Source organism: Clarias gariepinus, chromosome 9, assembly GCF_024256425.1.
Source record: "Clarias gariepinus isolate MV-2021 ecotype Netherlands chromosome 9, CGAR_prim_01v2, whole genome shotgun sequence".
NCBI lineage: Eukaryota > Metazoa > Chordata > Actinopteri > Siluriformes > Clariidae > Clarias > Clarias gariepinus.
Genome location: NC_071108.1, coordinates 22,560,698 through 22,696,742, shown reverse-complemented (window position 1 = coordinate 22,696,742; position 136,045 = coordinate 22,560,698). Strand labels below are relative to the sequence as shown.

Below are 136,045 nucleotides of genomic sequence, written 5' to 3'. Positions count from 1 at the left end.
TATGTAACAATAGGACAATTCTTACAGATTACGGAGAAACAAAACAACTCAGATGCAGTATACTGGCTACTGTGCGAGGGCAAAGAAGCTCAACACGCACAGAGTCTATGGGAAAAATGGATTATGCAACGTCGACCAGATTGCAAAAGAGTAACCTTACCACTACACTGTACTATGTACTATGATCAGGAAAGCCAAGATGAAGAATATGCACAATTGTGGTCAGATGTGATAGAAAACACAGTCACTGATGTGTCCCTAGGAGACATAATTGTAGGCGCTCCAGGAGAAGCCATTACTGTACACCTGACTGAACAAATGGAACACTGGCATCAAGTACCTAATGCAGCACCTCATATCTCCTTACTAGTGGGGGAAAAGACACAATCCAAAGAATTAGGACTGATGGTCAAGCAAGCAGCTGAAGTGACTAACTGGGAACAGACCTCTAATCCTTCTGTACACATTTCACAAGATCAGAGATTTTTAAAATTAACATTTTCAGGAATAGATAAAATGAGGGCAACACACACAGAAATAGATGGGAACATGACTTGTCAACACACCCACAGAGGGGTGTGTGTAACATGCCGTTGTCATCGCATACACAAATGCCAGTTAAGATGTTAGGACAGATACATGAAACAGAGTCAGCATTAGAAGAGGAATTACTGAAAACAATCCCAGAAAAACTATGGACAAAGCATTCTACAGATGTGGGATTAGTTAAGTCTGGAGGACAAGCCTTAATAAAAATAAAATAAAATGCAAAACTGCCTTATCAAAGAAAATATCCACTGACACCTCAAGCTATAGCAGGGATTAAACCGACCATAGATGGGTTATTAAAAGCTGGAGTACTAACCCCACAAAGAGTCCTTGTAATACTCCTATATTTCCTGTCAGAAAGCCCAACTCAGATAAATGGAGACTTGTGCATGACTTACGAGCCATAAATCAAATTGTAGAAGCAGAATTACCTGTAGTGCCTGATTCACACACACTACTGTCTAATATACCAGAAGACACTCAGTGGTACACGGTCATAGATCTATGTTCAGCATTTTTCAGTATCACACTACATCCAGCATCACAACACTTGTTTGCCTTTAACTACGAGGGACAACCGCTGTCTTACAATCGCTTACCGCAGGGATACTGCGAGAGCCCATCAATATTTAACCAAGTATTAACTCAAGACCTAGCATTGATAAATATCAAAAGCACTTTGATTCAGTCCTGTGATGATCTATTGATTTGTACCCAACGAAAGAACAATGTATAGCGGATTCATTATGAGTCCTGACAGTACTAGCTGAAAATGGACATAAAGTTAGAAGAGAAAAATTGCAATTCTGTAAGCAGGAGGTAGAGTAATACAGAATTGACCATACGAAGGTGTATGGGGATCAAATAATGACCCCAGCAGAGTCGATTGTCAACTAGTGTCAGCAGAATATCTAAAGACACGCCAAGATTTAGAGAACCAACCACTGTCACATCCATTGTATATATTTTGTAGATGGGTCATGTTTTAGAGATGGAGATAAAAGTAGGATATGCTATAGTAACACCAGATCTAGATGGGAAAACATTTAGAATTGCACAAGCAGAACATGTGCCACAACCCTGTTCCGCTCAGTTAGCTGAGTTACTCGCTTTGACAGGCGCTTGTAAGCTAGCAGAAGGCAAAGCATGTACAATATATACAGATTCAGCTTACGCATATGAAATATGCCATTTGTACGGCCCCATATGGGCACAAAGAGGTTACAAAAGAGCAGACGGAACACCAGTAGTACATGGAGAAGCAATATTAGAACTGTTAGATGCAATTAAATTACCATCAAGATTAGCCATAGTCAAATGTGCAGCACACAAAAAAGATGGTACTTTCGTTAGTGACGGAAATAAAGCAGCAGATGAAGCAGCAAAGAAAGCAGCAGTAAACCAAATAAATATGATGCCAGAGACAGCAGCACAACCAGAACCTAATCCGCAGGAAGATAATGAGCCAAGCTCCCCAGAATCGAGCATTGGTCCTGAGGAAGAACAAAGTGCAAGTCCAGAGCCAGAGGAAAGATTATTACTTATACCTGAAGACCATGTGCCCCCTACACCAGATTTAACCTCACTAGCGAACATGCAGGCAGCAGCATCAGGAAAAGAGATTCGCAAATGGCTCGCAAGAGGAGCAACAAAAAATAATGATACTAACGTGTGGCGAAGTGCAGATGGGCGTTTTGTAGCTCCACAAAATTTTCTTCTAACCCTGATAAGACAAGTTCATGGTAATGATCACGTAGCAAAAGGGGAAGTGATAAGGAGAATCCAAAAGGAATGGTGGTCACCTTATCTAGGTCCTATGGTTCATCAAACATTATCACAGTTTTGCGACATCTGTGCTAGATTTAACGTTGGAAAACACTTCACATCACCGATAGGACACATCCCAGAGCCAGATGGGCCATTCAGGCATATAATGTTTGATTATGTGGACATGGGGGAACCTAGGATACAAGGAAAACGATACATCTTAGTGGTCGAAGACAGATTTAGCAGATGGGTAGAAGATGTGGCAACCGCTAAGGAAGATGCAACGGCAGTAGCAAAATTCTTGTGTAGAGAAGTGATACCAAGATTTGGAATTCCAGACACAATCAGTTCAGACAATGGAAAACACAAGTATCTGACCTCCTTTGAGGCAGGACGAAACCAATTTGAAGATCAGTGAGAGGAACAAAAACAGAAAAACCGCGATTTAAAATTGGCACAGGCTTAATAAAGTCTTTTCACTCCGTGACCGCTGAGTGTGGATACAGACCAAATATAGGTGTTACTCTAAATATAAACAAACAAAATACAGCTTTTTTTTCTCAGAGGTAAACAGAAAAGTAAAGTTGTTCAGCTGTTTAGTGTCACTATGTCATAAACAGTGAAACATCGTGGACTCATCGCTGTGTTGTAACTGAAAAAACGCTGCAACTGCTTCAAAGTCTTTCCACTCCGTGACCGCTGAAATCCGACACAACACCACGTTAGGCTACGTCATGACTCATTTGCATATCGACGGTGATTAGATGTTGACCAAGGGCTCGGGGGAGGTGCGTGTGTGTGTGTGCGCGCCTACTTCGTGGACTTTTATAAACATTCTAAATATAAACAAACAAAATACATTTTTTTTTCAGAGGTAAACGGAAAAGTGAAGTTGTTCAGCTGCAACATGCAGATGTTACACTCAGTGTAGTTACCAAAATCTTTGATTTAGTTTTCATTCAGTGGCCACACATCACTTTCACATTTTCCTCACTTTTATTACGTGAGCATAAGCAGTGAAACTTTCCGTAGGTTTTTATTACACTGCGGCAAAGTGAACCACGTTCCTGCCGATTAGGCGCGTGGTCCGTTGCCTAGCAACACTGAACGAAACGAGGCATAATCATTGTGTTAGCTTCGGTTATGACATAGCATACAGTAGTTTATTATCTGCTGTGGTAGATCTAATTAATTCAAATTTAATACTGTTTTAGCAATAATTTCACGGAAGCGAGTTCAAAACTAAATCGCTGCTCCGAGACATTCAGAAGCTTCAAATAGAATGAACAAACTAATAAATTTTCTCCATATGATATTAAATTAAGTAGAGCTTTCCTTTTTGTTATAGTACGAAGCCCCTAGATGGACAAAGGAGGAGAAAAAAAGTCATGCCAAAAACTTTGGGTTATAATGCAAAACATGACTTTTTTTTCTGCCGTTTTCCCCTCTTCCTTTGTCCCCTTAGAGACTCTGTAGTAGGTTTTCTCAGTTGAATATGACAAAAAGATACCGCTGATTATCAACACGGGAATGAATGGCGCATTGTCCAAGTGCAAGTTTATCTTGGAGCTAAACTATTTGCTTTGGGTAAAAGCGCCATCTAGCAATCATTGTGTGTCAGCAGCAGCTTCCCATTCAGAACAATAGGCGGTCAAATGACCGCTGAACCGCGTTATAAGTAGGTGACACTGGCTCTGCGCTTCTAGTGTTAGGAAGTTGATGAATGAGGAAACGAAAGAGAACAAAGAGTAGAAGAGGTGACTGTTATGGAACAGGAAGTGGCAAATATTAGTAGAAGTGAGGTGAGAAGGGCGTTGAAGGGGATGAAGAGTGGAAAGGCTGTTGGTCCTGATGACATACCTGTAGAGGTATGGAAGTGCTTAGGAGAGGTGGCAGTAGAGTTTATGACTAGTTTGTTTAACAAATCCTAGTTTGAGGATGCTCGCGGAGAAGTACAGAGAAGGTAACAGGGAGTTGCATTGTGTCTTTTTAGATTTAGAGAAAGCGTATGACAGGGTGCCAAGAGAGGAGCTGTGGTATTGTATGAGAAGGTCTGGAGTGGCAGATAAGTATGTTGTGGTGCAGGACATGTATGAGAGCTGTAAGACAGTGGTGAGATGTGCTGTAGGTGTGACAGAAGAGTTCAAGGTGAAGGTGGGTCTCTAAGCCCCTTTTTGTTTGCTCTGGTAATAGACAGGATGACAGATGAGGTAAGACAGGAGTTTCTATGGACTTTGATGTTTGCAGATGACATTGTGCTTTGTAGCGAGAGCAGAGAACAGGTGGAGGAAAATTTGGAGAGGTGGAGGTGTGCTCTGAAAAGCAGAGGAATGACGGTAAGCCGCAGCAAGACGGAATACATGTGTGTAAATAAGAGGGACCCAAGAGGATCTGTGAGGCTACAGGGAGCAGAGGTATAGAAGGTGCAGGATTTTAAGTACTTAGGGTCAATGGTCCAGAGCAACGGAGAGTGTGGAAAGGAGGTGAAGAGGCGGGTACAGGCAGGGTGGAATGGGTGAAGAAAAATGTCGATGTGTTGTGCGATAAAAGAGTATCAGCGAGAATGAAAGGAAAGGTGTACAGGACAGTGGTGAGACCAGCAATGCTCTACGAGTTAGAGACAGTGGCGCTGAAGAAAAGACAGGAGGCAGAGCTAGAGGTAGCAATGCTGAAGATGTTGAGATCCTCTTTGGGAGTGACAAGGATGAATAGGATCGAGAATGAGTTTATCAGAGGGACAACCCACGTTAGATGTTTTGGAGATAAAGTCAGAAAGGCCTGATTGAGGTGGTTTGGACATGTGCAGAGGAGAGATTGTGAATATATCGGTAGAAGGATGCTGAGGTTGGAACTGCCAGGCAGGAGGTCTAGAGGAAGACCAAAGAGGAGATTTATGGATGCAGTGAGAGAGGACATTAAGTTAGTTGGTGTAGAGGATGCAGAGGATAGGGTTAGATGGAGGCAAATGATTCGCTGTGGTGATCCCTGAAAGGGAACAGCCGAAAGACAAAGAAGAAGAAGAAGAAACATGAATTACAATCAACCCACATCTCAAAAAAGAGATGTGATAACTAATAACTTTTTTATTTGTTAGACACCTCACCTGCAGCTGAATGCCTCTTAATGGGTTGATTAGATAATCATTTTAATACGCCTTGGATCTAGTTTTTAATCAGACTTGGCTGATCCCAATAACCTAGCCAATAATAGTAATAATAATAAGAAGAAACACTTGTCTGGATTCCCCAGACATCAGATGACCAGACTAACAAGCAGTTGCATTTGTCTTTTTCCTTTTTAAAACCCCCTCAAGCACTTCTAAAATCAATTAACTCTTTATCTTTTTGAGTACAACCTCTAAGATCATAATCTGTGACACAGCATGTCAGTGGATTGCTGCATGACATTGTCAGCCTATGAGCTGGGTAATGTGGAGGCCTGCTCTACACAGACCTTCTACTGGTGTTCCACAAGAAACATTCCTCTCCTGTTCTCCCTCTATTCCTAATTTCTGGGTGGGGTTTTATTCTCCCATAGGTTATTATGGTACTGTTATGCAGATAAAAGACAACCAATCTTCCAACCTTGGGATAACCATGGACAATCAACAGTCCTTCTGGCACATTTTTATGACTCAGGTCAATTTCTTCCATCTGGGGCGAAAGGACACTAGACCACTGCTACACTATAATCAAGGACGGCTACAATCTTGCTCCCCATTTGGGAAATCCGACCAGCCATCTTCCTCATGGCAAAATACAAACAAAGGCTTAAAGAGGAAATTCTGGTTTAGCAAGAGGTCACGCGCTGGACGGACTAATCGATGACCGCTTTACAGGACACACTCGATGATGCAGTGTTGCATGGTGTGATATGAAATAGGAGTTGTCTCCCTTTCTTGATTGTGCTTTGTCCATCATTCTTTCTTTGTCTTTCTTTTTCTTTTTTTTTGTTGGCCTTAATGCCTTACTGGTGCTACCTAAATGAGTGCTGAGGTATCAGGACCCTTAAATAAATAAGCCACCAGGTGTGGCGTGTTCACGCTGATTACCTAGTGGCAGCATTGCCTTGCAACTGCATCTCTACCTGGCCACGCCTCTGCCTGTTCAGAACTCTTTGAAGAAGCAGCCTGCGGATTTTCCCATTCTGAAGAGTGCAGAGTATTCATGTGTGGCTCTGCCCCTCATGAGACCTGCATTGTTACAGTCCCCCCCCCCCCCCCCCCCCCCCACACACACACACACACCCCCCACACGGATGACTCTGAATGTCCGAGAGTCCATCTGGACCTTGCAAAATTGGTGAAATTCCTTGATTGGTTCGGGGTCCAGAATATGCTGAGCGGAGGGAACCCTCCGGAGTCTTGACTTTAGGGTCAAACCTGAGACCGCCCCCTTGGGTGACCCTGTTTGTGCCTTACTGTGCCACAGGTGTTGCCTGCCCTCTGGGAGCCCCGTGGGTTGTTACGCTGAGGGACAAGTCTTGGCAACGCCTATCTGCATGGGCTCTTCCATGTTTTCCAGCTCTAAATCTAACTCAGGCTTTAAATCAGAGACTGGATAGAAAGCCTTAGGCTCTGTCTCCATGGGCAGGGGAATAGCCGGGGAAGCACCCAACTCAGCGCTTGGAGCAGCTTTTGTTGGGTGGAGGAGATGTTTTCTGCCTGATGCTCACGAAGGCGGTTATCCACCCGGATGGCTAGCCTATAAAACCCCTCCAGGTCCTGTGGAGGATCGTGAATGGCTAGTTTATTCTTCAGCTGCTCAGAGAGCCCTTGTGTGTACGCAGCCATAAAGGCTGCGTCATTCCACCCAGAGCTGGCGGCCTAGATATGAAACTTGACTATATAGCTACTGTTTGCCCCTCTTTAGTTATTTAAAAAAAATTATAAAACAGACTTCTGCAATATTAAAAAGAGCTGGCTATTGTGGTTTTGTGCCACCATTGGCTTTTTCTGGACCACTTCCTGTCTTCTGTAGGACAATGTTCTCTCCATCTTCTCTTTGACAAGTTTGTCATGGTTTCTCTTTCTGATCTCTGACAAAAGCTGAGTTTGTTTCCTTTCTAGACTGTCAGAAGTTTTTTCTGTTCAGAAGCTGAGGGCAATAATTGACTTACGTTCTTCTAGGCTTCTTAATATTTAAATAAGCATGGCACTGATCTTGCTGTTTACTCTTGCATTTACATTTAGGCATTTGGCAGACACTTCTATCCAGAGCGACTTACAAAATGTGCTTTTTTTCATTAAAAAAAAAAGTTAATTGTTGGGTGAGGTAGGCATCAATTCCTTTTTAAAATGTGTGATTTTAACTTTGAAGATAGACTAAGATAGGATTCATTACCTTGGTATTTAGCATTGACTTGTTCAAGAATTATTTTGGAGTAATAGGAGAAGCGTGGAACTGAGACTACAAGCGATCATAAAAGAGATCTTGATGTTTATTGCATTGACCCAGGAGAACGAACAGATGCAGAATTATCACAACCACAAAAAAAATACATAAAAATAATAAATACAAAATATAAAGTAAAAATAAAACAAACTAACTTGCACTTTGCTTTAAAAATAAATCCAGACAGATGAGTGTTTGTTAGTGTTTGTGAATGCATGTGTTGTGTATGTGTGTTTGTGCGCGCCCATGCTGTATGTATGTATGTTTGTGTGTGTGTTTGTACGTGCACATGCTGTGTGTGAGTGTGTGTGTTTGTGCATGCACATGCTGTGTATGTGTGTGCGTGTGTGTAAAGTTGAAGTAAGAGGAGGGAGAGGGGAGGGTGTCATTTCTCCTCTCCTCTTACACAATAACCCTTTTTCCTCTCTTATTTGAGAGTGGAAAGGACTACTGTGTGAGACGACTTACCCACACACACATTAACGAAACACTGCAGGAAAAAAGGAACATCTCCAATGACACTTGAGTGCGTTTACACACTAACAGAATCACTGCTGTAAAGTAAAAATAAAACAAATTAACCTGCAACTTACCATTAAAACGAATTGCGGCAGAGCAGTGTTTCCGTTAGAGAAAGAGAGAGATTGTGTGTGTGTGTGTGTGTGTGTGTGTGTGTGAAGGCGAGAGGGGGAGGGAAGGGGCACGCTGTCCAATGATGCACACACACTAGTTAAAGGATTCTCAACTCCACTTGCGATGAAAAGCTAGCCTGTCTGTAGAACAGTCCATCATGAAAAGACTTGAACAGATGACCATCACATGTACATCTTGCTATAGAGGTCTTTTCCACTACTATTTTACTCTCAAGCACCTAACCCAAAATGTGCTCCTTGCACAGTATCTGCTGTAAAGACAGAAATATATTGTATATTGAAATGTTCTGTTCTTATTATCATCTAAAATATACTCAACTGGCTCAATAACATTTTTTGTGACATCAAATTTTGTTTGTAAAACCTTTTTTTCCTTTGAATGATATTTAGGAAACAAATACGACTTGAGTCATTGTTTAAAGATAGTCAAAGACTTAGCTGTACAAACATCAAGAGGAAGTTGATTCCACCATCTAAGTGCCAAAAGGGAAAAGAATCTGGATAAATGTCTTCCGTGATCCCTGAAAGATGGTGGGACCAGGCAAGCAGTGCTGAAGGATCAGAGGGAATGTGGCATGGTTCGTGGTGTGATTAGAGCTGACAGGTAAGCGGATGCTGGGCCATTTTTAGCTTTGTAGGCAAGCAGTAGGGTTTTGAATTTGATGCAGGCAGCTACAGGAAGCCAGTTGTAGGGGCAGAGAAGTGGGAGAACTTGGGAAGGTTAAAAGCAAAACATTTTGAATCAGCTGCAGAAGACGAACGGTGGACAGATGCAGAACTGTCAGGAGTGAGTTGCAATAGTCCAGTCTTGAAATAACAAGCACCTGAGTAGCCTGTGAAGAAAGAAATGGGAGGCTTCTTCTGATGTTGTAAAGAAAAAAATTCTCAAGAGCGAATAAGTTTAGCAATGTATGGGGAAAATGACAGATGATTGTCCACAGTTACACCAAGATTACGGGCAGTGGCTGAAGAAGTGATCTGATTCTTGTCCTGGGAGGTCACAAGATCTTGACCTAGGGATGACTAGCAGTTCAGTTTTACTCAGATTGAACTTCAGCTAAGATCCCAGCCAGAATGAGATGTCTGCCAGACATGCTGAGATCCAGGTGAAAGCCTGAGTGTCTGAGGGAGGAAAGGAGAGAAAAAATTGCATGTCATCTGCATAACTATGGTATGAAAAGCAATGCGATTATATTTACATTTACATTTACATTTAGGCATTTGGCAGACGCTCTTATCCAGAGCGACTTACAAAAAGTGCTTTAATGTTTACAACATTGGATACATACTTACACTGGGTTAACTAGGTTAATAACCAAGTACCATTAGTCCAACACAACTGAGTTTTTTTTTTTTTTTTTTTTTCCAGGGGGAGGGGGGTTAGTCCAAGTACTGGAGAAACAGATGCGTCTTGAGTCGTCGTTTAAAGATAGTCAAAGTCTCTGATGTACGGACATCTAGAGGAAGTTCATTCCACCATCTAGGTGCCAGAACAGAAAAGAGCCTGGATGAATGCCGCCCTCGATCCCTGAGAGATGGTGGGATGAGGCGAGCAGTGCTGGAGGATCGGAGGCAACGTGGTGCAGTGCGTGGTGTAATTAGCGCAGAGAGGTAAGTGGGTGCTGGGCCATTTTTGGCTTTGTAGGCAAGCATCAGTGTTTTGAATTTGATGCGGGCAGCTACAGGAAGCCAGTGCAGGGAGCGGAGGAGTGGGGTGGTGTGGGAGAACTTGGGAAGGTTAAAAACGAGTCGTGCTGCTGCATTCTGGATCAGTTGCAGAGGACGAATCGTGGACAGAGGCAGGCCTGCCAGGAGTGAGTTGCAGTAGTCCAGTCTTGAAATAACAAGGGACTGAACAAGCACCTGAGTAGCCTGTGAAGAAAGAAATGGGCGAATTCTTCTGATATTGTAAAGAAGAAATCGACAAGAGCGAGTAAGGTTAGCGATGTGTGGGGAAAATGACAGATGATTGTCCACGGTTACCCCAAGATTGCGGGCGGTGGTTGAGGGAGTGATTTGGTTGTTGTCCATGGATATCACAAGGTCTTGACCTGGAGATGAGTCACAAGGGATAAACAACAGTTCGGTTTTACTGAGATTGAGCTTCAGCTGATGAGCAGCCATCCAAAATGAGATGTCTGCCAGACATGCTGAGATCCGGGTGGAAACCTGAGTGTCAGAGGGAGGAAAGGAGAGGACAAGTTGGGTGTCGTCTGCATAACAGTGGTATGAGAATCCATGCGATGATATGACCTTACCAAGAGACCGGGTATAGAGGGAGAACAGAAGAGGACCAAGTACTGAGCCCTGCGGGACACCAGTAGAGAGTCTACGTGGGGCAGATGTAGATCCCCTCCATGTTACCTCATATGACCTATCTTTAAGGTAAGAAGCAAACCATTGCCATGCTGTTCCACAAATTCCAAGGCTTGTAAGAATAGATAATAGAATCTTGTGGTTCACATTATATGACTTTATCAAAATATCAGGTATAGAGGGATAAGAGAAGAGGATCAAGAGGATCAAGTACTGAACCCTGTGGGACACCAGTAGAGTGTCTGCGTTGGGCAAATGTGAATCCTCTCAATGTTACCTCATACAACCTATATCCAAGGTAGGAAGAAAACCATTGCCACGCTGTTTCACAGATTCTAAGGCTTGTAAGAATAGATAATAGAATCTTGTGGTTCACTGTGTCAAATGCAGCTGACAGGTCCAGGAGCATCAGGACAGATGATAGTTTAGCTGATCTAACAGCATGGAGCTTCTCAGAGACTAACAGAAGGGCAGTCTCTGTGGAATGTGCCACTTTGAATCTAGATTGTTTGGGATCATTAAGGTTGTTCTGTGAGAGATAAAGAGACATCGGATTGTCCTTTCAAAAAATTTTGAAAATAAAAGAGAGAAGCGATAACGAGTGATAGTTGCTGACATCTGCTGAATCCAGGCAGGGTTTCTTGAGGATGGAAATAACCCTTGTCTTCTTAAAAGCAGCAGGAATATGACCAGATGATATGAAATGGTTAATGATGGGTGTGATGGACACAAGGAGGTCTTGAGGGATGGCCTGGACCATTGTAGAAGGGATTGCGTCTAATAAACAGGCGGTGGGCTTGGATGACGGGATGATATGCTGAATCTTATCAGTTGACAGGTTAATAAATTTTGCTAAGGGAGGGGAGGGAAGGTCCTGAAGTTCTGGTGTAGGGGTTGTGTTGGGAGCAAAGGTCTGGTGGATTACTGCAATTTTTTCATTGTAGAACATGGCAAAGTCATCAACAGTCAGAGAGGATAGGGCAGGGGAAGCTAGTGAGGAGAGGATATCAGGATCATAAGCAGAGGCTTCCACTAGTACAGTGAACTCATTGTCACGTTCAAGAAACCAATTTAAAATTATTCGAGCTTTGTGACATGGTGCACTATCCTGCTGGAAGTAGCCATCAGAGGATGGGTACATGGTGGTCATAAGGGGATGGACATGGTCAGAAACAATGCTCAGGTAGCCCATGGCATTTAAACGATGCCCAAATGGCACTAAGGGGCCTAAAGTGTGTCAAGAAAACATCCCTCACACCATTACACCACCACCACCAGCCTGCACAGTGGTAAAAAGGCATGATGGATCCATGTTCTCATTCTGTTTACGCCAAATTCTCACTCGACCATTTGAATGTCTCAACAGAAATCAAGACTTATCAGACCAGGCAACATTTTTTCAGTCTTTAACTGTCCAATTTTGGTGAGCTTGTGCAAATTGTAGCCTTTTTTTCCTATTTTTAGTGGAGATGAGTGGTACCCGGTGGGGCATTCTGCTGTTGTAGCCCATTCACCTCAAGATTGTGCGTGTTGTAGCTTTACAAATGCTTTGCTGCATACCTCGGTTGTAACGAGTGGCTATTTCAGTCAAAGTTGCTCTTCTATCAGCTTGAATCAGTCATCCCATTTTCCTCTGACCTCTAGCATCAACAAGGCATTTTTCGCCCACAGGACTGCCACATACTGGTTATTTTTCCCTTTTCACACCATTCTTTGTAAACCCTAGAAATGGTTGTGCGTGAAAATCCCAGTAACTGAGCAGATTGTGAAATACTCAGACCGGCCCGTCTAGCACCAACAACCATGCCACGCTCAAAATTGCTTAAATCATCTTTCTTTCCCATTCTGACATTCAGTTTGGAGTTCAGGAGATTGTCTTGACCAGGACCACACCCCCAAGATATTGGGGCCTGCATAGGTGAGGGCAGTATGGGTGGAAAGGCAGGGGCAGATGAATCAAACCTGTTGAACAAGTGATTTAGTTAATTTTCCCACCGCACATCCCCTATAACCAGACAGTTCTGTTCTTTGTGTACCAGCTGCCCTCTGATTGCGATTTTAACCAAGGAACTCTGTTGCCGATTCATGCAGCAAAATGCAATCAGAGGGCAATTGGTATCACTGCCACGCAGCAAGAACCTCCTGGCTGATGGAAAAGAGATTTCATTTGTCCCGCAGGCCATTGATACCTCCTCAAAAGAATCTGAAAAGGAGACGGAAAAAAGGAGCCTCCACAGGAGATGGGTACTGGGAAGCCCTGTCTGAGCCAGACGGCAAAAGACGGCACTGTGTGGGTAGAGGAGGACACTGGAGGCCCAGTGCAGTAGCAAATCACTTGTGCTTTACTGCACAAGCTGTTGTCATTGCCATAGTACATACAATATTTATATAAACCCATTTAGAGTGAGGTTCATGTAAATTTACGATTCTCTATTTGTTTATCTTCCGACAGCGTAAAATTACAAGCGTGCTCCAAAGTTTCCTTTGCCTGTTAGACATGGGAATGCTGCAGACCATCAGGGAGTGTACAGTCCATCAAGCCCGCAGAACAAAGCCGGACGGACTGGAATTTGGCAATTCATGAACTGATGGCATTCATTTCAATTCTGTTGGTGCCATTGTGGAATGCTGGTCAGAAACGTTTCTGGTGCCTGTAATCAAAGAGACAATGGGCCGAGATAGATTCATTTCAATTATGCAACACCTCCGATTTGATGACAAGCACACGTGGGCAGAACGCGCGAAAACAGAAAAATTTGCTGCAATCTTCGACATCTGGACATGCTTCAACAAGAACTGTGCTGAGAGTTTCACTCCAGAAGAACACATGACCATAGATGAACAGCTGTTCCCTATCAAGGTTCGTTGTCCATTCACACAGTATATTGCAACCAAGCCAGACAAATTTGGGATCAAGTTCTGGATGGCCACGGATTTGGAGACCAAATATGTCTGCAATGCATCTCCTTAATTGGGAAAGGACCCCAGTCGTCAAAAGGGAGAGAGGCTAGCAGAGAACGTAGTCATGAATCTGATGGAGCCATTTTTGGATGATGGAAAAAATGTCACGACGGACAATTTCTTTACTTCACTGTCACTGTCGCACAGACTGCTGCAGCGCAAAACAATGCTACTGGGCACGGTGAATAAAGTCCGACGTGAACTTCCTCAACTTGCAAAAGGCACTGCACAGTGAGAGGTATTCTCCACTTCAGTGCTTAGAAGTGGCAGTGTCTCCTTGACAATTTATGCACCTAAAAAAAACAAGACTGTGTGTGTTTTAAGTTCCATGCACCAAGACATGACGATTGGTGACAACAGAAAAAGGAAACCCAACACAATAACAGACTATAACCACATGAAGGTATGTGAATGTGTGTGTATAATTTTACACCAGTGCTACAATGTTTTTTGGTGTGTACTATACAGGCCTATAGAAAAAAAAAGCCTATATACTCATGACTCTCTCTCTCTCTCTGCTTTTACAGTGTGGTGTAGACGTGTTGGACCAAATGGTGCGAATGTGTTCCAAAAGAGCAGCAACACACAGGTGGCCAGCAGCGGTTTTTTACAATATGCTGGACCTGGCGGCGGTGAATGCCTACATTTTGTACAAGGAATGTACAGGGTGGACAGGTGAAAGAAGATTGTTTCTAAGTCTTCTAGCTAAGAAACTCTGTTGCCGATTCATGCAGCAAAAGGAAATATTGGCACAAAGGCAGGCTGCTGAAGCTGCTGCAGCTGCTGTGCCAGGGACTGTACAGACAACGCAGTGCCACCTAAGTGCAAGAGAGCTGCAACAGGAATCACAGCAGGTTTACCTGTGCAACATGTCAGAAATTCACCTGTGCCAAATGCAGGGACGATGGACACTGGGTCTGCTGTAAAGTTTGAAACTCTTTAAAATAAAACAGACTTGTGTAGACATATATTGTGAATGTGTGTCTTTTGTATAAATATGGCAGGCATTTCTGAAGGTTTCCATGTCACAGGCAAAGGTTCGGCATACCTTGGTTTAACACTAGAAGTCCCAGAGATCAGCCATTTGGCTTTTCTACCTAGAAAACCCGCAGGACAGCCGATGTGCTGGAAGGCTTTTAGCTAATATCCTTAATCACCTGTGAACAGATGCTTTTGTTATGTAAACAAGGAGGGGCCATGCTGAGCCACTTCAAGGGAACTTGTGTTTCACTTTGTCATCTTAGGGAGAAATCAACACACATGGTTTTATTGATAAAAACTGTACAAAATAAAATAAAAAAACAAACCACCATTTGTACACATATTTACAAATAATAATAAAAAGTGAGTGAGTACATTTCAGCAATCACTCATAATCCTGGCACTGCCATAGTATCTCTAGTCTGCATTTACCACATGTGTATCTGTAGCAGGGTACACATTGCATAGTGGCATGATTGTTCTTGCATTTGTGTTTGACCTGACACATGGCTCTTTTTCCAGGGCTAGGTGTGGAGGGTTGGGTCCGAAGCAACTGTTCTTTTCTTGCCTTCTTCCCAGCCATATGAGAGTTAGCCAACTCTCTTGCAAGCTCCACCAGGAAGTCCACCCGTCTTTCCTGTGTCCCGGTGCATGCTTGATACAGCACATGTGTATTCATTGCTGCCATGTCAATTATGTTATAGAACCTGGCCAGCGCCGTGTTCCTTTGCGGACAGTGTACTCCCGCACCATCTGATCCATCACATCCACGCCACACTTTGTGGTGTTGTAAAGGGTGACAGTGTTTGGCTTCCTTTTGGTGGTATTATCAGTCTGAACCACGCTGTGCATACTGCTAAGAATATAGATGGTCTTCTTCTGCGTGGCCGCATATGCCGTCAGCGTGGCAGCAGTGATTGAAAACACCTAATAAATAAATTGTTATTTTCATAGCACTTTTACACACAATGACACACTTGGAGGTGTTAATTCTAAAAATTTGAAACACAAACATAGAACCACCAATGACCTGCAACATACCAGGGTGGTGAATTCATTGCGATCTGTGTGTCTAGCAGATGGAGGAATTTCCCGGTGAATCTTGTTGACTGTGCCGAGGATGGTGGTTTTTCTTCTAAGAAGTTTTTGCGCAAGTAACAGCAATGTGAAGAAATTGTCCGTGGTAACATTTCTGCCCTTGTCTAGGAATAGTTCCATCAGCCTCATCACTACATTTTCAGACAGTCTCTCCCCACTGGGACGATTGGGGTCCTTGCCAAGATATGGTAGGACATTGCAAATGTACTTGGATTTTAGGTCGCAAGCCACCCAAAACTTGATCCCAAACTTGTGAGGTTTTGTTGCAATATACTGCAGGAAACAGCACCGAGTCTTTGACGGGAAAAGCTGTTCATAAACAGTGATATGTAGACCAGGGTTGTAGGATGTGATGCAGTTGGTGACAAATTCCCCACAGACTGGAAATTGCAGCGAACTTATCAGTCTTTGCTCGATCACTGCGGGTGGACCTGTCATCAAAACGTAGGTGTCGCATGATGTCTTGGAAGCAGTTTTGTGGCATAGGTCCAATGATCTGTGGATTTTCCATGTTTTCTGACCAGCAGTCACGTAGTGATGGAACCTTAGTAAGCCCCCGCAAGATGACAATTGCAATAAATGCCATTAGTTCAGGGAGGTCCATAAACCAATAAACATGCTCCGTTTGCTTGCATGTTGAATAGTCCATTCTTAAATGCTCTGAAGCATGTCAAGAGTGATGAAACACAGGAAGCTCTGAAGGCGACTCGAGATACTTTTCCTGGCCTTAGCCGTTGGCTCTCTATCTTCCGAAATAAAATCTATACAACTAGGGTTAGGGTTACTAGCTAACCCTAACCCTGCACACACAAAAAGTGGAAACTGTAAAAAAGTTAGGGTAGATATTTCTGTCACTCCACTCTGCATTTTAAGTATTTTCCACTTACTTGTTTGAAATGAAATAGGAAATAATATGAAATTAAATATCTCCTGAAATAAAATCTATACACCTAGGGTTAGGGTTACAGGCTATGTGCAGTGAGATTTTATCCACCTCAGCACAAAAGGGAGTTCTCTGCTTTTAGCAGCCCTCCCTCCCTCCCTCACACAAACAAACAGGCCACCAGCAACCATTCACCCCCCCCCCCCCCCCCACTCCCCTTCAAATTATTTAGGTAATGACCTAATTTACACATGAAATGCTGCTAAAAAACTAGCCAAGTTAGCAGCCTCTTGGCTAAAGGAGGGTTAGAAAAGTCTGGGACTTAGTCTGAAAGCTAACAAATGCAAATGTGCCAGGCCTCACAGGTAATGGGTGTGTTTGTAGAACAAAAAAAGCAAGAGAACAATGGAGCTGACGGCATGTTAAAAAACCTAGCAGGGATGCTAGTAGGTGTGAGGTCCAGGGAATTTACGCAAATTTTTGCAGGCTTAGTAAATCTAGTGGTAACTGGAGCTACGTCATCTAAGGTATAACGAAATGTTGACTCTAAATATTTAGTCGTCTGATCAAGTTCTGTGGAGTCAGGTGGCATTTTAATCGAAGTTGATTATTGATGAAGCTCTGTGTGGTATTTGATGTAAATGTACATTTAATGCTGTAGCTCGGCACTGTGTGTACATTATTACTATGACACATTTTAATTAAGAAAACTATCTACTATCTTAGATAGTGATCTAAGATAACTTTAGACTGTGGAATTGTGATTTTATTTCTTATACTTAATCCGAAAAATAATATTGAATCTAAAGTGTAACCTGCTCTATGAGTGAGTCCCACTGCACACTGATTTATTCCTACTTAGTCCAGTATGGATATAAATGCTGTTTTCAGAGGGTTTTCTGGATTCTCAAAAATGGATATTAAAGGCTCCAGGAATTAATGCTTTGTTTACAGAAATGACCAGTTGAACCAAAATCTAATTAAGTTACTTGGGGGGGATTATGCGTATGCAATAACATTTTATTCTTTTTCTATGTAATTAATTTTACAAAAAAAAAGAGACAAAATAAAAGATACAAAAATGACTGACATAAAGACTATAATCTTAGAACTATTAATTATATCATCAATTTGGATTCACAAATGAAAAAAAAGCTTGTTCAGATTGTTTTCAGTGATAAGCAGTGCGTGACATGCAAATGTCATCCATGCAGTAGGCATATGCAAATGGCCCAGGGAGAGAAAGAGATCATATTCCCTTTACACATAATTTATCTACATGCATCCAAGCTCCACAATACAGTTTCTTGTGTGTGAAAGGGGAAAAGCACTGCAACCATGGTAATGTACAATTGTTTTATGGCTTACATGGCTATAACGTATATATTTTTTAATATGATTTTTTAAAATATAATTATTTTTATAGTATACCATTTTCCCATTATTGGCATTAATAGCCATTTCTATTTATTTATTAACAAACAAAAACTAGGCAGAACTATAGCAGCTGTAAGCTCTTTTTCTCTCCAATCCAGTACAGTTTGTTATGTTGCAGAGAATAAACCTGTTTATTAGTAGTCTTGGTTCATGTAGATACAACCAAACTAATGGGAATCTGCTGTTATTATACAAATAATAATCTATTAGAATTAGCTTATTCATTTTAGTATCATTAATTCATTTTATATAAACCACTGTCATAGGCTTACTAAAATATAGAGTATAAAGAGTATAGACCAACACCTTCTGATTAGAGAAATAAACGCTACATGAATTGGTTGTGGAAATAACCAAAAGGTTTTGTAGGGTATCCATGAATAGGTTTATTATAGCACATTTTTATTAAAAAATTTATATCATTAACAAAAATTAATACAATTATATTTTATGTTAGAAATTGTGCTTTGGTTTGTATTTTATGTACATTTTCAATTTGTTTTTGAGTAGTTTTTTTTTATAACAGTCTTACTATAAATCTTTAGATCCACTTCACAATGATGTTTTCTGGCTAATCTGATGTATCCTATGCAGTTAGGTTTCATAAAGGTTTAAATGACATTTTTTATATTGAGGAAGCACGTTTATATGTGACATAGTCTGATAGCATTGTTGGCACACTGGATAAGGCCCATATTATGAAGTTGGATTATTCACCATTAAGTTAATAATAGATAGTTGTTCCATGGCTGACTATCTTTCTTGTTGTTCCTGCTTCCTCCTTATTTGTATATTTTCTGACCACTTGTACCAGGAAGTGGGGCTATAGTACTGTGCAAAGGTTTTAGGCACCATATTATTTTCAGCACAACATTTTAAATATTTATCATTTCTAAATTATGTACTAAACACTTTAATTTTCCAAACACAACTTAAAAATAATAAATAAATGGAATTGGAGAAGAATGTTTACATACGTGTTAAAATAGCCACGTATTACATTACAGACAAGTTGTTAGATAAAAACAAAAAACTTAATGCAGCCTGGGTTTTCCATGAAAATAGAAATGAGTAAGTGTTACAAAGATACCAGAAGAATGCTTTATATTAGTGTATATATGTATGTATTATGTATATTCTCCAGCACATAATAAGGCAGACATGTCAGACGTACAGATGTGGCCATTAAGAATGCGATTCTCGAGGAAAGGAATCCCACATCCTGCCGCAGGAGTGCGCGGCCAGCTGTGAAGTTTTCAGGCACATCCATTACCTGTAGGGGGCAGTCATGTTTCAACATAAACATAATCATAAACATGTCAAGCTCATACTGTCGTAACAAATTAGCTCAAGAGGGGAATAGTTATAATTAATTATAACTAGTTATGATTAATTATAAATATTTAGATTAGATTTTAGAATTAACTGTAGAAAAATTAACGTTACAATTATTTGATCTGTCTGTCCACCGAGCAGATAATATAATTTTTTATCAATTCTAGGAAAGAATATTTCCTGGCCAAGGAAGGATAGCTTTTCTACTCTGCAGTACTAGCATGTAGCCAAAGGATCAACATTCAGTGACTTCGGATTGTGAGCAACACACAGTGACAATCTTTTGTGAATATAAGTAATTTAATAAATGAAGTTATAGCTAACATACAACAAATTAAGCTAACACATACATACAGGATAAAGGAAAGTAAAGAAGAGAGAGAGAAGAGCAAAAGGATGGCAGTATTTTACATTTATTTATTATATTTATAAATATTTTATTAACCATGACCTAATAATAATCAGCAACGAATCAATGTTCACCTTAAAAGGGGCTCAACCTTAAACATTTAAACATAAACGCATATAAACATAAATGCATTTAAACATAAATGCATATAAACATTTCCTCTGGTTCCTCAAGAGGTGGGAATAGGCCACAAACGCTACTCTTACTTACATTACCTTACTTATGATACATTGTTGGTGTTGGTGTTTCACCAATCAGACGTAGCACCAATAATCACATGACTCCATTTGACCAATCAGCTGCAATACCAATAACCACATGTAGTCAAATGACCACACAGAAATGCTGCATAAAGTGGGGAAAAATATTCTGCCGTGGTAGACAGCGAAGGAAACATGTTGCAGTTAGTTTTGCTGTTTTATTTAATATTGCAATGTTAAAATATATAATTTACAAATAAGTTTCTTTTTTTAACCCTTTATTTTAGTGTTTAGCTTTTTTACAAAACAAACAAGACAACAATAACAAAAAAAAATAAAATAAATAAATAAATAATAATAATAATAAAATAAAAAATAAAAAATGTAATAACCTATGACAGAACAACAGAACACAGAGGGAAAAATGCATATTCTTCTTCTTTGTCTTTCGGCTGTTCCCTTTCAGGGGTCGCCACAGCGAATCATCTGCCTCCATCTAACCCTATCCTCTGCATCCTCTTCTCTCACACCAACTAACTTCATGTCCTCTCCCACTGCATCCATAAATCTCCTCTTTGGTCTTCCTCTAGACCTCCTGCCTGGCAGTTCCAACCTCAGCATCCTTCTGCCTATATATTTACAATCTCTCCTCTGAACATGTCCAAACCACCTCAATCTGGCCTCTCTGACTTTATCTCCAAAACATCTAACGTGGGTTGTCCCTCTGATAAACTCATTCTTAATCCTATCCATCCTTGTCACTCCCAAAGAGAACCTCAACATCTTCAGCTCTGCTACCTCCAACTTTGCCTCCTGTCTTTTCTTCAGCGCCACTGTCTCTAAGCCGTAGAGCATTGCTGGTCTCACCACTGTCCTGTACACCTTTCCTTTCATTCTCGCTGATACTCTTTTATCGCACAACACACCTGACACTTTTCTCCACCCATTCCAACCTGCCTGTACCCGCCTCTAAATATTTTTGTTTAACTTGATTGAGCATTTTTAAAACATTTTTAGACAGAAGCACATTATATTCATATTTTAATTTTACAATTTTGTTAAGTGCTTCCGAATTTTGTGTAACTCTATATTCCTGCTCCAACTGTACTAACATGTCTTTAATTTTCTTCAATTGACCTTTTTCACGTTTTCGTTCTGCTGCCTCGTATGCTATTATATTTCCTCTCAACACAGGTTTCATAGTTTCCCATAATGTTGCATCACCAACATCACCTTTGTCATTAGTAGAAATAAAAAAATCTATTTTCTCCCTAAAATAATCACAGAAGCGCGTATCTTTTAATAATTTGTTATTCATTCGCCATGTGTATTCTCCCTTAATTACGCCTAATTTTAAATCCAATGAATGTGGGGAATGATCCGATATTAACACATTATGGTACTTTAAAGCAACAGCCATAGATATTAATTTGGAGTCAATTAAAAAATAATCAATTCTTGAATAAGATTTATGCACAGATGAAAAAAAAAAAGAGTAGTCTCTGTCAAAGGGGTAAAGTACTCTCCAAATGTCTACTATACAGAGATTTTTTTAATATAATTATTAATAGTTGTACAAGACTTTGATATATTAAACTGACTTGGCTGTCTGTCTAGAATTGGATATAAGACACAGTTAAAGTCACCTTCAACAATTATATTTGTGTCTTGTAAATTTGGAATAGCTTCAATTACTTTAGTAAAAAATCCTGGATCGTCAAAATTTGGACCATATAGGTTAACAAGTGTAACTGGAATCTGGTTAATTGTCCCTTGAACCATAATGTATCTTCCGTTTTGATCTGAAATCGTTTTTTCATGTATAAATGGAAAATTCTTTCTAATAAGGATGGCGACACCTCTAGCTTTTGTTGAAAAATTAGATTGATATACTTGGGAGGCCCAGGCTGGCCGGAGGCATCTTTGTGCGTTTTTCTTTAAATGTGTTTCCTGAAGAAAATGTATATCTGCTTTAAATGTCTTTAAGTGTGCAAATACTTTCCCCCTTTTTAATGGGCTGTTTAACCCCCGTACATTCCAACTTAAGAATCTAACCAACCCCTCAGATGAGTTACTCATAGTTATAACCATTGAACAAATGCTTTTGATAAAGTGCCCTCAGAACAACTCAGATTATACAGCGACATAGTTTACGCCAGCCAACATAATAATTAATGCATACTCCCTCTTAGAACTCCAACATTCCCTCGCACTCCCAACAAGTCCATGACTTCGCTCTTTTTCACTTAAACCTAACATTAAAGTACTAAAAATGTAGGTTTCCATCTCGCAAGGCTAATCTAATGAAGCAGAAACAACAAAAAAAATAAAACATGCTTCTTCTAACCTCCCTCTGAACTATTTATAAGATCATATTAAAAAACATAAAGTCTCACCCCAGTATCTGGAACAAATCAGTCTGATAATATGTAAAGGTTCAGTTTGTCATTCTTCTGTATTCTGCATCATCCAAAAAACTGAACCCATCAATGATTTAAAACTTCGAATTTTTAAGATTTTTGATTGCCGCCGGACCATTCCACCACCTTGTCGCTTAGAAACTCGTTTGCCGCATCTGGAGCCTCGAACGTTGCGGTGGTGTCACCCACGGTTACGATGAATCTTGCCGGAAAAAGAAAGCCCCATCGTATCTTCATCGCTCTACATTTCTCTCTGATGTTGTTGAACACCTGTCGTTTTTTTTAGGGTATCCGTTGTCAGGTCTGGGTAAATTGATACCCTCGCCCCCATGTAGATCAGCGGTTGGTTCTGCCTGGCTAAACGCAAGACGAGCTCTTTTGTTTGATAGTAATAAAGCCTGGCAATGATTGCTCTTGGTCTGCCATTAGTCGCCGGTTTTAAACTGCGGTGCGCCCGATCCACCCGTACCGGTGTTTGAAAATTCTCCTCTCCCAAAAGCTTTGGAAGCAGCGCCTCGACAAACCTGGTAGGCTGTCCTTGCTCCACTTTTTCTTTTATACCCACTATCCGAATGTTTTGGCGACGAGATGTTGATTCCACATTTCCACGTACATTTGTGCCGACTCCGCAGTCAACTTTGAACACAACTGCTCCAAGGCCTCAATTCGCTTATCGTGTGCATTCGCCGCACTTCTTCTACTTTATTTTTTAGTGTGGAAAGTGAAGTTGAAACATCATTAAACCTCTTGTCCATATTGGCGCTGAGAGTGTTGATAGCGCCCATGATATCCTCATTACTAACTAGTACCATGTGGGAGCTAATGCTAGCTACCCCTTTAGCGCCCTCGCTCGTTTTCGTCGTTGCTTCTTCCTCCTTTGCGCCTTTATCGCCTTTCTTTTTATTTATTTGCCTTTGTCATTGTCCACTGAACTATGTGCGACTGAATTCTTATTATTTTTCACAAATAAAATGATATGGGTGAGAAAATTAGGATAGGTCAGATAGAGCTCAAGAGAATGCGTCTACTCCATATCGCGCCACTGGAAGTCCCAACAAATAAGTTTCTTACATTTGTTCTGCTGGTCACTGTTTATGGTAAAGTGAAAGCTCTTTTACACATGTTCTAATATTATTTTTTATCTGCTAAGCCATTTGGAGGGCAACTGAATCTGCAGTATATCTCACACTGGAAACAGTGTACAGTACACTGTCTAAACATACATACTGTATGTTACCTACAGTAGGTATTTGCTTTAAAAGATTTATATTGTGGAAAAAAATTTGATTGGGAAATTTGTGTTTCCTGTTCCCTACTTTGCTTTTATGTAAAGATATTTAGTGTTATTTATTAATTTTATTACATTTATTTTATTTATCTTATTATTTGGAAATGTCAGAATTTGTACATTATTTCATAATTTTGTCTGGCTGCTTACATAATTAAAAAAAAAAATTGGACACTACGACGAAACAGTTACTCAGTACTTGAGTATTCTTTTCACAAAATACTTTTTTACTCTTACTCGAGTAATATTTTGGATGACAATTTTTTTTACTTCTACTTGAGGAATATTATTTTGAAGTACAGCTACTCTTACTTAAGTACAATTTATGGCCACTCCACCCACCTCTGTTGTAGTAGTAGTAGTGCTGTGAATTTATTATTATTATTATTATTATTATTATTAATACTACCTTTGCTTTTGCTATGATTATGCTATTGCTATGACATTATTATGTCGATAAATGTAATTATTGTATACATACACACACCAAGCAGATTTTAATAGTATGTTTTACAAATAACGAGTGCATTTGTTTAGTAGATTACAAGGTTTTTTGGTTTTGATACTTGAAACTCTTGGGCAGTAGTGGAATGGCCACCTGAAGCACCATGGAGTTTTCCCAGTGGACCGCTGGCCAATGTGGGCCGGCTCAGTTAAAGCACAAATATATTTAAAAAAATAACTGAAACCATAATATTGCATCTCTTTTGTATGCAGTTAGATGAGAGTGTTTATCAAACGTGTGTGTTTGTGTGCCCCTGGTCTTGGGTATGTCTACAGTAAAACAACTGAATTATAACAGAAAGACCTCTTTTTTTTTAGGTAAAGTGACTGACTTTTCTCAGCAGAGACTCTGATTTACTGAATAATTAATGACTTTCATGAATATGTAAGACCTATTGACGCCTGCTGAATTATATGGATGTGTCACCTTTTTAAACATATACTGTACACTCAGATTCCTCACACAAACATGCTTCTTTTGAGAGATACAAAAACATAAAGCATGGTTTCTAAAAAATTCATTGAAATGCAATTCTTATGCAAAACAAACAAAAAAAATGTTATATTGTAATGAACCACCTACTATTATTGCAACAGTAACTAGCTGTTATGAGAATTAATGGGTAAGGACCACCAGAGATACCGATCATACTTTTAAAGTGTATATACATTTAATATAGTGCCATACATTTACACCATTCACACACCCGCCACCCATATCACATCCACACAAATCCGTACACAAAATAAACAAAACCAGAGAGCGTCCTGTTGCGCTCCCGACGTCCCCTTGATGACACACTGCCGCTGACGTATTTATCCCCGGAGGAAAACAGCTGTCACACAGCTCCCAGGGAACCACACAAAACACAGTGAGCCTTTAGCATTTATCATGTGTAATTAGAAAATCTATGCATGTAGGTTTTTTTGTCATCTTATATTTTGTGTTCTTTCATTTTGTAGTAGATTTATTAACTAAAATAAACGAAACTAAATGACCATAAAAATTCTAACATTGTCAGGACGTGCTACTGCGTCAGCAGATGTCGATATGTTTTTGCGTTATTATAAGAATTAGGCTATAGTATATAGAAGTAGGCTGTTATGATCATGATGATGTTCTTTAATAAATAATGAAAATGTTTTAACAAATTACATTTTTACATCCCCGCACCCCCGTTGCGCTGTACCACCACCGGCAAAACATTATAAAATATAAGTGAAACATTAAACGGATTTACAATCACAGTACTAAAATTACAGTACACATTTAAAATTTAAATTAAATATATAGGCGTTTCTTAGTTCCATCGAATTTAAGCAAAGTAAGATATTTTATCGCATGTAACACTCGCATAACCAGAAAACTCTGGGTGGGAATCAGAAAAAGTGGGTGAGCCACAGGTGTTGTCAGATTAATGGGAAAAAACTATATAATAAAACTATATAAAATACATAGCCTTTATAAGACTCTTCTTTTATTTGAGTGCACGCAAAATTAAGACAAAACATTGTGATGTAAAATAATGAAAGCAAACAGGGATACAGCGCTATTCTGTTTCGGTGAACTTGAGCGCATCAGAAAATTAACCGAAACTCCACATCAATGAAAAGTTTAAATGACCAGAGTGAGGTTCCTTGCTGTTTTTCCCGACGTATTCATAATCATTAGTCTACTTCTGCCAGTGTGGTGTTTCTTAGCCCCACCCCCGCTAAAACTGCGTATTCAGAGAAAGTTTCGCCTGTGAGAGGTTGTGCGCAGTCCACTACACAGCAAAAAATGTTAGTATATTATGACTAAAATAAAGCGGCTCACATTGGCGTGCGTTTCGCACAGCGACGCAAAGACAGCGATTATTTAACACGTATAAATTTGTGTTTGTAGTATTTCTGGAAAAGAGAAATCTCTTATAAATCTCTCATATTGACGTGAAAGAGCGCACATGCACGCCGCGGGTTCACGCAAACATTTTACATTCACTAAAAGGCTTATTCACAACCACATTTCAGCCATTCACACATAATATTCATCTCTCATAAAGAGGGGCGACATATACTTGCTGATTAAACACTGCATTTATTGTGAAAGCGCGCGCGATGTGAGCAGCTTTAATTATTAATAATTAAATAATTATTCAATGATAGACATAAACAGAAAAAAGCATGAAGTTCTTTTGCTGTTTGTGTTCAAGGTTGAATAATTATTTGAAACTGAAGTGCCTCATGCCACAATTTTATCATACAAAGATTATTACGTGGTTCTCGGACCACTGAGCTTCTGATTCCAAAATTGACATTTTTACCATTTTTAAATCACTGAAATGGAAGAGATAGAAAGTTTTCTTAACTTAACATGCCCTGTACTGTTTTTAATCGCTCAATACACAACCTATTGTGGCGTGGGCGGGGCGGCGGCTGACGACCAGCATGCTTTGCGGGAATGTCGGTGTGTTCACCATGATGGGGAAAGGTGTTTGGGTTAGTGACTTCGGCCCTGTTGTGTGTGTGTTGAGGTGTGTGACGTGTGAAATGTGCTTCAGTTCAGGCTGACGCTGAATTGGATGTAGGCTTCTGAGTGAAGGTGCTGCTCATGCCATACCTGCTGTGTGCTAAATAAAGTACTCCCAGCCATTGCATTGGGCAGCAAATAAGCTCATTTGTCTCTCCACCATCCTTCCCGGCGTAAAAACGCTACATTGGTGTCAGAAGTGGGATAGAGAGTAACGGGTTCGAGTGCACAACGGAGGACCTTCTGAAAATCCAAGCGGGCCGCCGAGTAGCGGAGCGACTACTCGCGAAGAAGAAGCGCTTTTCCGACGGCGCTAAAGCGAGCACACCACGGCAACCAACGCGGAGCGGGAAGAAGAAAATCCCGGCGCTGGATCTCGGGGCGGAGGTTGACGTAGCGCAAGCGCCGGAGCAAGAGACAGCTCCGCGCGCCGTTAGCCGGCAAAGCGACCTGCCGCTGCGCGAGGCCGAGCGCGCGGAGCCCATATCGGCGGTACATCACGGCGAAAGAGCCGAGCGACCGCCTGCAGCTCAGTGGCGCTCGGTTCGTGAACCTAGCCGGGGACAGGGCTACCCGTCGCAGCTAGGCAACGAGCAACTCTCCGACGTTTCGCGGCGAGGCCGAGGCACGGGACAGCGTACACCAGCAGCCGCTAGACTAGCGCCGGGAGGACGCGTGGTAAGCCGCGCTGGGCTCTACATCGACTGTGTGCTGGATGGCGTCTTACTGCGGGCGCTCGTGGACACCGGCTCCACTGTTTCGCTGCTGCGCTCTGGATTACTGGGGCAAAGCGAGCGTGTTTGCGGACGGCCTGATCTGCCTTCAGCATCTGCACCGTTGCTGGGGGCTACGTGAAGGTAAGGGCGTGTCGCACAGTGCGAGTCCAGGTGGGTGGACGGACTTATTCCCACGGGTTCGTTGTGGGGAATGTCGCGGAGGACTGCATTTTGGGGTTGGACATTTTGGGTAGATGGGGTGCGGTGCTGAACTTGTCCAGCGGAACTCTTCGTGGTAACTTCGGGGTAGCCAGGTTGCTTGGACCCAAACCACAGCCGGACAGGTTAGCAGCACATACCCGGGGGGCGGAACTTCCGGTAGCAGACCGAGCGGGAAACCCTCGGTGCTGCGAGCGAGTGGAGCGCCGTGACGACGTAGAGCCCTCGTCGCTGAGCATTGTCCCCGTGCAGTCCTCCAGGCTCTCCAGTGGTGAGCAGCCGTCCGAGCCAGCGTGCAGCCATGTTCCTGCGTCACCCGCAGTCGGTCCGCCGGTCTCACAGCTGAACTGTGAACCGCTCATCGCCAGGCAGAAGGGCCCCACCCAGCGCTCGCGGGCACCGCTGCAAGACTTTCGGGTGGGGGCACCTATGGAGCGAATGGGCGTGGACAATCACAGCCAGGGGCGAGATTTTGCTGCTGGCGAGCAGGTGTGGGTGTGTTCCTCCGGAAGGAGAAGGAGGGGGCTCTCGGCCGGGCGTGTGTCTCACTGGGTGGGCCCCTGTACGGTAATAGCTCGGCTCTCCGATGTCATCTACCGGGTGCGGTTGGCGGGGCGGGCACGAGTTTTGCTCCACCAGGACCGTCTTGCTTCTTGCCAGCCGCACGCCGGGGAAACATTGAACTCTGTGGAGGCCGGACCGCCTCAGGACTATGTTCGCGTTTATCCCTCACCTGCCAAAGGACGCCGGCGTTCCCACCGCCAGCGCCGACCGCCTCCACGCCTTCGAAACCAAGTTCGTCATGGTGACCAGGGACGGTCACAGCTCGGGTGGGGGCAGTGTGGCGTGGGCGGGGCGGCGGCTGACGACCAGCATGCCTTGCGGGGATGTCGGTGTATTCACCATGATGGGGAAAGGTGTTTTGGTTAGTGGCTTCGGCATTCTTCCCGGCGTAAAAACGCTACACTATGATTTTTTAAATGCTATTTTATAAATGGAAAATACGAATGGAATAATTTTATTTGGTTTATTTATTTATTTATTTTTAAATAAAATCTTAAATTAAAACATTGTAGAGTTATTAAAAACAGTGTAGATTGATTAATAACAATACAACGCATGTTATGATAAGAAAAATCTCATTCCAGGGATTAAAAACTGTAACAATGTCAATTTTGGAATGTAAAATCCAAAAGATTTTTAATTTACACAAATTTAAGAAGAGGCCTGAAGCAAGATCCAAGATCCTCCACTTTGCTGAAACCATGCAAAGTGGGGAGGGGTGCATTTTAGTTTCTCGGAGTGTATCGGTGAGAACAGCTGATTCACACCTGGGGAGGATGTATTATTTGCATTTGGATGTGTCTGACATTGCAAAGCACACACAGTAACACTGAAAGAACAACAACCTAAAGTAAATAGAAATAAGAGGCCGTAATTATACTGCATAAATATTATTTAGTACAACAAATTCCTCCGCGCTCTCGAAAACTTTATGCATGCGGTTGAGCGCTGATTAGACTATGTAGGAAATTAAAGAGGGGAAGTATAATGCCAGATCAAACTTTTTAGAAATATTATTGATTAAATGTGTGCTGAAAAAACTGTTGTCACCAAAAATATAACAGATAAGGATTCATGTCCATCAATCTGATATACAGTATGCTGGAGAAACTCCCAGGTGGGAAGACACTGCTTTGTGTAGTTAACATCAAAAAAAAAAAAAAATAAATAAAATAAACATCAACAACTTCCACCAAAGAGTCTGGAACGCAGAGTACAGGATGCGTCACACAGCCGCGATACATTACACTATAGCCATATTATACCAACGATAGAAGTGTATTTTTTAGTTATTCTAATGTTCCATTCTGAAAGTCTATTTTCCCAGTTATTTTTATATTTAAATTTTGATGTCTTTAAATGTAACTTTTTTTTTATAATAACAATAAACCGATACAAACAGAAGCTATATAACAATATATATATATTTTTTTACAAATAAAATAGTTAACTAGTGAACTTAATTAGATAGTCTAAATAATGAAAATGTTTTTACAAGCCCTTGCGCTGTTGCTTGTTTGGCCAGTCAGTTTCCTTGCTGTTTCCCCTGACGCATTCATAATCTTTACACCCCACCCCTGTTAAAACACCTTATTCAGAAAAAGGCTTGTCCGTGAGAGGATGTGCATGCGCGGTCCACTACACAGCAAAAATATGTTAGTATATAATGACTGACTCATTAGGTAATGGCTCACATCGGCGTGTGTTTCGCACAGCGCCACAAATATAGTGCTTATTCACCACGTATAAATTTGTGTTTGTAGTATTTTTGGGAAAGAGAAATCTCTTATAAATCTCTCATATTGACGCGCGCGTTCATCTTTAGATCAAAACTTGGCAAAGTGAAAGAGCGCATACGCGCCCTGCGGATTCACGCCAACATTTTACATTCACTAAAAGGCTTTTTCACAACTACATTACAGCCATTCACACACATGCATTGTGCTATTGCTATGTTGTTAGTACACACCTTCACTTTTCATCTCCCCTTCGATTAAAATGCTCCCGTCATGAGCAGACACGAGCAGCTTTGTTTCAGTCATAAGATTCATCTATCATAAAGAGGGACATATACTTGCTGATTAAACACTGCACTTTTTCAAAGTGAAAGTAAAAATGTGAGCAGCTTTAATTATTAATAATTAAATAATTGTACAATGTTGGACATAAACAGCAAAAAGCACCATGAATATTTTTATTATTATTATTAATTTCATGTTCTTTGGATGTTTGGGTTTAGCGTTAAGTGATCATTTGAAACCGGAGCGCTTCGTGTATTCATGCCACAAGTAATTTTATCATACAAAGATTATTACGTTGTGCTCGGACCATTGAGCTTTTAATTCCAAAATTGACATTTTTACCGTTAAAAATAATGTTTTTACAACCGCTTGAGCTGTTGTTTGTGCTGTTTTCTTTAATAATAACAACAGACAGATAGAAACAGAGAGTCTGTCCAAACTAAATTAATTGAAGCCATTTTGCAAAATGTCCCTTTGCGCCACCTGGCGGTTATTTCACAAATTACTTTGAATTGCGACTGATTTATTTTGGCTGTTGCCGTTTGGCCGCGACAGAGTGCGCGGCAGTAATAGACATACCCCTTAAGGAACCACTGTACATGCGTGTCGGACAAGGCTATCCCGCATTCGGGTTTACAAATATCTTAGCTTCTAGCAGTAGCAGTAGCTTTTTTAGCTTTGGCTAGCCCAGCCTCTCTTCTTCTTTTATTAGTTTTACCGAAACGGTCCCCACAGCGCCCCTGCTGGCCAGGAGCCCGTAATCATGCAACCACCTGTTACAATACTGTTGCGTTTTACCGCTAAAAGGATGTTGGAGATACGAGTGAGCTTGTTTACTGCCCAATGCAAATGGCTGGGAGTATTTTATTCAGCACAGAGTCACAAAACAGCATTAGCAACACATTCACCTTGAGAACAACCAATTGAGCCGAAGCACAAACCGGAGCACATTCAACAGATCACACACACACTTAACACACACACAACATGGCCAAAGCCACTAACCCAAACACCCTTCCCAACAGGGTGAACACACAGCAACCCCTCCCGCAAGGCATGGTGGTCGCCAACCGAAGCATATACACAAAATCATCACGAAAGATCTATTGTAAAACAAAATAAAATTTATGGTTGCTTTAGCATTGGAAACAATATTGTTTTGGGCTTAACTTATACACAATTATTTGTTGTACTTGGTCTGGCTTTTAGATAAGGTCCCTCCATTCTGTGAAGCACAACACATTTATTTAAATAAAAAAATGTTGCTTGTAGGATCTGGCGGCAGCCTTCCCCGGGAAAAAATTTTTTCTTAATGTCCACATCTGTATATAACACAATTTGTACTAGAGATAATATGGTGTAAACGGAGAGGAAAAATATACAAAAACACGAATATCACCTTACAGTGTTAGAATGGATGCAAAACACTGGCTTGAATCACAAATACTGCTATTGTTCATGTCATGGGCTGGGGACATGAATCCAAGAGTGTGAGTTGGTAAAAGAGCTGGTTGCTTTGTGGCAAAGAAAAGTGTTTTTGCAGGTGTGGTATCGTGAGGTGTATTAATAAATAATCTTAGACACACAGAACTTCGTTTCATACTTTACTTTAACTTCCAGAGCGGTACGCACACTGCCTGTCATCACAGTATTTGCTTTTTTTCTCTTGCGACACACACACTGGTAAACTCTTACAAAATAAGAAATAACCAACTCCCTCTAGGGATCAACCAAGGTACTACAATATCCACCACTATACTACATTTTCCCTCCCCTTTAAACTTGGAAATAGTTTTGAGGAATATTAGTAGCATAACAAAAATAACTCTGTGGATCTTTATCAATCTCTATAAACAAACTTAAATTTAGAGACTCAATAACAGAAATGGCAAACAAAATCACCACTCTTTTTTTTTTCAATATACGTGCATGGTCTATCTAACATAGTCTCTCAAATGAACAGGAGGTTGACTCTCCCGAGCTGATCTTCTTAACCCAGATTTTTCTGGTGTTTTGGTCGAAGGTGTGCTCCCTTGAACAGTTTCTGAACCCGCACACTCCTGCACAGTCACGTCCATGTTCTCTGGCACCATGACCTCCTCACTCTCCTGTACAGTAGCATTGTCCACCTCCAGTGACTTTATTTCAGGCATCCTCATGGAAACATCTGGTTGTCTGTTGTTTTCATCTGGCTCTGTGTCGATGTTTATCCTTCTAGCTCTCACTTGATCAACATGCCTTTTCATGATCTGTTCATTTCCCAGAATGACAGAATAAGACAAAGGACCAGACACATTTTCAACAACAGCTGGAATCCACTTTGGACCAAAGGAGTAGTTCCTCACGTACACTGGATCTCCTTGAACAAAACTCCTGACTAACGAGGAATTGTCATGGCTTTCCTTCTGTTTCAGCTGTTTCTTTTGAACTTTTGTTTGAACATCAGGAAGCAATAAATCAAGGGTAGATCTGAGTTTCCTTGACATCATCATTTCTGCAGGACTTATTCCAGTAGTAGCATGGGGTGTTATGCGATAACTGAATAAGAACCTTGACAGTTTTGTCTGGATACTGTCACCTTTCATTTTTTTCATCTTTTCTTTAATGGTTTGAACAGCACGTTCTGCCAGTCCATTCGAAGAGGGGTGGAAAGGAGCAGTCCGTATGTGTTGAATTCCATTTTGTGACATGAACGCCGCAAACTCTGAACTAGTGAAACATGTCCCATTATCAGATACCAGCATCTTTTGTAATCCAAATACTCTGAAACTCTGGCACAACTTTTCTATGGTGACATGAGTACTGGCTGACTTCGTAGGATAAATATGTAACCACTTAGAGTGAGCATCGACCAGGACAAGAAACATTTCACCTAAGAAAGGGCCAGCATAGTCCACATGTATTCTAGACCATGGTGTCTCAGGCCATTCCCAAGGATATAGTGGAGCTGTAGGGGGAGTTTAACTATGTTTTTGACATTCCCCACAACTTTGCACTTCCCTCTCCACGTCTTGATCCATACCAGGCCACCACACATATGACCTAGCTAATCCCTTCATTCTGGACATGCCAGCATGTGCCTGATGTAGTAAGTTTAACACATACTTCCTCCCCTTTGTAGGAATCACTACACGTGAACCCCACAAAACACATCCATCTTTTACGCTCAGTTCCATCCTCCGCTGGTGGAAAGGACTTAGTGGAGGTTCTGTTTTCTGAGGCCACCCTTTTAGCATATTTTCTTGTACTTGTGACAACACAACATCACATGCTGTCCAACGCTTGATCTGTTTTGTGTCCACTGGCAAGTCATCCAACACATCCATCATCAAGACGAAGTCCTCGTCTTGTTCTTTTACTTCCTCAGATACAGGTAATCTACTTAAACCATCTGCATTTGCATGCTGCTTACCAGGCTTATATATGATGTTGTACTCATATGCACTCAAACGCACAGCCCATCTCTGCACTCTGGGAGAACCCATTTGGGGAATAGGCTTTTTTTTGGTTAAGCAAGCTTATGAGTGGCTTATGATCTGTATGAATAGTGAATGAATGTCCATATAGATACTTAGGGAACCTGTCAATTCCAAACATAACAGCTAGTCCTTCTTTATCCAGCTGTGAGTATCTCTTCTCTGCAGGTGACATGGTCCTTGAAACAAACCAAAGTGGTCTCTCACTGTCGTCTTCCATTTTGTGCGATAACACCGCTCCTACCCCATAGTGTGAGGCATCGCAGGACAAAATCAGTTCCTCCTCCAACGCTTCCTCCTGGCGTTTTCCCCATTTCCACTGAACATTTTGTCGCAACAGCTCATGTAGGGGGGCCAACAATGTCGCAAGATTCGGCAGAAACTTGTTGTAGTAATTTAGCATCCCTAAATATGATTTGAGCTCTGTTACATTTGTAGGAGATGGAGCTTCATTAATAGCTTTTACTTTTTTTTTCATGGGACGCAAACCTTCAGCATCCACTCTGTGTCCCAAATACTCTACTTCCTTTTGCATGAAGTTGCACTTTGACTTCAATCTCAACCCTGCTTCCTCTAGTCTCTTTAGCACTTCATTAAGGTTTGCCAAATGAGATTGCTCATCTGCTCCGCTTACAAGTATGTCATCCAAGTATACGGCTACCATGGGTATGTCTTGCAATAAACTCTCCATAGTCCTTTGAAATATGGCAGGTGCTGAAGCCACACCAAATGGTAAGCGATTGTAAGTAAAGAGTCCTCTATGGGTGCTGATTGTTAAGTATTTTTTCGAGTTGTCATCTATGAGTAACTGCTGATAAGCATGGCTCATATCCAACTTTGAAAAACATCTTTCCTCCTGACAATGCAGCAAACAGATCCTCCACCCGAGGTATTGGATACTGCTCCAAGGAAGACACTTGGTTAAATGTCAACTTGTAATCTCCACATAGCCTGACTGATCCTTCCGGTTTAAGAATAGGAACTATTGGAGCGGCCCATTCAGAGTATTTGACGGGTGTGATTATGTCCTCCTTCAACAGCCTATCAATTTCTTCATCTACCTTTGCCCTCAAAGCATAAGGGACGGATCTTGGGCGAAAGAATCGAGGAGTCACATTTTCTTTAACATGTATAATGGCTGTTGCTCCCCTAAGTGTCCCCAACTCTTCCTTAAAAACAGTCTCATGTCTGCAAAGTACACTTTGTAGTGTCTCCTTGGTTGTAACAGCAAGACCTTTAAGCTGCACTACTCCTAGCTTATGTCTGCTCTTGATGTTTGCCCAGTCTAAATTTAAGACTTCCAACCAACCTCTACCTAGCAACGTGGGACCACTGCTTTTTACAACCATTAGCGGTAGCTAATGCCCCTGGTATTTCACCTTTACCTGAGCTGCCCCAACCACTGTAACTGGCTGTCCTGTATATGGTTTAAGTTTAATCTTAACTGGTTGTGTAGGCCTCTCTGTTTTATCCCACACTGCCTTGTAAGATTTTAGGTTCATAATGGAAAGGCTGCACCCTGAATCTATTTCAAAATTTACTTTCTTTCCACCCACTTTCATTCCCAACGTATAGGGGTCCACACTCCTGAGATGTACTTCACTCAATTTTCCTAATCTGTATGTCAGACATCCTAATGTTACAGTCTCTTCTCCTGAGCTGGCACTAGAGTTCTCACCTGTTTTTTCCTGAACCTTATGAGACCTGTGTCTTACTGCTTTTCTGGAAGTACGCTTTTGCTCTGACAATAGTTTATCTGATTTCGAGGTCATCTTACCCTTATTGCAACAGGCTCTAGCTATGTGGCCTATTTTCCCACATACATGACATTTCTCATGCTTGAATTTACAGTCAGCTGCAACATGCTTTGATCCTTTACATCGATAACAAGATGGAGTTACTTCTCCTTCTCCCCTGTTTGCAGCAAATGTTTTATGCACATTGAAACACTTCGCACTAGTGCTGGGGTTTTGCAGGTCTTGGGCATTTTTGCTAGCCGCTTCCACCGAAACTGGGATTGACAGTGCCATTTTAAATGTCAGATTATCTTCTGCTAACAAGCGCCTCTGGATTCGCTCATCAATAATTCCACACACGATATGGTCTCTCAACATCTGTTATAGCGTGCCTCCATAAGTGCAATCTTGTGCAAGCCGTCTGAGCTCTGCTACAAACTCACCTATAGACTCATTGGCCTTCCTGGTGCGAGGGTCAAAATTAAATCTCTGCACAATTTCACTTGGCTTTGGATCAAAATGGTCTTTCAGTAACTGTACTAGTTGCTGGTAGGTTTTATTCTTGGGTTTTTCTGGGCTGAGCAGATTTTGCATTAAACTATAGGTTTGTGCTCCTACAACGCTGATTAATATGGCTCTCTGCCTGTCTGCGTCGGCAATGCCATTAGCTGTAAAAAACTGTTCCAGAATTTCACAATACTCATCCCATGACTGCTGTTTTGCATCAAATGGAGTCACCGTTCCGATAGTTGCCATCTCTTCCTCCCCCCTTCACAAGCCCGTGCAACCGACCGTGGACCTCTGGACCACAGCGCCGACCCGAACAGCGGTATAGTTTTTTTTTTTTTTTTCACGCCGTAGCAAAAAAAAACGTACGCCCGCGTAACGTCAGCATCCCCGAACCGTTTATCCTCGTCGCCAAATATATGTGGTATCGTGAGGTGTATTAATAAATAATCTTAGACACACAGAACTTAGTTTCATACTTTACTTTAACTTCCAGAGCGGTACGCACACTGTCTGTCATCACAGTATTTGCTTTTCTTCTCTTGCGACACACACACTGGTAAACTCTTACAAAATAAGAAATAACCAACTCCCTCTGGGGATCAACCAAGGTACTACAATATCCACCACTATACTACAGCAGGGTTGTATTGTGGAGGCATGGCACTGATTCTTTCACAAATTGCCTCCACTTACTTTTTATCTTTAAAAGGTAAGAGTAGGGCAGAATTTTGCTTTAATTATTTCTTTACAACTTACCCCCTCCTCCGCAAGCAAAATTATCTCATCCCCTTTTCAGTTTCGCTTTGTCAAATAAATTTGATCAGGTCCCCCACAACTGTATTATGAAGTTTTATACAGTTGTGATTAAAAGTGGATGAATTAGAATAACGTCATGCAGCCAAGTCACGTATTAATACAGTTTATGTTTTTATGTACATGAAGCTTTAACCGCCGCTGATTTTATTGACTTTTTCACTGCTTAAAACTACAAAAACCTGTCAAGACTATAACATCCACTATAAGATACAGCCTCCTCTGTGGATCTCAATGTCCTTAGAGGGATGTTACTAGCAGAATCTGTGGAGGTCAACAATTTGTAATCTTGCAAGACAAATTAGTTCCAACAGATTAGATTTAATCTAATCTAAGATATAGATTAGAAAGTGGCATATAATTTAATTTACCACTTTTCAGACAAAACAAACAAACAGCAAAACCTTTTTTTGCCAAGTCCTCAGAAGGACTGTGGCTGGTTCAAAATCTTCAGTAAAACTAAGCCTAAACGAAACCTTTTTTTAAAATTCCTTGCTCTACTATCTCTATGAGCCATCGCCGCTTCTCCCTACGCTATAAAACACAGCGGAGAGTGTAGTTTGGGGTCTGTTGGGAGACTGGACTTTACTATGTGGTGTAAGTGCGACGCACGTGCAGAATGCTAGCGAGGCGATGGAACGCACCCCAGGGACTTCAAAGAGGCGAGTACGCCTTTGAACTCCGCAATGAGGATAGCGCGGGAGCTCCGACAGTGAGCTCAACTTTTGCATAGAGCCAGATTATGGTGTATTCTCCTGTTGCAGAATAGGAAAAGGCATACGCAAATGCAAGGAGTTTGTGGTGTTTCCAACAGCTAAGAGGCTGGGATGTACCCATCCCTGATTCCACAAGGATGCTTAGTGGCGACCGACCAAGCTGACTCTCCTTTTAGTCAAAGAAAGGTAGCAAGAGGAAAAAGAAAGAGCTCCACAGGGAAGGCACCAGCCAAGAGTGACCACTTCTAAACCAGCGTGGTTCACCCAGAGTGCAGATGCAGAGGCTGAAGGTGAGGTGAATAATCCAATTAATCTCTCCGCATATATTGCACAGGGCCGATCTGCTCATTTTGATTCAAGAACACTCACATTTCATACAGGAATTTGTATACAATTTTGTATACTTTGCAGGTTTTGTATACTTTGTATACTATACTTTTACTCAGCAGGTCAAGTGAGATAGTAACTTCGCTCAGCTCTAGTACAAAGACCCTCACCTCAAACACCGATAGCACGAATATAAGAAATAAAGTTTGGAAAACAGACTGGTGCAGTATTTCCTAATAAAGAATGGGCTTCTTTACTACCACACAGAGAAACAAGGAGAACCATGACATAAAAACTCTGATTGGCATGATCATAAGACAGAGTAAATGCTGACAGGCTGTAAAATGACTTCCAATGCCAACCAGAGTTCAAGGCTTCTCCCTTACCACAAGTGGATAATTTAATTGGACAACGTAGTTATCCACTCATGTAACTGAAAAGAGCAGGAAGACCACCCGCGCAAGGTGCTTGAAAAGCTTTGAAAAGGAGGGCTGACTGCCAACCTGAAGAAGTAGGAAGTAGTAGACTATTATAGATAATTTGTACCTATTTTTTTCTCTATGGCAGCACCCCTCTTCAATTTGTTCAGGAAGGGACAACCCGAGAAATAATGCTGAACCACAGAGATAAAAACAACTTTCCAACAACCAAAGACCCACCTTACCAGCTCCTTGTCCTCCAGAACGCCGACTTTTAATGGCCCTTCCTGATACACACAGACACCTCAGAGACTGGGCTCGAACCAATCCTTTCATAGGGCTTTAATATTACTTAAGAGGCACTTCACACTAAGAAAACAGACCACGCTCCTCTACATGGTAGCGCCAATGTCCTTTCCAAATGATACTCTCTCTTTGCAAAGCTGAAGGGGGGGGACAAGGGGCAGAGGTGATGGCGGGTTTACAGCCAGTGCAACGCATAAGACAATAATGGCTCACTCATTTCAGCGCCCTGGAAAGTGCCACCAGATCCAGAACAGGGTTGGGGCACCAAAACTCACCATGGCTAGTAGTGGATTATCAGCTACCCTCTCATGGCTGTCAGCCCTATTTTTTTGTGACATAAAAAATAAAGAGCACTTATTTCGTATACTGGTGTCTTCTGGCATCTGTGTTTACCATGCGCAGCAACAGTGCTTATTCTTTATGATAGTAATGCAACAGTTCTAGTCAATTTCTTGAAAAAGATGTCTTTGTGTGGTGGCTCTTGATGCACTGACACTTCAACTTCACTCCATTCTTTGGGAAGCTCTCCCCAGGTCTTAAATCAGCTATGCTTGACAATCTTATTTAGGCTGCAGTCATCCCTGTTGCTTGTGCACCATTTCCTACCACACTTTCCTGTAAAAACAACCTGCCATGACTGTACTTCTGTGGCAGGGCCAGAGAGCTGGGCTGACAGAGGCGGGAAGCAAGTTTGCGGAGGAGGGGGCCAAGCTGCAGTAAGGTTTCCTCCTTTTATGGGTAGTGGAATGAGGGTGGGTAAGAGCCAGTTTTTTTGGTAATGTTCTTTGGCACTCGGGACACCTTTGGCAAAAAATCTTTACTTTGGCATCCAGTCCTGGCCAGTGGAAACTGTCACGGATCTTTTGGTATTTTGAACTGCCCCCAACATTGTTTTTGGTGACTGTCCTCTTTTTGCAGCCTCAAAAAGTTAAGTAGATAAATGAAGGGGTGCATGAGGAAAAGAAAAGAGCGCACCTTCCGCCTTGGTATCCATGCTTTCCCCTTGTGTCTGGGCCATCCATGCATGGCAGGGGGGGAGGGGGGGGGCGTGACCCTCCTCTGTTGCTGTCTGTGCTCTGTGGCGGATTCCTTCCCCCTTTTTTTTTCTCTCCTGCTGGGCTTTCTCACATGGCCCCAGCCAGTCTCTGCCTAACAAAAATGGGACAGTCAGATTAGGGACTAATGCCCACTGTTATGCTGTTTCTTCCCCTCCAATACTCCACCGTGATTCTGGTTGCTGGAACCTCCTGATGGTGCCTGTGCACACAGCTGATCAAGAGACATGCATGGTTTCGCACGCCAGGGAATGATCGAGGGGTGAGCCAGGGTCACAGTACTGCCAGTGTTGGGGAGGGCCTAAAGAATTAGATGTTTTGTTTCCAATCAAGACTTGGAGAAACTTGTCCATGTCTTTATCATCAGCAGGGGTGGATTATTGTAATGGTCTCCTTACTGGCCGTCCCAAGAAGACCATTAGACAGCTGCAGCTCATCCAGAACGCTGCTGCGAGAATTCTGAATAGAACCAGAAAATCTGGGCACATTACACCAGTTCTCAGGTCCTTACACTGGCTTTCTGTAACATTAAGAATTTATTTTAAAGTACTTTTACTTGTTTATAAATCACTTAATGGCCTAGGACCTAAATACTTTGCAGATATGCTGACTGAATATGAACTTAACTGACCACTCAGATCATTAGGATCGAGTCAGTTAGAAATAGCAAGTGTTTACACAAAGAAGGGGAGTCCGCTTTTAGCCATTATGTTGCAGTTGGAACCAGCTTCCAGAAGAGATCAGATGTACCTGAACATTAGTCAAATTTAAATCTAGACTTAAATTTCATCTGTTTAACTGTGCATATATTGAATAAGTACTGTGCTACGTCCAAACTGACTGCACTATATTTTATGTTTCTTATATTTTTAACTGTTTTATTTTGATTCTAAATGAAATTTTAAATACACTAATTTTTAGTAGTGTCACTACAAACTGTTTTTATTTAAGTAATTTAAAAAGTTTTAGTTTTCTATTTCTTTTTATGATTATCTTTTTCTCTTTTATGTAAAGCCCTTTGAATTACCATTGTGTATGAAATGTGCTATATGAATAATCTTGGCTTGCCTTGACTGTTTAGTGTAAGTATTATATTTAACCCTTGTGTGGTTTTCCCGGGTCTGGTGGACTCACTGTATTTTGGAGGTTTTAATTCAACATAACCAATCAACTTCATGTTAAAATACTTAACAGATGTTTACTTTATCCTGATTACAAACAATATACACAGGATATATGGTTAATATTTGGCCTTTACCTTTACTTAAAGATCACATTTTTGTTAGATCACATTTATGTATTATTTTTTTCTCTTTTTTCATAAAATGTAATAAAAAAGATGCATTATCAATATGAGTAAAAAAAAGCACCAGATTTACAAATTAAGCAACTATTGATGTTGATTTATATGCACTTAATTAGAAGTTTAACACTTTCAGCTCATTTTACACAACAAAAGCTGAACCATGTCAGTCTAGCCAACACATCAGCTCCCTGAACACATTGCCTCTGCACACCAGCATGTACAACACATGAGAGAAGAAGGGAGAGGTTTTACTGTGTAGGTGGTGCACATGTACGTCTTAATGCACATATGTAGTGTTTCTCTGTCCTGGGTCTTGAGTCCACACACACACACACACACACACACACACACACTTCACAGCACGTTTTTTTTTGTTGTTGCTGGCCGCAATCTAGAATAATAGCCCCAGGGTTGTAAAATAGGGGACGGCGATGCACTCACTTGTCCAACACCATCCTGATGGCAAGCTGGTCTGTCATCTCCTTTATCAAAGCGGAAAATCCTGGAAATTATGTGGATGTTCTCCAGGGACATGGTTGCATGGAAATGTTCTCTGCCAGTTTCTGCATCCTACCGGAATTCTGTGGATTCCCCCTTGGACCTAAAAACTCCATAAAGGATAAGAACCCCAAAGTGGGCATGTAAATGGGTTTGGGTCATCTCCTTTTCTCTGTTTCAAAAAACACACCTTCCTCTAAATTATTGCAATTCAGAATAATTTTTGGATGGAATCTGGGACGAAAAACTCAAAAGAAGACTTGATGTCCTGAACATGTTTAACTGCCATGCCTGTAGGCCCTGGTTGCATTCTTATCACATTGACAGCCATGCAGGATGGCTCATTTCTCTGGGCAAGAAGACCATTACATTTTTGACATTTATATTTTTTCACTTGATAGCTGCAGATCTTGTTCTGGTCCTGGAGTTGGCTGCTAAGGGGCTGGTTCTGTGTCTTGTCTTTGTTTTGAAACTAGCTGATGCTCAGTCTCAAACTTTTCTTTAAAGTCACTGTCAGACTTACATTCTAAACCCTCTTCCTCTACATCATCAAAAGCATCTCACTTACACCACTTTATCCTTTATTCAGGGTCACAGGGGCCTGGACCCTATCCCAGGAGGCTTAGGGCATGAGAGTATACCCTGGACAGGGTGCCAATCCATCGCAGGGCACACACACACACTCACACGCTCATTCACACACTACGGGCAATTTGGAACGCCAATCAACCTAACCTACATATTTTTGGACTGTGGGAGGAAACCGGAGTACTCGGAGGAAACCCACCAAGCATGGGGAGAACATGCAAACTCCATGCACACAGAGATGGGACTCAAGTCTGGCTGGGAATCGAACCCGGACCCTGGAGGTTCAAAGCATCTTTCTCTTCCAAACTCAATTGCAATATCTTCTGGACAGAGAATCTTTTGGCCATCTTAATAGGTTGTGATAAGTAACCACAAAGCTATATTTACTGCATCCGGTCCCCAATTTGGGATATGAAAAAAGTGATAGAATGAGAGCAAGTAAAGATCGGTTTCTACAAGAGGGAAAAGTGTGCAGGAATGTGAAAGCTGATGTTGCTGTGTGTATTTTGCCACAATGTTGTATAACAATGTTTGCAACCTTGTGCGGGACAACAGGGACAAAACTCAGACTCTCTCTCTCTCTCTCTCTCTCTCTCTCTCTCTCTCTCACACACACACACACACACACACACACACTGTACTTACAGCAGGCCCAGATAAGAGGAGGACAGAGTGAAGATACACAGGACCTACAATTTTTACACTTTTAATTAATCCCGTGTCCAGTGAACCCAAACATCCTGAACGTAATATAAATGTGTAGGGGTGTACAGGGTGTGGTTATTGAAAATGTTTCTGATAAATGCTCTTCACAGATAATGAGCCAAGGCCAATGAATCTGGATTCAAATAAATAATACATTGTATAATTTTTCTTTTGATAAAACATGATAATGGGTCCCACAGACCTGAACACCACACAAGGGTTAAGGGTCATTGTACATTTGAGTAGCTAGATAGCTAATACTTGCGGCATTCAAAAGAATAAAATGCAAAATTAACACTAACTTTTACGTTTATACAAACAGGATTCCAAAAAAGTTGGGACACTATACAAATCGTGAATAAAAACTGAATGCAATGATGTGGAGGTGCCAACTTCTAATATTTTATTCAGAATAGAACATAAATCACGGAACAAAAGTTTAAACTGAGAAAATGTATCATTTTAAGGGAAAAATATGTTGATTCAAAATTTCATGCTGTCAACAAATCCCCAAAAAGTTGGGACAAGGCCATTTTCACCACTGCGTGGCATCTCCCCTTCTTCTTACAACACTCAACAGATGTCTGGGGACCGAGGAAACGAGTTTCTCAAGTTTAGAAATAGGAATGCTTTCCCATTCTTGTCTAATACAGGCCTCTAACTGTTCAATCGTCTTGGGCCTTCTTTGTCGCACCTTCCTCTTTATGACGCGCCAAATGTTCTCTATAGGTGAAAGATCTGGACTGCAGACTGGCCATTTCAGTACCCGGATCCTTCTCCTACGCAGCCATGATGTTGTGATTAATGCAGAATGTAGTCTGACATAATCTTGTTGAAAAATGCAGGGTCTTCCCTGAAAGAGATGACGTCTGGATGGGAGCATATGTTGTTCTAGAACCTGAATCTATTTTTGTGCATTGATGGTGCCTTTCCAGACATGCAAGCTGCCCATGCAACCCCATCCCATCAGAGATGCAGGCTTCTGAACTGAGCGTTAATAACAACTTGGGTTGTCCTTGTCCTCTTTGGTCCGGATGACATGGCGTCACAGATTTCCAAAAAGAACTTCGAATTGTGACTCGTCTGACCACAGAACAGTCTTCCATTTTGCCACATTCATTTCAAATGACCCCTGGCCCAGTGAAAACTCCTGAGCTTGTGGATCTTGCTTAGAAAGGGCTTCTTCTTTGCACTGTAGAGTTTCAGCTGGCAACGGCAGATGGCACAGTGGATAGTGTTCAATGACAATGGTTTCTGGAAGTATTCCTAAACCCATTTTGTGGTTTCCTTTACAGTAGCATTCCTATTTATGGTGCAGTGTCGTTTAAGGGCCCGGAGATCACGGGCATCCAGTATGGTTTTACGCCCTTGACCCTTACGCACAGAGATTGTTTCAGATTCTCTGAATCTTCGGATGATGTTATGCACAGTTGATGATGATCTGCAAAGTCTTTGCAATTTTTCGCTGGGTAACACCTTTCTGATATTGCTCCACTATCTTTCTGCACAACATTGTGGGAATTGGTGATCCTTCACCCATCTTGGCTTCTGAGAGACACTGCCACTCTGAGAAGCTCTTTTTATACCCAATCATGTTGCCAATTGACCTAATTAGTGTTAATTGGTCTTTCAGCTCCTCGTTATGTTCAAATTTACTTTTTCCAGCCTCTTATTGCTACTTGTCCCAACTTTTTTGGGATTTGTTGACACCATGAAATTTTGAATCAACATATTTTCCCCTTAAAATTATACATTTTCTCAGTTTAAACTTTTGTTCCGTGATTTATGTTCTGTTCTATTCTGAAAAAATATTAGAATATCATTGCATTCAGTTTATATTCACGATTTGTATAGTGTCAAAACTTTTTTGGAATCCGGTTTGTATTTCGGGTAAAAGAACTTAGGACGCCCCTCTATAGGGTTTAAGACCTACTGTAGGGTCATTTAACTCTAACTGATAAAGAGAATAGCTTCCGATTTCTTAAACAACCATGTCAAAAGACATTCTGTGGTCGTGGCAAAGATGTTACTCTGTTTTAGAAGTGTCAAATAATTGTCCTGTAGTCAAGAAAAGAAACCTAAGGAGATTGTCAAAAAAGTAGGTTACTAAAATTGGGTTAAGAACACATTATTAAAACCTGGAAGGACAGTAGTGAACTATCATCATTAAGGAATAAATATGGTAATATCATAATTGTGGAGCATAACGAAGTGATGCACCCATCATGCTTAGTGCCTACTGTAAAAGCCTGTGTTATGATCTAGGGTTGCTTCTGTTGATGAGGTCCAGCTTTCAGCAATGTTAGATGCCCAAAAAATCAGGACAGCTGACTACTTGAATAAACTAAATGACCAAGTTTTTACATTAAAGGATTTTTCTTCCCTGATGGCATGGGAATATTCCAAGATGATGAAGCCAAGATTTATTGGGCTCAAATTGTGAAAGGCTTCTTTTTTTCCCAGATTTTTCTTTCTAATTTAGTCATGTCCACTTTCCATCAGTCACTAGGGTACTCCCACATTAAGGCAACAGTCAGGAAGGGCCGAAGACTATCACGTTTTCCCTCGAACCTTGTGACACCAGCCAACCGCATCCTTTCAAATTGCTCGCTCATGCATTGGTGGGGCAACGTAACACACTCGGAGATAAGAATAAATTAACTTGATAATAAGCCACAGGTAGCTCTCCAGCTATGTTTTATTTTAGAGTTCCTCCTTTGAAGGATTTGGTCAAAGTGGTCTTTGTAGGTGCCGTCATTCAAGCATTTAATATATAGAAAGACACAAAATTAGATTAAATTTTAGATTAAAATAAAATGTCTGAATCACTGGTAAGTGTTTAATAATGAATCGGTGTGATATGGGCCAGCAAAGCTCAGAAGTAACTAAATAAATTGATCTAAAGCAGATGTCCTTGCTGGGCATAAGAAAGTTCCAAATACTGTACATTGGAACTCTTTTTTTTTGGCATTTGGCCTCTGTACACCACCACAAAGCCATTACTTCCAGCTTTAATTCAAGGGGCTTGACAAAAGTGTGGCATTAACCACTCAGGAATTACAGCCATTTTCAAACATATACGTTATTTGATGATGCCATAAATAACAAATTAAACAATTAAAATGATTAATACTTGTCTTCAGTAAGTGAAAAGTATGTTGAAATTTTTTTTAATTATTATTTAAAATGTATTATCTCAGTATTTAATTTATCTGTAACAAAACCAGCTTTATTCTGAGGCCTTTAAAACTATGTTCTTCATTATTTAAAGGATAGACTAAAACCTATAAATAGTTATTAAGTTAACTCAGAGGTTTCTGTTGACATGAAACCCCAGGCTTTCTATTTGAGGTTTTTATCTAAAACTTGCATCCTCTTATTTTGGCAAGTCAAAAATTACTTGCAAAATATGTCTAACTTTTACTTTTTAAACAAGTCCTACAGATTAGGCATACTTTAATTCAACATACTTTCTTAAAGAAAAACTACTTATAATTTAAGAACTACAATCATTTAACAAACAAGGGGAATTCAAGTCAAACCGGAACTTCTAATGAAATTTCTCATCAATGAAGGCATCGAAACAACTGACATTTACAGTGGACTTCATGCACAGTATGGTGATGAGACCCTTAGCCTCAGTAAAACATTTTAAAAGAGCAAACATTTAAAGAAGGCTTCAAATGACTAGTCCTCCAAGGTAGCTCAGAGCCAACAGCAATTTTTTCTATGAACATTCAAGAGTTGGAACGCATGACTTTTGAGCTTTGAACAGATAACTTGCTTATGTAAGAGATACACCTGGCTTAAGGAACTGTACACACAATCATTTATGAACACCTTTTGCACATTACAGGAACTCAGCTTGTAGTTATTGCCAAATATCTATACAGTCCTGACTTTGCTCTAAGCAATTTCCACATGTTAGGGTCTTTAAATATGTTCCCAGGAGGCCAGCTAACTTGGTGGTATCCAAGCACAAGGTGAGGCATAAGTGCAAAGGTTAAGACTTTAATAAGGATTTTAATAAGAAAAAGCAAACAAACACAAAGAACTAAACATGAACAAACTAAACATGAAGCAATGACTAAGGGAACAAAATACAAAAACATGAATCAAAAAGCATGGCAACAAGAGAACAGAGCCGAAAAGCATAACAGAACAGAACCAAACAGCATAACAAAAGAACTCAGATGCAAGACCAAACTTAACTCAAAACATACTCATATATACACACTAAACTAATTAGCCACATCGGTTCAGGTGAGTGTTTTTATCACCTTTTTATCACCTGACCAAGGTAAACTCTGGGTAAACTTTGAGTCCAACACAATGTATCAGAGCGTGAGGAGCTGGAACCTCCCCCCACCCATTGAAGGCGCTACTCTGGAGCACAATTAGAGATCCAGGACAACTACCCTAAGGTCCTTTGTTCGGTTTCCCAACAAGAGGGGCTGTGGTGCAAGTCCTTTAAACAGGGTGGTGGGGCAGGCAGGAAATCGTCAAATCCGGCAGGGAGAGCGAACACTATGGCTGCGTCCCATTTTGAAGTGGACTTTACTGGGTGCTTACTACTCCCTCCTCTGTTTGCAGTAAATGTCATTGAAGGAAACTTCCATCGACAAAACTCCACCATGCGAAGTCACCATTGCAGATGTCCCGTCCCCTGTTTGTTACCATGATAACATAAGCACCTCGGATACCCGTCACTTCTGCTGTGGAAATGTCACACTATGGACATTAAATATTGAATATTTATTATAACAAAAACTGATACCTTTATAAAACATACTATTAAAACATGCATCACTTAAAAGTAAATAATTTATTAATTAATAATAATTGATTAAATGTGTACGGAGAATTATCAATATTTTTACAGATGATTACTAGCCTATATAACACTAAGGATTTCTTGATTAAATAAAAATTTTAATTGTTGTGTCCTGTTAATAAGATGTTTCCTGGATAATGACAAAACATATAAATCCTTTTTCTCGCTCCAGCGAGAAGTAATGACTTATGGGACATTTTTCATTCCTATTTCTGGAATGAAAACTAAACATTTTCGCTTTCTGCAGTTTGGAATCACACTTAACATGGCTGAAAACCCTGTGAAGTATACTTTGCAGGGTACTTCAGGCAGACTGAAATGCACCTATCGTCTCTCAACTCGGGAGGCGGGGCAGAGACAGGGTTGTGAAAGCTGGGCGGATCGTCACTGAGTCGTCGAGGCATGGCTCTCTGGGCAGACTGGGCCCTTGGCAGGGTTCTCTAGGCCTACATTAACGCTGGCAGATCAGTACTTATCTTAGGTCGAGACTGGGCTTGGAAGGATAGTACTTCTCCTAGGTCAGTTGGAGAAGCTGCTTCTAGAGCGCTGCACCCTCCTCCAGCAACGTCTGTTTGCGCTTCCAGTCTTTCGCAGTGCAGCATAGGTTTACCTCCCTAATGAAATTTTGTTGCTGTGTAAACCACTGCTACTGATACTCATCGCATTCCACTCTTCATTGACTTGCTCACCTCCTCCAGTCTCCCTCTGGGGTTATTTTGCTCTTCTCTCCCCCACGCATGCCGGCTAGCAAGGCATAAGTGCAGAGGTTAAGACTTTAATAAGGAAAAGCAAACATAAACAAACAACTAAACATTAACAAACATGAAGCTATGACTAAGAGAACAGAATACAAAAACATGAATCAAAAAGCATGGCAACAAGAGAATAGTACCTAAACCAAATGTGGCAAGCGGTAGGGGCTGGTTAGAAAAATAGCAGCAGAAAAATAACAAAGCACTTCGCCAACAAAGCAGCAGTCATGCAATACAAAAGTGAAGCAATTATATGGCATATATTTGTCTAATGACAGTAAAGCAAACAAAAATAAAACAAAACTGATTGAATAATCAGGCAAAGCAGCAGCGTTCATGCATTTGTCCACAACACCCACCTCAACCTATAATTCCTAATTGTCAAAATGAAAATTAAACATACGCATACCACAGAGGACAATAAAATTTACTAATAAAACGTACATATCCAGATGCTGAATGAACAACCTCTAGCAATCCCTGTACAACCAGGAAGTACAGGGAACGGGCCACTTACCGACATCAGTAAGGCAATGTTGTTAATAAGGGAACACAACTGTCTAGGTGGAAACTGAAACAAAAACCACAAAAAAATTGGGCGTGCAGCAAAAGGCATGCACTCTACACAATAGAGAGTCAATACAAAGATTTCACTACTGAAAAAACAGAAAAAACCTACAATTTAAATTAAATGAAAACCATTCCCAAAAATATAAATAATAAATGGCAAACAGTACTCGTACCTGAGGCGGAAGCGGAAGTCAAACGCGCAACGAAACGAAGTGCACGCTACGCACAGGAGAGTTCACAGAAAACAACAACACTGTAGAAGAAGCCAAAATAAGTCTACAAGCTGATATAAACAAGTGCCTCTGTCCATAAGCATGGAATAGAGATCGCAAGAAGCATTCATACCCAATATGAAAGCGAAAGTCAGACGCACCATAAAACAGCGTGCGCACTCTACAGTCGTGGCCAAAAGTTTTGAGAATTACATAAATATTGGAAATTGAAAAAGTTGCTGCTTAAGTTTTTATAATAGCAATTAACATATAGTCCAGAATGTTATCAGATGAATTGCATAGTTCTTCTTTGCCATAAAAATTAACGTAATTCCAAAAAAAACTTTCCATTGCATTTCATCGCTGTCATTAAAGGACCTGCTGAGATCATTTCAGTAATTGTCTTGTTAATTCAGGTGAGAATGTTGATGAGCACAAGGCTGGAGATCATTATACTGTATTAGGCTGATTGGGTTAGAATGGCAGACTTGACATGTTAAAAGGAGGGTGATGCTTGAAATCATTGTTCTTCCATTGTTAACCATGGTGACCTGCAAAGAAACGCGTGCAGCCATCATTGCGTTGCATAAAAATGGTTTCACAGGCAAGGATATTGTCTAAGATTGCACCTAAATCAACAATTTATAGGATCATCAAGAACTTCGAGTAAAGAGGTTAAATTCTTGTTAAGAAGGCTTCAGGGTGTCCAAGAAAGTCCAGCAAGCGCCAGGATCGTCTCCTAAAGAGGATTCAGCTCGGATCAAAGTGTGCTTGCTCAGGAATGGCAGCAGGCAGGTGTAAGCGCATCTGCACGCACAGTGAGGCGAAGACTTTTGGAAGATGGCCTGGTGTCAAGAAGGGCAGCAAAGAAGCCACTTCTCTCCAAAAAAAACCAAACAAACATCAGGGGACAGATTGATCTTCTGCAGAAAATATGGTGAATGGACTGCTGAGGACTGGGGCAAAGTCATATTCTTCGATAAAGCCTCTTTCCGATTGTTTGGGGCATCTGGAAAAAGGCTTGTCCAGAGGAGAAAAGGTGAGCGCTACCATCAGTCCTGTGTCATCCTGTGATTAAGGTGCAACAGTAAAGCATCCTGAGACCATTTATGTGTGGGGTTGCTTCTCATTCAAGGGAGTGAACAAACAAAACCCCTCTAATTCTGACAAACTCCAAGAAGTGATTATGAAAGAATGGGTTGCTATTAGTCAGGATTTGGCCCAGAAGTTGATTGAGAGCATGCCCAGTCCAATTGCAAAGGTCCTGAAAAAGAAGGGTCAACACTGCAAATACTGACTCTTTGCATAAATGTCATGTAATTGTCGATAAAAGCCTTTGAAATGTATCAAGTGCTTGTAATTATATTTCAGTACATCACAGAAACAACTGAAACATAGATCTAAAAGCAGTTTAGCAGCAAACTTTGTGAAAACTAATATGTGTGTCATTCTCAAAACTTTTGGCCAGGAATGTACACAGAGGGTTGACAGGAAATTGCGTCACTGTTAATGAGTCCAAAGGAAACCTAAAGAAAGCATTTAAGTGAGTACCACTGCCCATAAACATAGCTGAGCGATTGCGAAGAGCATTTTTACCTCTGCCAAGACCAGACAATGCAGCTTTAGCGGTTAGCCCAATGTAGCATGGATGGTACACCCAAACGTGGAAGTCGGCGAGTAGGTAGGATAACCACACGATTTAGTTTAAGGACTCTCACGAAAGGGGAGCAAGGGAAAAACACAAATTTAACCCGCGTCCTATAAATACACACTCAATATCAAAAAGCAAAACCCAAGAGTGTGAGTACTCACGGTATATGATATATATGATATATGGTGGTTTGTTTACTCCTTTTATACTTCCTGGTTCGCGACCGCATTACTTCCGGGTCCTAGTGCCGGTCGCAGATTGAGTGGGCATGACACAAAGGGAGGTGGGCGCTCTACCGAAAAGGCTCTCCCACTACCTTTATAATGGCCCACAGGTAAACAGATTGGCTAGTGTCTGGAATAATCTCCGACACGAACCAGGTGACCCGGAAGTCCTCCAACCAAAAGTATGGCAGTATATAAAACAGCACGGCCGATTGTTAATAAGGCACCCACATAAATATAACCATGATGAGACCATAGCTCATCCTGCTACAATCCAGTTAACAACAGAAGAAAACAGATGCAAGACCACACCTAACCTAAAACATGCCCATTTATACTAAACTAATTAGCCACCTCAGTCCAACACAAATATCCCTGACAAGGAGCCACTCCAAAATATACAGAAATGTGAAACCTTTTGTGGACACTGTCATTGATAAAGAATGTTTGATGGTAAAAAGCCATCAAAAAAAAGAGAAAAGACACAAAAAAGTATTTAAATATTTTTTTTTATTAATTAAGTGTAATTAATTAATTACACATAATCATATGACTGGATGGACCTCCAGCCACTAACCTATTTATAGGCTGATTCATTTCCTGAAAATGAGTTTAAATAAATTTCGGGTGTGTGAAGGATAACCATACTAAATATATAAAAGTTTTATACAAAAAATATTTTGTAATGATATTTGTGAAGTCACCATATTATTCACCAAAATGAAATCTGAATTAATTTGATATCAAACATGCCCTAAAGAGTATATTAGTTTAATATTGTTATATCATTACAATTTAATCCATCCAGCATCATCCTTATGCCACATTTTTATAAAATCCTTTATAATTCCATGTCTTGTCCAAGTGTTTTGGACCTTGTTCAATCTGTTATTGCATCGTCTGCATGTACTGACCTGAAGGGAGATGGCAATTCATCCCCAGGCTTTTAGATGAAGTTGCTTGGTATTTTGCCAAACAGTAGTTCAAAGGGGCAAAGCTTTCAGATGCCTGCAGGCTCTCATGGACAGCAAACAATGTTTAGCCCTCCTTGCTGTGTCCCTCTTTACAACTTCCCTTAGAATAACCTGCAGTGTTTGGTTAAATCTCTCTATGAGGTACTGCTTTTGAAGACAATACATGGGGATTTTAAGCTGTTTTACCTGAAACAGCCAGCACAGGTTAGACACTAGCCATAACATGAAGGGAATGCCTTCCTGTATATAATGAGGATATCCTTTGGGATTTCCACTTGGCTGCAGGTGCTTTATCGTGTCAATCTTGGAACAGGGAACCACAAAGAGATCTTGCTGCTGTGTGTGTTAATACAGGAGGCCATTTTAATGACAAAGTAGGCAGCAGGCAAAATCTGGTTGTTTTGCCAGTTTTCCATCTCAATGGAAAACTCAAGGCCTCAAGGCCTAAATGAGATAAAATGAGATAAAATGAGAAGTGATTCAGTCACACCCTGACTGCAGTGTCAATACTGTTTTTCTCCTCTTTCGCCAGGTAGGCATAGTGTGTCTGTTGTTGGCAGTAACTAGTTTGAAATCAGCATCTATTGGGTCTCTCTGCCCTAGGCATACATTTCACAAAGGCCAATAAATCACTCCCTATCAAAAAGGACAAAGGCCCATTGTGCACATTTGTGTTCTGTATGTGCCCTGCAATGGATTGGCATACTGTTGCCAGGCAGTTTGGGAGACATTTGAATGATGGTACTGTGGTTGACAGCTAAAATAACTTTTTTAGTGTTTAATATTTGTGAATGTGACTTTACTGGAATGAGTACCTTCATATCAATTGCCTAGCAGCCAGCACTACTTTTATTGAAAATGAATCAATAATTTGACTTTACTATAAATTCAGTGTTCATATAGTATGTGCATATCTTTTTTTCAAATTGTATTTTTTTTTTACAATTAATGCAAATTATGCACATTTTTTCCAGAGTTTTTTTGAAAAGCTGAAAAACTTGTAAGTATTTGAAAATAGCATGCATCCTTCACTTATTATCTGATCATATTCTGCTATTAATATTCTATGTAATGCTTTTGAGAATTATGTTATTCTTAAATATCTTATGTGCAGACACTGTGGCCCTCCAGCTCCACCCAAAAGACTAGGTACAGCCTATTTTTACTCAAAAGATTTCATATTAATTCCATAATGTTTAAAGTTGTGATTATTAATTGTCCTTATTAACATATTTGACAATGATAGTATGAGGCATACAGGAATTTCTCAAATTAAAATAAATTTACAGGACATGACTTTTTAAATGCATTCACTTTTAAACACCACATTTGTAACTCTAGTAATGTAGTATCATTGACATTGGTAACTGTAATTAAATTACATGCATTTAAAATGTAATGCGTTACATTACTGCATTATCAGAAAAAGTAATTAGATTAATGTAATGTGTTACACAGTAACATGTTATACCCAACTCTGATCATGAGTTTGTTGAAGGTCTCAGTATGGTGCAGTCTCTAGTGGTTAGAAGTAGTAAAATGTCTGAATAGAGGTTTTACACTGAAATTAATTTTATTTTTTTAGCATACACATATAAGATAAATAATTACATTTAGTATAACTAAAATTATTTTGAAAATACATGTAAATATTTCATGTTTATAATTCTGAAATTCCTGTTAAAGAGTACATAATACAAAGATGAGCATGTCCATCTTTATTACAACATTTTTGTGACTTACTTTTTAGATATTAATGCTGAATGTGGTTGGTCTGAGGATGAATTAGTAAGTATATTGGTTGCAAACACAGACTTTTTGCTTTTATTTTCTTTGCAAACACAAGTCATTTTGTTTATTTTTTTATTGATCAACACACCAATGGTATGTAGACTTCTTTCACTCAATTAAAAACATGCCTAAACACTGACATGTACAGTATAAACATGTCAATCAGTTCTTTCAAGAGGGAGCTTAATTTGCTTAATCAGCTGTAATGCACAAGAGTTTATGTAGATTTGTCTAAAACCACATTTTTTTGTGGCACAAAACCTTTAGCTTGTTTAGCTTGACTGCAAGATTTAATCTGCAGCACCTGGCCTCTGTGGGGTTAGGTTCCTCTCTAATGATAAGTGACCTGTTACAGGTTACCACCTGTTAAACAATGATCACAGTTAGGCACAAAGCACAATGAATTTAACATTTATAATTTTAGAAAACATAAACAAATACATAAAAAAATTGGGGTGTACCACAAAGACCTTTAAAAATATGTTATTTAGCTGTCTTAACTGCATATTATTTATTTTATGTACATAAAGTTTTAACCTTTTAAACTTGCATCTATGTCATTTAGCCATAAATAACAACAAAGAAATTAGAAATGAATAACAACACATTATCACCATTGTTTAGTTACATCATAGTGAATCCATTTAGATATAATTTAAGATAATAGGACATATACTTCAAGTAATATTGTTAAAAGTCTTTTCACAAAATATAAAGTGTTGGTGTTTAACATGTGTTAGCATGCATGAGCGATAATAAGCAAGTTAATAAATAAAATTAGTATAAATTAGATATATAGTTCTTTCAATGTTTCAATGAGCTCCTGATGTGATGGCATCATTGAGAGAGCCTGCTACACTGGCTACACCAATATAATTTAATTTCCAATTTTCAACCCAGCCATTATCTACTGAACCAATGTTGGGCCAACCTTGTGATAATCTACTGAAGCAGTGTTGTGCCAACGTTGGGACAACCTATCTTTGGCCCCACCAATTAGCCAATATTGGGCCAATGGACAAAATGATGTTGGGCCAACCACTGATGCAAACATTAGCCCAACGTTGGCCCTTCAGTAGTGTGCACATGCACTAATATTGGCCCAACATTTTGCCGATGTTAAGCCAACAGAGTAATGCTATATGGGTATATGAGTGACATCAGTGAGTTTAGTCCAGGGTCCAGGAAGTGCGTAATGTGGTGGAGGACCATGTGAGTGGGGCGATATGACGCGTCCCAGGGAAATAGCTGCCCGTGGCACCTTCACTCCCCCGCTTACTTCTTCCCTTTTCTTTTGTTTCATTCTCCCTTCTTTAACCCTTTCCTTCCCCATTTTTACCTACTGTAAATAAAATTGCAATTTTTCCCATAAGACCTTGTCTCATGTCCGTGCTTCAGGGTGCCGCTCGTGCACGTAGGGTCAAACCCATTACGCTGATCACATGCTTGTTGTTTTTGGATTCCGACTCACTAAACAATGGGTAATTGCACTGTGCTCTTGTTCTTTAATTTTTTCCACTGCTGTACAATTCTGTGCTGCTCTCAATAATGATCCTGTGCTGTTTTTAGATGCCTTTTTTATGTTAAGTTTTAATATTATGGATAGTGTTGCACCTTTTAGAACCTTACCCTCTAATCCTAAGAAAGACAAGTTACCAGTTGTCTTTTAAAATGAAAAAGAACAACCAAAATGACTATTAAAGAACTGTAAAAAATGAGAAGACAAATATATCTCAGGCATTATTTTAAACAGCTGTACTTAACCTCATTTTTGTAAGCACTATTAAAGCTGATCTTAATGCCCACAACCTTTTCATTTTTTGTCATGAACCAGTCTGATCAGCCTAGTACCTCCAGGTCATAAACCCATCAACCCCCACAACCTACATGTCTTGTCCCCAGCAGACAGGATTGATAATATTAGAGCGTTTATATCACCTCCTTCTTGTAATCCATCAATAAGTGATACATGCTGCTTTTAACTAGTTTGGACCTGTATCATTTCCCTTTTTAAAGAGATTATTGGGCATATGAAATGTTTGTTCTGTTTTATCAATGTAATCCCTCTTTGACTTTTTTAAATAGAATATATATTTTGAAAATCTTTGAATTTCAAATATAAGTCTGACCACTGGTAGCATGCCAGTGACTTTTACGCATGCAGTGGTGCAACCATTAATTAAAAGACCTACTCTGGATCCCTTGATTCTGTCTAAATTTAGACTTCAAAGATACTTGAGAAAGTTGTCATCTCCAGTGACAATTAGATGCACATGCTATCCTGTAAGACTACAGGCAGTACAGATAAGCAGACAAGTCTTAGCCTTTCTCACCCTCAGCACATAGAGCCACCCAGGGCTGTGTCCTAAACCCACTGCTGTACTCACTGTATGACTGCATGTACGACTGCATGCTAACTACTATATACTGACATTGGGATTGCTAACGACACCATTTTGGTGGGCCTGATCTCTGAAAACAACAACAAGTCCTATCTAGAGGACATTGGAGAACTGGAGAACTGGCATTAAAGAAACAACCTCCTCCTAAATGTCCGCAAGACAAAGAAGTTGATAATGGACTTCAACACAAGGCAAAAGAGGAACAGGAGCAGACCCATGTCATCAACAAAAGCCCTTTAAAGAGAGTAAATGGCATACAGTACCTCCAGTGTTCACGTCACAAAGTACCTGTCATGGTCCTGTCACATAGACACCATGGTTAAAACAGCCCAGCACTGTCTCTACCACCTCAGATGCTTAAGAGACTTTAGATTGCTCTCCATGGTGCTAAGGAACTTTTACCCCTGCGTCAGAGAACATCCTGTCCTGAAACATCACAACCTGGTTTTGGAATAGCACCATGCCAGACAAATGAGCTACAGGGGGTGGTGCAATCAGCTGAGCACATAATCCGCACCAAGCTCCCTAAACTGCGCTCAATCTACAGCAAGCAGACCAAGGCCAGGAAGATAGTGAAATACAGCCAAACCTTGGATTGCAAGCCTAATTCATTTCAAAAGCATGCTTGTATATCAAATCATTCATAGCAAATTTCATCAAAATAAATAAAGGAAACTGATGATTTGTTCCACAGGCCAAAACAATTATATAAAAATGATTAATACTCAATATAAAGTAAAAATAACACAAATTAACCTGCACTTCCTGACACATCAGTGTTCCTGTTAGTGTGTATGTGTGTATGTGTGAAGCTAAAGTAAGAGGAGTGGAGGGATTGTGTAGAATGACTCCCTCCTCCCCTCTTCCTCTCGTCTTACACAGTAGCCCCCTACCTTGTCGTAAATAAATGAGTTGGTATGAAAAAAGAATGTCGGTAAATCTGCTCATAATTGCGCACACGTTTATCAGCCTTTTGATCATAAACGCTACCTTTTGTAAAGTGAAAGTGAGTGCCGCAGGTTCACAAATGCATGTCATTAATTCACAACCGCACTCCATCCATTATTTCCAGCTGACATCAAATACTGGATAAAATAGTAACTTAATGCTGGACACAAACAAAAAAAAAAGCGTAATAATTACTATAACACTGTAAAACCTGAAGTGCTTCGTGTGGATTCATGCGACAGGTCATTTTCTCAGGGAACGATTCACATATAAAAATATTTACTTGAAAATAGAGAATTTTTTTGTTTCTTCATTCATGTCTTCTGTGCTCAATGTGTTTGACATATTCATGAGTCATAACACTCGCATAGTTAACACTATCAAATCAGGAAATTAAATCACTTAAGACAATTTAAACTGAGGCAAACCATATATTACATTGTTTTGTCTCTGTTACAACAATACAAAAACTATATAAAAAACTTTTTATTATAAATTTAAAAGCATGACTTACAGATGGGACAATAAAAAATGCATGTCAGAGGGACAGAAATCTCATGACGACTTGCAGCAGTGTGCGAGTTTTCAAGAGACGCGATGTCGCAAGAAACATGAGACCAGTAGGTGGCAAACATCTTTCAATTCAATTCAATTCTATTTTATTTGTATAGCGCTTTTAACAATTGTCATTGTCGCAAAGCAGCTTTACACAATCAAAAGAATTATTTAAGTTTGTATGGAATGTGAATGTGTATGAATTTAAACGGTCAGCTAGTCCCTGGTGAGCAAGCCGAGGGCGACAGTGGCAAGGAAAAACTCCCTGGGATGGTTATAGGAAGAAACCTTGAGAGGAACCAGACTCAACAGGAACCCATCCTCATTTAGGTGAAACAGAAAGCAGGAATTGATTTGAATTCATACTGTGTGTTAGGTGTTAGCCAGTTCAGCTATAACAGTTGATGTTAACTGATGTTAATATGGAGTCCAGGTAGATTTTGGAGACTCAGGAAGACTTGTAGGAAATTCCAGTCCTGAACTATTGAGCAACTACAGCCAAGTCAAGTCCTCAGAGAAACAGCTGTCAACACCAGTCGAGGCCAGAACCGTCTTCATGGTAAAGTGAAACTGGGGCACACACACACGGGGCATCCATGTGACAAGAACTCCAACCAGGAGCAGGGCACCAGGAAGGGTCAGACAGGTCTGGAGGGCAGCGAGAGTCTGGATCACTGGCAGCTCAGGAATGACATGTGTAGCTTGACAGAGAGAGGGAAAGAGAGAGGGAAGAGAGAGAACGGGGGAGAGAGAACAGGAAAGGGGAGAGAAGAAGAGGAGATATAGCAGTTAGGTATGGTCGCAGTCACATAATGTATAATGTAAATGTATATTTTGTGTAGAGTGCAAGCAGAGACTCCTATAGGCAGGACGAACTATAACAGCAGAACTAAAAGGGAGAGTCAGAAGGAAACACAGACATGAGGGCTCCCTGAGATAAGATAGGTGTGATATGCTCGTATCTTCTGGTTCTAGTGAGGACTCTCGCTGATGCACTTTGGACTAGCTGAAGCTTGTTTATGCACCTAGTTGAACAACCAGACAGTAAGGCATTTTAATAGTCCAACCTAGAGGTGATCATTTAGCGACAGTATATTTCTTATCTTGGCAATATTTCTGAGGTGAAAGAATGCAATCCTGGTAATATTATCTACATGAGCTAGAATCTATAATCACACTGAGGTTTTTTACTGTTGCACTTAATGGACGAGAAAGGCCATCTAAAGTTAAAGTGTGATCTAAAATCTTACTTCTAGCTGTACGCAGTCCTATGACTAGAACTTCTGTCTTATCAGGATTAAGCAGAAGGAAGTTAATTACCATCCAATCTCTTATGTCCTGCACAGATTGCTCAACTTTAGTAAGCTGTTTTTTCTCATCTGGTTTTGCTGAGACATATAACTGTGTGTCGTCAGCATAACAATGAAAACTAATACCATGCTTACAGATTATGTTGCCCAGAGGAAGCATGTAAAGAGAAAAAAACAGTGGGCCTAAAACTGAACCCTGTGGAACATGAAACATCACTAGAGAACGTCTCGGGTTACTTTGCTGTAACCCTGTTCCATGAAAAGGCGGAAACGAGATGCTGCGTGAAAACGCTATGGGAACATCTTGTCATGTTGTTGGTTGTGAAGCATGTGTGTACCAAACACGCCAAATTTTTGGCTTTTATAACCTTGGTCAGGTGACGTCATCTGATAGGACGCACCTGCAGGTTATAAATAGGAGTGAACCGGAAACATTCCTCAGATTAATTTGTCTGAACGGACGTCCGGTCACATCGGCAGTGCGGCATTGGGACGCAGCATCTCGTTCCCGCCTTTTCAGGGAACAGGGTTACAGCAAAGTAACCCGAGACGTTACCTTTCAAAGGCTACACTCGATGCTGCGTGAAAACGCTATGGGAACGAGAGTACCAACGCCGCCGCACTGCAAATGTCTGGACTCCAAGGTTGTGTAGCGTGTGCGCACAAGGCCGAGAAGGTCTCAGAACTATGTCTGGGTAGCTGACTCGAGGACCCGTGGGCCCGGAGTAGCATGAACATCCAAACTAAAAATGTAATATATGTGTGCGGAGAGGACAACCCTCCGTGTCACACACTTGCTGCAAGGGAATACCTCTTGCTAGTGCAATTGATGAGGCGATTCCCCTGGTTGAATGAACCCTGATTCCTAGAGCCGAAGTGAGCCCACGCGCCTCATAGGAGAGGGCAATAGCATCTCTCACGCAGCTTGTGGCCCCAAAACATGTAAAAGCTGCTCTGACTTACGCCACTGGCTGATGCGGTGGACGTAAATCTGAAGAGCACGTACTGGACACAGTGAGTGAAGTCTCTCCTGCTCCGAAGCTGTAAAGGCGGAGGACAGAAGGCTTCAAAAACAATAGAAAGATCTTAGAAAGTATCATTTAGAAAAAACATCTTAAGGGTCAGAAACCTGAGGCGCTGACTCTAGTGGTTCAACAAGGGGCACAAGCCAGAGGACAAATTTTTCCTGCAGAAACTCCAGCACTGAAACAATTCGGCAGTGGACTGGGTCTACCTGCTTCGTCATGCACCAACTTTCAAATACATTCTATTTGAGGGAAGGCAGCCCTAGCACTTAGAATAGTCTTAATTACGCTGGCTGGAAGACCAGCTTGACTTAGTTGGTTCTGTTCAGGGACCGCCAAGGCGTCCAGACGCAGGGGCTGGAAGTCAGAGAGTAGTAAAGGGGACATTTGCTGATCTTGCGAGGCAAAGAGGTCCACCTCTGCTACATGAAATTTTCCCAGAATGTAAATCGCTCTGAGGGAGAGGAACCTGGTGCGCTAGCTTATTTAGCGGCGCGAGCACAGTCCGCCCTGGCGATTAATATATGAGACTGCCATAGTGTTGTCCACACGCACTAGGACATGGTAGTCTCAACTGCTGGAGGAAGTGCTTTAGGGCCTGAAATAGAGCCATGATTTTGGGGCAATTGATGTGCTGCGCAAAAAGATGGCCTCTCCAGCTCCCTTGGGCTGGACGGTCATCTAAGACCGCACCCCAGCTCATGAGGGAAACGTCTGTCGTTAGCATCTGCGACGACAAGACGAACTTAGAGTGGGACCCAGAGTCAGAGACCGGGGTCTGAACCACATAGAAAGGGTATGAAGCACCTGGCGCATAGCCCTTATTGGGGATTGGCCCTAGAGTAAAATCCCCTGGTTCTTAGCCACAACTGAAATGCTCTCATGTGCAGAAGGTCCAAAGGCGTCACCGTGGATACAGCTGCCATGAGAGCTAAGATCTCTGAAAGTGATGGTCACTTTCTGGTCTAGCTTGATTTCCTTGACGGTGTTGAGAATGAATTCGACACGAGCGGGAGACAGCTGTGCCCGCTTACGCTCAAATTCCATGTGACACCCAAAAATGTTGTCCTCCAAACAGGAAAGAGCATGCTTTCATGGCATTGGATCTCAATCTTAGGAAACGAAGATTAGCTAGAACGACATGCTGATGTCGAAGCGCTAGCTACTGAGACTGGGCCAGCCAGTCATGTAATTCAGTACGGATGCTCTGGAGTCGTAAGAGCCAGAACTACATCCATGTATTTTGTGTATGTGCGGGTGAAAAAGCTAGACCAAATGGAAGGACCCGATACTGGTAAGCTTCGCCCCTGAAAGCGAACCTCTGGAACCTCCTGTGTTGTGGCAATATTTCTATTGATTCATTTTTAGATAGCGGTAAAGCCCGCAAAATCTAAAAAATTGGACGCAGCCCCCCGTTCCTCTTGCGCACTTTCCGGTTTCATGGAAGTGGAGACCACGCCATTGAAACGCGGAGGGTGGTGTGAGAACTGAATCCTGTAGTTTCTCTGTACAGTGCTTAGTACCCAAGGAGATATACTTGGCAGTAGCTTCCACGCTGCCAGTTTCTCTGAAAGGGGCAAAGCTCAGCGGCTTGGTTAAACGGGGGGGATGTTAGATGTTCGGCATCCTGAAACACGGCAGGAAAAACCCGAAGAACTAACATTTTATTGGAGACTGGAGTTGCCCGAAACACCAGTGGTGGCGGAGCAAAAACACCAACCTCCTGGGGGTGCCAGGGAGAACACTTCATTCTTTAAAAGGAATTCTGCGTGCCTCTCCCCATTGGGGGGCCACCCCCAACAGTCCTGGGCACATGAACCTCAGGGTTTCTTTGTGAAGACAATATGCCAGTCTGACCTCTTTTGAGGCGGATTGCGTGACGCACCCCAATCTTGTCGAGGGGGTGCCCAGCTCAAAAACACTCTCCTTGTGTGTTTCACGCCTCGCAACAGTCAGACCCGGTCGAGACTGGGTGGCCGACAGTCCTGACTCTTGAGCGAGGCGGGGAAGGAATTTCCCGAAGGCTTGTTATATAACTTTGCCTCATGAACCTAGTGGCGACCGAGTTAACGACATCACCAAGTAGGGAGGCGAGATGGGGCATTGAGGAGGAATACACGATCCTTCTCCTTGATGCCCCTGAGATTCAACCACAAGTGGCTCTCCGCGGAGACCATAGCAGCCATAAAACGGCCGATAGCACGAGCCATCTGCTTTGTTGCACAAAGAGACAAGTCTGTGGCCCGGCGTAAGTCCAATACGCCTTACCTTGCAGAGCCCCGCCAGTACTCAAGTCTCTCAGCAGGTCAGCCTGGTAGGCGTGCAAAACCGCCATGGTGTGCAATGCGCCAACCTGACCTGCTGCCTGAAAAGCTTTTCCCTCCAGGGAAGATAAAAAGTCTACACAGCTTGAACGGAAGTAATAGCTTTTCAGGAAGGATGATGTCCCATCTGGCGGATATTCTGTAAAGCACAACAGATTTATTTAAATTCTAAAATGGTCCTTGCGGAATTTAGCAGCACTCCCCAATACGAGTTGCAGTTTTCCATGGGAAAAAAAACCTGCATTCTTAATAGCCACATCTTACCTCAGCCCAGTGGTTCCTAAAGTGTGGGGCGTGCCCCACTAGTGGGGAATACAGACATGACAGGTGGGAATGAACAGGTGCAATGAACAGGAGGGAATTAGTGGAAAATAATAGAAAAGTATATACAGTGGGACCTTGGATTACGAGCATAACTCGTTCCGGAAGTGGGCTCGTATTCCAAAACACTCGTAAATCAAAGCAAATTTTTCCATAAGAAATAATGAAAATTATAATTATTTGTTCCACAGCCCAAAAAAAATTAATACATAAAAATAATTAACAGAAAATATAAAGTAAAAATAAAACAAATTAACCTGCATGTTACCTTAAAAAAAGTAAAAATAAAGTGTGTTATGTGTGTGCGTGAGCGTAATTTGACACTGTGCCGGTTGTGTGTGAGTGAAGCACCCCCTCTCTTTCACACACACAGACACACACACACACACACATTAAAGGCGAGAGAGAGAGAGAGAAAGAGAGAGTGTGTGAACCAGCAACGATGTGTCAAATTACGCGTGCACACACATAACACACACACTCAAAAACTGACACACACTAACGACAAGAGAACACACTCTGCAAGGCAAGAAAACATAACACACACTCTGCAAGGCAAGAAAAAGAAAAACACACACACAAACATAACACAAACACTCAAACACTGACACACAGTAAAGGCGAGAGAGAAAGAGAGTGTTTGTGTTTGAACAGGCGCGGTGTCAAATTATGCGCACACACATAACACACACACACTCTGCAGCGCAAGAGAAAAAAAACACACACACACACATAACACACACTCAAACACTGACACACAGTAAAGGCGAGAGAGAAAGATTGCGCGCGTGTGTGTGTGTGTGAACCGGCGGTGTCAAAATATGCGCGCACACACATAACACACACACTCTGCAGCGCAAGAGAAAGAAAAAAACACACACACACACACACGGATTGATTATACCAGTAAGAGACGAGCACCAGCAGATGAATACCCGCAGCGCCAGAGAGAGAAAAAAAGGTTGGCTCAGTTGTGATGACGCGACGCTCGGTGTCAAAACAAGAAGCGCATGCGTTATACATGATACTCAGAGCTCGTAAACCACAACAACGCTCGTTTTTTAGGTCAAAATTTATTTAAAATCTTTGCTCGTCTTCCGGAACACTCGTAAACCGCGTTACTCGTAATCCGAGGTTCCACTGTATTCTAATTCATGCTTTTCTTTATTGACAATAAAGATCAGACACTCGAAACTAAACAATCACACGCAAAGAAATGGATCATTAATACAAGTAAATTAAAATAACTTTAGAGAAAAAGTGGAACCATAGTGCAACAATAACGGTTTAACGTCGGCATGTTAATTGCAGAGGGACAATATATAAGAAAACATTTAGTATTATGTATGTAATTTTATTTATTCCAATGTGTATGGTGATGTTTCTGTATTTTTGTTAAAAATTCATATTTCATCAGGCAGTACTATTTTTAGTTTCCAGTGTGGCAACAAAGTTGCTTTTTGATCCTTCAGACGCTGAACAGAAGGGAAGATCAATATCGTTCTACGCCTTTTGTTGCTGTGCGGCATTTTGCAATGTTTCCTAAATCATTTGTTGCGCCGTAGAGAATAATGGTGTTTATGCTTTTAAACATGCATAATTTAAGGTGGATGTAGCTTAAAGCCAATGTAGAGAGTAAATATATGTGTGTATCTTATTCGCGGGTTTATTTACGCAGCTTTTGACTTCGGAGATGCGAATATCAAACTAACTTTACGGGACACAAATCGGTGTTATGCGCTAAAATGCCCTCCTGCCACGGATTCCCCCCCCCTACGTAATCTCTATCAAATATTATATTAGGACATACATTCAAAGGTTTATTATTATCAAATATATTATTACTATTATAATTAACCCTAGGCACGTGACAGCCATCGAGACGATTAATACAAATCCCCAAAAATGATTCTTTTATGGCACATTTATTTTGTAGGGGATTGTCAATGTACAAATAACAAATTATTTATCACAAATTACACCAAATAAATATTGTTTGTGGTGAAAAATTACAGGAAACATTTTTTATTATAAAATAAGCAATATAAAAATATACATGTTATATATGAAAAAATATATATATAATTTATATATTTTTCCCCTATACAACATTTTTTTATATTGCTTATTTTGTAATTTAATTCGTTTGTTATAATTTGTAATTTGTAAACCATAAACCTATAAATTTATATTCTAATATATTATTTGAAAGAGATTATGTAGGGGGGGTGGGGAGCATTTTAGAGCATAACACCGGGTCAGTAGCGTACTGTATGTAGTGAGCATAATACCGCCAATGGATACATTTGTTACATGGACCACAAAAAAGCAGGTGATTTAGCATCATCAGCCTAATCAATCAAAAAGTATATGATGAAGCCTATGTTGCGCTTGGATTCATGGTGGGGATGGTGAGGGCAGAGGAGAGACCTGTGTGTGTTTTGTGTCTTAAACCGCTTGCAGCAGACAGCATAAGACCCAACAAAGTAGGAAGACACTTAGAGACAACACACCCCAGTTACGTTAATAAGCCACTCGACTTTTTTGAAAGAAAGCTCTAGATAAGTGACGAAGTAAGCCTGTTATAACATTTGCACCTATATTCTATCTGTTTTGAACTTGGCATTATTTGATCTTATTGGTTTAGAAATTGATATTTCAATAAATAGTACACTTGGCCGTTTTCGTTATCATTTTGTTGACAAATGGGGCTTGAAAATTCGTCCACCCCCTTAAGTGGGAAATGACAGAAAATGTTTGAGAAACACTGTCCCAGCCTCTCTAACATTAGACTGGTCCCTTTGTTGCTGTTAGGAATTGCTTCTGCTTTCTTAAAGCCAACACAAAGAGACTGAGGGTGAGAGCTTCTTCCCACAGGCTAATCGTACCCTCATCCAGAACACCACTAATAACTAAATAATCGGATCTGATGTTTTGGTACACAATTTTTAGATTAATTTTTTTTTTAGATGTTTTAACTTCATATTCTAAATACTTTATTGGAATATTTTATTTTTTATTTAAATGTCCTCTCCAGGGCAATTCATGGGCAGTTGTATAAGGATTTTACTGCAAATCATACTGTGCATGTAAGAAATATGACAAATGTGACAAAAAATTTACATTTTATATTTTATTATGAAACTAGCTGAAATACCCATCATTAATGGGAAGACTTTGTAAAATAAATAAATAAATAAATAAAGCTACAAATAGGCTGATAAGCTTAAATGTAAACAGGGATATTTCAGTTTTGAACCCACATACTGCCTGTATTTCTGTATGGCAGAACTCCTTGCCTAGCTTATTAATACAAAGAAATAAAAGTTTTTGTAAGGTTGATTATCTTATGCAATGTTTATGTTAAGTTGTACTTCTTTCATCATTGGCCAAATATACTCCCTGTTCAGTAGTTAACCTGTGCCATAAGTTTAAAGGAATTTACTCTCAAACGCCTTTGCACAAAAATTTAGGAAATAACTTTTTAGGGAGTCCACCTTCAGTAGCTTCTGGAAGCCCTAGGATACGCAGATTTTGTCTTTTGCTCTGGCCTTCCACTGTAGGTCTACGACTTTGGCCGTTAACTTAAAGTTGTTTTCCTGAAGGCCGGAGCATATGTTTTCCAACTCGCTTACTTGACTCGCTTATATGGAATGATATCCCGGACATTATTCAAAAGGAATTGCAAAATACATTTGCAATTGCTTTTCCCATATGTGGATGGACAAAGTGTGCCATAATTCAAATGCAATTGCAAACTTTGCATTACTGTTTGCTTTTTTTGCCTTCACGAACGAACACTGACTACCAAATTTCAAATGAAAAAGAAAAGTCCATTTGCATTTTCCATGTCTTACAAGTCATGAGCCTGTCATATTTAAATAGCAAAATTAATTACCACAGTAGCTTTTTCACTTTCTTTGCGTTTCTGCAGCTGCACCTTCCCTCCTATAACGGCGCCGTCGAACCCTACGCATTCTTCGCGCAGGTGGGCTGGAAGACCTCAGGACAGATGAGCGGAAGGACTGGTCAAAGCTACGGGAGTCGCTCCACTTCCGGTTCGGCGCGGGTGACCGTAAAGAGGCGTGCGAGGAGCTGGCGGTCCGTGAGCGGCGTGTTCGGCATCGATTTAAAGTTTCTCACGCGCCGGGGCTATCCAGAATTCGAGCACGAAAAACAGGAAGAGCTAGCTCGTTGCGCATTTCCCCCGAGGACACCGACCGCCGCGGCTCCGCGAACACATCAGGTAAGCAGCACCAGGTGAGTGCTGCTCTGAGGTGCTGCTTGAGGCCGAGCACGGCGAAACCATAATGGCGGAACATCACGGCGAAAGAGCCGAGTGACCTCCGTCTTTGTTCCCCCAACTCGTGGATTCAACTTCCGTTCGGGACGCGTAGGAAATCGCGCTGGGGTCTAAGTGGACTGCGTTCTGGATGGCGTCTTACCACGGGCGCTCGTGGACACTGGTTCCACTGTTTTGCTGTTGCGCGGTGGATTGCTGGGGCAAAGCAACGCGTTTGACGACTGCCTGACCCAGCCTTTAATGTTCGCACTGTTTCTAGGAGCTACGTGCGAGATACGGGCGTGTCGCACGGTTCAAGTAAAAATAGGTAAGCAGACTCAATCTCATGAATTCTTTGTGGGAAACATCGAGGATGAGTGCATTTTGGGGTTGGATCTCTTAGAAAAATGGGGTGTGGTGTTAGACTTGAATAACAGGACTCTGCGTGGTAATTTCGGGTTAGCCAGGTTGCTAATACCCAAACCACAGCTGGACGTGTTAGTCACACACCCCCGGGGGGGCAGAACTTCCGGTAGTCGTGCCAGGTAAACATCCGGTAGCAGACCGAACGAGTATACTGGGCGAGCTTCTGCAGCGTAGCAGCGCAGGGTTAAATCAAACACAGACCGATACTTTGAAGTCGTTCCTACATGAATTTGCGAATATTTTTGCGGTATTTTTGGAGCGCGAGTGCACCCATACCAACCTGGTGCAGCACGCGACTGATACGGGAAATGCAGCCCCTGTTCGGCTACATCCGAAACGCCTTCCATTAGCTAAACAAGCTATCGCCGAACAGAAGCTGCGGGAGATGGCCGACTCGGGCATCATTGAGTGTCCGGACCGTGGTCTTCACCGGTTGTGTTCGTGCGTAAAAAAGACGATTCTTGGCGGTTTTGTGTAGATTACCGGCAGTTAAACAAAGTAACGTGAAAGGACTCCTATCCGTTGCCACAAATTGATGATGCGCTGGAAACACGTTGCAGGCTCGGCTTGGTTTAGCTCACTGGATCTGCGTAGCGGGTACTGGCAAGTAGAGCTCACCCCGGAAGCACGGCCTTAAACTGCATTTTCGATCAAGCAAGGGTTATGGCAATTTCGGTGCATCTTTCCCGTGCATTATTGGTGCACTGGAAAGAGTTTGAGGGTGCTAGCTAATTTAAGGGAGGTCTTTCTTGCTATCTGGCGGGGAAAATTTGTGGCTAAACACTAAAAAGTGCCAGCTGTGGCGGCAAGAGACCATTTTTCTGGGTCATGTAATTAATGCTAAAGGGATTGCTACCGATCCAGCCAAAATTGCTGCGGTAAAGAATTGGCCCGAACCGATAAATGTGTCGCAGCTAAGCACCTTCCTCAGGTTAGCCTCTTACTACCGCCGGTCCGTGAAAGACTTCGCCACGATCGAAAGCCCGCTGCACAGGCTAATAAAAAAGAACCAGTTGTTTCGCTGGGACAGTGTGCATGCGCATGCTTTCGGTCAGTTGCGTGGAGACGTCGGTCGTTCTTGATTATCCTGATGCATCTCGTACGTTTATCCTCGACACAGATGCAAGCGATGTCGGGCTGGGGGCTGTACTGTCGCAGGCTTCGCTAGTTTGGCTGCACAGTTTTAAAGAGCCTGAGGGTCAGTTAGCATGTTGTACTGTGTCGTCTAGGCCATCACCTGTAGTCATTTCGCCTGTGTCACCGCTGAAGGACTTTTGGGTGGGGGCACCTATGGAGCGTGTGGGCGTGGTCATTCTTGGTCCATTTCCCATTTCCGATCGCGGTAACCGGTATGTGCTGGTAGTCATGGATTACTTCACAAAATGGTCGGAGGCTTTTGCTGTGCCTGACCAAAGTGCTTCCACCACGGTTCGAGTGCTGGTGGATGAGGTTTTCAGCCGATTCGGCACTCTGGAGCAGTTATGTGATCAGGGGAGAAATTTCGGGGCGGAGGTGTTTGCGGCTGTGTGTAAAAAACCTGCACCACGTCCCTTCATCCTCAAAGTGACGGCCTCGTGGAACGTTTTAATCAGACTCTCACCACAAAACTCGCAGTGCTTACCAGCGATCGGCAAAAGTACATATTTTTCATGGGACGAACATTTGCCTCTCGTGCTCTGGGCATACCGCACAGCAGTGCAGGAGACTTTACAGCTAACGCCAGCTGCCTTAATGTTCGGACGCGAGCTGCGCACCCCCGTGGACCTTGTGTTTGGACCACCTCCCCAAACGGATTTACCCACGAAGACTGGGTTGGATTATTTTTGTTCTTTGAAAGACAAACTGTTCCGTGTTCACAAGTTGGCGCGTAAACACTTGGCGGACACTGGTGTTAAGCAGTGCCGTGTTTATGACACTCACAGCCAGGGGCGAGATTTTGCTATTGGAGAGCAGGTATGGGTGAATTCCCCTGGAAGGAAAAGGGGGCTCTCGCCTAAGCTTATGTCTCACTGGGTGGGTCCCTGTATGGTAATTGCCCAGCTCTCCGATGTCGTCTACCGGGTGCGGTTGGCGGGGCGCGCACGAGTGGTTGTACTCCACCAAGATTGTCTTGCTCCCTACCAGCCGCACGCCGGCGAAACATTGAACTCTGCGTAGGCCGGACCGCCTCATGACAATGTTTGCGCTCCTCCCTCCACAACGCCAGCGCCGACCGCCTTCACGCCTCAGAGTTCGTCATGGTGACCGGGGCGGTCACAGCTCAGGCGGGGGCTTTTCAATGTGTTCACCCTGTTGGGGAAGGGTGTTTGGGTTAGTGTCTTCGGCCAGGGTTGTGTGTTAGGTGTGTGACCTGTTAAATGTGCTGCTATTTACTCTGTATGCTGTACTGTGCTTGCAAAATAAATTACTCCCAGCAGCCATTGCATTGGGCAGCAATAAAGCTCACTCGTCTTTCCAACATCCTTTCCGGCGGTAAAACGCTACTATATATATATATATATATATATATATATATATAATTTTTTTGATTAATCACTTAGATTAATTATGCACTAGTGTTTATTGTAGACAACCATACAAGGGTAATTGTCACTAAGCCTGCCCTGGGTACACGAATTTTCTTGTATGCCCTCACAGATTCCTGCAGCTAAGCTTGGATGTACATTTACATTCCAATAAAGGTTACTGATGACATGCCTCTGAAGTTTGACTTTTTGCACCATTAAAATACTTATAGGCAACTAGTTATCATATCTTCTTCTCCATAAAAAATGTTAATGCTAAGTAGTACACATATATGGTTCTTTAATGTATTTGCATTGTACTAAAATGCATTCTTTTTTAATTGCCATACACAGTATCCCAAATCACTATGGCCGTTAAAAAATACAACAAAAAAACAACACATTTTTCTTTTTTTTAAAAAGCCAAAGCTTTTATCCTTAATGCTTTTTTTCCCCCTCACGTTACTTTTACTTTTATACTTTAAGTTTTGAAACCAGTACTTTTATACTTTTACGTGAGTAAGCTGAGCTTGAGTTGATACTTTAACTTGAGTTGATACTTCAACTTCTAAAGAAGTCTTTTTAAACCCTAGTATCTATACTTCTACTCAAATAATGAATGTAAATACTTTTAAAACCACTGGTTTCACACACACATGGTTACAGTGTTATAGTAAACAGTACACGCAATGTTGATTATACCAGTAAGATTACCTACAATTCCGCAGCGAAGAGAGAGAAAAACCAAGACAATGCTCATTTTTCAAGTCAAAATTTATTAAAAATCTTTGCTCGTCTTGCAAAACACTCGTAAACCGCGTTACTCCTCATCTGAGGCTCCACTGTAATTTAGTTGTTAATTTTTTTATTCATTTTTTGAAAATGTACATGAAAATGGAAATCCACATAACGAAAAAGCTATTATAACCTCTATTAAATATTATATTAGAACATAAATTAATAGATTTATGATTTACAAATTGCACCAAACGAATTTGATTATAAAATAAGCAACATAAAAAAGACATTTTGTATAGGGAAAAATATATAAATTATATATTTTTTTTATATACATGTATATTTTTATATTGCTTATTTATAATAAAAATCGCTTCGTGTAATTTTTCATTATAAACAATATTTATTTAGTGTAAACGTTTTTATATTACATGACAAACCCCTGCAAAATAAATGTGCCACAAAATAAACATTATATGAGAATTTGTATAACGTGTCTTTATTTTTCGTGTATTAATTTGTCACGTGCCTAGGGTTAATTATAATAGTAATTATATATTTGATAATAATATAATATATTTAATAATAATAATATGAATTTTTTATTGTGATGTCCTAATATATTTGATAGAGATTTTGTGGGGGCTGCAATTCATGGCAGGGGGGCATTTTAGCCTATAACACCAACTTTACCTCGGTTCAACTCCATTGCTCAAATTTTCCCCCACTTTGTCTGCAACTGCGAGTGACGTCACTTCCCATACAATCACGCCCCACAGTAAAGACCCACCCCTGACGCTGATTGACTGGTTTCCGTGTAACGCTTTAGAAATGCAATTGCAAATGGATTTGCGTTTGAGTTTTGGCCGGCTTCACGCTCGCGCAAGAAAGTGAAAACGCAAATGTGGTAATTGATTTTGCTATTTAAATATGACAGGCTCGTGACTTGTAGAACATGGCAAATGCAAATGGATTTTTTCATTCAGTGTGAGTTCATGAAGGCGAAAAAGCAAACGGTAATGCAAAGTTTTCAATTGCATTTGAATTATGGCACACTTTGTGCGTCCACATATGAGAAACGCAATTGTAAATTTAATTTGCAATTCCTTTTAAATAATGTCCGGGATATCGCTGTAGCGAGTTTTAATGAGAGTAAACGTTGGCCATGGTCCTACATTTCCAGTATACTAAATGAGAATTTTAATTCACAGTGTTAATCCAACAGCGTGGAGATAGCCTCGACTGTTAGTGAGGTTGTAGCATCATCTTTTTTCACCCAGTTTTAACACTTTTAGTAGCCATTGTAGGTCAGAATTAGGTGACCGTGGGGTAAAGTATAAAAGTATAATACTTTAAGAAATACATTTAGCAACCAGTAACAGGTAAAGGAGTAAAGAAATTAAGTATTTACCAGCCTCTGTTTTTCACATCTACTATATGTGGTTGCTAATAAAAGTCCTCCACAAAATATTTTTTAACATCTAGGAATCCTCCTTGTTTCTTTTAAAGAATAAAATTTTATTTTGAAATCAAACTGTTCAGTTGTCCAGTTGGACTCCCCGCACCACCTGGAATTTTCCATTGGTCTAAAGGGCAATTTTAATGCTTCCCTAGAATTTTATTATGTTTTTTTTGTTTTTTTTTTAATGGCAAAACAGTTGTCCTGTGCTCATTACATTGTGCTCTTAGGCCTTGTTCTGACTGCAGGCAAATTTAATTTGTTTGACAAATCTGATCCTTATGATTGACTGTCTACACTGTTGTTTTAAAGTGATTAGATTAGATTTGGCTCTGATCAGACTGGGTGTCTATTGGCCTATCTGCATACTGTAGGTGGTAACACCACCTCTAGTATCCCCCCAAGTACTATAAGACATTTTACTTTGTTTTATGTCTAGGAACGATTGTTCTCCATTTCCATATTGCAGTTAAGCCAGTTACTCTTTTTGAAAACAATAGTAACTCCACCAAAAGCAATAAAAGAAAAATCTAATTTCAAATAAATAAAGGATAAATAAAAAAAGTATAAAAGATAAGGATTTATGCACACAATATAGAACTTGATAAACTTGATCAAACTGACAGTTCAAAATCTGATTTGTGTGGGAAGAGCATGCATACTGATGTATATCTTTAGGAATTCGAATTTGGTTTCATAAAATCTCTGGCTGTGGTTCAAATCAGAGTTTTGAAAATCAGATTTAATGTATTTTTTAACTGTTCAGACTACATGAAAGCAATTTCATCACAAACTGATTCCAATGTGTAGATGCCAAAAATTGGATTGGGGCTGGTAGTCTGTACAAGGCCTTAATTTTATTACTAAACATAGTTGGGATTTCTACTACAGTATTTGTTTTTTACAGTGGGGCCAAGCATTTGATTTCTGATCGAGGTTGTTAATTTTTTTTTTTTTTTACCCCAAACTCAAAGTTCACATAAAGTTGATGGTTCACTGCCAAGTTTTTTTTTCTTTTATGGTATTTGGTAGCCCCATTTATCCAGAGATTAATAAATTCATATGATTTATACAACTGAGCACTTGAGGGTTAAGGACCTTGCTTAAGGGTCCAGCAATGGCAGTTCGCCAGGATTGACATTGAGACATTTGGGGTACAAGCACTGAGGGTGATTTATTTAATGGCAGCACTTATTGACATGTTTAGTAAACATTCTGAGAATGTTTGCAAATGTTTGGGTTTAGGAACCTAAAATCTGTTTAAGAATTTTTTGCCAATTCTATTAATCTGTGACTAGAATTGTAATCCTTACAATTTAAAGTTACTTTAAAAACGTGGCTGCCTTATGCCTTATGATGCCACACATGCTGAAATTACATGAATTAGCTCATGCAACTTTGAGGTGTTATAATATTTATTCTTATATTTCAAACCTGTCCATCAAGCCATTATTGTCATGGGTAGAGGTGAAGTTGAAGGATCCAAGTGCAGAGAAGGTATTTAAAGTTTCTGAAAAGTGCTCCACGGTGAGAACATGGTAGTGCAAGACCAGTGTGTGTATGTATAGCAGGTGCAGCACTTTAAATCAATAAACTCTGGGAATGCAGAAGTGCCGTGAGGAGCGCTCGCTGTTTCTGTGAATGGGTTCTGTGGCGAGGATGCGGAAGTACGGAATGAGCGCTTGCCGTTTCTTTGAATAAACTCCAAAGTAGCGTGGCGTAGCACGCGGTCGACGGACAGGCAGAGGTCTGAACTGGAGGAACGAGAAAAGTCTGTGATCCAAACTCGTGGTCGAGAAACAAATCCAATGGTCGGCAGCAGTAAATTCGAGAAGGCAGGAAATCCGTAACGTAAGACGAAGTCGAGGTCATGAGAACAGGTGTGTTTGGAGCGATGACTGAGTAAAAAGCAAGGAGCGGGACGGAACTTGGAGCAGAAGTGAGCAGATGATCATGACGTAGCTTGAGATGTGGGCGTGACCTGGCGTGCCGTGACAGTACCCCCCCCCCCTCCTTACGAACGCCAGGCGTTTTTGAGGGTACCTCTGGGTGGAGCTTGTGAAACTCGGTGATCAAAGAGCAATCCAAGATGAACCTGGCTGGTACCCACCTTCTCTCCTCGAGTTCTTAATCCTCCCAGTCCACCAGGTATTGAAGGCCAATACCTGGTGGACTGGGACGGACAGTGAAGACTTCGCCACTGTCTATAAGTTGAGGTGGAAGAGGGGGCCAAGGAAGTGGAGACAAGGGACATGGAATCAGTTGGCGAACCTGGGAGACGTGGAACGTGGGTTTTTTCAGCGCATGGATAATGGCCAGTCTGATAGTGCATGGGTTAAAGACTCGAGAGATTGTGAATGGACCTATGAACTTCCGGGACGTTGTCTTGAACAGTAGGTTACAGACTTCAAGAAACGGCTGACCACTGTCAGAATGCAGGTATTATTGTCAGGAGGTGGCAACCCAGTTATGAAATCAAGTGAGATGTGAGACCAGGGGCGATGTGGAGGGGCCTTAAGAGTTCCTCAAGGGAAAGGTATGTTGTTTTATTCCTGACACAGACATCACAGGACTCCACAAAGCTTTTAATGGCCTCCTTGATGGTTGGCCACCAGGAGCGTTAATTAAGCAAAGCGAGGGTGCGGGTTGCCCCCGGGTGACAGGCAGTCTAGAGCTGTGGCCCTATTCTAATATCTAGGGGCAAACAGAATCTGGGACAAAAAGTATTCAAGGCGGGACATTACTAGGGCCTGGTTCCTGTTTAAGGGATTTCAGAACCAGGTTTTGCACATCCAAACGGGTTACAGCTACAAGGCACTGGAGTGGGAGGATGGTTTCCCTAGTGGGTGTATCCTGAGGGACGGGGAACTGTCAGGAGAGTGCGTCAGGCTTAGTAAGACAGCGTGAAGTTGAACCATGAAAAAAATGATCAGCGTGCTTGGCTCTTTTGGCTGATCATAAGAACCTGATATTCCAGGTTCTTATGATCAGTCCAAACAAGAAATGTGTGTTCAGCTCACACACGTAGTACCTTTCAAGGGGCATCAGCCAACAGGAAAAGAAGGAGCATGGGTGGAGTTTGTCCTTCTGTGTTCATTGGGAGAGCACGGCTCCCACTCCTGTGTCGGAAGCGTTGACTTTAACAATGAATTGGAGAGAAGGATCAGGGAAAGTGCGGATGGGTGCCATGGTGAAGAGTCTCTTGAACGCCTTCTCAGCTCGGGGGTTCCATCGGAAAGGGACCTTGGTGGATGTGAGGGATGTAAGTCGGGCCACTACCGTGCTAAAGTCACGGATAAGAAGTTGCCCAAGCCCTTGATAAAGGTGTTGGCCAATTCGTGACGGCCCCCACCTTGACTGGGTTCATCTGGATGCCTGATAATAAGATGGTATACCCCAGAAAGGAAGTGGATTCATGGTGAAACTCTCACTTTTCAGCCTTGATGTAGAGTTTATTTTCCAGCAGACGTTGAAGGACCTGATGCACATGGAGCTTATGTTCCTCTAGTGAGCATGAGAAGATTAAGATGTCGAGGTAAGTAAACTCAAAGACATTGAAAAAGTCTCTGAGGACATCATTAATAAGCGCCTGGAAGACCGCCGGTGCATTGGTTAAACCAAATGGAACCACCAGGTACTCACAATGACCAGTGGGGGTGTCTTCTACTCATTACCTTCTCTTATCCTGACCAGGTGGTAGGCATTTCTTAGACCTAGTTTGGAAAAGATACAGGCATCCTGGAGTAACTCAAATGCTGTGGACATGAGTTGTAGAGGATAGCGGTTCTTGATCGTGATCTCATGAAGCACCCTATAATCGATGCATGGTCTAGGGGACTTATCCTTGTTTTCCACGAAGAAAAAACCTGCCCCTGCGGGAGTAGAGAAAGGGCAAATGATTCCAGCTGAAAGGAACTCAGATGTATTGTTCCATGGCTTCTCTCTCAGAACGTGCGAGAGTAGAGTCGTGCGTTTGCTGGCTTCTACCCCTGAGTGGCGCTATATAACTACAGACTGAATCCTCTGGCATCAGTTCATTCTCTGCAGGATTAATGAACCGCGCTCCGTTAAAGCTGCACATAGTAGCGGATAAAATCAAGTGAATCATTGTAGTTAAACGAATTTATAATCACGGTATTAGAATTACAGTACAAATGTAGAATTTGAATTTAATTAAATGTTATTAGGATCGAATTTAAGCAAAGTAAACGTTAACACAGTGAGCCTTTAGATTTCATCATGTGTAATTAGAAAAGCTACGCATGTATGTTTTTTGTCATCTTATATTTTGTGTTCTTTAAATTTGTAGTAGATTTATTAACTAAAATAAATGAAAAAAAATGACCATAAAAATTAAAACATTGTCAGGACCTGTACTGCAGCAGCAGATGTCGATGTGTTTTTGCGTTATTATAAGAATTAAATGCAGTAGGCTGTTATGATCATCATAATGTTCTTTAATTAATAATAAAAACATTTTAACAAATTAAATTTTTACATCCCAGCACCCCCGTTGCACTCTACCACCGCCGGCGAAAACCTTATAAAATACAAGTGAAACATTAAATGAATTTATCACCACAGTACTAAAATTACAGTACAAATTTAGAACTTAAATATAGGCATTTCTTAGTTCCATCAAATTTAAGCAAAGTAAATGTTAACACAGTGAGCCTTTATATTTTATCATGTGTAACACTCGCATAGCCAGAAAACTCTGTGTGTGTGTATTAGAAAAAGTGGGTGAGTCACAGGTGTTAATAGGCAAAAACTATATAATAAAGCTATATAGGCTACATAGTCTTTATAAGACTTAACTTTTATTTAAGTGCACGCACAATGGCGAGAAAATGTTATGGTGTTGTAAAATAATGAAAGCAAATAGGGATACAGCGCTATTCTGTATCGGTTTCGGTGAACTTGAGCGCGTCAGAAAATGAACCAAAACTCCATGTATACTCACCTCACGGACGTGAAAAATATATACTTACAGAAAGCAAAATGTCTGCTTTTATAAACCAATGGAGAAAAAATCAGCCTATGTAATTCGTATAAAACGTGGATTACTACAGCGTATCCACTCACAGCCGAAACGAAAAGACATCAACTTATCAATTAATTATTAAAATGGCCAGTCAGTTTCCTTGCAGTTTTCCGCTGATGCATTCATAATCATTAGTCTACTTCTGCCGGTGCGGTTTTTCTTATCCCCACCCCCGTTAAAACGGCGTATTCAGAGAAAGGCTCGCCCGTGATCATGACCTAGCTTGAGATGTGGGCGTGACCTGGCGTGCCGTGACAATTCTGGACTTTGGCCCAATGGTCCTGCTGAAGGAATTGAAAAATTTACCCCAAAATTACTATGCCAAATCAGTGTGCGATGTCGCACTAAGTTCTCTGGGCTTTTATAGATTTTTCCATCCTTCAGGCTCAACATAGCTTTAAAAGTGGTATGGATACAGTGACACCATATTGGCTAGTTTAAAAAATCTATTCTAATTCTTCTTTCCTCTATTCTAATTATCTATTTTTTTTACAGACTTAGAAAAGGGTATCTATGGCAGCAACTGTAATTAATCATGCTTTTTTTTCTCTGCTTTGTTCTGTAGGTTGAAGAAAATGGTGATACATATGAAGCTCCCCCTTGTGAGCGTCCTACCATCAAAGTTCAGCATCGGCTTATAGAAGAGGATGTATACCTTGGTAAAAAAATTTGCTATTAAATTTAGAAAGGTTTTTTTTAAAGTTATTTTTTAAAGCATGTCATCCCATAATGTCAATGCCTCTTTTTTTAATGGGTGTTGTATAAATGTATCTAAAGCATTTTCTTTTTTATTTCATTGTTTTATGTGTGTAGGTTACCCTGAAAAGCCATCAAGGCCCTTAAATCCTCAAAGACAGGCAGCGCCACCACCAAGACCAGCCAAGATCACACCTAAAGTGGTAGGTGTTAAATAATAAGAAAATAAACCTGCTACCTGGCATGAGCAACAAAATGCATTTGCTACAGTGAAAGAATTAGTGTCAGGAATGAACCCTAGAAGGGCTCCCAATGACGTTTTGATTTTTGGACCTCGATTCCCAGAATGCATAGTTCCTGTTTTTGGTTGTTCATGTTGAGTGGTTTTGTTTGTGTTTGCTTTTTTTTAATTAAAACCTTAAAGTCCTAACCTCTTTATTTATGCCTCACCTGCTAGAACAACACAAACGTGACAATTAGGTATAGGTATAAATCCAAGTTATTTGCACCTAAAAGTAACAGGAAACCTTTTTTTTTTTTTTTTAAAGAAATCACCCAAGGCATTACCTGACCCAGGGGAGTACAACATCGATTCCAACAACAAAAAATGTGAGCACTTATGTTATCCTACAAATGACATGGCTTTAAGGTACTGTTCATCATTTTTTTTATTGTATTTTTGTATTGAATTGGGGGAATTGTAAAGGGAATAGCCAAATTTGGCCCAATGGAACTTGGGAAACAAACTTGCCTTGTTGAATATTGTTGTAATCAGAATAGCAAGTATTTGTAAAAGTAGCCAACTGAATGCTTTATTTAAAACTGGCAAAAATCCAAAATGGATGATATGGTCATAGTCTGTCTATCTATCTAATCAGGCCAATGGTCATATTCTGTCCTATCCTGATATTTTCCAGAATCATTTTCTTTCCTTAGCCATTTTAGCGATGTCTACTCCCCTACTCCTAACCATTCTTTGATGTCATCAATCCATCTTCTTGCTGGTCTTCCTTCTCGCTGTTTTTATTTCTCCCTATTATCAATCTGACTAATCTTTCTTTTCCTATCCTGCAAACATGCCGACACAGACTCAATTTACCCTCCTTGATACAGTAACTGTAACTTTGGCAATATTCTTTTCTTGCCTGTGATTGCCTTTGTATAGCATTTTATTTAAAAACCATTTTATTTTGCAATGTCCTTCTTGCTCAGTGTCCATGTTTCAAATAGTGTAAAGAATACACATTATCAGTATCCTAAGTTTGACTATTACTGACACATTCCCACTTTTCCAGATTTCATTCAGTGACACGAGACTTATACACCAACTGCAACCTATCCTGGTGGATCCTACAATAGCAATTTTTCTAGTAATTTCTTTTGAACAGTTATCACTCGTTATTAGATTACCCAAATATACAAACTAATCTACACATCCATTTTCTCTGTCAAACTGTATGTCTGTTTTGTTGTCTCCCACCACAACTTTTGTCTTGCCCTTGTTTATGTATGAACTGTGTTCTTTTCTGCTTTTATTAAATGCATGTAGTTGCTGTTGAAGGTTTGTTCTATTTTTTGTCAGTACCCGTATATTATTGTCATCTGCAAATTTTGGATCTTTGACTATTTGATTTCCAATACTTATTCCTTCTTTTGTGTCTGCTTCCATTGTTTTTCTAACAACACTATGACCAGCAGAGGAGACAATGGGTCTCTACCCATTGTTTTATTCAGTTACTCATCTTACTGAACTCTCTAGTGTCTAGAGAGACACTAAATATTATTTATACAGTGCTTTTAATGGTTTAACCAGCCTGCCCACAGTCCTTCATGCAGCATTTCTACAAAGCAATTATAGATACTTTGGCAGCTTGATTTTGCATCTTCAGCGATTGGTTCAAATATCAAGATCTGCTGAATATTGCTTCTGTCTTTCCTAAAGCCAGCATGTTTCTCAATCTATACCTTAAGGCTAACCATAATCGCTCTTGAAAGACATTTAAAGAGTTTTTGCCTTTCAGGTCTCGATTTATTGGTAGTTTCACCATAATTGACCTAGACCATTCCTCTGGCCAACTGCTTGTCTTCCAAATTTCCACACACATTTTGTGCATTTCTTTGGCTATGCCTTGATGAGTTGTGCTGGTATTCCAACTTATCTAGTACTCTTGTTATTCTTCAGCCTTTTAATTGTCTTCAGGACCTTCTCAATTGTGATTTCATCTTCTGATTCATTGGCCAGCTTTATTTTTTTGGCAAGTGTCGGAGACAAATTTGTAAAGTCTGCTTTTGACTCACGTTAGCTGGGGCACACCAAGGGGTTCACTTTAATACTGCAGTGCTTTATATGTCAATAGTAGTATTTTAAAATCAATGTGGAATTTCACAGGGAGCCAATGAAGTGAAGATAAGATAGGGTTGATGTGCTCATATGTTCTGGTTCTAATGAGGACTTTCGCTGCTGCATTCTAAACTAACTGAAGCTTTTTCACGCACCTAGTTGAACAATCAGACAGTAAGGCGTTACAATAGTCTAACCTAGAGGTGATAAAAGCATGAACTAGTTTTTCTGCATCGCTTAGTGATAATATATTTATTAACTTGGCAATATTTCTGAGGTGAAAGAATGCTATCCTGGTGATATTGTCTACATGAGCTTCAAATAAAAGACTAGAATCTATAATCACACCGAGGTCTTTCACTGTTGCACTTGATGGAACAGAAAGGCCATCTAAAGTTACAATGTGATCTAAAATCTTGTTTCTAGCTGTATGTAGTCCGATGACTAGAACTTCTGTCTTATCAGGATTAAGCAGAAGGAAGTTAAAAGTTAATAGCATCCAGTCTCTTATATCCTTTACGCATTGCTCAACTTTAGCACGCTGGTTTTTCTCATCTGGTTTTGCTAAGACGTATAACTGTGTGTCATCAGCATAACAATGAAAACTAATACCATGCTATGTTATGTTGCCCAAAAGGAAACATGTGAAGGCGAAAAAGCAGTGGCCCTAATAACTTTAAGGTAACTAAAAGGCACTAACCTGTTTTTTGGTTGTCAGAGGGTTCAATCGGCTTCCACTTTCTGTTGTTGCGGCTTTATCATGCCACACCTGATCTGGTATCCCAGGTACTGTGCCTCGGTTAGCGCCAAGTGGCACTTCCGAGGGTTGGCTGTGAGACCCGCTTTTCCAGGATCTGTCGCAGGTGGTGTAGATGATCTACCTAGCTACATAAATTAATCACATCATCGGGGTAAACAGCGGTGTAGGGGGCTAAGACTTGAGGATGATAAGCTGCTAAAATGTAGCTGGGGTGCCGTGGAGCCTGAATTGGAGGACATGGTACTCCCAGTAGTGGATGGTCAAAACGGCTGTCTTAGCTTTGGCCTCTGATGAATCAGGCCTTTCCCAAACAGTCCATGAGATCATCTACACAAGGAAGGGGGTATGCGTCAAAGGTGGAAATAAAGTCGTTACAAAGGCTTGGGAACTGTCACTATGGGGCTAGACCAGGGGCTCGTCAACTCCTCTATGAAGCCATGTTGCATGCAACATTTATGGCATGGTTGTGGGCCTCCGCGGCTTGATATGGGTACTGGTGAATAACAGTGGGTGGCGTCTGAAGAGTTGTACCAGCTCCCTTGCAATGTTCTTCAATGTGGCTTTCCATAACGGAACCGTCTCGGGGTTAATGTGTCGCATAGTCAACAAACATAACTATGTTATCAGGCCCTTTTGCAGACTCGGGCTGTGCAGATTCATGCCAATGGTTTTAAACTGAAAGTTTATAATAGGCAGAGGGATAAGCAGAATGGGGGTGAGCAGGACTTGAGTCTGGGAAGTTGGGAGACATGTATAAGATTGAGTTCGGACTGATACTGCTCATCGGGATGTGGCGTAGCAGCCTCTAAAAAGGCCATGTGGAGGCTGAGTGGTGAGATTTGGCCATTGTTCTTCAGGCCAGGTAAGTCCGATTGGCCCACACACTTGTTTGGCACACTCCACAGTTGGCATAGGTGGTTTGTGCAGTTGGTGTGTCTGAGAAGCACGTGTACTGAGTAGCCTGCTGTCACAGCACATTGTAAAATTTGTTTCTCATTAATTCAACATTACTATAGCTCATAAGTAGTTCAGATATTTCCAGAGGTGTACAAAAAATTTACTCAAGTAAGCATAGCTGTACTTCAAAATAACTGAAGTAGAAGTAAAAAGTAGTCATCAAAAATATTACTCGAGTAAAAAAGTATTTGGTAAAAAAATTACTGTACTCAAGTACTGAGTACTGTTTCATCATAATGTCAGATTTATTTTTTTTAGAAATTATGTAAGCAGTCAGACAAAATGATAAAATAATGTACAAAATGCGACATTTCCAAATGATGACAAAATAAATGAAATTAATTTAATGAAATAAATGAATAAAACTAAATATCTTTACAAAATAGCAACTTAAGGAATAAGAAACACAAATTTCATAATCTTTTTTTACAATATAAAGCCCTTGCAATAAATACCTACTGTAGGTAACATATGTATGTTTGAACAGTGAACACTATTTCCTGTGTAAAATATGCTGTATATTCAATTGCCCTGCAAATGGCTCAGCAGATAGAAAATACCATTAAAACTGCGGACAAGATGGCGCTGGTGAGGTCGGCTGCCGTTATGACTGCTCCGACCTATTTTACTTTGTTTTCGTCTTTTAAGTTATCTTTCAGTAACTTTAAACCGACTAATTCATCACCATTGAGTACATTAGGTACGTGTAGAGTTTTTCTAAAGTTACGTAGTAGGAGAGGCGAGTTGCTCGGTCTGTCCGCTGTGCTTCGGTAAGCTTCTCTGACGCCAGGAGAGACTCAGTCAAACACCAACACACGCGTTGTCTGTCAGAAAGGTCTCTGTTTATTAACAGCAAAAGATGGGGTTTATATATATTTGACCAAACGCCTGTGCCATAGACATATGTTACCACAAAGAACATGAACCATTGTAAATGTCCTGGTGAGATCCTGAAAAATCAAAGGAGAGGAAGATAGAGAGGTGTCTGTCCAGAGACAGATCACAAGATGTTGGCTCGAGTTAGGGGGAGAGGGGGAAGGAGACAGAGGGGGAGAGAGAGAGGGGGGGAGAGAGACATAAAGAGAGAATAGGAAGGTGAGCGTGGGAGCGTTCACACCTTAAGGAGCAGATGCAAGAGGAGACAGGACGATAGCAGCAGGAAAGATTTAACACGTTAATATCAGATCTATGAGGAAGAGAGCAAGAGAGTAGAAATAACTCCTTTATATATAAAATAATTCTAACAGTTGCCCCTTTAAATTCTAAAAGAATTTGTGAATGTCAATTAGTTAGACTGCCTTCGAGGTGATTGAGGTCCTGCACATGAAGAGCACATAAGAACCATTAAGCAAGGCGGAAACATACAAGGGCCAAACAAAAAAAGAAGTAGGAAGACAAAAAGTACAGGAATAATCATTGCAAAGTAAGGGGCAAGTGAGCCAAACAAAGAGTAGAGAAGTCCCCAGTTTGTGTTACCCCGTTCATCATTGTTTAGTTGTTTAGAGATTTTATGCATTTGTTCAAGGGCAATAGAAATGTTACCATGAATGTCGTCGTTAGGGGGTATGTATGTACAACACTGACTACCAATCATAGCACAAACACCACCTTCCTTAGCAAGTAAAATATCCAAAGCCATCCTGTTTTGTATAACGGTCAAACAAAGAGCCGTCAATTCTTCCTTAATGCCAGAAATGGCAAAGCTGGTAGCATTCACAAAAGATACCAGGCGATAATAAGTTACTTCTAATTGATTCCACAATTGTGTTATGCCATATTGTGAAAGGAGTGCCTCCCAAAATTTAGCAAATTTAGATTTAAGTTGATGCTCAGGTGGTGGAAAATCGTCATCCAAAGAGTCATAGATAGATCGTTTTGTTCTTCCATGATTATTATGCGGATTTGTGTGAATGAGAGTAATAGGATCCTGTAGAGGAGCCAGGGCACACCGACCTGACCAATCATGAGGCAAATGATCATGGGCAAGGCCACCACATATCCACCACCAGTCTACAAGCATCTGGGTACCTTTCTCATTAGGAGTTGTAAAGGAACAGTTATATTTGGCAGACGGTGGGGAGCAGATACAGTCCCTACCTGTGCCGGGAATATAAATTGTCTGGCAGACATATTCTGGTAAAGTCCCTACAAAGTTTGTGCCATTTCTCTGAAAGCATAAAGGAAAAATTATCATGGGTTTTAAAGTCACGACAGAAACAGGCATGGAATAATTAAGAGGAAAAGTGACAGTGTAATAGTTCTGGAAAGAAACACAGGCATCCTCACAGTAAGAACCATTATTGCAGGTGTCCATACGACTATTATTAGTTAAATATGGGCCACGAGTATAACCTGTTCGTTCAAAAATACGACCGTCTATAGAAAACAAGGGACCTGGTTTGGCAAACGAAGCAGCACAGACAGTGTAGTTAGCTGACTTTGGTAGAGGTTTATGCCTAAAAGGATGTTCTGCTGAGTGAGGTAGAGAGGTACAAACGAAGCACCCATTATTGACATTAGTTTGTTTAGCAATAAAAGTCGCGTATTGCCAGAATGAGTTATCAGGAAAGCTGGCTATTGTTAGGGACAAAACTGTTGCACTCAACATAGCAAAAGATATTACTGTGAAGAAACATATACTCATAATTAGTGAAGTTAGCAAAGATGATAAGAAGGATGATAAGAAGGATGATAAAGAGAATAGATGGAAGAGTTGTAGACAAGATGGTCAGGATTAAATCACTTCTAGAATCACAATTAGAAACTAAATTAACAGTACATAGGTCATCAGGCGTTGGCACAAAATAAAATAAAAATGGAAAAAGAGCTAATACAAAGTTAAACTTATATGTATATGTAAAAAAGGTGAGAAGCGACGAGAGCCCCCTTTTGAGGTGTCTTCAGGACGTGTCGCTCCACTAGCCCCTCGGTGCGGGCTAGGAGATTTTGTGAAGTAGTGGTCGATTATCTCAAGCAGTCAGATTCGTCTGCGGTGCCTTCATCACACGGCTGGCGTGAATCCACTGTGGCTGTGAATCTGTGAAAACAGCTGTGCGATTCACTGCAATTACAGTTGTAGGTGTACTGTAGGCAGCGTCCCCCACCTTCCTGGGATTCAAACTTTTTACCAGTACTGTATCACCTGGGATAGTAGGCTTGTCTGTAGGCAGAGGGAGAGAAGCAGAGACATTACCATGAACACTGTTCAGTTTTTCAATGAGTGCTTGCGTGTAATCGCCGACAATCACGTCCAGATCACCTGTAAGGGAAACACCAGGGTTACCTTTTACCCAGGGGGTGGGGAATGGTCGTCCCATTATAATCTCAAATGCTGAAAGTTTGGTTGTAGAATTGAGTGTCATTCTAATTTCACAAATAACAGACGGTAACAGGTCAACCCAGTTCTTACCTGTATCCATCATGGCTTTGGTTAACCTATCTTTGATTGTTCTGTTCATCGTTTCTACCACACCAGAACTTTGGGGATGGGAGGGGATGTGAAATTTCCAATCAATGCTTACAAATTTACAGAATTTTTGTGTCACTTTGGAGACGAAGGGCGTGCCATTATCACTGTCAATAGATGTTGGAATACCATATCTAGGAATGATTTCTTTAGCCAGAATTTTAACTACTATTGTTGCATTTTCTTTTGAGCATGGAAATGCTTCTACCCATTTAGAAAATCTGTCCACAATTACAAGCATGTATTTAAGATTTCTGACAGGTGGCATGTGTGTAAAGTCAATTTGTAAACATTAAAATGGTGCAATAGGCATTGGCAAGGCATCATGTTTAACCTGTTGTCCTTGTGTATTTGCGCGAGCACAGATCAAACAGGAATCTAATAGAACAAGTGTAGCCTGTTTGATATTGCGAATGCAGAATCTGTCCTCGATCATACGGATTACCCCCTGTTTTGCGACATGTGAAATACCATGAAAATGTCGCACTAATAACGGGAGGACAGATGCTGGAAGAGCTATACGGCCAGTCTCATCCCGAATTAGCATATCGCTGACAGGTGAACACTTACGGGAGGACCAAAAATGTAGATCTTCGGGTGATGAATGGGTTTGCAAGAAGGCTATGTCAATGTCAGATGACAAACTTGGGACGGAGACATGGGACGTCAGAGAGAATACTGTATCCCTACAAACCTGTGGGGACAAAGGTGCTTCTTTAGCAGCCCATTTGGCAACTTCATCAGCTAAACAGTTACCCAAAACCTCTTCAGAGTCACCAGATGCATGACCTTTGACCTTTACTACAGCCAATTGTGAGGGAAGCAAACTAGCTTGTAAAAGATCAGTTACAAGAGTAGCATGTGAAATAGGCTTTCCATCGGCTGATTTAAAACCTCGCGAAGCCCAAATCCTTCCGAAATCGTGTGCGACACCATAAGCATAAGGCGAATCCGTAAAGATAGTAACATGTTGATTTTTAAATAGGAGGCATGCACGAGTAAGAGCGGTAAGTTCAGCAGCTTGCGCTGAAAGAAAGGGCAACGAATAAGCTTCTAATACAATATTGGGCAGTTGACAGATAGAATAGCCGCAATATGTCACATTATCATTAGGCCTCGAACAAGAGCCATCAACATAAATATGGGTGCCATGCTCTAAAGGAGTGGTAGATCATTATTATACAACGGTCAAGGACGGTTACAATGCACAATCTCGCCCTCCGTTTGGTAAATCCGACCCAGCCGCCATCTTCCTCATGCCAAAATACAAACAAAGGCTGAAACAGGAAGTTCCGGTTCAGAGGGAGGTCGCGCGCTGGACGGACCAATCGGTGGCCGCGTTACAGGACGCACTCAATGATGCAGACTGGGACATGTTCCGAAACAGCTCAGATGATGGAACATGGAACCGTACAAGGCTGCGTCAGGAAGGCGGTAAAAGAGGCGAAGCAGGGCTACGGGAGAAAACTAGAGTCACAACTCCAACAGAGTGACTCTAGGAGCCTGTGGCAGGGATTAAGGACAATTACAGACTATAAAACACCAACAACCGGTATGACGAACGCGAATGCGACTCTGGCAGACGAGCTGAACACTTTCTATGCTCACTTCGAGGCTGCAGCTAAAGACGCTAGCGATGCTAATGCTAACGGCTGCAGGCAGGAAGTCACTGCCAGCACCGGAAGCGCGTTCATCATTACCGAGCATGACGTGAGAAGAGCCTTCAAGAGAGTGAACACCAGGAAAGCAGCAGGACCAGACGGCATCTCAGGCTGTATCCTCAGAGCCTGCGCAGACCAGCTAGCACCTGTGTTCACTGAGATATTCAACATCTCTTTATCTCAGTCGGTGATCCCCACATGCTTCAAAAAGTCCATCATTGTTCCTGTCCCAAAGAAACCACATCCCGCTTCTCTCAATGACTATCGCCCTGCAGCCCTCACTTTAGTAGTGATGAAGTGCTTTAAACGCCTGGTCAGAGACTTCATCATTTCTTCACTACCAGACACACTGGACCCACTACAGTTTGCATACCGCCAGAACCGTTCCACAGACGATGCAATCTCTCATCTCCTCCATACATCACTTACTCACCTGGACACTAGGAAAGGGAATTATGTTAAAATGCTCTTCATCGACTACAGCTCTGCATTTAATACCATAATTCCCTCCACACTCACCACCAAGCTGGAGCACCTGAGACTCAGCTCATCCATGTGTCAGTGGATTTCCAATTTTCTGACTGGCAGACCACAGGCAGTAAGGATGGGCAGACATGTCTCAGCCTCACTTACTCTCAGCACTGGAGCCCCCCAGGGTTGTGTTCTGAGCCCCCTGCTGTACTCTTTGTACACCCACGACTGCGTGGCCACTACCAACTCCACCGCCATCATCAAGTTTGCTGACGACACTGTCGTGGTGGGCCTGATCACCAACAATGATGAGTCGGCCTACCTAGAGGAGCTTGTAAGTCTGGCGAACTGGTGCCAGAGGAACAATCTCCTCCTGAACGTCAGCAAGACAAAGGAGCTGATAGTGGACTTTAGTACAAAGCAGGAGAGGAACTACCAGACCCCCATCATCAATGAGAACCCAGTGGAGAGAGTGGACAGATTCCGATACCTCGGTGTTCACATCACGCAGGACCTGTCATGGTCCTGTCACATCAACACCGTGGTAAAAAAGGCCCGGCCTTTACCACCTCAGATGCTTGAGGGACTTTAGACTTCCCTCTAAGGTGCTCAGGAATTTCTACTCCTGTACCATAGAGAGCATCCTGATGGGAAATATCACGCCCTGGTTTGGAAACAGCACCATGCAGGACAGACGAGCTCTACAGAGGGTGGTGCGATCAGCTTAGCGCATCATCCGCACTGAGCTCCCTGACCTGCACTTGATCTACAGCAAGCGGTGCTGGACCAAGGCCAGGAAGATTGTGAAGGACCTCAGCCATCCCAACAATGGACTGTTTCTCTGTTGCGGTCTGGGAAGCGATTCCGCTCCCTGAAGGCCAACACAGAGAGACTGAGGAGGAGCTTCTTCCCGCAGGCGATAAGGTCTCTCAATCACAATCACATCACACCACACAGGAGTAATGTCTTTTAAACATTGCAATGAATGGACAATCATGGACACATTCATGCAATACATATTTACATATCTGAAGACATTGCACATGTCACTTTATACAATACATGTTTACCTGCCATTGCACATGACACTTTGCCACTCTGACACTTTAAGACATTTCAATGGCACTTTAAAACATTTAAAAAAAATTCATATATATATTTCCCCCCCCATATTCCTATATTCTATTTTTGTGATATTTTTACATGCCCTTATTTGTACAGTTGTTAATTTTACATTTATTTTCCTTTGTATTTTATTTCTTTATTAATATTTATTCCTTATATATAGTTTTTTATTTTCTTTTTAAGGTCACCGGCGGTCGTATAAGCATTTCACTGCATATCGTACTGTGTATGACTGTGTATGTGACAAATAAAATTTGAATTTGAATTTGAGATAAATCTGAGCGTACTGCCGAGGTAGTGGTGATCTCATGTAAACAGTCATGATCAGCCCAGTCTGGTTGGGTCTGATCGGGGCCACAGAGTGTCATGAGGCGGTGTTAGAGTACAGCCGGAGTGTTGGGTGTTGATATTGGTTTAATAGTTGGATTATGTGTGGCACAAAGAATAGCTTCGTATCCTGAACGACGTTGAGCTGTCATGTGCTGTGTTTGAATATTATTAAGGATCGGTATAACTTGGTGAGAAGAGTGTAATACTAAGGGGTACGAGAGAACAATCTTTTCAGCATCCGTGACAATGAGAGCAGAGGCAGCCACCGCTCGCAGACAAGCAGGAAGTCCTGATGCTACAGGATCTAGGGTTTTAGATAAGTATGCAACTGGCCGATAAGACTTGCCGTGATCTTGGGCTATGACCCCCGCTGCGACAACCGCCCCCCGCCCCCCCTGCTTCGTGGCAGGTGGACGAATCTCGACAACAGATCGAATGCGATCAGCAGATAATGTTCTTTGTCCCTGGGCGATTGTGAATCCCAGATAGGAGACCTGCAGTAAGCAAAATTAAAGCTTAGTGAGTGAAGCCTTGAATCCAACATCAGCCAGATGTGTCAGCATGCGCAGTGAATGTTTGCGACATAAGTCCTCAGTTTCAGCTGAGAGGAGGATGTCGTCCGCGTATAACAGAAGGCGGACTTTCTCAGGCAGGGTCAGGGAAGCCATGGCATCTCTTACAAAAGAGGAGAACACAGCTGGAGAGTCTATGAACCCCTTGAGGAAGACGAGTTCAGGTCAGTTGTTGGTATTTGAAGGTGAAAGCGAATATAGGCTGCGTCTGCTCACTGACAGGGACACTGAAAAAGGCAGAACACAAATCAACTACTATAAAATATGAATGATTTGGAGGTATTGACGTTAAGATGGATGGGACGTCTGGAACAATAGGACTGGCAGGAATTACAATATCATAAATTTTGCGCAAATCTTGGGTAAATCTCCATCCTTTTCCACCTGCCTTTTGTATAGGATTAACAGGTGTATTGTATGGAGATTGGGTAGGAACTAGGACACCTTGTTGTATTAATGACAAAATCACTTACTCAATGCCAGCCTCTTTATCTGGGTGAAAGAGGGTATTGTTTACAATACACAGGTGTCAGTGTTTTAAGTTTTGCAGAATCAGTGTTCATATTATTAACAAACGTAGTTTGAAATAGCTGTGTGAAATGTGGAGGAATATTATGACCAAAGGGAAGTCCTCCGTGTTCAGACCATGCAGTTTTAAACCTGTTAAAAAAGGCAGTTGCTGATTCACCTGGTTCCTGTCTGATAGATGCTACCTGTGAGAGATCACATGAAGAGTGATATTTCTTTACAAGAAAAGCTTTTAGTTCACTGAACATGTTATCAACATGTTTGTAATCTGCCCATGCATAATAGGCACTCCATGTGTCCCCATTAGCGTCAACCTCATCATCTATAGGTATATCATGTTTGTGATGAAGAGAGGGCACGTCTTCCTATAGTGAGGAATCTGTCACCTCTGCTCTTAGAACACGTGTTAAGATGCACCTGAAATCAGGACCAGTCAACTGTAAAAAAACGTGCTGTGCTTTTAAGTTGGTCACAAAATAAGTGAACATCAGATGGTTTGGGAAGGCTAGAAACAATGCTGTGGATATCAGATAGAGTTGGATGTGAAATATTCCATCTCTTTTCTCCACATGTAACAAAGGGATATGCATAATTAGGTGTACTATCAGTGTTCTTTGGCCTTTGTTATGACTTATCTGCCACATTAGAGGCAACACCTTTTGATTTTACCATCCCATGGCCCCCACCTTGAGAGCTATGTGTCTCCGTGGTTGAAGAATAGCTAGGGGGAGCAGAGACAATAGGTGATTCCACCTTAGTAGTGTTGTAAATAAAAATAAGATCTTCTGGATCTGACCAGAGCATTAGATGATCAAGGAATCAGGAGACTCAGAGCCAGGGTTCAGCTGGAGAAGATTTAATTTGCATGCATGCGTCAATCAGTCAGCCTAGGCAATGAAATCCGAACATAAATGGCAAAACATCCATTTTATACTACGATGTAAACATCGACCCAAGGCCAAGAAAGGAAAAACAAAGGAAGAAAAATACAATCAAGGTTAAAAACATCATGTGAGAACTAAGTAAACAAGGACACTTATTAAGTAAACAAGGACATGTATTAAGTAAACAAGGACATGTATTAAGTAAACAAGGAACTTATAAAGATCACGCTGACATAAGTCCATTATTAATGATTAGTGCCATATTCATACAAAATATTAAGGAAAATTAGAAATAAATCCTTCAATTCCCCCCTGTGAATGCCCTAAAAGCATTCATAACAGCAAGCTTAATCTTTTGAAACATGTCTTACAATCCGTAACCACTGGCCAGGCGATTACTCGTTTACATATTCCACAACGGAATAGGACTTAGACTTCTAACCCGCGTACCGAGCATAATATAAGGAAAAGGTCACGTCAACTGTAGGCATTAGGCCTAGGAGTCAATATTATTGTAGTTTCTGCTATTTGAGTGTGTTTTACGCTTTTAGAGACACACAAACAACAGCAACGAATAGCCACATAAGCCAACAGAAGAATAAAAAGGAAAACCATGAAAGCTAATAGGATTTCACGGCCATATATCCAACTGCTAAACTTTTTGGAAGCTCACAGGCTGACAAGAGGTCAGAAACATATGAAGCATTTTTGATTGGTGTTCCTGAAGCTGTTAGGAAGGCACGTCGCCGCCAAATGCTCGCATAGTCATGTATTGTGCCATAGCAATAACGGCTGTCAGTGTAGACTGTGGCTGAACATCCTGTAGCCAAAACACATGCATTAGTCAGGGCAACAAGTTCCGCAACTTGTGCAGAGAGATGATCAGGAAGGCGACCCTGAGCTATAACAGCATGTAATGAGCACACAGCCCATCCAGCCCGTCTGCATCCATTCAGCACCTGGGCTGAACCGTCAGTAAACAAAACCATGTCTGGATTTTCCAGAGGAATTTCAGAGACTTTTGAAGGTGGTGAGTGTGAAAGCATCACACAGTCATGATCACCCCACGCGCCCTCATCTAAGGAATCAGACATTGCAGCCATCATTAACGATGAGGGGTTGGTGATCTTTGCCCTTTTCAGGGTGATGTTAGGAGCTGTGAGAGTATTGAGCCAATTGCTCCATCTTTGAGCAGTTACTGTGATCACACGAGCTGAGGACAACAAAGAGAGAACAGCATGAGGACAATGTACAGTGAGATGTTGCAACAACACTATCGGAGCACAGGCAGTAACAGCTAAAAATGTAGCTTGAACAGCACGAAGACATGGACCAAAACCGCTAGCATTCACGTCCAACTTAGCTGAATAGTATTGGACTGGACGCAATTGGCCACCATGATCCTGCATCAGACATGCAGTCATGAACCCCGCATGCTCATGCACATATTGGGTGAACGGCAGCTCAGGTTGCGCAAAACCTAAAGCAGGTGCAGATGTAAGAGCAGCTTTAAGGTCAGTAAATGCTGTTTCAGCTGACTCAGAAAACTGAATACTGTCTGTCTCATTAGGAGATCCTTTCAACAAATCATATAGAGGCTGAGCTATTCGGGCATAATCCTCAATCCAAGGGCGACAGTAGTTACACATACCCAGGAATGAGCGGAGCCCTTTCACTGTTGATGGAGCAGTGAACATTTGTACTGCTGCAACCCGATTAGGGAGGATGGATCTCTGTCCTGCTGTTACTGATTGTCCTAGAAACTGTACAGAATTGGCAGCTAGTTGAGCTTTGGCAATGTTAGCTTTATGACCATGTGCACTAAGATGTGTCAGCAGCGCTAGTAACTCTCTGTTATGCACTTCATGATTAGGTGAGGCTAAAAGAATGTCATCAATAAATTGGACCAGGCTAGACTCCTTAACTGGACATTCTGGCTCTGACAGGTGACGCCTTAATGCTTGATGATATATTGTTGGGCTATTATGCAGACCCTGTGGCAGACGCGACCACAAATACTGATCACCATCGAAAAAGAAAGCTAACCATGGCTGGCTGTCTGGGTGTAAAGGAACAGACCAAAACCCATTAGCCATATCAATGACTGAAAACACTGTATGTGAAATAGGGATTCCATCAAAAACAGTGCTAGGGTCAGCTACTCGAGGTGGGATGCGATCAATGCATGTATTGGCAACACGATAATCGACTGTCAGACGCCAAAGAGTTTTTGGTGCATTTCCTTTTGCATCTCTCTGGGCCCCGCCTTTCCTGACAGGCCACAAGGGAGAGGAAGAGGAGCTATGTGCCTTAATCAAAATACCTCGGCTTACCAAATCAGTGATTACAGGCCGAATCCCCTCAATAGCTTCCTGTGAAAGAGGGTACTGTTTGGTCATAGGTGGGGGTTTTCCAGTGAGCCGCACTGGTTCAATGTCCAATAGACCACAATCGTTCTCATCTTTAGCCCAAATAGGGTGATTAGCAATCATGGGATCCATCACCTGAGATGTAAAAACAGAGAGTTTAGGTTCAGCTGCTTCAAAATCCAATTGCATGTGTAAACGTGAGATAACATCAATGCCCAAAATAGGGCAAGTATTAATTTCTGCTACCATTAGAGAGACATCTAGTGACCTAGGGCCAAAACATAAGCAGACAGGCTCTGTTATGTAAGTATGACAGCTTTCCCCAGTCACACCAGCAATGATAGTGTTTGATTTGGTTAAATGAAGACCCAGCTTCTTAGCCATCTGTAATGGAATTATAGAAACTTGTGCACCTGTGTCAATTAAAAAGCTACATTCCACACCATTAACAGTGATCACAACATACAGTCTGTTATCTCGCTCATAGGTAACTGGCTGCAAATAGGCTCTCACAGCTTTCATATCTAAAAAGACTGAGGCGGAGGGGGAGGAGGCAAACCAAGTGACGGTGCCTGGGAAGCACGTTGCAAGATCTGAATGACCTGCCCTGCCACGTCAGGCGAAAGAGCTCCGCCCCTCAAGTCAGGCTGAGAACCTCCAGAGTCAAAAGCACATTTCTGCTTTTTCATGTCTGCCTTTCGCTTCCGGCAAGCCTTGTACTAATGTCCGGGCTTATGACAATAGCGGCAAACATCACGTGGAACAGATTGAGCAGTGTCCACATCAACAGCAGCTTGCATCAGCGCAGACACATGTGTTTTCACATTAGAATCTCTTTTATATGCTGAAAGACTGTCAGAAAGATCATTAAGTGTGGATTTCCGCCCCTCAGGTTTCAGAAGCGGCAACACCTTGCGCAACTCAGCACGTAAGCCATCAGCCCACTGCGCAACGGGAATTCGGCTGGCCATCACCTCGTCTGTAGAGCTCAAGCCATTCCCACCATACAACATAAACACATGGGCATAGCGCTGAGTGTATTCAAGGACAGACTCATTTTTTGCCTGCTGACAATCCACAACTTTACGCCAGCATTCATTACAGTCCACAAAATCACGAATAATCATCAGAAGGTCATCAGAACACTTTTGCACAGCTTTTGCTGAAGTAAACTTCTGCTTGTCCTCACAAGCCTGATAATAAGCTCTCAACTTATCTACTTCAGAGGGCAGAAATATTTGGGAACTTATTGCAATCACATCCAGAGGGTGGAAATTATACAACTGAATTTTACGCTGCATCTGCGTTAAGAAAGGGCCCATGTCCATCTCTCTCGGATGGTTAAAGTCTTTTGCCATACGATCGACTTCAGCTGGACTCAGTGGCTTGTATGTGATTGTTACTTTTGAGTCTTCATCTTTTTTAGAACGAGACTCTTTCACAGCCATCGGAGCCACGCCGATGTGTGCTGGATCTAAGACAGTGTCTGAATCCTCAACCTTTGACTGCTCTCTTAATTGTATATCATAGCCAAGATTAGGGAGAGATGGAAACAACGGCTTTGATTTAGACAGAGATAGCTTCCCTGCTTGTTTTTCCAAAACCTCGAGTTTGGTTTGGAGAGAGTTAATTAAACACTGAGACTGCTCACATGTTTCTCGAGCAGATTTAGCGGCACTCTTATGTTTAGCGCATTCCTGCGCAAGTTTACTGATCTTTTCGTCACTCTTACGCTTCTCACAATCCTGCTCTGCAGCGTGTGATTGTATTAGAAAAGCATGCCACTGCCTAAATACTTGAACTGCAGCTTCAAGGTCTTTACGCTGCACACACCTTTCCAAAGCAGAAAAACATTGCTCTCTAGTCCATTTATCCTCATCTTTAACACCAAGAAATTTGCATAACTTCACCTTTTTCTTGCTACACAATTTATCTAACATCTGCCCCAATTCCTTCTCAAAACAGGAATCATCAGCATAGGGCAGGGATTCACAAACTAGTGAGGACCGCCGTCCGTCACACTTAGGATCCTGAAAACACGTTGCCATATTGTCAAACAATATTAAAGCTAACTCATTCAGTACTGAGAAACCTACACGTTAAACTTTTACTGATTCCTCCACAATCATCTAGCAACAAGGATTTTTTTTACAGGATGGAACTCACCCGTGCTGTCATGCACAGGACCTCGAGGGACTAGAGTCAGAACTCAGGCAGATGATATTGCTGTCACCTGGATCAGTCGTCACGTCGCAGACGTCAGACGGAGACCATCGCTGCCCCACGTAGGGCGCCAGGATTGTTGTAAATAAAAATAAGATCTTCTGGATCTGACCAGAGCATTAGATGATCAAGGAATCAGGAGACTCAGAGCCAGGGTTCAGCTGGAGAAGATAGTTTTAATTTGCATGCATGCGTCAATCAGTCAGCCTGGGCAATGAAATCCGAACATAAATGGCAAAACATCCATTTTATACTACGATGTAAACATCGACCCAAGGCCAAGAAAGGAAAAACAAAGGAAGAAAAATACAATCAAGGTTAAAAACATCATGTGAGAACTAAGTAAACAAGGACACTTATTAAGTAAACAAGGACATGTATTAAGTAAACAAGGACATGTATTAAGTAAACAAGGAACTTATAAAGATCACGCTGACATAAGTCCATTATTAATGATTAGTGCTATATTCATACAAAATATTAAGGAAAATTTGAAATAAATCCTTCAGTAGTGAGAACAGGAAAAGCATGTATGAGTGGTTTGGAGTTGGTGGTCAGTTTACACTTACGAATATTATCTTTACTATTTTTAGCTATCACATTTTTAGAATGTTCTAGAGGTGAAGAGAGTATCAGATAGGGTGATGAGTCTGAAGCTGGAAATTGAAGGGATAATGTTCAATGTTGTTAGTGGTTATGCCCCACAGGTAGGATGTGAGTTAAAAGAGAAGGAGAAATTCTGGAGTGAGTTAGATGAAGTGATGCAGAGCATCCCCAGAGGTGAAAGAGTGGTGATTGGTGCAGACTTCAATGGACATGTTGGGGAAGGGAACAGAGGTGATGAAAATGTGATGGGCAGGTTTGGTCTTCAGGACAGGAATGTAGAAGGACAGATTGTGGTGGACTTTGCAAAGAGGATGGAAATGGCAGTAGTAAATACTTTTTTCCAGGAGAGGCAGGAACATAGGGTGACATATAAGAGTGGAGGCAAAAGCACTCAGGTCGACTACATCTTGTGTCGACGTTGTAACCTGAAAGAGATCAGTAACTGCAAAGTGTTGGTAGGGGAGAGTGTAGCCAGACAACACAGAATGGTGGTGTGTAAAATAACCCTGGTGGTGAGGAAGGCGAAGAGGACAAAGGCAGAGCAGAGGACAAAGTGGTGGAAGCTGAGAAAGGAAGAATGTTGTAAAGTCTTTAGGGAGGAGTTGAGACAGGCTATGGGTGGTCAGGAGGTGCTTTCAGTTGACTGGACAACTACAGCCAATGTGATCAGGGAGACAGGTAGGAGGGTACTTGGTGTATCATCAGGTAAGGGGAAAGTGGACAAGGAGACTTGTTGGTGAAATGAGGAAGTCCAGGAGTGTATACAGGGAAAAAGGCTAGCTAAGAAGAAGTGGGACACTGAGAGGACTGAAGAGAGTAGACAGGAGTACAGGGAGATGCAGAGTAAGGTGAAGGTAGAGGTGGCAAAGGCCAAACAAAGAGCATATGAGTACTTGTATGCTAGGCTAGACAGTAAGGAGGGAGAGGGGGATCTGTACAGGTTGGCAAGGCAGAGAGATAGAGATGGGAAGGATGTGCAGCAGGTTAAAGTGATTAAAGATAGAGATGGAAATGTACTGACAGATGCCAGGAGGGTGATGGGAAGGTGGAAGGAGTACTTTAAGGAGTTGATGAATGAGGAAAACGAAAGAGAACAAAGAGTAGAAGAGGTGACTGTTGTGGAACAGGAAGTAGCAAATATTGGTAGAAGTGAGGTGAGAAGGGCGTTGAAGAGGATGAAGAGTGGAAAGGCTGTTGGTCCTGATGACATACCTGTGGAGGTATGGAAGTGCTTAGGAGAGGTGGCAGTAGAGTTTTTTGACAATTTTGTTTAACAAGATCTTGGAGAGTGAGAGGATTCCAGAGGAATGGAGGACAAGTGTATTGGTGCCAATTTTTAAGAACAAGGGAGATGTGCAAAGCTGTAGCAATTATAGAGGTATAAAGCTAATGAGCCAGACAATGAAGCTGTGGGAAAGAGTAGTGGAAGCTCGGTTAAGGGCAGAGGTGAGCATTTGTGAGCAGCAATATGGTTTTATGCCTAGAAAGAGTACATCAGATGCAGTATTTGCTTTGAGGATGCTGGCGGAGAAGTACAGAAAAGGTAACAGGGAGTTGCATTGTGTCTTTTTAGATTTAGAGAAAGCATATGACAGGGTGCCAAGAGAGGAGCTGTGGTGTTGTATGAGAAAGTCTGGAGTGGCAGAGAAGTATGTTAGAGTGGTGCAGGACATGTATGAGAGCTGTAAGACAGTGGTAAGATGTGCTGTAGGTGTGACAGAAGAGTTTAAAGTGGAGGTGGGTCTGCATCAAGGATCGGCTCCAAGCCCCTTTTTGTTTGCTCTGGTGATGGACAGGATGACAGATGAGGTAAGACAGGAGTCCCCATGGACTATGATGTTTGCAGATGACATTGTGCTCTGTAGCGAGAGCAGGGAACAGGTGGAGGAAAATTTGGAGAGGTCGAGGTATGCCCTGGAAAGCAGAGGAATGAAGGTTAGCCGCAGCAAGACGGAATACATGTGTGTAAATGAGAGGGACCCAGGAGGATCGGTGAGGCTACAGGGATCAGAGGTAAAGTAGTTGCAGGATTTTAAGTACTTGGGGTCAACGGTCCAGAGCAACGGAGAGTGTGGAAAGGAGGTGAAGAGGCGGGTACAGGCAGGTTGGAATGGGTGGAGAAAAGTGTCAGGTGTGTTGTGCGATAAAAGAGTATCAGCGAGAATGAAAGGAAAGGTGTACAGGACAGTGGTGAGACCAGCTATGCTCTACGGCTTAGAGACAGTGGCGCTGAAGAAAAGAAAGGAGGCAGAGTTGGAGGTAGCAGAGCTGAAGATGTTGAGGTTCTCTTTGGGAGTGACAAGGATGGATAGGATTAAGAATGAGTTTATCAGAGGGACAACCCACGTTAGATGTTTTGGAGATAAAGTCAGAGAGGCCAGATTGAGGTGGTTTGGACATGTCCAGAGGAGAGATGGTGAATATATCGGTAGAAGGATGCTGAGGTTGGAACTGCCAGGCAGGAGGTCTAGAGGAAGACCAAAGAGGAGATTTATGGATGCAGTGAGAGAGGACAGAAGTTAGTTGGTGTGACAGAAGAGGATGCAGAGAATAGGGTTAGATGGAGGCAGATGATTCGCTGTGGCGACCCCTGAAAGGGAACAGCCGAAAGACAAAGAAGAAGACATTTTTAGAGCACTCACCATCCCACTTCGGTTTTAAATCACGCCATTTAGTAAGTGCTTTTTGTTCATATATTGAACGTCCCACTGTGGATCACCATAACCTTGATTAATTAAAAGATCAGCAGTGATAATGTCAGTATTGTCAAATGAACCTTCTTTTGGATAATGTCTCCACTAAAAAGAACCCTCCGTCTATCCAGCCAAATTGTTGATGAAAGGTTGAACAAAAATTCCAAATCCTTGATTATACAGCCAAGCATTAGGAGTAAGAGACTGTTTGGAACGACCATTACCCATTTTGTTAGTAAGTTACAGTTAGTAAACAAACCAAGCTTATCGAAGTTCAGCAGACACTTTAAGCGCTTTTTAAAATTTTTTTATTACGGGTGATGTGACGTTCGAACAGAGTGTATCTGAATCTATTTAAAACTGAAGAATACTGTAATTTATAAGTGTATTATCAAAATGTGCAATATCTCCGCGTTCCTGATAACACTACCAGGAATATGGATTCCATTTCAAATCTCACGTGCCTCTACACCTTTGGAGATTATCCACACATTTATCAAATACCAATATAGTGAATTAATAAGGCATTCGGCCAATCTACCCTGTTTCTGAGAACACTCTCAGAAAAATGAACCTCAGGTGCGCCGGGCGAGTCCACACGCCTCTACGTCAGGGAGACAATAAAACTCATGCACCTCCCACGTGTATAACTGCAACTGCACGCCGCTCCCTGTTCCAAAGAACACTCTAAGGTATATGGCTATAACCAATTAATTTAATTATTTTCTAATCACACGCCTCTACGCCAGGGCCAGCTTATACACAAAGTGCACGCTACAAATGCCTCACTAAATTACTAATATTGTAATGCATAAATTACGTCAACAACAAAAGTTAGTGAACGTCAAACTTTTTAAAACACACCCGAAGTAGCGCGTCTCCTCTAACAGGACACGGTTTGATGACGTAGGTACTTGCGACGACAGCGCTGTGTATGTTTTTAGCTTATTGCTAACAACACCGGTTCAGTTTCAGTTAAACACCTAGTTTTATCTATATCTTTCAATTAACCACAATCGCTACAGCCGCTGTAATTTTAATCAATAAATCAATGCGAGTAATGCCAAAAACAATGCGAGACAAAAACAAATTAACACGCATAAAGTATCTTTTTTTCAAAATATATACCCCAAATATTTTTACTACGTAAAATGAACTATTGGTTCAAAAACTTTTCTGACCTAGGAAGGAAGTACAATAGCAAAAATAATGCTTAACTTACCTTCCTGGATAGAAAAGGTTAGACGAGCCCCCAGATTGTAAAGTTTTTCTAAAGTTACGTAGTAGGGGAGTTGCTTGGTCTGTCCGCTGTGCTTCGGTAAGCTTCTCTGACGCCAGGAGAGACTCAGTCAAACACACACACACACGTTGTCTGTCAGAAAGGTCTCTGTTTATTAACAGCAAAAGATGGGGTTTATATATGTTTGACCAAACGCCTGTGCCATAGACATATGTTACTACAAAGAACATGAACCATTGTAAATGTCCTGGTGAGATCCTGAAGAATCAAAGGAGAGGAAGATAGAGAGGTGTCCGTCCAGAGACAGATCACAAGATGTTGGCTCGAGTTAGGGGGAGAGGGGGAAGGAGACAGAGGGGGAAAGAGACATAAAGAGAGAATAGGAAGGTGAGCATGGGAGCGTTCACACCTTAAGGAGCAGATGCAAGAGGAGACAGGAAGATAGCACGTTAGAAAGATTTAACACGTTAATATCAGATCTATGAGGAAAAGAGCAAAAGAGTAGAAATAACTCCTTTATATATAAAATAATTCTAACAGTACGATAGAAACACTCTTATTTCTATTGGTATACAATTCAACTCAACTTACAATTCAACTTTTCTAACTCTGGATCCGAGCTGACCGAGAGAGATCCTAAGGGAGAACAAAGGACGTGACCCGAAGCGGCGGCCTCGAGGGAAATGAGTCAGCGCCAGGAACAGGCTGAGAGCCCGTGCACACTGCTCACCTCTGCCTAGCATCCTGCTTGCCAATGTCCAGTCGCTGGAGAACAAGCTCGATGACCTCAGGGCCAGGGTAAAGTTCCAGAGAGACATTCGGGACTGCAATCTCCTCTGCTTCACCAAGACATGGCTGAACCCAGCGTTGGACCCAGGACACTGGATCACTGTTGCACGACAATCAAAGACGGCTATAAGGCACAGTCCACCGTTTGGGAAATCCGACCATGTCGCCATCTTCCTCATGCCAAAATACAGTACAAACAAAGGCTTAAACAGAAAGTAATGGTTCAGAGGGAGGTCGCGCGCTGGATGGACCAATCAGTACATTTACATTTTACATTTAGGCATTTGGCAGACGCTCTTATCCAAAGCGACTTACATTTTTATCTCATTATAAATCTGAGCAGTTAAGAACATTGTGTGTGTTGAGAAAAAGATTGTGAAGGACCTCAGCCACCCCAGCAATGGACTGTTCTCTCTGTTGAGGTTGGAATCACTTGTTTCCACTCCCTGAAGACCAACACAGAGATGCTGAGGAGGAGCTTCTTCCCATAGGCAATAAGGTCTCTTAATCAGTACCCCACACAGTACTGATCTATTTTGCACATGCACACATATGGTTTTTGCACTCACTGTAGACATTCTGAACATTTACTTACACTAGGGGCCACTGCACAACTACACTTTCTTGAACAATTGTTAAATTACCCAATTACCCTATCACAAGTCACTTTAAATATGTCACTTTCAAGCATTCGAGCACGTTCAACCCCCTAGACGTTCTGTTACCCGGATGCACAAGACACTTTAAACACTTTAAATATGTGACATATATTCCATTTATATTTAATTTATATTCAACTTCATTTGCACACAAAAGTCCATTAATTCTCTATCTCTATATTGTACAGCTGTTTCTTATTTTTCTATATTTTTTAACATATATTTTTTCTTATATTGTATATTTTGTACTGTACAGTTATGTTATTTTATTTTAATTTTATATTTAATTTTTTCTTGGTTAAATTTACCTTCTGTTTTCTTTTAATCTCTATTTTCTATTCATAGTCTTTTATTTTAAGGTCATGGGCAGTTGTCTAAGCATTTTACTGCATATCGTACCCTGTATGACAAATAAAATTTGAATTTGAATTGAATTTGAACATGTATATAAGAGGTCTCACCTAACCATAAACTGTACCCAGCAAAACAAATGTAAAAAAAAGAAAAATCTTTTTAGCTTCTATTTTATCTGCTAATTATATTTGTTAAGATTGCAACATTAAATAAAACAGCAAAACTAACCGTGACATGTTTGCTTCACTGTCTACCACTGCTGAAGCCAACTCTCCCCCCACCCCCCTTCTGTGTGGTCATTTGACTCCATGCAGTTACTGTTATTGCGGCTAATTGGTCAAACAGAGTCATGTGATTATTGTTGCTACAGACCTAGCCGTTAAAAACGCATGTTTCGAGAAAAGGGATCCCGCTGTTAAAATGCCCTTCATTACCTGTAGGGGGCAGTCATGTTTCAGTCTGAAGTATTGTGTGTCTACTGAAGCTGAAAATGTGTTATCTCTCTTAGGCGCCCATTGACAGCAAGCAACAGAGCTCATAAACGTGTCGAGCTCAAACTGTTAATACTGATATATATTTATTCTTCATTTTCTTCTCCTTCAATGATGATACTTCTTTGACTGCGCTTTCTCCATTCAGTATTATAATTATTATTAGTAGTAGTGCTCCGAATTTATTAATATTGTTATTAATCTTATTTTTATTGTAGCGCACCCGCGCGTGTGCAAAAAGACGTAGTACAACTAATAATACAAAAACTTATAATATTTTAGCCTAAAACAATATTGTTTTATTGTGTTTATGCACTTTAAATATACACTAAACAATAAACACTGCCTTTTTGCAAACTGAAAGTAAGTTGCCCGTGCGGCTTTTTGATCAAAAGGCTCATAAACGCGTGCACAGATATGAACAGATTTATCGATGAAACCACAGACATTAAATGAAACGAACACAAAAATATGTGCTACTTGCTGAATACAACACGACAGCATGCAGAATCCCCGGGCTTTGACTGTGCTTCCTATATTCATTAGAACTGTAGTAGTACACAAAAAAAATGCTGGGTTTCTGTAAACACATTGTTGGGTTGTTTATGCTGGGTCAAAAATCTGTGTTATTTCGGGTACTTTAATCACACTGTTGGGTTGCTTTTGCTATGAATACTAAAAGTGCTGCATGATTAAACTCAATGCAAAAAACGGAAAAAGAAACTTCTCTGTTTCCTCCTTTTGTTCCGGTGTTTATGCAGTAAACCCATGGGTGAACACGATGATTTAAGAATTTAATCAAACACGAATATAGGTGGCATTTTAATTAAATTCCAACATTTTAATGGTTAGTGTTTGTTGCAGACATTTACACTATTTTTGGGGAAGAGCTTGGCTTTGACAGGCTACTTTACACTGATCAGCAGTCGACGTCCCGCCTTAACCAGCAGATTAAAGGTGCAGTTATCGGCTATGACACGTAGCCTTCTGAGTTTGAAGGCCAGGGTTGGTTGGTTGGTTGGAAGCATGTTTGAAGGAGAAGATCACGTCACAAACACACACACACACAAACTCTCCGTGCATACACACCTACAGTACAATATGAGATGCGCGTGGACACACACACTAACTCACCGTGTGAACATTTATTTTGCTTAAATTCGATGGAACTAAGAAACGCCTATATTTAATTTAAATTCTAAATTAGTACTTTAATTTTAGTACTGTGATTGTAAATCCATTTAATGTTTCACTTGTATTTTAAAAGGTTTTGCCGGTGGTGGTGCAGCACAACGGTGCTGGGATGTAAAAATGTAATTTGTTAAAACGTTTTCATTATTTATTAAAGAACATTATGATGATCATAACAGCCTACTGCATTTAATTTTTATAATAATGCGAAAACACATCGACATCTGCTGATGCAGTAGCACGTCCTGACAATGTTTGAATTTTTATGGTCATTTATTTTCGTTTATTTTATTTAATAAATCTACTACAAAATTAAAGAACACAAAATATAAGATGACAAAAAAACCTACATGCGTAGATTTTCTAATTACACATGATAAAATCTAAAGGCTCACTGTGTTACCGTTTACTTGGCTTAACATAGATCCTAATAAGATTTAATATGAATTCTACATTTGTACTTTAATTTTAATTTTACTGTGATTATAAATTCGTTTAACTACAATGTTTTACTTGCTTTTGCGGCTCATTAATCCTTAAGAGAATGAACTGATGCCTGAGGTGTCAGTCTATAGTTATATAGCGCCACTCAGAGGTAAAAGCCAGCAAACGCACCAATCCAAATGCTGCCACCGTGAGGCGTGGTGGTAAAACCAGAATACCACATGAGTAACATCTGTAGATAATGAATGCCAGGTGTATTGACTAATAAAAAATGATAAATTGCCCCAGTGGTCGTATAGATTCCATGTTTCCATCACATGACTAGAATTTTTGGAATATGTCCCTGATCCACTGCAATTAAAGTCAGTTCTGAAAGTGAGTGACAAGAGAGTACTTGTGTTTTTTTTTTTATCTATTTAAGGTCATGAAGTCTTTCACAAAGATTGGGCTGGAAAGAAGATGGCCACTAGGAAGAGCCCTCCTGCAATACCAGCAATACCTGCTCCTAAACTAGAAGAAGGTAATTCTTTCACATATTTTTTTTTATGGTGGCATGTTTATGCATATCATAAGTAATTGAATTTTATCCTTTCAGATGTTTACCTGGATCCAAATGAAGGACAGGTAATATATGTAATGAATACTTTAAAAAATGTGAAGAATTTAAAAAGTGTCAGTGATTGAAGCCATTTATGATATATTTTTGCAGACAGCACAGACAAAAGCATACAACTAAGGATTTTTTAAAAGGTTTTATATAAATAGTGAGTATAGTGTTTTATTTTAATGCTGTTTTATATGTTTCAGAATGAGCGAGAACCTGTACATGATATATATGTGGAACCTACAACAGGTCATTCTAAAACCTAATTTAATTTAATTCATCTTGTGTTTTTTTATGTTACCTGTTTTTTATGTTATATACTGTGGTGGGCAAAGTACACAAATCCTGTACTTGAGTAAAAGTAGAGATACCCTAGGTAAAATATCCTTCGAGTAAAAATAGAAAGAAAAAGTGAGGTACAAAATACTTACCTTCAAATTTCTATCATCGTACTTACTTTCAAAGTATCAAACATACTGAGCTTGTATTAGCTTCCAAGTCATAGGAGATGGAGTAGATGAGACTGTAAGGTGGTTGCAGGGGGTAGTGTAGCTAGACAACATGGGATGGTAGCCTTCAGGATGACTTTAAAGGTACAGAAGAAGAAAATGAGAGTGATGACTGAACCCAAGATTAAATAGTGGAAGTTTAGGAAAGAAGATTTGTGTGTGAAATTTAGAGAGTAGGTGAGTCAGCTACTGGGTAGAGGTGAAGAGATACTGTATGACTGGTGGAGGTCAGCTACTGCAGAAGTGGTAAGGGAGACAGCAAGAATGGTATTTTGCATGACATCAGGACAGAGGAAAGAAGAAAAGAAAAATTGTTGGGGAAATAAGGATTTATAGGAAAGCATCAAGAGAAAGAGGCTTGCAAAAATGAATTGAGATAGGGTACAGAATGAGGGAAAGAGAGGATCAGATTAGATGGCGATAGTGAGTCAGGTAGTACAGGGAATTAGGAAGGTTGAAATGAATACAGCTATGAAGAGGATAAAGAGTGGAAAGGCAATTGGTCTGGATAACATTAAAGTGGAGGCATGGAAGTTGAGATGGCAGTGAAGTTGCTTACTAAATTATTAAACAATATCCTTAAAAGTGACGGGATGCCTGATGAGTGGAGAAAAAGTAGTTTAGTTCCAATTTATAAGAACTAGGGATATGTGCTGAGATGTAGCAACTACAGATGCATAAAACTGATGAGCCACAACAAAAGTTATGGGAATAAGTAGTGAAAGGTGAATTGAGAAGAAATGTGACAATCTGTGGGAAGCAGTACAGATTCATACCAAGAAAGAGCACCATGGATACCATGCTTGCTTTAAGAATGCTGATGTAAAGAGAATGTCCAAAAAAAATTAGCATTGTGTGTTTTTAGACCTAAAGAAAGCATATGACAGTGTGCCCAAAGATGAACTGTGGTATTGCTTGAGGAAGTCAGGAGTGGCAGAGAAGTATGTGAACGTGATTTCACATACCTGTTTGCAGTGGTAATGGACATGTTGAGAGAGAACTGCAGAAGAGAGTGTAGGCAGGGTGGAAGAAGTGTAGCAGGAATGATTTGTTACAGAAAGGTATCAGCAAGAATGAAAGGGAAAGTTTACAGGATGATAGTGAGACCAGCAATGTTGTACAGTTTGGAGACGTTGCCGCTGACAAGAAGCAGAGCTGGAGGTGGCAGAGCTGAAGATGCTGCGGTTAGCTTTGGGATTGACAAGAATGGACATTATTAGGAAAGAGTATATTAGGGGGACAGGGCAGGTAGAATGGTTTGGGGACAAAGTTAGAGAAGCCAGATTAAGACAGTTTGGATATAAGGTAAGGTGAGGGGTATATCAGAGGAGAATGTTAGAAATGGATAAATGGAGAAATCGTCTCCCCTGCTGGGTCTTAGTGCTTGTCTCTTACTGGTATAATCAAGATCCGTGCGTATGTGTACTGTTTACTATAACACTGTAAACATGTGTGTGTGTGTGTGTGTGTGTGTGTGTGTGTTTGTGTGTGAAACATATTTTGTGTTTGTAAGTGTGTGTGTACAGTGCGCTTGTATTATTTATTATAACACACGTCTGCGCGCATATATAAAGCAAAAGAAAGTCTCATTAAAAGGTTAAAAATCCATTTTCTCTCTCCCTCTCTGTAGCAGCCTGTTGTGTGTGTGTGTGCGTGTAATTTGACACCATGTTCCTTTATTCACACCAACACACACACACACTCACACACACACACACACACACACACACACACACACACTCTCTCTCTCTCTCTCTCTTTTTCACCTTTACAGACCCCCTCCCAGAAACTCTGCTCTGTCGCATTTCTTTTCAAAGGTAAAGTGTGCAGGGTTTTTTTTTTTTTACTTTGTTTTTACTTTACAGCAGTGATTCCGTTAGTATGCGCCATGCGAGTGTGATGAGCTCCCTTGCTAATTTTTTCGATAAAACAGTCTCTCTATTAATGTGTGTGTGCGCGCGCACACACACACACACACACACACACACACACACACACACACAGCGCCTGCGCGTAAACGGAAACACTTATCTGTCGGAATTTATTTTTAGTTTTTTTAAAGGTAAAGAGCAGTTTAATTTGTTTTAGTTTTACTTTATAATTTGTATTAATTATTTTTATGTATATGTTTTTGGGCTAAAGAACGAATAATTTAAGTTTTCATTATTCCTTATGGGAAAATTAAATTTGGTTTACGAGTATTTTGGAACACGAGCCCACTTCCGCAATGAATTATGCTCGTAATTCAAGGTTCCACTGTACTTATCTTGCCAATATTTATGAGATTAAATATGGTAGCTCAGTGTGTTAAGGCTTTGAGTCATTGATCAGAAGGTCGGTGGATTTGCTAGCTTTGCTAGGTTGCCGTAGCTGGGCCCTGGAGCAAGGCCCTTAAAGCTGTCTGCTCCAGAGGTGCAATACAAATGGCTGATCCTGCACTCTAACGCCTTTCTTCTAACAACAACAACAAAAAAAGCTGGGATATCGGAAGAATAAATAATTTCACTGTGCAGTAATGTACAGTATATGTGACAAATGAAGGCTGGAACTGAACTTAATTTAAGGCTATCCTAGTAATATTATCTACATTATCAAAGGAAAGACTGGAATCAATAATTATGATTATAGGTTCAGTATCTGTATTAAGTTGATGTTTCCATGAATCAAAATCAAGAGTGACAGAAACGACAGACGTAACTAGAACCCAAAAGCCCTGTGATGCTCTTAACCCCGTAATAGTGGTGGTTGTGCAAAAAAAAGTACGTATTTTCATGCGGTGTCTTGTTGGTTTGTAAGAAAAAGTATCCGGCCTTGTTGACTGGACAGTAAATGGTTACAATTTTACAGTTAAAATCGTGCCTCAAATTTTGATACCTCAGCAAAGGTGACTGCTGTGTCTTCAGTTAACCCTACATCGTGTTGGATTTGTTTAGTGATCTTTTCTATAAAAAAAACTGTTTTTTTTTTCAAGATTTAAAGGTTGTGTAACACATAAAGCAAAGTATATTTTGTCTTTATTTGGGAATATTTATAGATGTCTAATTCTTTTCCGAATAGCTTCTGAATTAAAGATTGAATACACCGTTATCGAATTGCACATTTTGAACATTAGAAGATTGTACATTCTTCTCATCGACATCTATTTGAGGGTTTGGCGTTTAAGGTACGTGCTGATTATCAGTTACAGAGTTTTGGGAAACATTGGATGGGGACTCAAATAAGTTAGACTGTAAATTAGACTGTCATTTAACATTATAAAAATATAATTAAGATCAAGAAACATATCTGAAGAAGGTAATGACCTATGTTGTTGAGTGGTTTCTGGAGTTGAGAGGATGTTGATGTTTTGTTAAGTAGTTATGGTTAAACTTTCATTGAACTGATTTACTGCATCTAGTAGTGCTGGATTTAACTCTACAGAATTACCTTGTTGATTCAGATTATTTTACAACCCTAACAGACTCTGATTTAACTCGTGGAATATGTCATGCGTTGGTGTCTGTGTGTTTGTTACATTTTGACTGAAATTTTGGCTAAAATTTTAATTTTGACTGTTGATCAGGTCTGAACTCCTTAGATTTTCATTCAACTGATTTACTGCATCTAATAAGGCAGGATATAAATAACTGGGATGGTAATAATCAGATATGGTATTCTGTAATCTTAAAGGACTTTGATTTAGTTCAGAGAATATGTTGTATTGAGTCGCAGATGCAGTTGTTATGCTGTAATCCAAGCTAGGCTCTGAATAACAAGCTTGTGCGGCAGTCTTAAACTTTTGTTTAGTTGGTTAATTGCATCAGTTAAATACGGATTGAGGGTTGTGCCTAATTCACAATGTAACAAACTATTTAAAAAGACAAGTTTTTACCAAAGCAAAAATCAAGGGGTGATAACGGATTACTTTCGATTCTATTCCTTTTAGCTTCTGAAGCTGACACGTTATTGGATTGCTTCTGTGCCATATCTATCATAAAATAATCTTAACAGTCTTGTTTTCAACGAAGCACAGCTATTCAAGGTGTCACGGATATCACACAAAGATGAAACACTCTCCCTATTAGAGTTTTTTTCCAATGAATTATCAAGGTGATTAAGGCTTTTAAATAAAACCTAAAGTACTTGGTAGAAGTCTCTAAATGCATCCTTGAGCTCCTATGCTCGTGATCAAATTTATCTTCAGGTAATGCCAGCTCTTGTCTTTCTGCTATGTCTCTTACAACTAAAAGAGAGAGCAGAAATTGTAGAACATATAAGGGGGAGCTTTATGCACTAAACAGATGGGTGAAAATATAATGAATTAGTAGATAATACATATTGATCTTACCTGGAGCATTTGAATTATCGTCATTGACCTAATGTTCGGAGTATATTATAAGTCCAGTTTGTTGTGATGGTCTTGACTGTGGAGCTACTACAGCTATTGGTCTTGAACGAGATTCTGGTCAGGAAATGTGTCAGGAAATTCATTGTCGGAAATAATCAGAACGTCGTTGATTTAAATTCAGGAAAAACAAATTAAATGTTCTCTTAATATTATGTATCATCCCTTTTAACACAAAACAACGTTTTTAGTGGTAGAATAAAATTACCTACAAGACTCGGCACAATATCCTAGACATTACAATCAGATAAGCATACCACGATCTTGTTCTGTAATAAAATGTATTGAAACTTAACTTTAGGTCTAAACCCAAGATCTTCAAATTTTCCTCCAAATAGTTTCATTTGAAAGTTTCCATGTATTGATATATGTGGAAAAAAAACTGTTTTCCTTTTTCCTAGCACAAGGAATCTTTTCTGTCCTGATATCAGTAGTGCTTCATCATTTGTTTTTCTTACTTTCCATGAAATTTTTAGGATGATTCTAAAGCACAACATTTCAAAGGCATTTAATTTGTTAATGATGTTTTATCCAATGTCCATGTCTTACTTCCATATAATAGGTTAGATATGACATAGCAGTTTAAAATTCTAAATCTTTTTGGTAGTGGGGTTTTCTTTGATGTTCGGATGTTAGATGTCTTATTCCTTTAGGTACATTTTTGGCACATGAACCATCCATTGTAATTAAACGAGATATATGAATTCTGTAACTTTTTCTACGTGTTCTTAGTTTATTTTTATATTCAAGTTGGGAAGTTGTATTTCTTGTTTTGATATATGCATGACTTTAGTCTTTTTAGCATTCATTTTTATTCCAAAGGTCTTTTCAGCATTGCTGATGGAATCTATTAAGTCTTGCAAGTCATTCTCATTCTCAGCTAGTAAAACAATGTCAACAGCATATCTTTATTTATTTGTTTTTCCCAGCAATTGTTATTCCTTTTAGGTGTTCAATTTCTCTAAATATCTTTTCCATGTGAATATTAAACAGTGCAGGGGATAATATACATCCTTGTCAAACACCTCTTCTAATTTGTATGGGGTCAGATAGTCCTTTATTTGCTCGTACATATGCTCGCTGTGTTTAATATAAGTTAGTAATTAACTTGATAATGTAGTGATCTATTGATAACTTAAGCAGGATCTCAATTAATTTTAAGAGGTTGACCCGATCAAATGCTTTCTTGTAATCAATGAAACAGATGAAAATATCTTTGTTGAGATCAATGTATCTTTTAATGATTGTTTTTAAATTTAAAATTCTTTCTCTTGTGCCTTGAAATGAAATGTTATTTCATTTTTAATTGTTGATCTTATTCTATGTATAATCATACGAAGCAAGAGTTTAAGTACATGTCTCATTAAGCTCAGAATTCTATATTCAGTACATTTAGCAGGTTTTGCTTGTTTGGGTAGTTTCTCAAAGATGGATTCATATCATTCATTTACAAATGTATTGTGCATGGATATTTGTATTTTCAAACAGGTATGTACATTGTAGTGTAGTCCCTATTAAATAGTGTAATGGTAATGGGAAGAGTATAGGAGGGTATGAGGGGTGGGCAGGTGTCAGTGGGGGGGCAGAGTTCAGTAAGGAGACAGCTCTGGAAAAAAGCTGTTTCTCAGTCTGCTGGTTTTTGACCTGGGACACCTGAAGCGCCTACCAGAAGGCAGGAGAGAAAACAGTTTGTGGGCAGGGTGAGAGTAATCCTTAAGAATACTGCGTGCTCGACGCACACAGTGTTTTTTTTTTATTATTTCCTCAATGGCTGGAATTGGAGTCCCTATAATACGCTGTACAGTTTTCACCACCTGCTGCAGTGCCTTACGCTCAGCAACAGAGCAGCTTGCATAACAAACTGTGACACAGTTGGTTAGTATGCTTTCTATTGTGCAGTGATAGAAGTTCACCAGAGTAGTTGAGGACAGTTGGTTCTTCTTAAGTGTTTTCAGGAAGAATAGGCGCTGGTGAGCCTTCTTGACCAGGCTAGAGGTGTTGGTGGACCAGGATAAGTTCTCCAAAATGTGGGTCCCCAGGAACTTAAAGGATGAGACAGGCTCAACAACCATTCGTTGTTGTGAATGGGTTCATGTGAACCTCTTCTTCCCTTCCTGAAGGCCACAATGAGCTCCTTGGTCTTATTGGTGTTAAGTAACAGATTATTGTCCATGCACCTAGTGGCCAAGTGCTTGATCTCCTCCCGTAGGCAGACTCATCATTGTTGCTAATGATTGCTGACTTGATGATGTTGTTAGATCCATACACAGGCCTGCAGTCATGGGGGAAGAGGGAGTAAAACAAGGGGCTTAGCACACAGCCCTGTGGTACGCCAGTTTTAAACGTGACGGTAGTGGAGCAGATGGGGCCTGACCTAACATGCTGGGGTCTGTTGGTTACACTTTGATGGTCTTCACTGATGGCTGCACACGGTTAATAAGGGGTGAGTATTTAGGGGTGAGGAACAAAGAAAGGTGGTCTGATTGTCGCAAGTGGGGGAGGGGATCCACATTATAGGGGTCAGCCATGTTTGTGTATACATGGTCTAAAGTTTTTTTCCTCTGGTGTGACAGAAAATATTCTGGTGAAATTTAGGGAGTACTGTCTTTAAGTTGGAGTGATTAAAGTCCCCCGCAACAATAAAAGCAGCCTCCGGGTGAACAGTTTGTTGTTTGCTGATGGCTGCATGAAGTTCGTTCATAGCAAGCTTGGCATCAGCGTTGGGAGGAATGTAAGCAGCATAATGGTGGAGGTGAACTCCCGTGGCAGATAAAACGGTCTACACTTAACCATGAGAAACTCTAGGTTAGCTGAGCAATGTCTCCCAATAATAACAGAGTTTGTACACCAAGCATTATTAACATAAATGCACAATCCTCCGCCTCTTGTCTTCCTGGAGTCATCCACTGTTCTGTCTGCCCGGAATGTGTGATGCTCAGCTAGAGCAATAACATTGTCCGAAATATTGTTGTTCAGCCATGTTTCAGTGAAAATCATGACATTGCAGTTCCAGAGTCTCTTACTGTGATTGATGCAGAGTCGAATTTCGTCCATTTTGTTCATCAGCGACTGCACATTGGCGAGGAAAATGCGGGGTAAAGAGAGCCGATGTGGTGTTAGCCTTAGCTTAGCTCTTAGTCCTCCGCGCTTCCCCCGGTCTCAACGCCGCCTTCGAGCACTTCCGTCCGGCCAGATAGGACGCACAGCCTTCGACGTTCTGACGATCTCAGGAACGAGTCTAAGATTATTGATAAAACTGTTGGGAATGTACAAACCAATATCCAAAAGCCCCTGTCAGGTGTACAATTTAAAAGCACTACTGTTCTGCACTAACAGACCCGAGAAGAGCAAGTAAAATACTGCAAAACTGCAGAAACTGGAGAGACACTGAGCCTTGTGATGTGTACGCGCCGCCATCTTGGTCTTTACTGCATTCCTAAACCAATGGTTTACCAATATGTAGTCAAGTTCTACATAGCTTCTATACATGTCACCTGGGCTTTTCCATGTGTACGTTTGTCTTTTAGGGTGTTTTAACAAGGCATTAGTTATCATTAGGTCATGTTTTTTCCGCAAATTCAATGAGACAATCACCACGTTTATTTCTTTCACAAAGCCCATATTGTCCAACTATAGTTGTGAACTTGCTCAATTTACCTATTTTTCCATTCATATCACCTTGTAAGATGGTAATCTTTTTTGCCTTGGTGTATTTAGGCATTTTTCAATATCTTTATCATCATAATCAGTCATTGGAACATAAGCTTGGACAATGTTAATGTCCAGTGGATGTCCCATAAGCTTCAACATCATTATTCTGTCAGATAATTGGCAAAAAGTATGTATCCAATTATGTAAACATTAAAGCACTTTTTGTAAGTCGCTTTGGATAAGAGCGTCTGCCAAATGCCTAAATGTAAATGTTAATGTAAATGTAAAAACTTTTGACCGATTTTGCTAAATGCTTTTTGATCACAATTCCAGTGCTATTCATATGTTTTTTTCACCTCCAGAATAATAAAATGTACATGGGCTCTTGCTTCCAAGGGTCCCAGCAAAATCTCTTTTAATATGAACAAATTTACACATCTAGAGTGTGAAATTTTGCCCATTCCTCTTTGCAAAATAGCTCAAGCTCATTCAGATTAGATGCAGAGCATCAAAATTCAAGTCCTGCCACAAATTTTCGTTTGGATTTCGGTCTTGACTGGGCTATTCTAACACATGAATATGTTTTGATCTAAACTATTCTATTGTACCTCTAGCAATATGTTTAAGATCATTGTCCTGCTAGAAGGTGAACCTCTGCCCCAGTCTCAAGTCTTTGCCAGACTATAACAGGGTTTCCTGTAAGATTGCCCTGTATTTGGCTCCATCAGTTATCCTATAAACTCTGACCAGCTTTCTGTCTGACTGGTCTTTCCTGTCAGTTTAGGTGAATGGCCATGTCTTGATAGGTTTGCAGATGTGCCATAACCCTTCCATTTTTGGAAAATGCGGAAAAGTTTAAGGGATATTGATACTTTTGCAAGGCACTGTATATATAGACAATGTATATGTACTGTGTGTATTCAGTATATATATTATGGGTGTACATACAGTGTATTGTACATACAGTGGGTCAGTGGGTTTAAAATAATCACATTTTATTGCTTTGAAACCTGACATAAAGACACACATCAACTTAAAACCCAAGTGTAAGATTTAACACCAACATGTCAGAAAAAAAACAAAACAGAGTAACTTATTTGGAAAATGAAAATCCCCCTTCTAAAATGATTTCTAAACTAAATCAGTTGAGGCCAATCACCTTTTCAATGGCACACAAAACTTGCCACATCTAGACTTTGCAATATTTGTCTATTATTTTTGTAGAACTGTTCAAGTTGAGATAAATTAGACCTGTAATTCCAGATTTTCATTCAAGATAATTCAGATTTTCAATGTGGTTTATGTCTGGGCTCTGACCAGGTTATGCTGGGACATTCATCGTTTTTTTCTCTCTCCTGACTGTACCTGTGTAGCAATTTATTTCTTTATTCCTTTGACAGTACTTTGTCACCCATAGTTGATTGCTTCAGTTGCACTACTAGAGAGTAAAGTGCTCCAGCTTTTCATGCTGACCTAATCAAATTGACCATAGCTGATCACAAATCAAATGGCTTTGTGTATTATTGAAAGGTGTTTAGCTTCACCTGATTGAGTTTGGAAGGGGTGTTATCCTTTTCGAAATCATTTATTTAGTTTTTATTGTTTTCTATTTTTCTCTGACAATTTGGTATAATAACTTATTTAAGGACTTGCAGTGCAGTGAGTAAATACAACTAGATTTTAGACAAAAGTTGCAATACAGTTAGTTTTAAACAAAAACTGTGTCTGTCTTCTTTTTAGGCTGCAAAGCAACAAAAGGTTGTTATTTTAAAGGGGTGGATCTTTATCCGGTGTATATACTGTATACACACAGTGGGTATAGAAAGATTCCTTAATATTTTACATTTTGTACATGTACTATGTTTACAAAGCTACTTTTTTTTACAAGAAGAATGGCTAGTTGTTTCTCAAATTGTGTACTGTAAGTGGAAACTTTTAATAATTTTGTTTAATGTGTATTTAGCTGTGTAGAGGTTAGCACTGTCGCCTTGCACCTCCAGGGTCTTGGTTCGATTCCCGGCCAGACTTGATTCCTATCTCTGTGTGCATGGAGTTTGCATGTTCTCCCCATGCTTGGTGGGTTTCCTCCGGGTACTGTGGTTTCCTCCCACAGTTCAAGACCTGTCGATTAGGCTAACTGGCGTTCCTAAACTGCCTGTAGTGTGTGAATGAGTGTACGAGTATGTATGCCCTGCGATAGATTGGCACCCTGTCCAGGGTGTATCCCGCCTCATGCCCTAAGTCTCCTGGGATTGGCTCCAGGTCCCCTCGACCCTAAATACAGGATAAAGCAGTATAGAAGATGAATTAGTGAGTGAGTGAGTGTATTTAGCTCAGTTATTTTTGCCCAATTTGTTTAAATGTTCCAGTAATCCTACATTGTTTATTGTTGTCTTGTTGCTAATATAATTTTTGCTATAAACCAAAAAAATAAACCAATTGCATTTTTGTTTACCTGATTACTTCATTGATTGTTCTTTAGCATGTTCTCCAATACCACGTGATGTTGTTCACATCCTTCCACCTAAAACAATAGGGAGAGATCTTCTGCTACCTGTGTAAGTGTTTGTATATTTTGTGTTGGCATAATACCAATACCTCCTCAAGGGTAATGTGTAAAAATAAAACTTCTTACATTGCATGGTTCCATTTAAATCTATTATCTGATTTGTTTATATCTCTTTTTTGTCCTTTTAGTGTGAAACCACCTGTCCCCAGGGCTAAATCTGTATGTATAGTCTATATAGTCCTATTATCTGCATTGTTTTAGTTCTTGTCTTTAGTGTTTCTATCTGTTTTTCTATTCTGACTTAACCATAACCTGAAGTTTTCTGGATTTTTTTCTGATTTCATTATTATGTTTTTTTTTGTTTCTCCATATTTGTTAACCCTATTGCAATGCCATGGAAACAGTTATACCCTGGAAAGACCTTATGCTCTGTTCATATCTGTATTTGTAATTGTTTAGGGTACATTAGGATGCACTGTTCATTTAAAATTTTAGATTTCTACTTGGTTATATCCATTATGTTTATCTACACAGAACTTGAGGTATGCATGTGCATATTCAAGCATTTATTATTTTTTAAGAATATATTTCTTCTGGTTTTTCATAGACCTCACTCATCACCAGTGAAGCAGGTCAGTCAATCTCTCAGCCCTAATTTTGCTTGCAGACTTTTTACAGTTAAGGCATGATATTGTAGATTGAGAAAAAAATAGCCTAAAACATTAAAAGGCAAAACAACCCCTGTGGACAACATTACATAATGTGGTCAATGTGAATTTTATAATACAATTTTCCTACAATTCAATTCAACTCAATTTTATTTGTATAGTGCTTTTAATAATTGTCATTGTCGCAAAACAGCTTTACACAATCAAAGGAATTATTTAAGTTTGTATTGAATGTGAATGTGTATGAATCAAAATGGTCAGATATTCCCTGGTGAGCAAGCCGAGGGCAACATTTCTATCTCAGCTAGTTTTTCCTTGCCACTGTCGCCCTCGGCTTGGGACAATGCCACTTGTTAAAAGCACTACACAAATAAAATTTAATTGAATTTAATTGAATTATTGTAGGCTCAGGTAGACTTGTAGGAAATTCCAGTCTTGAACTATCAAGCAACTGCAGTCAAGTCAAGTCCTCAGAGAAACAGCTGTCAACATCAGTAGAGGCTAGAACCATCTTCATGGTAGAGTGAAATCTTTCCCTGACATCGGTCGCATCCCAAAGAGACACATGGGGCATCCATGCCACAAGATCTCCAACCAGAAGTGAGGCACCAGTCTGGATCATTGGCTGCTCAGGAACAACATGTGTAGCTCGACAGAGAGTGGGAAAGAGAGAGAGGGGGAGTGAATACAGGAGAGGGGAGAGCAGATGAGGAAAGATTATGTAAGGTCAGTTAGGTAAGGTCACAGTCACATAATGTATAATGTGAATGTATATTCAGTGTAAAGTGCAAGCAGAGACTCCGGCAGGGCTAACTATAACAGCATAACTAAAAGAGAAAAGGCAGAAGGAAACACAGACATGGGGGCTCCCTGAGATGTAAGGCAAACAATCACCCCACTGTCAACAAACCTGAGTAATCAATGAGAGTGCAGAAGACAGGATCTAAACATACCAGTTCACTGTAATACTCTACATCCATGAGTCTCCCAGGTCTGCTCCTTTACCTAAAGCAAATGTATTTATAAAAATGCTTCAAATTCAAATTCAAATTTTATTTGTCACGTACACAGCTGATTAAATAAATAGTTTTAAGTCTGGACATAAACATTGAGACTGTGTCTGAATCCCGAACACTATTTGGAAGGTTATTCCATAACCTTGGGGTAAAGAAGAAAAAAAGAAAAAGCTCTGCCCCCAGATGTAGTTTTCATAATATTTCATAGTACTGACAAGCAGCCTGCATCCTTTGATCGAAGTAGGCATGGCAGATCGTATGACACTAGCAGTTCACTCATATACTGTGGAGCGAGACCATTTAATGCTTTATATGTCAAAAGTAGTATTTTAAAATCAATGCAAAACTTCACAGGGAGCCAATGAAGTGAAGATAAGATAGGGGTGATGTGCTCATATTTTCTGGTTCTAGTGAGGACTTTCGCTGATGCATTCTGGACTAGCTGAAGCTTGTTTATGCACCTAGTTGAACAACCAAACAGTAAGGCGTTTCAATAGTCCAACCTAGAGGTGATAAAAGCATGAACTAGTTGTTCTGCATTGTTTAGCGACAATATATTCCTTAACTTGGCAATATTTATGAGGTGAAAGAATGCTATCTTGGTAATATTATCATTACATGAGCTTCAATTTAAAAGACTAGAATCTATAATCACACCAAGGTCTCTTACTGTTGCACTAGATAAAACAGAAAGGCAAATGTAAAGTTACAGTGTGATCTAAAATCTTGCTTCTAGCTGCATGCGGTCCTATGACTAGAACTTCTGTCTTTAAGCAGAAGGAAGTTTATTAGCATCCAGTCTCTTATATCCTTTATGCATTGCTCAACTTTAGTAGGCTGTTTTTTTTTCATCTGGTTTTGCTGAGACATATGCCTGCGTGTCGTCAGCATAACAATGAAAACAAATACCATGCTTACGGCTTATGTTGCCCAAAGGAAGCATGTAAAGAGAAAAAAGCAGTGGGCCTAAAACTGAATCCTGAGGAACACCAAACTCCACCAGAGAACATGCAGAATAATCACCATTTAAATCTACATACTGATATCGATCAGTCAAATAGGATCTAAGACAAGAGAGGGCTGTTCCCTAAATTCCTACTACATTTTCTAATCCTATGATCAATACTATCATACTATGATCAATGGTGTCAAAAGCCGCACTGAGGTTGAGTAATACAAGCATAGTTACACAACCCGGATCAGAGGCCAATAGGAGGTCATTTACTACTTTAAGTGCTGTCCTTGTGCTGTGATGAGGCCTAAATACTGACTGATACAGTTTGCTATTTCTATGTAGATATTAGCATAGCTGCTTGGCTACTATATTTTTCAGAATCTTAGAGATAAAGGAGAAGTTTGATATCGGCCTGTAATTGGACAGCTGACACGAGTCGAGGTCAGGTTTCTTAATTATCGGTTTAATAACTGCTAATTTAAAATAGTTTGGCACATACCCAATGCTGAGAAAAGAATTAATTATTTTTAACAGGGTTCTGTTATTTCTGGCACTATCTGTTTGTGAAAATATGTCGGTATAGGATTTAATATACAGGTTGATGAATTTGCAGAAGAGATGAGTGAAATTAGTTCATTCTCTTTAAGGGGAGTAAAGTATTCTAGGTTTCGATCTGACATGATTAGTTTAACATCTGCATCAATTACATTGTCCGGTTTCAAAGCCTCAATTTTATGCCTAATATATTACAATTTTATTATTTAAAAAGTTCATGAAGTCCTCACTATTATAACACCATGTTGTTGTGGAGATTTCTGCAGTGGTCTTATTTCTAGTTCATTTAGCTACAGTATTAAATGAAAATCTAGGATTATTTTTTTTTATTTCCTATAAGAGTTGAAAGATACACTAAGAGCTTTTTTATAGTTCAGGATGCTCTCCTTCCATGCTATTTGAAATACTAACAATTCAGTTTTACGCTATTTACGTTCTAATTTCCAAGCGGTCTGTTTTAAAGTGCGCATGTAATCGTTATACCAGGGAGCAAGTTTTTTTTATCTCTAATAATTTTTCTTTTAACTGGAGCTACATTATCTAAGGTATAACAGAATGTCGACTCTAAATATTCAGTTGCCTGATTGAGTTTTGTGGTGATCCAATCAAAGTTGATAACTCTGGGAGATTACTGATAAAGCTCTGTGTGGTAGTTCATGTGAATGTACCTTTAATACAGTAACGCTGTGCTGTGCATACCTTATTACTATGACACACTTTAATTGAGACAAGATACTGTAGTGATCTGAGATAACTTCAGTCATCTCAGAGAAACTTCTTATACTTAATCCAAACAATATTATTAAATCTAAAGTGTAACCTGCTTCATGAGTGGGTCGTACCAGTATAAACATAAATGAATATTAAAATCTCCAGCAATTAATGCTTTGTCTACAGAAATGACTAGGTTTAAGAGGAAATCTGCAAATTTACAAAGAAATTCAGAGTACGGCCCTGGGGGTCTGTAAATGATAATTAGCGGGATCGATGGAGCTGACTTAATCTTTGTAGCTACACTTGTTGTGTTACTATAGAGAACTTTAAATGCATTAAATTTGTGTCTTTGTTTTTGTATGATAGACAGATTATCATGGTAAATAACTACGACGCCTCCTCCTCTACCAGTTAGCTGAGGCTGGTGTGTGGCTGTATCCAGAAGGACAAGCTTCATTTAAAGCTACATACTCGTCCTGTTTAATTCAGGTTTAAGCGACCATAACCTGTTGTAAGCTATGTTGCCACGTCTCATTGGGATGGGACCAGAGCATACTTCTTCATCTGGCATTTTGCTAGTTTAAACACCTCTGTAAAGTTACCCTTACTAACCTCTGACTGACAAAGGCGTATATCATTAGCTCCAGCATGTACCACTATCTTTAAGAACCTATGCTGTCCTAGAACCCTAAGATTACCTACTATGTCCGGTGCTCTGGATACACCTAACCACTGCCGCTGGTGCCCCTAAAGGCCTAGATAATTTCACATGCCTCAGTATAGAGTCTCCTAAAAACAGAGCTCTTTCAGGTTTCTCACTGGGTACATCACTGAGGAGAGCAAACCTGTTGGACACGTGAAGCGCAGAAGAGAGTTAGAGGAGTGCATCCGATGGGCTAGCCTTAGCGTTAGTGGGTCGTCACCCACTCGCCCTGCTGTGAGGGCTCTAATGCTGGAGTCGGGGGTTGGTTATCTCCGCCTGCGGCACCCAGACTTTCCGCTACGGGGATAACACTGCTCTAGCGCTATCTAACCCTCTCTAAAGTCTGGATCCAATCCTCTACTGCTGATATCTTCTCCGTCAGAGTGCTCACTAACACACACCTATCACAAGTAAATTTTTCACTAACGACGAAGAATGTCTAAACATCCTGCACTCCACACACTGAAAAAGCTTAATATTATCCATTATAGCGTACCTGAGTCAGAGTTTAGTTGTTTGGAGTTGAATTCCATTTGTTGTTTTTTAGACAAAGGAACTCATGCATTCTCCAAAAAGGAAAAAAAAACGGAAAAAAAGGAAATGTCCAATAGTATGAAAACTAGTTGCTATTAATATTATTATTGTATAAACGGAAAGCTATATAATTTAAACGCTACAAACGTAAAACTTCTCCGAACCACGTGACGCCAGCTGAACGCATTTTTTCAAATTGCTCGCTCACGCACCGTTGAGGGCGACGTAACACACTCTGAGGTCCTCTAATCCCTCCCCTCTGAGAGAGCTCGACAACCAGCTCTCTGTAGACCTCCTGCTGCAGGAGGTTACAGCATCACCTGGGAATCGAACCAGCAACTTTCGAATGATAGGGCAAGCACTTTACCACTGTGCCACTTGGAGGCCCCATTATTAATATAATTTTTTAGGGGGGAATTTAACTATGTTGTCACTTAATGATATGTGATAACATGGTGTGTATTCCCGTCTCTGTGTGCATGAAGTTTCCATGTTCTCCCTGTGCTTGGTGGGTTTACTCCCACAGTCCAAAGACCTGCAGATTAAGTATGGAATGTGCAGCAGCAGCGTCATGGAGTGTGCTGTAGCGCAGCCACATAAAGGGGCATGTTAACTAACAGGGTAATGGATTAAGGAGCTAATGCTGCTCACCTGTGCACGGAAATATGCCCGATCTGGTTTTACTTGTCCCCATAGACAGTGTTGGTCACAGGGTAAGCTCTCGCGAGCATGCGCGATTGCAGCGCGAGAGAACCCGGAAGCGGTGTCGGGTCACGTGTGCCGGTATAAAGCCGGAATCGGCAAGCGGCCCGAGAGATTTACCCAGCGCACTGTTTTTCCTGAGAGAGAGTTTGTTGGATGGTTCTGAAGGAGTACTTTTCCCCGGTTGGATTATTCCTCATAGACACTAACAATTCACCTCTCGTTCCGTTGCTCGAGCTCCCAGATTTGTCATCAATACCTTATTACAATAACATTGACCCTGGACAATCATACACGCACTCACACACCCGCATACATCACACACATTGTTTATATTTGTATATTTTGGTGCACCTTGTTTGTTTGTTTGTTGGTTTGTTTTGTTTAATACACTTTGGTTTGGTTTATACATAGTTATTGTGAAGTGTTGTTTAAAACCCCGTATTTTGATTCTCGACCCCGTAGCAAAGTAACTAGTGGTTTAATTAAATCCAAGCGTTACATATTTACAAGTTTTCGAGTTTTTTCCGGTTTTGTGTGTCTTGGCAGAACAAAATGGACGCTAACATCGCTAATGCTAACGGTGCCATGCAGGCCGACCTTGCTGTAGCTAATAATGTGCTGGAGGATGTAGATGATGCATTTGTTACACGCCATAACCCTACAGCTGAAGCATCATTGAATAGTTCACTATATATATCTGACAGACATGATAATAATGATGTTGTGTCTGATATTAATGTTGTGCATACATTGCAAACTGAACTAAATCAATGCAAAGAGGATATGGTGGCGCTTACAGACAAAGTGAACACGTTGGAGCAGGATTTTAGACAATCCATAAACAGCAGTCTGAACAGAGAAAGCAGTTTTCAGGACGCAGTAGCGTCCCAGTAGCCCTAGGAAGGCTGGAGCGCTACTGCCAAGAGGCCCTGGAAAAACTGGAAAGAGCTGTCACTGACTGTTTTCTGCGACGTGACGTAATCTGGGAAAACCAGATGAAAAAACTGCGGCTCACGAGTACGCCCACCATTCAAAGGTTAAAGGCCTACACCCCTGCATCTCCCCAATCTCCTGTTCTACATTCCCCCAGCACTGCGATCACAGCATCTACGGCAAAGGTAAAGCGCATAAGCAGTCATGAAACATACGACATTCCTCCGTGTGTTCAACCACACTCTTCTGCTCAGCTTACCTCCTCACTTTCACCCTCTTCTTCTTCCTTTTATGGCCGACCACCCGATGTTCTTAACTTCATCGAACAGTGTGAAAACTATCTGGAGATCAGACCACTGCCCAGCCCAGAACTGCTAGGAACCCTCAGCACGGTGCTACGAGGACCTGCTCTGAGCTGGTGGAAGAGAAAGGCAAGGTGAAGGACTGGAAGTCTTTTAAACAGACATTTATGGCGGCTTTCTTACCTGATGACTACCTCACAGAAGTTGAAGAAAACGTAAGGTACAGCAGCCTAGTCAACGCCTTAGAGACTTCGCATATGACTACCGCGCCCTCTGTATGAAGTGGAAGCCTGATATCTCTGAGGAAGAACTAGTGGGGCGAATCCTGAATAACATCAACCCAAGAGTGGCAGGATGTCTGCGAGGAACAGTAAATACCATGGAACAGCTTGTGAAGATAGGTTCTAGGGTGGAAAAAGACTGCAAGAGCTCCAAAGACTACTGGCAGAAGGTGGACTCTCAGCACAACAAGGAAAAGAGTCATAAGAAGGCAGGTGAGTGAGTTCCTTCAAAGCACGCAGCGGGACTCTCCATTGCTCAACCTCTGGCAACTCCTTGGCTTCTCCTGGTTCCAGTAACAGTGCAAGGAAGGAAGGTGAATGCTGTGGTCGATACAGGAAGCTCCTACACGTTGATGAGGGAACATCTATGGAGGCAGCTCTGCAAACAGGAGGCCAGGTGTAATGTTCCTTCTCCTCAGAAGTTTGTTATGGCTGATGGAAAAACACACCAGGTGCAAACCCAGAGACGGCTCCATTACATCTGGCACACTATCGAATGTGGGCTGGACACTTACATCAGGAGCAACTCTCACCTGGCCTTCCCTCTGATCGTGGGGCTGGACTTCTTAAAAGCCACAGGAGCCACCTTGGACGTCGCACGCGGGGAGTACGGCTGAAAACAGAGGAGGGAGTCTCATATCATCCCTTCATAACATCCCAACCCCACTCTGCGCCATCTAAGTCAGCTCAAAGGAGACACACTCATCTCCCGGCTACAGCTAATCTGTATCTAGCCTTACCTGTGACTCCTGTTGATCTCCTATGTGCAGTGTATCACCCTTAAAGAAAAAATGATAGAAGATCAAGTCGACCAGATGCTGAAGGACAACATCATCGAACCTTCATGTTCGTCATGGTCATCACCCATTGTGTTAGTACCTAAACCCGATGGGACTTACCGTTTCTGTGTGGATTTTAGAAAGTTGGACTGCAAGACCAAACCTGATGCATATCCAATGCCATTAATACACAACATCATTGAATCACTGGATGGCGCCTCCTGGTTCTCAACATTGGATCTGCAATCCGGTTACTGGCAGGTGGAGATAGAGAGAGACAGCTGTGAGAAGACCGCCTTCATCACTTAAGCTGCTTTGCGGCAATGAAAATTGCTAAAAGCGCTATACAAATAAAATTGAATTGAATTGAATCACTACCAAAGGTCTGTTTCAATTCCGGTCCATGCCCTACGGACTCAGAAATGCAGCTGCAACGTTCCAACGACCTGATGGAGAAAGTCTTGGCGGATCTAAGAGGAAAATATTGCTTTGTCTATATAGATGACATCATTATCTTTTCACAATCACTAGAACAACATAGAATGCATCTCAACGCAGTATTTTCCAGACTCACCCAAGCCAACCTCTCCCTCAACATGAAGAAGTGTCATTTCTTCAAAAGGCGGCTGAAGTTCCTTAACTTAACATGTCATCTCTGAAGAAGGTATGCAGTTAGACCCGGAGAAAACAAAGGCGGTGGCAGAATATCCTCCTCCTCAAGACTTAAAATCTCTTTAACGTTTTCTGGGTCTCGCCGGCTGGTATCACAAGTTCATTCCCCACTTTGCAGACATAACAGCTCCATTGAATAATTTAAAAAGTAAGGGAGTAAAATGGGAGTGGACCTAAGAATGCCAGAACAGCATGGATGTCATCAAACACGAACTTCAAAACCCACCAGTACTAATACAACCGAACCTAAATCTGCCATTCCAATTACACACCGACGCCAGCGAAGTGGGCCTGGGAGCCATCCTGCTCGTTCTCCTTAGCAGAAGGAGAACGAGCAGTAGCTTACGCCTCAGGAATGTTGAGAGGAGCTGAGCGGAATTACTCCACGTCAGAAAAGGAGTGTTTGGCCGTGGTCTGGGCTGTAGAAAAATGGAGGCACTATCTAGAAAGTCGCGCTTTCGAGGTCTTTACCGACCATGCTGCCCTGTCATGGGCCTTCAACTGCCCGAAAACCAGATCTCGTCTCACCCGATGGACGTTACGCCTACAACAGTTCGTTTTTACAGTACATCATAGAAAAGGCTGTTTAAATCTGGGACCAGATGCGCTATCCCGAGCGCCCCCGCCGTTAAAAGTGGGCACTGCTCCATGTCTTGCCATCACCACCACCAAATGTTCATCGACTTACCTAACGACCTGTGTGAGATAACTCAAGCCCAACATAAGGACCCCACCATCACGAAGCTGCTCTCGAAAGACCAGCCACGAAGCACTCGAGATCAGAGGGTCTCTTTCGAACGTCACCAAGGGGCGTTATATCGCCGGGTACCAGTAAGACACAGAGAGAAATTTCAGCTAGTTGCCCCCAGTCATAAATACCAAACTTTCTACACTACTATCATGACAATCCCTTGGGAGGACACCTGGGGCAACTAAAAACTCTGCTGAGGTTACTAGATGTGGCATGGTGGCCCACGGTGCGGAAAAACGTCTGGCACTATGTGAGAACTTGCAGCGTCTGTCAACAGTATAAAATGGAAAACACTAGACCTAGTGGGCTACTACAGAGCACGGAGGTTCCAGAGCCAGGACACACCGTGGGATTGGACATCATCGGTCCTTTTCCCCGAAGTAAAAGGCAAAATAAATATCTTTTGGTGGTGGTAGATTATTTCACCAAATGGGTGGAGATGTTTCTCCTCAGGGATGTGAAGACGCCAAAACTGGTGAAAGTGCTAAGAGAGGAAATCTTTACTAGATGGGGAGTTCCCAAATATCTAGTATCCGATCGAGTTACAGTGCAATAGAATGATGCTGCAGTGATACTGTCCATCTTTTAAAGTGCAGTAGTGCAAAAGTAGTCCTTTTCTATGTAAACATAACCCAGAATGTGTGACCCAGAATATGTAAACATTAGCCAGAATACGCAACCAAAAACCTAAATGTGCAAACATATATGTTTGTGTATTCAGCCAGTCATATGCAAATGTGCAAATGTTCAGTGGTTGGTTTGGTGTGGAAACAGAAGTCCAATCAGTTGAGTTCTAGGTAGAGTTTTGGTTGTGAGTCACTGTTAAAGTCCCCCGCCACAATAACGCAGCGTCCTGGTGTTGTGTTTGGTGCTGTGTGAGTGCCTTATGCAGCTCGCATAAGGCAGTGTTTGAGTCCGCTTGAGGTGGAATATAAACAGCGCTAATTATGACTGATGTAAACTTTCGAGGAAGGTAAAAAAAGACCACATTTGATAGTCAGTAGTTTCAGGTTGGGTGTTCAGGAACATGTGAGAGGAACAACGCTCGCGCTGTTGCACCAGCTGCTGTTCATCATTAAGCACACAACGCCTCCCCTTGATTTCCCTGAGTCCCGTGTCCTGTCCATGCGGTGAACCGAGAAGAACTCAGCCGGATAGATGCTTGGCGTGGTCTGCTTCATGTTTTGGTAAAGCAGAGGAGATTGCAGTCCCAAATGTCTTTTTGAAACTTTACCCTGACCCTGAGGTCATCCAGTTTGGAGAAAACACAGTTTCATACACTGGAGAGCAGATTCTAGGCAGAGATGTGCAGTGTAGTAGAGGTTTGCGCAGGACTGTTTTTTTTAGTCCCGCTCCAGCCCGCTCCCGCAAGGTTTTATCCCGCACCCACTCGCTCCCGCTATTTATCACTCTTTGTTCACCCGCTGCCTGCTTAGAATTATTTTCTTTCCGACCCGACCGCTCCCGCTAAATGTCTATCTATTTCCAGAATCTCACATTTAAACCGAAAGAGAGGGATAACAAAAAAAACTGTAGGTTGTACAGCAATATATTTTATTTTTATTCTTCCCTTCAAGAATGGTTAATACGGAAAATGTGTTGCAGGGGTGAAAAATGCAGAAACAATGTACAACATATAAATATGACATTTTTTGTCAACACGGTAGCTTAGGAAAGGTGTAGCTGAAAACAAAAATTACATCTGCCAGATATGCTGTTCAGAAAGGACGTCGGAAACGGTATATTATTAGACCGCCTGCTCCCGTCCAAAGCACCAGTTTCCGAATGCTACCGCGTTTTGTTTATAAATTTATTCCCGCGCCGCAAAAAATCTTGTCGGGTCCCGCATGTCCCGCGGGAATGCAGACCTCTACAGTGTAGCTCTCAGCCTGTTCCTGATGCCAGCTCATTTTCCCACGGTGCCGTCGCTTCGGGTCGTGTCCTTTGCTGTCCCTCAGGGTCTCATTTAGCCAACTTAAGTATGGGATTAAAAACGTCAAATTGTGAGTACATTGTAAACCAATAGAAATAAGAATATCCCTATTGTACCTAATGTACTCAACTGTGAAGACTTTACCAGTTTAGAATTGCTGGAAGTTAACTTAAAAAAACAGCGAAAGAGGTCGGAACAATCGTGATGGCAGCCACCCTCACTGGCGTCATCTTAGAACTAGAGGTAGATTTATTAAATGCAAGGTACCAAGCATGTTTAACCTACAATACCTTAATTAGAATAAAATTGATGAGATTGGTACAATTGTTTTTGGTATTATTTTACTAATCTTTGTCAGGTTGCAAATGCATATGCAGTTCCAAATCAGGGCTTTATTTAAAAGACAGGCAAACAGATTGAAATTGTGAAATAAGAGCAAAAGTCAATGTCTGGCAAAAAAAGTCAGAAAATCATAAATCAAATATAACAGGCATAAATATAAGGCTTTGTGTATCTCATAAACACCCAGCAAGGTCATAGCTTAACATCAGCCGACGAGGCTGCAATAGTAAAATGGGAGATTTCTCTTCATTTCAGATGTGAAGAGCCTCACCATTCCTCCCCACATGGCATTATCTACCCAAAACATGAAACCTTCTCTTGCCATCGAGGCCATGAAAGAGACCAAGCCCAGGTAAAAAAAAACACACACACGCATACACACATCTGTTTTGCATAAAAGTTAGATGTCCATAAACTTCACTTACAACTTACAAAAGAGCAGTTATTCTTCAGGGATTATTTAGACAGCCAGGACTGAGGAAAGGAATACACAACTGAATGTGCTATTTGTTACCTTTAACAATCAGTCTCTGGCATATACTGATGCACTGAATTTGAAATTCACTGATTTTTTTTTTCAGCTCACCCATTTCTCCTGCTACAGACAGTATTGGTAAGATTATATTTCTTTTACTGTAGTTCATTTATTTTTGTCTTTTCTTGTCCCTGCTTTCCTAAAGTCTGTCTCACTCCCACTTTTTTTTTTTTTTTTTTTTTTTTTTACAGTACCAGGGACATACCATGAAGAACAGGTAAAAATCCTGTATGCATGGGCTGCAACTTCAATCATTTTCACCTAAGTCAGGAGTGTTCTCTGCTGTCTTGAGAATCTGCTAAGTCATAACTCCTTTACTTGATGTGGGTAGCATAAAGTCCCTTCTACATTTTACTTAATCTCTTACTGTCCTTTTTCTGGTAGGGCAGTTTCTTTTAAAATTAGGTGGAGTTGTTGATCTGTGGCTATAAGTGTGTATAACATACCCAGATGGTGCATTTTGCCGGGTATAACAGTAGCCATAAAACATAAATAACATAGGGTGGTGAAATTGACTTGTGTATGTGTATGTATATACACACACACACAATATAATATATAATATATACACCGTGTTATATATAGTACACTAATACGGTGTTTGACTTTCTTTCGCCTTTAGAACTGCCCTAATTCTACGTGGTATTGATTCAACAAGGTGCTGAAAGCATTCTTTAGAAATGTTGGTCCATATTGATAGGATAGCATCTTGCAGTTGATGGAGATTTGTGGGATGCACATCCAGGGCACGAAGCTGCCGTTCCACCACATCCCAAAGATGGTTATTTCAGTCAAAGTTGCTCTTCTATCAGCTTGAATTAGTCAGCCCATTCTCCTCTGACCTCTAGCATCAACAAGACATTTTCGCCCACAGGACTGCCGCATACTGGATGTTTTTTCCTTTTCACACCATTCTTTGTAAACACTAGAAATGGTTATGCGTGAAAATCCCAGTAACAGAGCAGATTGTGAAATACTCAGACCGTCCCGTCTGGCACCAACAACCATGCCACGCTCAAAATTGCTTAAATCACCTTTCTTTCCCATTCTGATATTCAGTTTGGAGTTCAGGAGATTGTCTTGACCCACATCCCAAAATGCATTGAAGCAACTGCCATGTGATTGGTTGATTAGATAATTGCATTAATGAGAAATTGAACAGGTGTTCCTAATAATCCTTTAGGTGAGTGTATGTATATAATACTTATTGACCTCACTGTTTGCTGCAAGTAGATAATTTAAGTTTGGCTTTTTATTCATAAGTCCAACGAGGACTCAAACAGGCATTGAAATTTTTATTTGACAGTAACCTTCAACCCAGCATTTTTTTTTTCTGGATTCAAAATGTTGTTGTTGCATGCAGAAAAAAGGTTTTCTCTGTAGCAGTTCATTAATTTTATACATGCAACACACTATAGTTTTTTGCCGCCTGACGTTATCATTTGCCAAAGACTGTACCCAGCCGCAGAAGCCCATCGCTGTGCCATTAACACTGATGTAACCAACATGCTAAATAATGGCAAAATAGAATCCACCAGCCCCTGGAGAAGCCCCATCATTATGGTATGGAAGTCCTGATTGACTCATAAAGCCGGTGAGGTTGATACAATACTTCGCAACACGCACAAACTCGCACAGTACACAGGACTTGGGACTATACATCTATTCACACACACACACACACCAAAATATTTTGTACTGTATATAGTTGTAAATATTTGTATTTTGTGCACTGCAGTGTCTGGTTTGCATAATACACATTTGGGTTTGCTTATGTTGAGTGTTGCTTTTTTTGATTGGCTACCGGAAGGGTGATCAGAACTTTGCATCGTGAAATCCAGCCAAAACTTTGGCTCAGAAATTAAAAAAAATTAAAGTTTGTATGCTAATGGTCCACTGTATAAATCTATTTTTTGTATGTTCTTCACAAGTTTATGGAATTACTTTTTCCATAATCTGTCACTAAATAAATCTAGTAACATGTATTTTACAGGAGTTAGAACTGCAAGACAAAGAGTGGTTTGCTGGGATATGTGGACGCAAAACTGCAGAGGAGGCCTTACTGAAAGTCAATAAGGTAAGCAGCTTTTACATAGTTACACCACATAAATCCTGCACTTTAAACTGTGCCATAAAGTGCACTAAAATTTAACACAATTCACTAAACAGTTCAAGTTAACAAAAGTCCAGTTGCATTTTAAATTATATTAAATAATAAAACTTAAGACTTTTTACCCTGGATTAATTTTTTATAATGGCCCCGTGACCATGGCATTTCAGATGGCTCATGTGAGATGTGATAACTGCCAGGGTTCCTTGAATCACTGCTGACCTGGTGGGGATTTTTTTAGGGAAAAGTTATGGGTGAAATGTATGAAATGGCATTAGGTTCACAAAGCATGTTATTGACAAAATGAGAGCATTCTGCAAATTAATATTCCTAGAGCTTTGTGACAACCACCTGATACACAAGATTGAAATACTCAAATTTAGGCAGGAATCCTGGGTTTGTCATAAGGCCATCTAGAACCAAGCCAATTAGCAATGAATGCAGTACTCCCACTCTTTTCCTGCAACACACAAAAATCTGTCTATAATGGTGCGTATTTTAAAACATATCCCTAGTGAGCTTGTATTCTCAGATGGAAAAAAAATATATTAAATACGTCAGATTAAAAATTAGCAAGGCCCTGGGCCCCAAAAGCCGGACAGAAGACAGAATTAGAAAGAATTATACCCATGCTAGTTAAGGACATAAGACATAAGAAGGGACAAATAGCAATTTTGCATGTGTGTGCATAAATATGATAGAGTGAGTGTACTGTCCCCAGCCAGTAAGAGTTTTATTCTGATTAAATATTTTGTGAATGTGTTTTTTTTTTTTTTTCCTGGATTAGGATGGCTCCTTTATGGTTAGATGCAGCACAGCTCAGAATGCACAACAACCTTTTACTCTAGTCGTGCTTTTTAATCAGAAAGTCTACAACATTCCTGTGCGCTTCCTGAAGGACTCTCGCAGCTACGCCCTGGGCAAAGAGGGGAAAAAATGTGAGGAGGTAAAGCTTAAACACATTGTGTTTTCGATAACTTATTTTATTGCCTCTTAGTGTTCCCTTTTACAATGTAATTTATTTGCTTGAATTTTACTTAGTTTATAGTTAATACAAGCTATAAAAAGAACTGTATACTGAAACTAAATTCTGTTTGTCACCTCTCAGCTTTTTGGCAGCCTACAGGAGATGATTTGCCATCATAAGGATAACCCTCTTTTGCTGATTGACAGCAAGAGTCAGGCCAAACATACCACTTACCTTACATACCCTGTACACCTGTAACACATTAAAATTCATGAAAATAGGTATATATTATCAACACTCTTACATATCTAGTTAGGAAAGCTCAATTTCAGACCAACAAAACATTTATATTGTGGATATATGCAATATACACTATTCCTATTATTTTTTCTTTCATTTTGCATAATGTGAATGCACATAATAGCATTTTTAAAAATAAATTACTTAATGCAATACTTAAATAAACTGGCAAAAATTTTAATTACTTCTATAGTGATCTAGTTATTCTTGTTAGATATATGAGCATAAATGCTTGTAACTCTGTTGTTTAGTTAATATCTTTATTGATGAATCAGGAACATCTGGAGAGGAGAAGGTGTCAAGACCACTGGTAACTCAGGAGTGCCATGTAGCACTGAGTGTTGGCTCAGAGGGCTAAGGCACTGTGTTACTGATCAGAAGATTGTCAGTTTAATCTCTGCTCAAAGCCAGATTAACCTTAGATGAAGTTCTGGTCATATTTTGTTGTCTAAACAATAATAGATCTCCGCCCTGCGATGGATTGGTACCCTGTCCAGGGTGTACCCTGCCTCTTGCCCTAAGCCTCCTGGGATAGGCTTCAGGTCCCCGCGACGCTGAATACAGGATAAAGCGGTATAGAAGATGAGTGAGTGAGTGAGTAATAGATCTCCAGGTATTGATATAATATTAAATTCAGAGGTTAAAATATTTGCAAAAAAACTCACTCCTTTCCTTTGCAATATGTTTTTAGAACGCATTATGGACAAGCTGCTCAATATGGCCACACTTGTAATTATTTGTAAATACTTGTAATTATTACTTGTAAATAATTATAATTTATACACTTTCATATTTCATATTTATACATATTTCCTCACTTTCAAAAACTTTTAAACTTGATTCCAAACCCTGGGACTCTGAAACCTGCTACTGATACAATTAAAACATTCTTCAGTGCAGCTGGGCTTTATTTGAATATCAATAAATGCTCCTTCCTCTCAAGTTACAATGTTCTCTAATATTCCTCTAAAAGATTAAATAACCTACTGCACCTTGGAATTGTTATAAACAAAATCAGGACACCAGATTCCCTTCAAATGTAATCAATTTAAAGGCAGAGGTAGAAAAAAATATTTAAAGGATTTTTTTTTTTTTTTTTTTTGCTGCATGTAGACCTATTCTTTAACTTTATTACTTAACTACACTTTTTTGGCAAATTATTTTTATTGAACAATGATACAATGTACACACTTTTTATTGTCTGTGGCGCATCTCGCGGCAACACCATTTGGGTTTGTGCTTATTCTTTAAAGGATTTTTGAGCTGCAGCTTCTTTAGAGCTGCAGGTAGTAGCGGATAAAGTCAAGAAAAACATTGTAGTTAAATGAATTCATAATTACAGTGCTAAAATTACAGTAAAATCTACAGTAAATCTTATTAGGATCGAATTTAAGCAAAGTAAATGTGTGTATCATATGTATCTATGGAAGTCAAGATGGCGCCAATGTGTTTGGCCGGCTGATTGTCACTCTATTTAATATGGGTGCTGTTTAGCCTGTGCTATTTCACCATGCTTGAGATGTGGCCAAGAACTTATGAATATGATCAGCAAATGCTTGTAGATATCGAGACTTCATCTACTAATTTTGGCTTTGAGTTAAAGTGTGGTTTTCAGTCAAACCGCTCTTTAATTTGGATAAACATTCCGGAGCATCTGTGCCAGTGGCCTATTGCCTTTACTCACAAGAACCGCATGGTAAATGAGGCAGGATTGCTGTCAGGATGAGGCGCCTGGTCGTTGTGTGTTTTTTTCAGTGTCTTTTACTGGTCATATCATTTTGACTGAGGTCCAAAAGAGTTTTGAGGTACAGCTTTCGCTCTTTGGTACAGCAATATTGTGGTTTACAGACCTCCTCAGTATATTGCTTTTTTGAGCGAATTTGCAGATTTCTTGGGGAATATAGTAACCAGATATAATAAAATTTTATTGCTGGGAGACTTTAATATTCATAAATCTTGTCCGGGTAAGCCTACTTTTGTAATCTTATGGACTCTTTTTTTAGTTCTCCCAATGGGCAGATAACCCCACGCATACGCATGGTCATATGCTGGATCTAGTATTCTCACGTTTTCTTTATCGCAGACAGACATTGGAAACCCTGTTTTATTTTTACCACAAATATGTGATTTTTGCTGCTACCCTTACTTAATGTCTACAACAGCTCAGGCTCGTTTGGTTCGTCACTTCTCTCCAACAGCCTGTGAAGTCTTTGATAGAGCTTATAAACCAGCTCTTATAAAGTTCTGATGCCACTGTGTTTTTTGAGAACTTCAATAAATCATGCTTGGGCATTATTAATAACATTGCGCCTTTAAAGTTAAAACGCTCATCTAAACGCAAATCTGCCCCTTGGTTTGATGACGCTATTTGCTCACTTAGACACAATTTTAGATGAGCAGAACATAAATGGAAAAAGGATAAGTTGCAGATATCCTATGACTTCTTAAGGGATTCCTTGTCTGTGTTTTAGAGAGCTGTTAAGTCTGCCAAATCTAAATTTATTGCAGAAATTATCTAAAATAAAAATAGCAGCAGCCAAAGCTTTTATTCTCTATTATTGACGCTATCTTAAATCCTGTTGTTGATGTTTTTCCTATCGTGTCTGATCATCTCTGTGAAAATTTTGTCTTTTTTCATAAAGAAGATAAGGAAAGATCTAGGCCACAGTCATCACGATGTCTCGGAAACATTGAGATGCCCTTCTACAAGGAGCATGTTTGATTTCATTTCCCTTGAGAACTGTAAAGATACAGTTGATAGTTTGAAGAAAACTTTTTGTCCATACAATAGCATTCTCTCCTATTTTTTTAAGCAAATTGTTGATACTATTGGGCCTGATCTTCCATCTTTTATTAATTTATGCCTGCGCACTGGCACGGTCCCTGACTGCCTAAAACATTCCTCTGTCACTCCTCTCCTGAAGAAACCAAATCTTGATATATCTATTGTAGGTTTTTAACTCTGGGTCAGAGGTGAATCGAATTTTTAACGATTTGGCTTCATTTGATTAAACTGAACAAAATTTATAAAGTTATAAATTCTTACACTTAATCATCTAACCATCCAGCGTAGCACGATTTAGTGTATCTTACCAATTCTGTTTATCCTGCGGCCGACGATGATGATACAGAATTAGGTATTTACCCATTTATGAGCAAGGTAACTGGGCAAATGTTTAAACTTTAAAATACATGACCAAGACAACAGTTCTTTATAAAGAAAGAATAAATTATTGAACTTGTTTATTGAATTTGTTGACTTTTACAACTTCAACCCGAGTTTGGGGGGGGCTACGCTACTTAAACATAAACACGCACATACAGTATACTGTATGCACAAACAGTTCAGAGAGTGAAAGTTAAATTGAGTTTTTTGGTACTGCTTACTAGACATGAGAAATTCACAAGAGCAGCGCCTTAGGTTTAATCTTATGATCAAGCACCAATTTCCAGCAAGGTATGAAGCTTTGTTTGTTTACTTGCGTTACATTTCGTTCTCATCCGGTGGTTCGCCTCCAGCAAAGGGAATCATTGTGTTTTGGTTGGTGCGCGGTTGTTGAGATGACGTCTTTTGGGAAAGCTGTTCAGTGACGCTGGAGTTGCCTGTTTACCGATGGCAACGCTCTGGAACTTCTACTGAGGGTTGTTGCGGGACTTTGGAGTTCTGGCACAAAGCCCTCATTGAGGGCGCAAGCCCGAGCTGCTTGGAAGAGGTTGTTGAGAGTTGTAGGTTGTAGTAGTTAATTTTGCCTTCTGCCTGCTGATTATGACCCTTCGAAGTCACTCCGTCCCACAGGTGATTGGTCCAATCAGTTGCGGTTGTGGGGCTTAGCCACGCCTCATGTGGTCCCCCCTTTTGTCCATAGATTAGCCTGATGGTTCGGATGTCACATGGGACCCATCCAGTTGGACTTTTTAATAGCTTTTATAAAGTAATTTTGCATGAGCTATGTTCGTGCTCCCATTTTTCCATGTTCACCAACGCTCTTTGAATAAAGCCAGCTTTAGCTTGATATCAAACATAACTGTACATATTTTACCCATTCCTTCCTTCCTTTTTCTAATAAATGGGGTTTGCAAATTCTTTTCACACCTTTTAAGTTATACAGAATAATCAAACATACACACAGGAATAAAATATACTGAGTAAATATACAGTGGTGTGAAAAACTTTTTGCCCCCTTCCTGATTTCTTATTCTTTTGCATGTTTGTCACACTTAAATGTTTCTGATCATCAAAAACCGTTAACTATTAGTCAAAGATAACATAATTGAACACAAAATGCAGTTTTTAAATGAAGGTTTACGTTATTAAGGGAGAAAAAAAAACTCAAAATCTACATGGCCCTGTGTGAAAAAGTGATTGCCCCCCTATGTTAAAAAATAACTTAACTGTGGTTTATCACGCCTGAGTTCAATTTCTGTAGTCACCCCCAGGCCTGATTACTGCCACACCTGTTTCAGTCAAGAAATCACTTAAATAGGAGCTACCTGACACACAGAAGTAGACCAAAAGCACCTCAAAAGCTAGACATCATGCCAAGATCCAAAGAAATTCAGGAACAAATGAGAACAAAAGTAATTGAGATCTATCAGTCTGGTAAAGGTTATAAAGCCATTTCTAAAGCTTGGGACTCCAGCGAACCACAGTGAGAGCCATTATCCACAAATGGCAAAAAAATGGAACAGTGGTGAACCTTCCCAGGAGTGGCCGGCTGACCAAAATTACCCCAAGAGCGCAGAGACAATTCACCCGAGA

General features: G+C 40.7%; 1 protein-coding gene across 2 annotated transcripts; it reads left to right on the top strand.

The window, feature by feature from the left end:
- The first annotated feature begins 17,871 nt into the window (after positions 1-17,871).
- On the top strand, positions 17,872-131,450 carry si:dkeyp-117b11.1 (B-cell linker protein). Of its 2 annotated transcripts, none has more exons than XM_053503168.1 (19): positions 17,872-17,942; positions 52,870-52,895; positions 53,010-53,044; positions 53,646-53,683; positions 77,590-77,683; positions 77,838-77,923; positions 78,269-78,329; positions 104,296-104,394; positions 104,470-104,498; positions 104,682-104,727; positions 115,505-115,580; positions 115,720-115,750; positions 116,139-116,163; positions 127,630-127,726; positions 127,956-127,987; positions 128,101-128,126; positions 129,903-129,986; positions 130,807-130,965; positions 131,128-131,450. In XM_053503168.1, exons 1-19 carry the CDS (start codon positions 17,940-17,942, stop codon positions 131,242-131,244), a joined length of 1,164 nt encoding a protein of 387 aa, XP_053359143.1. In that variant the 5' UTR covers positions 17,872-17,939; the 3' UTR covers positions 131,245-131,450. The 2 variants fall into 2 exon arrangements, with proteins under 2 accessions (XP_053359143.1, XP_053359144.1); XM_053503169.1 differs by having other exon boundaries at positions 130,807-130,957; positions 131,128-131,260.
- Positions 131,451-136,045: the final 4,595 nt, after the last annotated feature.

What these genes read in the sequence shown, in the direction of transcription:
- si:dkeyp-117b11.1 (XM_053503168.1), top strand. An exon ending in TCCTGCTACAGACAGTATTG is followed by an intron (nt 127,988 to 128,100) that starts GTAAGATTATAT and finishes TTTTTTTTACAG; the next exon opens with TACCAGGGACATACCATGAA. An exon ending in AGGGGAAAAAATGTGAGGAG is followed by an intron (nt 130,966 to 131,127) that starts GTAAAGCTTAAA and finishes GTCACCTCTCAG; the next exon opens with CTTTTTGGCAGCCTACAGGA.